The 144,179-nt window shown below is 39.5% G+C and overlaps 2 protein-coding genes across 6 annotated transcripts; both read left to right on the top strand.

Annotated features, from left to right (window-relative positions):
* The first annotated feature begins 48,223 nt into the window (after positions 1–48,223).
* Positions 48,224–57,427, top strand: ASF1B (anti-silencing function 1B histone chaperone). Of its 2 annotated transcripts, none has more exons than XM_063292519.1 (4): positions 48,224–48,397; positions 54,170–54,285; positions 54,964–55,053; positions 56,222–57,427. In XM_063292519.1, exons 1-4 carry the CDS (start codon positions 48,289–48,291, stop codon positions 56,417–56,419), a joined length of 513 nt encoding a protein of 170 aa, XP_063148589.1. In that variant the 5' UTR covers positions 48,224–48,288; the 3' UTR covers positions 56,420–57,427. The 2 variants fall into 2 exon arrangements, with proteins under 2 accessions (XP_063148589.1, XP_063148588.1); XM_063292518.1 differs by having other exon boundaries at positions 48,227–48,397; positions 54,877–55,053.
* Positions 57,428–73,826: 16,399 nt separating this feature from the next.
* On the top strand, positions 73,827–139,854 carry PRKACA (protein kinase cAMP-activated catalytic subunit alpha). Of its 4 annotated transcripts, none has more exons than XM_063292515.1 (10): positions 73,827–74,009; positions 121,964–122,025; positions 124,993–125,121; positions 125,216–125,314; positions 130,423–130,505; positions 131,076–131,202; positions 132,339–132,434; positions 132,587–132,709; positions 135,608–135,772; positions 138,102–139,854. In XM_063292515.1, the coding sequence occupies exons 1-10, from the start codon at positions 73,964–73,966 to the stop codon at positions 138,225–138,227; spliced, it is 1,056 nt and encodes a 351-aa protein (XP_063148585.1). In that variant the 5' UTR covers positions 73,827–73,963; the 3' UTR covers positions 138,228–139,854. The 4 variants fall into 4 exon arrangements, with proteins under 4 accessions (XP_063148585.1, XP_063148586.1, XP_063148584.1 ...); XM_063292516.1 differs by lacking the exon at positions 73,827–74,009 and adding an exon at positions 80,417–80,436; XM_063292514.1 differs by lacking the exon at positions 73,827–74,009 and adding an exon at positions 89,342–89,546.
* Positions 139,855–144,179: the final 4,325 nt, after the last annotated feature.

Below are 144,179 nucleotides of genomic sequence, written 5' to 3'. Positions count from 1 at the left end.
ATTGGCTTCCATTTACTTTGTCTTGCTTACAATTTTGAGAGGAGAAAAGGAAGGAAGCAATGAAAGGAGGAAGATTAAGAATAAAAAACAAGCCCTACTTATTTCTTGAGATTACATCTCAATCAGGTTAGAATGGAAAAGATGAAGGTCACTGAAGCATGTTATTTGCTGTCTCTTCAGGAACATATTTCTTCCTCTTCCTCCCTGTAGAGTTTTCTGTTTTACATACTGATCATTAGGGATATTTTTATATGTTCTTCCAAGATGGATATCCCTGTCTATTACACTTTGCTATCCATTTCAAAAGCCTTAAACCAGCCCTTTGCAAGCTGGTACTCTTCACCAATTTCCATCATCCAAACTCCATGCTCCAGATGGAAACAAGAAGGGGATGGCTGTCATAACCTGCTTGCATTTAATTAAATTCCTAGCTTAGGAATCATTTAAACCTACGTGTGTAACAACTGTTCTTTTTTTCTAATATTATTGCCATGATAGGAAACAATGAGAAAGAGAACACACATTGACCAGGTGGGTTTTTTCCTAGTAACTCAATTCTTTTGTTGTACTGTTGTTGTTCTGGAATGGAATGTGCCTTTTTCTAAGGATGGATGAGTTCCCCACATCAAATGCTTGGCCTGTTTATCTCAGAAACAGAACAGTGAGCTCATTTGATGATACAGTAATATAGGCCTTTTACTAATTTATAGAATATTATGGCTGTTACCCCATGAATCAGAGTACTGTACTGGGGATTTGTTCTATCTACAACTAATGCTGCTTTTTTAAGTTAAATATAATTCAGGTTGCCATTTTCACTTTAAAATGTCCCCTCTACCAATAAAACACATAAAATAAAAGATTTAAGTACAGTTGTTTCTGAGATAACTGTAATAATGGAGGAAGATAAAATTATCATTTAATACATACCCAGGATGTGCTTTTACAGATAAGGAAGTTTTTTTTTTAAGAAATGAATTTCTTCTTGTGTACACAGGCTATGTATGTGCAGTTGAATACTGTAAACATTACTGAATGTATTCTTCTTGTTGTTATGGGTTCACATGGGTTCATACATCATGATAAGCCATTAATAAAGTTTGTTGGTTTTAATTTAGCATGTTATATGAACTAGTCATTGTGGTTTGATAGCCTACTGTAAAACCAGCCAGTATGATAGAGTTAACAAATGTTAACAACAACAAACCAAGATTTAGTGCATTATGTGTGCCCATTCAGTTTATATGTAGGTTGGATTATGTCTATATAGTAAGAGTAATTGTATCAAAATGTTTATGTTTGTATGTTAGTTTTCCAGTATGTAATTTTTCACACATGGCTTACCATTTCTTTGTTTACTGTATCTGGCAGTCTTTCTACACAACACCATTTTTACTGTAGGTATAATAGGCATACCACTGTGTACCACTACAACCCAAGACAGTATGCTCTTGAGCAACAAAATGAACACACACATCCCAAGACCAAGTGTAAACCAGCTTTTAATATTATTTGCATAATAATGGAAAGGTTTTCAGCTTCTACTGCTGCACTGAGGTTAGACTATTTCTGCGTGGGAAAACCCATTCCATCTGTGGGTTTTCCCACACAGGCTGTGTCAAGATAGCCTATTACACTAGGCTATCAAACCACAATGACTAGTTCATATAACATGCTAAATCCTCATCATCATTAGTGGAGGTGAGAGGGTAAATCCTTTTCTAGCAATGCTTGCCTGGATGACTAAGAGAACATCTAAACCACTTATTTTTAAGAGATAATTGTGTCCACATAGTTATCCAATATCCCTATGATGTCTACCAAAACTCCAGGCTGAAGTGAACACCAACCTCCAAACAATTTCTTTCAAATGACTGTTAAGGCTATAGCAGATCATGCAGTCAGCATATGAATGTTCTTGGGAGAATGCTTTATGTCTTCTAATCTAGACAGTTACTTCCTGTGTTTTTACAGGGTGCTGCAGAACAATAGGCAATTGCTGTGCTCCAGACAACTTGTTGAATGTGAAAGAAGGAAGCCTTCACATTAGAATGGAATTACTGTAGGTACTTATACAGGTGTGTATAATTTCTGAGATTTTAAGATGCATTCTTGAAATTGCCAGCATTTGTTTTCTTTTCTGTCTGGCTTTTTGCTGTTCCCTAAGAATGGTTGCTGTGGAAAGCTAGAAAGAACAAGTACAAGAACTGTCCTAAAATATCAGATAACAATAAATAATTTGTTTCTGCTTTTTCAGAATTTCAAGGCTTTTGAACATATTTTTGCAAACCCTAGTGGCTTCAAAAGAAAGAAACAGAAGTAAACACAAATAAGAGAATTGGGAAGGCAGGATCTTGAGTGTGCTTCATTACACATGATACAGGCTGTCATTAAGTATTTCTGCTGAGGTTAGGCTGTTTCATTTTGCTCTTTTTTTTTCTGCCAGTTATGGTTTCTCCTAGAAAGGAAATATAAATATGGAAGAAATGAGATGCAGTAGAAATAGAACAGGAACGTCAAATAATCAGACCCATCAACTATAAAACTGCCTGAAACACAAAAACCGACCCTGCTGCAGGAGGAGGAACTAAACTAGCAGAGGTTCTAACTTGCTGAAAAAGAGGAGCAGACTGCTGTAGACCACTGTGTGAAATATCTTCTGTAATGTGAGTGATGGGATCCGTCAAACTTCTCTTCTTGGAAACATCTTGCTGTTATGCACTTTCAGTGGCGTCTGTTTAAACCACATATTGGTTTTCTCCTTACCAACATGCAATCTCAGTTTGTTTTCCAAATTCCTTCTGCCATGATCCTAATATTGTCTTATCTTTGATAGATGACAAAAATAACAGCAAGTAGCAACTGGACCCAAGCAAATCACATGGCATAATCTGGCACCTCTATGAAATATCTTATCAATCCAATCTAATAGCCTATCCACTTGTTTATGTGCTTCCCACAATAGCTCTGTTATGCTGAAATTGCTAATGGTGATCGCACCATCTCCTTCTGTTTATACAGTTAGTCCTTGCTTAACGACTGCCCTGTTTAGCAACCATTAGAAGTTATGACGGTGCTTTACTACCAGTCCTCACACCTACAACCATTGCAGCTTCCCCACAGTCACACAATCAAGATTCAGGCACTTCACAATCAGTGGGAGTTTATGACCATCACAGTGTCCTGTGGTCATGTGATTGCTATTTGCATGCTTCAGAGCTGGATTATAACAAGCAGAATCAATGGAGAAGCCAGCAGTAAAATCGCAAGTCGCGATCACATGATGTCTTACTTAACAACCATGTTCCTTAGCGATGGAGTTGCTGGTCCCATTTAAGGACTACCTGTAATGTCAATACAAATATTATGTTCACCTGTCCTAGTCACACAGCATACCTCCTATAATGCACCAAAATGGATTTCTGTAAGTTATATATTCAGATTTCTTCTAAAAGCATTAGGCCAAAGGAGAAGATTCCTTTTGTCTATCATAGATCTCAGAACTAATTAGATTTTCATTTCAATCATCCATGTTTCTAGACATGTTTTGTAGGTATGAAATAATAATACTCTACTACTAGTAGAGCCATTTCTCTACTAATGCTTCACATCTCCCAACAGTATCAAGCAAGAATTCACCACTATCAGCACCCAACCACACTTCACATCCCAAGAGGCCTTAGACATCCAAGATGAACATAGATTTAATATAAAGGTGGCTTAGCTCACAGTCATGAGGACCCTGTCCACTTCCTCAGGTCCAACAGGATCAAACAGGATAATTATGATGCTACCATGATGTTACACTATGCATAGGATCTAATCCAATCTATGGCATTTGGATTTTTTAAAAAAGCTTGGTAGCTACATAGGATCAGGCTTGATTGGTACTTGGATGGAAGACCTCCAGAGAATGCTGGGCTGTTGGCTACATTGGAAAATTGAAAAACATCCTGATAGAAGGCACTGACATACCATTCAACCACATGGATGTGTCCACAAAGTCACCAAGAGTCAAGTTCCACTTGAAGGAGACCTTACCTTTATTGTAGGCTGGCCTGAATATTTTTCTGCCTGAGATAGAAAAGCAGAAATGCTCCCCTAGCCACAAATAACACATAAGTTAAGTACAAGGAAATCAAGACTTGAACCATGATTAATACATTAATTTTTAACCATTTGCTGCCATTTTCTAAAGTCCTGATTATCACATTTACATTATTCCCTTAATGATAGAGTTGGTCTGTTGGGCAGCTACATTGGCTATTGGCACAGTAGAGCATTTCACCTTTATTTAATTAGATTGTTGATTTTACCCATTCAACAAAAAGTCTGGGCAGTCATCAAGGATTAAAACCAATTTTAAAAAAATCCCGCACTAATAGTTTTATATAACAGGGTGGGAGATTTATGCAAATGGAGCCATGAACACAGATGATATCCATCCATATTATATTGCTTTCAGTAGCTTGCAGATTCAGAGATATACCTGTTCACAATTGACTCAGCGAGGGAACAATGACTGACTGATTTTAAAAGATATATAGGCCATCCTTCCTTATGCTAGATTTCATGGCAATTCACATCAGCATAAAATCAGGACAATCATATCTGCTTAGAAATGGACTCCAATTGGACAAGTATAGTTGAGGTACCTGGGACACAGTCTTGTTGGTTTATATGGAATGAGTTTGAACCTATGACTCCTGATGAAGTATACAGGATCCTTCAAGTCTCACCTGGGTTGTTAAGATTGCCTAGCAGGTGACCTGAAGTTGGATTCATGAAGTGATGTTGTCTTCTTTGACAGATGGGGGGGGGGGTTCCTCTGGCCTTGCAGGAGATTGTGGCATGCCCCCTCCTCAAGAAGCTGGTCTTGGAAACCAATGATTCTGGATAATTATTGTCCAGTCTTCGATTTTCCCTTTTTAGGGAAGATTACTAAGAACCAGTTTGGTCTAGTGTTAAGGCAATGGGCTAGAAACCAGGAGACTGTGAGTTCTAATCCTGCCTTAGGCATGAAATCTGGCTGGGTGACCTTGGGCCAGTCATTCTCTCTCAGCCCAACTCACCTCACAGGGTTGCTGTTGTGGGGAAAAGAGGAGGACGAAGGAGTATTAGGTATGTTCGCTGCCTTGAGTTATTTATAAAAATAATAAAGGTGGGATAAAAATTAAATAAATTAAGTTAGATACAGCTGCAGAAGATCCTGGAGGAAGGGATCATCTGGACACATTTCAGTCAGGTTTCAGGCTGGGGTACAGTACAGAAACATTCTGGATGAGGGCTGGGAGAGGGGGCCATATTATGGTGGTTCTCCTCCTCCGTGATCAGTTCCAGTTGGTATTGACAATGGAAAGGGGTTGTGCCCATGGCTCTTCATTTGTGCAGTGCCTTGGGGCTTTCCAGTCTCAAGCCTTCTGTTTAACAACTACAAAAACTGTTGATTCAGGGTCTGGTATCATCAGTATGCTAATGATTTTAAACTGATGATTTGCCATCAAGTTGGTGTCGACTCTTGGTGATGACATAGAGATTTTCTCCATAAGAATCTGTTCCCAATTTAGTCCTTCAAGTTTTCCAACCATGCACCCATCACTGCTGTAATTGAGTCCATCTGCCGTGCTCTTTGTTGCTTTCCTCTCTTTCCTTCCACCACTCCCAGCATTATAGACTTCTCAAGAAAGCTGGGACATTCACATAATGTGTCCAAAGTATGATAATTTGAGCCTGGTTATTTGTGCCTTAAGTAAGAACTCCGGATTGATTGGTTCAGTTATACATTTGCTTATTTTCTTGGCTATCCATGGTATTCTCAGGAGTCTCCTTCAACACCAAAGTTCAAAAGCATCAGTACTCCCTCTATCCTGCTTCTTCAAAGTCTAATGCTAGGTAGGCAGCCCTGGGGCAGTTGGGGGTTTGAAGATGCTCTCTCTGCCTTTTTAGTTTTTCTAAACTAAACTTTTTAACTTTGTATTGTTTGTACTTTTTATAATAGTTTTTATGATCACTTATTTGTAAACTGCCCAGTCACTTCTATAGTGACTTCATGGGCGGTGTCTAAATTTGATGAATAAAATAAAATAAAATAAAAATATCTCAGTCCTGGACTGTCCAAGTGATGCTGTTTATGTTCTGTCCCTAGATGCTGTGTGTGTCAGGATGGGGGAAATAAGCCACACAGAACCATCTGGAGTCAGGCAGCCTCTAAATGTATATACTGTGCATACACATCTATGTGTATATAAATAAATATCAATATTTTGTTTATCTCCTTCGGCAATGGGAACATATTCTCTTTTTCTCCTTATATTTATTCCCATGTGGATTGTACTCTTTTGCAAAAAGAGTAGGAAAATTGCTTGAAAGGAAAGGCATGTTTCTCAGTAGGTGAAAATGTCCCTGAATTATAACCCTTGCATTGGCTCAGCATTAGTTTATAACGGTTTGTGTGTACATTCTGTTGTGTGCAATACTAATTTTTTGTACTATCTCCCAATATAAGATTTGACATGGATGTGGCTTTAGAACATACTTTCTCGTGAAGATAATGCAGCAGTATTAGTAAATTTTCAACACAATTCGTACTATAAATACAACATGGGTTTTTTTTTAATAGTGCCACTCCAAAGGCATAGATGATATAGTTTAGTAACGAATGGCAATGAATACCCTTCTAGCATTACTGTGGCCTACTTTTGTTAGATATTCCTTCCAGCAAAGTTACTGTTTAATTGATGCGCACCAAGGAGCAAATCCAGAGGTCCTAGTGAATGGAAGATCCTTTTGGGCTTCCATTTCAATTATTCTGATTTTCAACTGTAATTTAACTGACAGAAGCCTAGAAGAGCCTGAATGCTGAAGAAACCACAAGACTAAATAAGCTGGGTTACTTAGGCATTGATGCATCCTAAATATGTATGCTTCTCAAGGATTTTGAGGAAATCAAAAGCTTTTGGAACCTAATATAGTTAATTTAACTCTGTCCCGTATAGTTAAGATGGGCATTGGAAAGAGGAATCCTGCAAGTAAGGCAAAGCCACAATCCCAAATATACTTCATAGGAAATGACTACTGAATTGCACTATATCAAAAAGTTCAATTCTATTGTTGTGGCCTCAATTAAAAGAATAGGTCTTTATCTCATCATATTAATTTAGCAATGTTTTGCATTATCAGTCATCAGCATTGCTTTATGCATCAGCACCCTGCTTATTTTACATTTACTTAATATAATTGCCAGATTGTATTTTCTTCCCTTTAGATTTTTCTCTTTGCATTCTTTTCTGCCTCTACAGCCATGACCGTGTATGCACACATTTAAGTATATGTGTGTGTGTGTGTGTGTGTATACGGCTATGTGTGTGTGTGTGTATGGCTATATGTGTGTGTGCACATCTGTGTGTGTGCATACACACACACGCATACATGTTTGATACACCTGATAAACTGGACTTTGCATGAAGTCCATTAGCCTTCAAATTATCATGAATCATGGCTTTGGTTACAATGACTGTCAAGATACCAAACTGGAAGATGTTTCTAAGTGAACATGCATAGGATTGTGCTGTACCTGTGAAGAACTCTGTGCAAACCTCCATTAAAGAGAGGGGGGGGGGAGAGAGAGAGAGAGAGAGAGAGAGATTCCTGTCATCCTAGACTTGGGAACAAAGCCTCCTCTCAGAAATATTTCCAAAAGAAGTAGACAATTTCAATTCAGCAGTAATGCATACAGAATCTTAATAAGTGAGTTGGTTTGACATTCACCAAGAAAATTCCCGTTCAATGGAAATGTGCAGCAATGCAGCCACCCTTCATGGGTGCTGCATCCTCCAACAGATCTTTGCTGAGTTGGGCAAAGATGTACTAACTTACCAGTGTCTTCAAGGAGAAACCACGATTCAAACTGCTGTAATTAAATGATATGACAGGCCAATGAAATGCCAGGCAGCTACAACGTCTTTCCCTAGCAAGAAATACGGGAAATATTAAAATAATGCAAATCAAGTATAATTAACATGAACTTGAAAACATGGATGAATCAAATGGTTACCCCTGAAATCGGTTTGGGAGATATAATTGTACTGGGGTGGAGGGCAAGAAAAAATGCAAGCAGTTCCAAGACTCTTTGGAACATCTTTTTCCTGATGCTTCCTTTGGTTACATTTTGAACATCCAAAACAGTGTTTCCCAACCTCAACTTTAAGATGTGTGGGCTTCAGCTCCCAGAACTCCCCATCCAGCATGTTGGCTGGAGAGTTCTGGGAACTGAAGTCCACACATCTTAAAGGAGATGAGCTTGAGCAATACTGCTCCCAAACACTGAAATATACATGGATGTCTTGAACTGTGTTGCAGTGTGTTGGATATAAGGTGATGAATTGAGGTGATCTGCTAAACTGTTTTGGCAATTCTATTGTGGGTGACAAATATTATGGAGGGTAACATATTAACAGTTCAAACCTGTAAGTGTCCACTAGAAGTAATTCTCACTGATGGGACACACAGTCTAAGTAATTAGAGAACAGGTAACACTGAGAAGATCAATATCTAAGATTACTGTATTCAGTAGCAGATTATATTCAGGCAATTGCTACCATGACAGGAAATATGTAATTCTGGATCCACAGTATCCTAGCAAAAGTGCACTCCCAAAAATTAAAGAATGTGATGGGGCAGTCCTTTTCAATGCATACTGTTCACATACAGAGTGGACTGTGTGTGTGTGTGTGTGTGTGTTTTAACAGAAGGGGATGAACTCTGCCCTGTCACTTTAGGTACATTTTTCTTCAGCTTGCTCACTGCAGGTTGATTATAGCAATAAAAACGGAATGAGAGAGTTAAGATCCTCATTATGTTCCATTTATTGCATGAGTTAGTTCCACAACTTATATCACTTGCTTGTTTGATATATATACTAGACAACCCATGACCCGTTGGGTCACCATTTCAGAAATATTTCCTTACCTAAAAAGAGAAACAGAATGACCACGGATAGATTGTTATTGGTTTGTTTTGAAAATTAAAGAAGAAAACATCAGTTTATTAACGAAGAAAAGTGCATAGCAAGAGAACCAAAGGATGTCGTTTGGAAGAGGCAGTTTTATTGACTGATGTTCTTCCTGAACTTGTTTGCCATAGGTTCATCACTGCTGTATAAATTGAGGAGTTCATTAGGTAGAGGTTGCAAATTGCCCATCCTGACCTTTCCTTTCATACAGCAGAAATTGGCGGTTTCACCAGGGAATTGGAAGGCTCTACCGTGAGGGCAGACTTTGGCCATCGCACCAACATCAGCAGAAATATTACGCCGTGCGAGTCGTGCACTTTCCCTTGCTCTTTCTCTGTTGAGGTCTTGTCGTCAAAGGCGGTGATTGTCGTGTTGAGGAACTCTCGCAGTAACTACTGTTTGCCACATATTCTCGAGTTGAGCTTCCCTTTCCTCCTCCATTTTTCTTGTGTCCTCAGTCTGTGGCTTTCATTGTCATTCTGGAGATGTGGAGCCCTTTCATCCTCCGTTTGTTTGTATCTTTTGCTATTTGTTCTTTGTCTCTGATCCTGGAGACGTGCATTTCTCTGCTCCTTTGTCTCTTCCTCCTCTATCTCTCCTTCTCTCATGTTATTTGTCCTGACTGTTTGATCCTGGAGTTGTGCAGCCCTGAACTCATCTGATTCTTTTCTCCTCCTCCTTGCCGCTTCCCAACAATGTTTGATGTCATCTGTTAACCATTATGTCCCCCATCTCTTTCTACGTGGCATAATTAGGCTGATGATATTTTTTTATGTTTATTTTATTTTTTACCATAATGCTGCATGGTGCTATCACCACCTCAGAAGAGTTCAGACTTCCTGATGGCTTATTTTGCCAATTTTCAGTCCCTGAGGTATACGATGTCATCGTCACCTCAAAAAAGTTCACACTTCCTGCCAACCTCCCCACTGACTTGTGGGAAGCTGGCAGGGAGCATTGGAAATGACGGTCACGTGACCATGGCTGACTATGGCAGCGCTGAAGTGGCCACTTTTCCAATTTCAATCCCACAGTAGTAATGCATCCTGGATTTGGGGCTCATTCTTTAAGTTAGCCCATGTGAGGTATGCCTGATTCAAAAATTGTTGCCCTATGATGCACCATTTCTCCCAATTGAAGGTTACAAACAGACAAACAGAAGAGTTTTAGCAGTATATAGATATATGGTATAGTGCTCTGGGCTCCACTTGGAAGAAGTAATATTGACATGCAAATAATAATAAAATGATCAGCAGAATTAAACAGTTAATGAAAATCAGCAGAATTAGTTAATGAAAATCTTTAAAAATAAAGTATTTGTCTAGTGTTAGACATATTTATCTACTGTAGTGCCAGATCAAAAAGCAGGGACCTAAAGGATAGGTACATATGGGGAAAGGAGGTATTTAAAATAACTAGCTCCCACACCATTATGATTTAAGGAGACACCCCTGCCAATATGTCAGGAACAGAAACAGAAACATGATTTGTTTGTTGCCCTACACACAGCATGACATACAAAGTTGTATTTATTTTTGCTCATTGCTTCACCATCAGCAAATATTCTAGCTCTTCAGCCTTAAAGAAATAAAGCCAAGACCAGCCTTCCACAAGTCCAAACCAAGGACACTATCTAAATAATGAAGCATGCCATATTTTGGCAATTGTCATCCCTGAATTAATATTATCCTGACCGGAAGGCCACTGACTTTGCTGACACATTCTTCCCACATCACTTGTACTCTGATCATCTTCCAAACTGCATCCAGCATGTTACCTTACAGCTTAAGATTTGGGGGGAAAAAACGAGTAGGCAGCCATTGCAACAGTATAGAATTGCAGAGTTCAATCCAATCTCCTCCGCCTCCTTTATCACTTCCCCTTGTTTCCTGCCTACAAAACGGATGCAGCTGCAAAAATGTGGCTGTCTTCCCCCAAATGTCTTTTTTTCAGAATAAAAAGAACCACCACCCCAAACTGGAACTAAAAGACATAAGCTCTGAGGCTGCAATCACTCTGGCATGGAATCGCATGACCAGTGAAGGTATATCCCACCAGAGGTAGGACTCTATGAATGAGGGTTGGGGCTGAAGCACTGTGGGAGCAGTCTATCCCTCAACTTAAGCAAGAAATACATCTATATAATGAGAGGATCAAAGAAAAGAGCACTTGCCCATATTTTGCTGCTAGGTGTGCTAAGTGGCATGCACAACCAACACCATACATTTTCACACCATTTCATTTCTTTTTTAGAAGCTTCAGAACTCAACTCTGCCTGCCAATCATTGCAAAGGCATTGTCTGAGGGTAAAGCCACATAATTTTCTAGGTTTAGTCCAGAAACAGGTACGTTTTTTTCAATGGCCTTTTCAGTACTTTCAGCATCTGCATAGTTTACTGTGGTCACATCCATAAGCTGATTCCTAACTGAATCTTAGAATCTTCAAAAGTGTCCAGAAATATAAGTGAAAAGTGTGCATGTGAGTTTTTAATCATCAGAACTCTGTGACTGTTGCTTTCTTCTGAATGAATGGATAAGGGTGACTGCCTTTTGCATATCTGGATACATATTTCTTAGATACTTCATTTCTGGAAATATTCCACCTGTTTTAGTTTACATTTGCTAATTGTGTTTCAGGTTTTTTTAAAATTGGAAAAACTAGTTCTGTGGAGTCCTTGGTGCTCTCTGAGCTTGGTTGTTTGCTTGCAGATATTTCATTACCTGACTAGGTAACATCATCAGTGATGTTGAGTGTGGGTTTTGCTCCCTGTTTATATACAATAGCTTGCCCTGCCAGTGTGGGTGGGGGTGTGGTTTTCTCCTGCTATTTTGTGTAACCAAGGATGAGATAACAGCAGATTTTGAAACAAAATATTGCTCTGCATAAAAAAACAAATTGACTGGATCACTAAAGTCATTTCTAAAAATAAAATACCATTCTGAATGAAATGCCTTTAAGCCCAGCACTTAAGCAGAGCTAGGATCTACCGCCTTAAAACAAAAACAAAAAAACCCACTAGTTTAAAGATCGTGCCCAAAAATAATTCCAGCTTACCAAGTAGCAAGCTCTCTAGCAAGAATATGTGATTTGGAGATAGAAAACCCTGGATTCAAATCCCAAGCTCTTCCACTACAAGGCAGAAGAGCTGGCAAAGAGAGGGGTGCACTGAGATCATTCAGGGTAGTCCACAATGGACACTGATGGAACAAAACAGATCTAATTCCAGGTAAGAACTTACTGTATTCATTTTTTGAAAAGATTACATTTCTTCAACCTGTAACGTGTCCTTCTAGTAACTTATTTAATCTGAAATGTATGAATCATCCTAACAATAAATCTGTGTGTGTGTGTGTGTGTATACTGTGTTAAATGGACTTCATAAAGCTTGCATAAAACTCAGCCAACCATTAATCCAGTGAAATCTCTTTACTGATGATTGTGGCAGTACACAGTCACATTTAGGGCCTTTCCCCCGTGTCCCTAATCATGGTGCAAATATGACTTGGCAACATCTTTTTTTCCTGCTGTGTTCCAAGGACATTGCCTTCATCTCATTCCCAGCTGGAGAGTGCAACACCACCATTAGTCTTTTCCTCCAAATGAATAACCAGTACCATCCAACAGCAGCCCCAAGATGTAAAATCAGTTATGTTTTGCTGCCCATTACGTTGGGGGCATCAAGTGAATAGCAGTGAGTAGGACCAAAGCAGACTGCTCAGCCAGCAATGCTCTAAGTGTCACAACTCTATGGCTCTTATCAGTTTAGTGCAAGGCTAAGGGTCATCCACAAAGCAACCAAGGTCCCATTCTTAATATGGGATGAAAGTACATTATAAAAAGTTGCTGTCCCCACAGCCACTCCTTGCCAGTGAGGTCAGTCAGTGCTGCTGCTCATACATCAAAGGAAGTATCAACCACAGGGAAGACTTGGCCTTCCACCAAATCACACACTTACACAGAGAACATAGTTGCTGGATGAGGTTCTGCTCTCTCTGGCAGCCAAAGCATATGGCAATGGAGACTCGGAGCCCAACAGCCAGTGGAGAAGGTGGTCCTGCAGTGGATCAACAGGAGTGGAGCAAATTGCTGTCCTCCAAAGGCTCTTCTTCCATGTAGCTTAAAATGTCCATATGGGAGATTTCCTTCCACTTTCCCAGGGAAACTGCTACTTTCAAGTCAGACCACCTAGCTTCAGCCTACTAGATGGAGGTTCCATTATGAGAACATGTCCACAACTAAGGGTAAGAGAGGTGTCCTCAAGCCAGGGCAAGGAGGCTGTGTGGGTGAGCCCACAAACAGACACTCTTTTGCCTCTGGGACAGAGTACAGAAGAACCCACAAGTCAGCATTTCTTGCCTATATAAAGAAAGGGGGCAAGTAAAAGAGCTGAGTATGACTCAAGCTTTCTTCCTGACTTTTAAAAACCTCATTCAGGTTTTGCTTATGGCAGAATGTGGTATAGGAAAGAGTACAGGAAACAGCTTAGAGATGGAACACACAATTCTGAATCCAAATCTTCTTTTCCTACTGAGGCCCTATGATTGGCAGACGTTTTTCTCACTGGCTGTGACATGCAGAAGGAAAACAGCAAAGCCAGAGGAATCAACCAGTTGTTTTGCTTATCACAAGCTTTATGTGCAAAATCAGGAGAGCATCATTTGGCTACAGGTTTGAACAGAGGTAATAGAGGCAAGACAGGGATTGGAAATGGGGACAGCAAATTTGAGGCGGGCATAGTTTTCTGCCAACTCAAGGGCATATGGGTAGCACTTTAACTGAGCGGTGGAGAAAAGCTCTGACTCAGGAGGAGGGGGGGAGGCGGCTATTGTAGGAATACAAATACAAAGTCTGTCCGCTTTCTCTAGAAAATGCCTAGTATCTCTTTGAGCCCTTGTACCAGCAAAGCACTGGCAAGGGGTCTTGAATTCATTAGCCCATTCCCCTTGGTCAAGCAAACTGCAGCAGCAGGATGGGCTTAGCTGCTGCAACAGACTAATATTTGGGAGGTTTGACTTTGCTGCCAGGTGTTGGCACTGAGTTCTGCAATAGAGAGGCTTGCTGTTTAGCTGCACTTTCTCTCCAGTTCTTTTTCTTGGAGGACCATATAAACAAATTGATTTCCTAGGTTTCCATGTTCCCACAATATGATTGAGTAGACAGAGTTAGTTTAACTATGTACATGACTGGGTCTGTTTTGGGCTAAATATAACCCCCTTGTGGTTAGATTAACAGGTCAATTGATCCCTCACTCTACCAAGTTAAGCATGTTATGGGACTAAGGCCATTGGGTGATGGATACTTTCTTAGGCTGAACACCCTCTTCAGAGGGCAAACAATTACACTGGATGCCAACTCACACAAGTCCCACCCATCAAGTTACCCATCCAGTTAAGCAGTTTTAAGCTCTATCTGCCTCTAGCGTGTAGTCACATGCTTGACATCAGTAGGTATCACAAAAAGTTTATTTTTCACAGGATTGTGTTGGAACATAGATTTTGGTGGGCTAAAGCCTACCAACTTTTCGTTGAAGCAACACACCCAGGTAAAAGTGAGAGGGAAAAAAGAGAAGAAGCAAAGTGGTGCCAGGATTTGGAAAATTATTTTAGGGATGCAGGATTGCTCCTAAATTAAGAATTTTTAAAATGCTGACCCCATAAGGATGGGGCTTCCTTATTCCTTGATTTTGGCCATTGCCAAAGAAAGCAGAACCAAATAGGCAAAGAAAGCATCACCAGCCACAATGGTACAGAATGCTTGCTCACATGGAAGCTTGGCAAGAGTGAATAACACATACTGTAGACCTTAGTTAGCTGAGGGGAGAAACCTTGACTTTCCCAAAGGGGAATTTGGAAGAAGGTGGAGGTTAAAAAGCTCCTATTTGTTGCCCTCATCCTGACTGAAGCATATTCCACCTGCTAAAATAACAGTAGAGAGCCAGTTTGGGGTAGTGGGTAAGGCACCAGGCTAGAAACCAGGAGACCATGAGTTCTAGTCCCACCAGAGGCACAAAGCCAGCTGTGGGACCTTGGGCCTGTTATTCTCTCTCAGCCCTAGGAAGAAGGCAATGGCAAACCATTTCTGAAATCTTGCCAAGAAAAATGCAGGGACTAGTCCAGGCAGTTGCCAGGAGTCAGCACTGACTTGAAGGCACCAAAATACATACATACATACAATCACAGGATTTTCTAGGCCAGGTTTTTAGGTGGAATGATTCTGCCTAAACTGTGCCTGTTCTGACCAAATGGGTACTGTGGGGATGAAAATAATCAAAAACTTCTGCTTGTATTATCAGTAAATTATCAGTTATAAAGTGGCCAACTTTCAACATCAGAGCTGGCTTTCTTTAGATAACTAGAGACAACTGAAAATGCCACCAATTTCACAATAACAAACCATGTGAGGGAAGCTCAAGAGATGAATTGCTAATGACTACCAAATCATGAAGCTGCTTATGCACATGTGGATCCAGGTTTCCATTACATTATTGCTTATAAAAACATCTGCAAAGATGCCAAGAAGCTGTAAGTTGAAGGGGGATCATGAGGAGGTGACTGAAGCATCTGTCCTGTCTCCCTTGGCTATTCCTTCCAGCTGGCAGTTGGCATGGGCCCAGACTCCTATATTTCAAAGGATTCTATCAGAAAGGACATTGTCAGCCACACAGAAGAGACTTTTTCTGAAGCCAGTTTTCCTCTTAAGAGTTGGGATTGCCATCTTGCTTGCAAAATTGATGCCAACAACTCTTCTAATGTGGATAATGCACTGGAATTAAGAAGCTGAGGTAAAACGTTTGGATGAGAAGCCCTGAGGTAAATGGAAAGGAAGAGAAATGGTTCTGGGGAGTTGAATGCACAAGCTGCCCAGTTTTATTAGTGAGATTGGCAGTCAGGACTTCCACGGGGGACCTTGTGCCTAATTTCAAGTGCCTTTGTTGTCCTTTCTGATTTCAGATCAGAATTTCATCATGTAGAAATTGGCCTTCCATCCTCTGAAACCCATGTTTTGCCTCAGTTAACCAGTCCATATACTAAGTGGGAGAAACGATCAAAACCAAGTTCTAGTCCAATTTCTATAAACCTGGCATGAGTCTGTCATCAGAAGCCTTTCCAGCTAATCTTTACTTCATGGAATAAATAGAGTTGTTATGCATTCCTTGCCTGGTATCTAAACATCTTTCTAAAAGAATGTGTCTGCAGCAGGGAAAAGACATATTCACAGCATGTGAAAACCAACAACTGGTCACTCTGAAAATATAATTTACATGTTTAGTTACCAACTCCAACTTGCACAGCTACTATTATTGTGACTGTGTGGAAGGCAGTGGTTTGAGAGTCTCCGTTGGAAATGTCTGTTGTAGGGTGTACCCACACAGCTCCTTCTGCCATCCTTTTCTCCTGCTATCCCTGACACAGACTGCTGTTACCCTAAATTTTGCTGTCCTCACAGTGTGTCCTTACCATGCCTCTGGAACAAACTCATGCTGCACTGCTATCCCTATAGTTGTTCCACGCAGCAGTGTAAATGGAGTGGTTGATGGTTTCCCTGGCTGAAATTCAAATAACACCAAGTACTGTTAACATGAGAGCCAGTTTGGTCTAGTGGTTAAGGCAACAGGCTAGAAACCAGGAGACTATGAGTTCTAGTCCTGCCTTAGGCATGAAAGCCAGCTGGGTGATTTTGGGCCAGTCACTCTCTCACCCCTAGGAGGAAGGCAATGGCAAACCACTTCTGAAAAACCTTGCCAAGGAAACTGCAGGGACTTGTCCAGGCAGTTGTGAAGAATCAGACACGATTGAATGAATTTTTAAAAAATTGTCAACATGTTGATGTACTGGCCACTAGATGGCAGTAAAGAGTTTATCTTTCTTAACTACAACATATTGGTCACTTAGATCTGTGTTGTCCAGAATATGCAACCATTAAATAAGTGTTCTTGGGGACTGAATGTTGTGAGAGACTTGTTAAGCTGCAAGGGGCTCTTAGGTACATCTACATAATTTTTCCCAAATCATTATCAAATGGTCATTGGTTTCACATATTAACCACTAGGTGGCAGTGAGCTGTTTGCATCTCTTGGCTTCCAACTCTTGGTTGTCCAGATTTAGGCAACTTAGATACAGCTGCTGAATAAAGGTTGAGGAGTCAAGGTCTGAAAAAAAAAGGTGTTGCTATGGACATGTACAGTAGATGGACAGATCTATCCTTCAAATGATTTAGTATGCAATCACTAATTAATTGTTTAGATCTGTTTTTAATTGTTTAGATGTTTTATTTAGTGTTGTGAATTTTGCAAGAACAATGGTAAATGCAGAGGAAGGCCCCTGTCCATTCCCAATGCAGACAAAAAGCCTTCTGGACCATACACTCCAGAGCACTGCACAAAGCAAAAGAGTGAGCTAGAGTGGTGAGTGGATGAGGTGTCTGTCTGTTCGGAACTTTGAGTTGAAACCACTTTTCACAATTATGGCATTTTTTAATGATGTTAATACCGTCTTCCAGTTTTTACTGTAAGCTGCTTCATCTGAACAGATGCATAAGATAGAAGCATTATTACTATTACTACAATTAGTGTTCAATTGCCACCCCCCTCGCCCCACTTTGGAATATCATTACCCTGAGATCTGGATAGCTCCTACCCAGCTTGGTTTTGGAAAGGCCATTAAAACCTGATTTTTTCAACAGGCCTTGGGGGTGGGAATGTTGTGGGCTGTTCCCTCCTATAATTTGGAGACTAATGAATACAGAGTTTTATTCTTTTTTCCTGACATTTGTTTCAGACTTTGTATCTTTGAACCTTACTTATGCAAATAGGATATATAAGCCTCTCATAATTGGTTACAGCATTTAAGGACTTCCAGAATAGCCTCATTTGAAACGAAGCTTTCCCTACCATTTCAGATCATTTTAGAGAGCAGGAACACTATGAGAATGCAGGCATACCTCAGAGATATTGCAGGTTCAGTTCCAGACCACTGCGATAAAGCTAATATCACAATGAAGTGAGTCACACAGTTTTTCTGGTTTCCCAGTGCATGTAAAAGTTATATTTACATTATACTGCAGTCTATTAAGCGTGCAATAGTGTTATGACTTAAAAAATGTACATACCTGTACATTTTTGTACAAAAAATGTACAATTAGAAAATACTTTATTGCTAAAAATGCTAATCATCCTCTGAGCCTTTTGCTGTTAGAAAAATGGCACCGATAGACTTGTTCCATGAAGGGTTGCCAAAAACCTTCAATTTGTTTAAAAAAATGCAGTATCTGCAAAGCTCAATAAAGCAAAGCACAATAAAATGAGGTATGGCCTGTAGTCATGCTTATATCTAGCAATCACCAGTCAATCAACTCTAACCCTTTTCACCCTTTTCAGCCAAGACTATTATTTATTTACAAGACCTTACCACTTCACAGTTGACACAAAGGGGGGCTCAGCTGGCAAATAACTCCCTGCATTGTCCTACCACCAACCTCACACCAAAACATCCTTTGTTCCTCTTCAAAGAAATAGAAGGAAAATAAACTGGTATTGTTCTCCTGTCTTTGTCCCCTATTCAAGGCTCCTGATAGTGGCATGCAAAGGCTGCTTGCCACCTTTGGATTCTTTGCCCAGGAAAGCCAACATGCCCCTTCAGAGGGAAAACAGAAGCTGGGAGACTAAGGAGTTGGGACCCTTTTTCCATGGAAGCAGATCTCTCCCAGCACAAAGAAACAAAACCAATTCCTTTGGGCAGTGGCATGTACGTGTTTGCTCTGACTGTTCCAAGTGACAGAAAACATGGGAAAGGATCCCTTTTGTAAGCCACTATCACTGAGCCAGTCTTGATGATGGATTGAGTGGGTCAGCTTGACCCCTTCTCGGAGCCTTTCCCTGTTTGGAAGACACACGGCTGTATAGGCTAACTGACCTAAGGAGTATTAGGACCAGGTTACCTTAGATGTAGAGAGAGTCTAAATTGCCTTTAAAAGAAACTAACAAATTGCCTATGTGGAAACAATAGAAAGTGGCTCTAATTCCATACAGCTGCCCCCTCCAGAACAGTGTATGTTAAACCAGAGGCAGGTTCAGAATCCCTTTTAAATTGTTTAAAAATAACTCAAGGCAAACTCTACCCATTTATTACTGAAAAGCTGTGAACATACGGGAAGGGGGAAAGCGGGCTTTCCCTGCATGAATGAGGGAGGGGAGATAGGAATGGAATCCTCACTCTACTGGAATTCAACCCAAATTGCTCTGCATATAAGTTGCCCTACTCCTAGGACAGCCTGAAGGGGTTCAGCCTTGTGTGGTCTGGCATGTGAATTAGCCTCTTCCCTTCTTTTAAGTTCCATCTGACATCTTGATTTCACCCAGTGTCCCATGTTACAGAACTGTGGTGCTCTTGAATCCTAAGCCTAACCTCAGTTGACCTCCCATTACCATGGCCTTTCCTTCTTCACTCCTCCTTCCTCCAGACACTACCCAGGTCTAAAAGCCCCACATGAAACTGAGTAAAAATTAATCAATACCAGACAAGCCGGCTCCTTCCCTGCCAGGCAGCCATGCAACCAATTCCCGCACACACATCTGCAGAACTGAGGGGAGGGGCCCCATTTCTGCTGCCTAGAGAGAGGCTGGCCATCGGTTATTCTGGATAAATTAAACCTGGGGAGGCTGAGCTGAAAGAGGTTAAAGTTCTGCTAACTGGAAATAAGTTGTTTATATTATCATCTGATGCAAAAGCTGGGATTGCCAGAACAGCCTTTCACAACTCCTGCCCTCCAGTTACGTTGAACTGCAAATCCCATCAACCCCAGCTAATGTGCACAAGATATTATGGGAGTGATAGCCCAGATCAATATAATTCATGTGTATAGGTCTAAGACTTTTCATGTCTTGGCACTTCTCTCTCTCCTGCCCAACTTCTTTGGAGCAACATCTCTCTCCAGATACCATCTGTTCAAAATGGATGTCACTCAGTCTCAAATTTCCCATGGGGTCATATGTGCAGCCACAGCATCCAAGAACACGGGCTACAATTCTTAACATAATCCTCAGTAAGAATGAACAAGTTGCAGGATGGATTGCTCCTAAATGTTAATAAACACATCTACATAAGTGATAAAACGGCATTAAAAAAAAATCTATTACTCCACCTTTTGCTGGTCTGTTGCCCCAAGCAGATTTAAATATTGTGAGAGGAGGAATATTGCTAGGCATCAGTTTGCTAAATGACTCTCTGAAAGAAACCCTAGGGAAAAGCAGGATATACAGAGTAACTGGTAAACCGTGCTTGGAAAAAATCCACCAAGCTTGTATTCTAGAATAAAAATATTGGTCCTAGCCCAGACTGGAGAGCAGCAGCATCGCCACATGGTGCTTGGCCCATTTTCAAACATTCAGCCTGTTTCTTCCACCAACAAAGTATGGAGTAATGACCATGAGCCAAGCAGGCACATGATTGAAGGGTCAATCTAGGCTTCAGTAAGTCAAGGCAGGTGTGGTCAGAAGGTAAATCTGGACCTATTAATAAATCTCTTGCTATTTGCAGTAGTTCATTGGGATTTCTGTCCCCCAGTTCTTGAACCATAACAAAACAGATGACCCTAGCCCAGAAAAAAATATATAGATTGCTGAAACAGAGTAAGCTTTAAAAAACATGTCTGAATTTTTGTAATGACACGATTATAAAGATCTGAAAACTATCCTTGGGCTCAGCATGGATATGCTCAGAGGCACTGTTCCTTAATCCTATGTCTATATACCTGTACAACTATTTTGCAATGACTCCAACTGATATATCTTGAGACTCCGGTTAAAAACAAAGCAATTCCCACAAACCTGAAATCTGCACATCGTACTTGTAGATTGTAGAAGATTTTCTACATCAGCTCCCAAAAACACAACTGCTACTCATAAACAGCATTTATCAGTGGTTTAGAAAGCTTATACAGTCATTCAGTAGTGATTATGGTAACTCTGTGAAGTAGGAACTTTATATTATTTGAAATTGAGAAGTGATAGCTTCCTTAAATCTGCCTACTGAGCTTATGACACAGATGACGTTTGTATTGGAGGCTGCTTATTATTTAAAAAAAATAGGTTCTGGAGAATTGTCTGAGTGCATATCACATGTAATTTCACTCTCAGTCCCCCATTAAACAGCTATGAATTTTCCTATAATGCTCCCCCTTGACAATTCCTCTTTCATAAAACAGACCAGGGACTTCACTGTTAATAGGCGAGTACAGCAGCCAACTACAGATATGGATAGAAAGCTGGGGTTTTCTAGTACCTGCAGAGACACTGAAAAAAGTATCTCAGACAGCCATTTCCCCCTCACTATGGGCTCATCCTGACATTCTCCTAACTGCAACGTGAGCATGCCTTGGTAACCATTTTTATATGACATGTCCTAATGACATGCCTTTATCACATCCCAGCCCACAGTGGAGAGAGTTTAATCCTAAAATCTTTAGCTGTTCCACTTTTACAATAATGTATTCTTTTTCTGACATCATTTCTACCATGACCACAGTCTAGCACGCTTCATTGACAACACAGTTGCTAATGTGATCAGGAGCGGGATCTGGCCAGTTCCTATTGGCCATGTTAGGCCGCCATGCACACTCTCTCTGTAGCCACTTTGGCTGAGTTGCAGGGAAGAATGGACAACTGACTTCCGCAGAGGCATCTGCCCACATCATGCCTGAGCAGTGCTTTCCAAAGCACTTGCCAGATCTCAAGCAACCTCCTAAGACACAAATTTAGTGCTTATCAAGTGTGCTAGATCTGTAGTTAAAAATACATCTTTGTGCTGTGCAGCGTAGCAAGGGTAGCATTCTTTGTGCTGCATAGAAGGTTGATTTGAACCAAGAGAGAGAGAGCTGAGTTCTGCCAACTGTATATTTCTGACTCAGTCACCAGTGAGTACATGATGGGCTTTCTACCTCTTCCACTGACAAGGGGTTTCACATGCCTATTATTTTTATTGCTTGTATGTTGGGTTTAGAGGAACACTCTTCCTATTCCTGTGCCATTTTATGTGCTGCATGGGTGAGGTACTTCCAGGTTCTGCCTGCCATGGCTATTCATTGCCTGCGCTGCTGTTCCCTTGCAGCAATGCTTAATGCAAAAAGAGCAGCAGCAGCAGAAGAAAGTACAAATCAAAATAAAATGATACAACGCATAAATTGTCAATCTCCTTGACCCTCCTCCCTGTCCCTCAGCAAGCCGGACAGGAACAATTACCAGGTACACAAGAACCCAGGGACTTCTGATAAGGAACTTTACTGTAGAGAAACTAAATAGCCATTATGGAATAATTCCAGCAAATGCTCTGAATAAAGCAAGTTCTATATATAGAATTAAAATTTAAATATTGTTGGCTCCCCTTTCCCTTGCCTGCCCTATGCAATGAGATGAATACCCCCTCCCCCGCCTTCCCCCCCCCCTTTTGGGAAGGAAGCCCAGCTTCCATCTGTCCCTTGTTTTGGCAATTGTCAGACCTATTATCGTGTTGCTTTTCTCTGTGTGAGAACTAACTCTCATAGCACCACCCCCTTCCAAGACCATTTCCCATTTCCTTGTAAACGAATGAACGAACGTGGAGTTTCTCAGTTCCCTCCTCCTTCCCCCATAGCCTCTCAGGAGGAAGCTGTGATTCTCCCATAGATGACCTCCATGCAGGTACAGAGATGGCAAAACTTCTCTACATTCTCTCCTGGGGAAATGACAAATAGCGTCCACTCCTTTTTCTCCTCCCAAAGTCAGTATCTCCTCCACAGCGAACTGCAAGCAGGGTGGAGGAGAAAGATGGAAGAGTGTTTGTATCAACAAATCAGAATGAGAGGCAGGCAAGCAGGCAGGGAAGGAAGGAAAGCAGTGCCAGTCTCCATCTGCAGGCCAAGCTGAGATGGGACAGGATTCTTGTAGGTAGTCAATCTACACTTCTCCCTTGTGGTCCCAAGGAGGGGCCCCCTGCCAGAGTCTGGAACCAGCAGGTGCTTAGGCAAATTGGAAGACCATTTAGGAGGCTTGGACTTTTGCAGGTTTTGCAAAAAGAACATGCCAAGTGGGGAGGGGGGGATGAATATTTGTTTGTTTGTTTTTCAAATTTATATAGCCACCCCTCTCACAAACAAACAACTCTGGGCAATGTACAAAGAGCTAAAAACAATCAATACATACATTAAAAATAGTTTAAAAACAACTAAAACAAAGAACAAAAGATGAAGGGATCTTAAAAATAAGGAGCCACCTCACTGGTTCACCCATCCCCTGGGATCCCCAGGTCAGATTATTTTCTCCTGCTTCCTGGGATCTGTCTGTCTGGGTATTCCTTCCAGTGGATCAAGTGTTCCAATTTGTCCTTTCTGCGTCAGGAATCCAAAATATATTCCACCTTGTATTTTTCCTCCCCCAACTAAAACTAGAGACGAAGATGGGACAGAGGAATACAAGTGGCATGGAGGGGATTCAAGGACCAGAAATAAAAGGGAGGAAACTGGGTTTATTTTCATGCTAGATGAAGTTGCAGGCAGAAGACAAGATCCAGCTGTTTCTGGAGGAATTGATGCACTGCCTGAAGTTCCTGTGGAAAATGTATAGCCTCAGGGATGGGAGAGGCTGGGGAAGAGTCCAGCAATAGGTAACAGCCATAACATGTTTGAAAATGTAATCTGTAAACAGAAGGATAGAATTGTTACATGCTAACTCATCCATAAACAGTTGTCTTACTGATAGCTTAGATAGCTAACAACAACAACAAAAACAACAATTTATTAAATTTACTTTCCACCCGATTCCCAGGAACTCTGGGTGGTTTACAAATTGTTAAAAACATTTAAAAACAAACAACAACATAAAAAAGACAAAAGACAAAACAAAGAAACAAGATGGCAAAGAAAACAAACCCAGATGGGGACAAGGGAAAGGAAGAAAACAGGTGTCAATCATCCTCAACAAAGGCCTTTTCAGGGCCCTTCGAAATACTGTACCAGTAGGGTGGGGGCTCTTTGAATCGCAGGGGGAACCTCATATATACTGCTCCAGAATATATCTGTCCTTTTTGCTTCACCACTGGATTATGGGTAATGTGCTGATGAGAAATAAAGCATAATAACAACCCTCCAAAAATAGGCTACGAATTAAGTACCTCTATCTAAGATAAGATGACTGGGCATGCCTTGGTGCCAGATACCACGACTGATGAGTAATCAAGTGGTATTTGGTATAGACAGGAGGCTCAGCATGGGATGAAACAAACCATCTCAGATACAGTGTCAAGTTCTGACAGATAGGAGGCCAGTAAAATCCAATAAAACTACCTTCCAAGTTCCGTGAGAAATGGCAAGGGTGCAATAGATTGACAGGTTTCTACATTAAGGGCTTGGCATGATGGCAGGTATAACAAGCAGGCTTCGACATCTGCTCAGACAAAATCCACCAAAAATTCAGAAGCGGAATTGATTAGTCTTAAATATTTATTTATTTATTTTATTAATTAATTAAATTTATCCCCGCCCATCTCCTCCCATCAGGGAACTTTGGGCAGTTAATATGCCAAAATGGCCCACCAGCATGTGATTATGGCAAAGTTTCAATTATCTCCTCCTTCAGTGAAAGAGGAATGGAAGTCTCCCCATTTCCAGGAAAAGAAGATGAATCAAACACATAACAGTCTTGATACTGTGAACAAATTCACTTGGTGAAGTTAGGAGTGTGTTGTCTCATCAGCAAGAGTCGCATCAATCAAGGCCAGTAATAGATGTGACAGAAACAAAGCTTTCAGATTACAAAACAGAGGCAGGAGTTGGGCCGTAGGAAGGGTGCAAGACAGAATAAAGTCAACTTTGGCAGGATACATCTTGATGTCCTCAGAAGAGGTATGGTGTTCTAAATAATCTGAAGCAGTTATACCAAAAGCACATTTCTTAAGTTTAGCATACAAGCTGTGCTGGCAAAGCCGTTCAAGTACTTTCTGGATCTATTCCATATGAGTAGCTGGATTTTCTGAATAAATCAATAAATCATCTAAATAAAGAACCAAATAACAGTCCAAACTTTCATGAAAAGTATTTATAAATTTTATAAAGATTAAAAGGACATTCATACACTATTGGATATTACTATGTACTTTAAATAATTTGTATCAAAAGCAAGTAAGAATTTGTGCCTCTCCTTCATGCAAATCAGATTGTAAGCTCCCCTGAGATCCAACTTGGTAAAAATGTATGCCTTGTGTAGCCATTCCCAAAATTCAAAACTTGGAGGGGGGGTCTCTTACACATACAGCGTTCAGAAGTTTGGAATCATAAACGACTCTTTTTTTATTAATTTTTATTAAAGGTGTTTACATAGCTAAAAGAGAAATACAGAAGTATATAAAGAAAAGAAAGAAAACAAGAAAAAATAAAGAAAAAGATAATTAAAGAACCAACTTCCGCCCTTCTTTACGGCAATTACAAACTCATTATCCCTCCTCCCTCCTTAAAATTACAATAATCCCTTCAGCCCCTTATTCAACCTTCTTTCAATTGTCAAATTCAGAAATCACCATTTCACTTTTTTCCATTTTCAGCAAAAAGTCCATAAAAGGTTTCCAGTCTTTTATAAAAGTTGTTTTCTCCCTGAACAAACAGGTCGGTTTTGCCATCTCTACTAGTTCTGCCATCTTCACAATCCATTCCTCTATTTTGGGTTTTTCAATATTTCTCCATCTTTGTGCATCTAATAATCTTGCTGTGGTTACCATATATAAAAACAGTCTTCCATAAGTCTTTTCCAATTGATTATCCATAAGTCCCAATAAAAAGAATTCTGGTTTCATCTCAGTATTAATCTTCAAAATTCTTTGTATCACCACATGTATTTGTTTCCTTTTTTTTTTTTTTGCTTGCTGTTTCACAAGTCCATTATGCATGGTAAAATGTCCCTTCATGTTTTTCACATTTCCAACATTGACCAGAAGTACCTTTATACATCTTAATTTCTCTAGTGTCATATACCAATGGTACATCATTTTCTAAAAGTTCTCTCTTAAATTATAACAGTGTGATTTCAGTCCCTTTATCCACACTCTCTCCAACTGATCCATCTATAAATCGTAAACAAAATTCTTAGCCCATGTTATCATGCAGTCTTTAACTTGTTCCTCTTCTGTTTAAATTTCAACAAAAGTTTATACATTTTTGCAATCACATGTTCATTATCTGTACACAATTCACTTTCAAATTCCATCTTATGTTGTTCAATCCTCATTACCTTTTTATCTATATTAAGTCTTTCTCTTAATTGTGCATATGAAAACCATTGAAAACTAAACCCCTCTGCAGTTAATTGTTCCCCTGACTTCATCTCAAGCTGTCCATCTTCCTGTATTAATAAGTCTTGATATGTTAACCATTTCTCTTTGCCTTCTGTTTCTTTTCTATAAAATGTTTCCAGTGCTGAGAGCAATAAAGGTATTTTCAGGCACAACCTGAGTTTATATTTATTCCATATCCTTAATATGGCACTTCTCACATAATGCTTTTTGAAATCTACATTAAATTTAACTTTAACATACCATTAAAAACCCATGCCAACCAAACCTCAGCTTATGTTCTTCTAATTCTAACATTCTTTAGAAACACACTCTTTCATCCCAACCAAACAGCAGGCTGCAACATACAATTTAAAATCAGGCAATCCTAATCCTCCTCTTTCCTCTTTCTTTTGCATCTTGAAATATGTCATATTTAACCCTTGGTTTCTTACCATGCCATATTTTTGCCATTGCTTGAAAGGTGCATCATTTTTCAAATCAGGTATTGCTTGAAATAAAAAAATTCTAGGTAATACATTCCCTTTTACCACAGAAATTCTTCCAAACAATAATTGTAACTTTTCCCATCTTAATAGATCTTCCTTAATTTCACTCCATACCTTAACATAATTATTTTGAAATAACATACAATCCATGTTAGTCATAATAAAAGCCAAATATTTTACTTTTTTCTCAATCTGAAAACTAGTTTTTGCAATCAATTCTTTTTGATCTTCCATCCTCGTGTTTTTTGTTAACATCCTTGTTTTCTCCTTATTAATTTTAAGCCCAGCAAATACACGAAATTCCTTTCATTTTTCCATTAAATCTATTCCTTCCATAGGATTTTCCAAAATTAAAATCAAATCATCCACAAATGCCCTTAATTTATATACTTCTTTTTTAACCTTCAACCCGGCTAGTCTCTCATATGTCTATTCAAAACTTCAAGTGCCAGAATGAATAACAGCAGTGGCGAAAACAGGCATCCTTGTCTTGTCCTTTTCTGTATTTCACAGGGTTTTGTCAGTTCACCATTAACTATAATTAATGCCTTTTGTAAAGTATATATTGATTTCACCCATTTAATAAAATTTTCTCCAAATTCCATATTTTCCAAAATTTTAAACAGGAAAGTCCAATTCAAGTTGTCAAATGCTTTTCCATATCAAGAAATATCAATGCAGCTTGTTTTTCATAATGATGTTCCAAATATTCTAATATATTTTGAATATTTCTAATATTAACTGTCCTTTAGGCAAAGAGCTACATTGATCTTCATGTATAAAATCTTGCAAGGAACTTTTCATCCTTTCAGCTAAAATCATAGTAAATCATTTATTTATAATCATTGTTCAATAAAGATATTGGTTGGTAATTTTTGATAAAATCAGGTCTTGGCCTTCTTTAGGAATTAATGCTATATTTGCACCTGTCCAACTTTCTGGTATCCTTCCACTATCCAGAATGGAATTCACCATTTTTTGAAGAGGTTGTAACAGTTCATCTTCAAAATATGTATAACAGGAGACTGGCAATCTATCTGGGCCAGGAGCTTTCTCTGTTTTAGTCTTTTTTTATAGCCTCACAGACTTGCCTTATTGTTGCAGGTCCATTCATAATCTGCTTTTGTTTATCTGTTATCTTTGGTAAATTTTGTTTCTTTAAATATTCATCCACTTTTGCCAGGAAAATTTCTTCTCCTTTATAGAGTTTTGTACAATACTGATGGAGAATTCTTTGCATATTTGCATTACCTGTTACCATAGCATTCCCATTTTGTAATTTTAATATTTTCTTCTCACTTTCTTTTCTCAGTTTATATGCTAACCATTTCCCCAGCTTATTTGCTAACTCAAAATTCTTCAGGTTTGCAAAATTCATTTTTATTTCCATTTCTTTAATTGTTAAAGAGAGCTGGCATTATAGTTTAATTTGATGTGAGATATTTTTCCTTCCTGGAGACCTCTATCTTTTGCATCTTCTCTCTTTGTCTTTTCAATTTACCATTTTGCTGTATAAACTGTCCTCTCATAAAGGCTTTACTTGCATCCCAAACTGTTATGTCTGTGCCTTTATTTAAATGAATCTCAAAAAATTCTTTCAACTTCTTTTTGCAGTCCTCAATTATTGATTCTTTTTGTAGCAAAGTTTCATTTAGCCTCCATCTGTAAGTTCTGCCTTTCCTCTTATATATTAAAGTAAGTAGAGAGACAGTTTGGTCTAGTGGTTAAGGTTCTGGGCTAGAAACCAGGAGTCTGTGAATTCTAGTCCTGCTTTCGGCATGAAAGCCAGCTGGGTGACCTTGGCCAGTCACTTTCTCTCAGCCCAACTTGGTGCAATGTAGACTAGCCTCCTTGTGGTGCACCCGGGGCAAGGAGACTTGTCACTGCTAAATAGTCTACACATCTGGCTGCTGGACCTCACAAGGATTTCCCAGCAAGAAAAAGCAGCATGAACATCGAACTGCTATGCCATACAATAAAAAAAAAAATTAAAGTAATTGGGTTATGATCTGAAAAAGTTTTGGTAACATCTCCACTTTATTAGTACATGTAGCAAGTTTCTTAGAAATCCAAAACATATCTATTCTTGAGAAAGATCCGTGTCTTTCAGAAATATATATATATATTATTTGGAATCACCTTTTTTTTTTGTCTCCATATATCTATAAGCTCAAAGTTGTCCATCATTTCAAAAAAATATTTTCAGCAGTTTAACTTGTGTTGATTTAATTCTTTTCACAGAGATTCTGTCTTTTTGTTGGCAAACCACTCCATTCCAGTCTCCCAAAAAACACCAATTTTCATAGGACAATTCTATCAATTTTTCCATAAGACCCTTAAAAATATGGCTTTATTGTCATTTGGAGCATATATTCCTAATACCATTATTTTAGTTTCATTCCAATTGATTTCAACCCCTACATATTGTATCTGCCATGGTCATCATTCATAATCAATTTTGGTTATAAGTGTAGGTTTATATACAAAACAATTCCATTTTTCTTGGTTGTCCCTCCCAATATAAATTCTTGTCCAAAATTTTTATTAATCAAATATTTTTATCTTTTTTTCTTATATGTGTTTCTTGTAGGCAAATTGCATTTTGTTTTAATTTTTTCAAATAATGGAATACCTTCTTTCTTTTTTGAGGGGCATTTGCCCCATTTATATTCCACATTAGGCATTTAAAAACCTATGTTTATTTTATAAACTTAGAAAAGGCTATGTCAGTAATGCCCAATTTTGTAGACTTTTCCTTGTCTTCTTCCTGTATTTGTTGTATGGTTTCCTCTTTTTGATCCAATTGCCCTTTCTCCATTTCCTCTTTGAACCTTTCATAAAATCTCTCACCTTTTGCACTGAGTTGGGTTGATATCTCTGTGGATTGAAAGTTAGGATTATTCCTTCCAGTTTATCCCAATGAAATGGTATCCTCTTCTGTTTAAGTTTATCGGTCAAAAAGGTATATTCTTTTCTCTGGTGCAGTATTCTAATAGGTACTTCTTTGAGCACAATTGCGTCAATTTAATACTCAGTTTATCCTTAATTTAGTATTAAAGTGTTGTTGCGGAACCTGGTCTCTTTTCTTCTTCTGACAAAATGCACAACTATATCTCCTGGTACTTCTCTTAATTTTGCATATCTTGTATTAATTCTGTACATCTGTCTACTTCTGCATCCATATCTTCTTCATCCCATTCCAAAAATGTTGTTAGGGATTCTACAACTCTCTAACATCTTCACCAGGTTCCTCTGGAACTGCTCTGTCTTAAACCAAATTCTTTCTTACTTAATTCCAATAATGCCACATTGTCTAAATCCTTTTCCATCTCTCAATTTATTATTTGTCTTATTTTCCAAAATTTTTATTTTTTCTTTGATTTGTTTAAGCACTCCGCTCATCTGTATTACAGATTCTTCCAGTTTTTTATTCATCTTTTCTTCCATATTTGTAAATTGTTCCTCTGTTCTCTCCATTCTCTCTTTGAGGGTAACCAGATCTCTTTTAACTGATGCAGAGATTGATGCAGTCAACCTCTGACATACTATAATCCATATTTTCAAAATCACCTTTAGCTTTCTTAGAAAATAAAAATAATGGTCATTATTTCCCACTGTTTTGTTCAGAAGAATGCCTCCTTGCCCAGAAATAGGGTAAAAGTAATCAGAGGTAGTTAAATGTATCCTGCAGTGGGGAGAAGGGATAGATAGGGTGGTAAGCAGCATTCTGATTAATTAGTGCTTTGTAACTGGTTATTTACCACATGACAATCATTTTGTGAATAAACAAATCCTCCCCAGGATTCACACTGCAAGAACATCCATGAGATATTCTCAGTATTGAAAAGGTACCTCAACCTACTCACCCAGGTTCCCATCCCAACCCATGGTTAAATGCCTATTTTTATGCATTTACCTAACTGTTCAGCTTTGTACAATATACTGAACCAAACATTAGCCAAAAGCATTTTAATCCAGCATATTGTGTGAAACCAGCACTTAAGTGGCTATGATTATATGCCATAAAGTTGATGTCAACTCTCAGCAACCATATAGAGTCAAAACTGTATCATGCAACTAACTATCAAATATTGTGGTAGATATTTCACCAAGGAAAGGCAAACAGGGTCCACTGATCATTTATTGCTAACAATAGTGATCCAGATCCACCCAAATGTTAAGTCAAAAGTTACAAAACTCTTCAAAGCTGTTGGCAGAGTGCTAGAAAGCATTTGGCCCAGGAGAGATCAGAAAAGTCACACACCAGGCATTTCTATAAAATAAATTTATTTACAGAAAGCACAAAAACATATTTAAAGGCTTTTTGCTGAGACGAGAGATCTCTCTCAGCTGCATACTCTCAGGCTCTCAGAGAGCTGCTTACTCTCTACATGCCTAAAGAGAAGGAAACTGAGTAACAATCAAAACTGCCCTCACTTCAGGCAATTGCAACTATTAACACCTGAAAAGTGGACAATTAAATTCAACCTCTTCACCCGCCAAAATCATTTGTCACCACAGTAACCTTAATCTGTAGCAGAAAACAATATACCAAACAAAAGCAAATACATACATTGTTAAAATAAGCATAGGTAAGAATGATTTGACTCAAAGGAATACTTGCAACAGAACTAGAGAGTCTGAACACTCAGGTCTCTCTTCTTTAAAACTAGTTTGTACCAATTCTGTGTTGTCCTTGTTCTCCAGCCTACATGACTAGCTCACTTAGAGGTAATGGAATCTGGCCTAAAGACTTTTTCCATGGTATATCCCCTCTGTAAGTTGCTTTGCTGAGTTATTCTGAAGATCTAGGTTCTTGATATAAAAGTCTTAGTGAAATCTATGTATTATTTGAAAAACAATTTCTGAACTTATCTTAGAATAAATATATTCATGAGAAAATGAATTGGTTTATATTTATTTATTTTACTGATTACATTTATATTGTGTCACAGTCAAATTACTCTTGGATAACATGGTTAGATAGATGGCTATAAATTTAATAAATAAATGATGTAGAAAAACATAATTTAAAACATCCATGGTAACTGTAAAATCAGCAAAATCAAAATAATGCCACAATAAAATATAAAACAACAACTGAAGACTAAAACTCCTTAAAAATAAAAACTGAGATGGCAGAATGCATTTAGAAAATAGTTTTGTTTTCAGCATTTTTCTGAATGCAGTCAGGGAAGAGTCCAGCCTGATTTCCAGGGGGAGGCTGTTCCATAGACAGTACTGATATCAAGAAGCAGGGCCGCCTGGCATTAGCAACCTTTACCTCTCAAAAGCTGAGGGGACCAGGAGCAGTTTCTCCCTACATGTCCTAATAGGTTGGGCTGTCTCTGGTCCAGTAGGTACTCAGGTACCAAGTCATAAACAGCTTTATAGGTTAGATATTTCTCTTTTTTTGCCATTCAATCATGTTTAATCCTCAGAGACTGCCTGGAGAAGTCCCTGCAGTTTTCCTGGCAAGATTTCAGAAGTGGTTTGCCCTTGCCTTCTTCCTAGGGCTGAGATAAAGTGACTTGCCCAAAGTCACCCAGCCGGCTTTCATGCCTAAGGGGAGATTAGAACTCACAGTCTCCTGGTTTCTAGCCCGTTGCCTTAACGACTAGACCGAAATGGCTCTTGGTCAGAACTAACACTTTAAGTTGTACTTTAAATTTAAAAACTTTCTGATGTTGATCTTAACTCTGGACACCTTGTTGGACATGCTAATGGGCCAAGAGACTCTCCCTTCATGCCCATTCCTCCAACCTTTTGTTTTGTGACTGGCCATTCCCATCAGACAGCCATTTTGTGACAGGACAAGCCTTCCCTTCCACAACTCAGGTCACCCACATGTTCTCCATGTATCCACCATATTGTAGACAGGGAGAACTGAAAGAACCTTGATCAGCATGCTAGATTTCAAGAGAGTAACTTCAATAAGCTAATGGAAAAAGTAGGAAGGATTCCATAGGTGGAAATCCTGAAGGGAAAAACAGTTCAGGAGAGTTGGTAAATTCTGAAAAATGAGATAATTAAGACCAAACACAAACAATATCAAAGAGAAAAAAAATTGGAGACACTAGATGACACAGGTGTAGTTGCATCAAGACCTCTCTGATAAACAGAGTAACGAAAAGGACAATTTTAAAAATTGGGAAAAGTGCACATAACAAAAACAGAATATCAGGAAATAGCCTGAATCAGCAAGGATGGGTTAGGAAGACTAAGGCTTAACATGAGCTAAGGCCTACTTTGAATACCAAAAATAAGAAAAAAGGGTTATTTGGGTATGTCCAGAACAAGAGGAAAGTCAAGGAAAGGGTTGGCCCACTGGTTGGAGAGGATGGCGAGATGGTGACAGGCAACTGGAAGAAAAATGAACCGCTTAATTCTTACCATGCATCTGTCTTTTCACAAAAGGAACAAGCAGTCCAACTTGTCAAAAGTGACACTGGAACAGTGTGGGATGGATGGTCTCACTACCAGATGGATTTGCAGTTGGCTGAACAATCGTAGCCAGCATGTAGACTTAATGGGTCTATGTCTACCTAGAGGGAGATACGCAGTGGGGTACCTTAGTGTTCTGTCCTGGCCCACTACTCTTCAACATCTTCATAAATGACTTAGATGAGGAAATAGAAGGGTTGCTCATAACATCTGCAGATAACACAAAGCTGTTGGGGTATTGCTAACACCCCAGAAGACTCAACATTCACAAGGATCTTGATAGACTTGAACATTGAGCCCTATCCAATGAAATGTTGTTCAATTTTGAGAAATGTAAGTTTCTGTACTTAGGCAAGAAAAAGCAGATGTACAGGTACAAGATAGGCAGTGCCTGGGTTAGTGATACTTGTGAGAAAGATCTGGGTGTAGATCACAGGTTTAAGTATGAGCCAGCAAAACAACCAATGCAGTTTTCAGCTGCATTAATAGACAGACAGACAGACACTTTATTTTGGTCACTGATCTATAAAATAATAGAGGTATAGTGTCAAGACCACAGGAAGTGATAGTGTCACTCGATGTTGTGCTAGTCAGACCACACCTGGAGTGCTGTGTTTAGTTCTGGTCACAATACAAAATGGACAGTCAGGAACTGGAAAGAGTACAGAGAAGAGCAACAAGGATGCTAAGGGCCTTGGAAGCTAAATCCTACAAAGAGCAATAAAAGGAACTTGGTATGTTAAGTCTGAAGAAAAGAATGCTAAGAGGACACATGATAGCAATTTTCCAAGATATGAAGGGATGTCACAGGGAAGAGGGTGTGGATTTATTCTCCAGAGCACCAAAGGGTAAGATAAGATAGAAACTCTACAGTGAGAGATCAAAAAGTGAAATGAGGAATTTCCTATCTGTGAGAGCTATTAAGCAATGGAACAGTTTACCACTTCAAGTCATGGGTGCTCCATCAGTGGAAGTTTTCAACAAAAGATTGGACAGTCTTTTGTCTGGGAAAGTATGAGGATTCTTGCACTGGACAAGGGGTTGGACTACAAGACCTCCAAGGTCTCTTCCAACCCTATGATTCTATGATTCTCAAAATGTACCCACTCGCCAAAAGTTTGGGGATTTCTGATCTTACTTACGACTAATCCTCAACATTTACTACCATGGTTCTAAGAAGAATTTAGAAAACCAGAAAAGGGCCCTATGTTTCTCCTATAGAGTATCATATGCTTAGATTCCCATGTGTTAACTAACAGATTATTTATTACAGCATTTGTGTAAAATTACCTCTGAAATGTTCAACCAAAAGTATCTTAAAATATCTTCTAACTCTCAAGAGTGGAAATGTGGACTCCTCTTTTATATAGTATCACAAGCAAGTTACCATTCTGTGTGCTACAAACTAGGAAGATACTACTGTGCTTATGTCATGGCTTATGAACTTCTTAGAGGCACCTAGTTGGCCACTGTGGTAACAGAATGTTCCCCTGGGTAGGCTATTAATCCAGCCCAGCATGGTCCTTCTATTCTCCCCATAGTGCCCTGTATTAGCAACATCAATTAGCAACATTGCAGGCTCTTCATTAACCATTTTTCTTTCTACTATGAATGTCTGAAAAATGGTTCAAAACTGACACTATTCCAAGCTGTTATTGACATTAACAACATTCTGATTATGTCAGAGTTAATTATACTACTGTTCAGAGCAGCCCTCAAGGTATGGAAGAAGATGTTTGTATGTGTAAGAGTGCATTTTTGCAGCAATACAAGAATGGGCTGCAGAAGAACTGGGCTGTGGATTTCAATTTTTCATTTTACAGGCCCTATATTTTAAATCAATTCAAGCATGATAATGAAACTAATTGTTTCCAAACTTAACAGATACATTTTTCCAGAGCACTTGGATCCCTGAAGTAATACTACAATAGCTATTTCCTTATCATGCATATTCTACTACTTCTAATTTTTCAGAATATTGGTGCTGAAAGTTTGGGGGTCAGATTTTTGGCAAGAATATATCTTAAATTTGCATATTAAAGTAAACAGTTATGGCAGAGACCTCTCTCTCCAAAATATATAATAACCCACCAAACTGCAATCATAATTCTTCCCGAAGTCTAAGACAGCTGTGAATAAGAAACAGGCATGGCTTGTGTGTCACACTGGCAGTATAGGTCCTTTACCTCTTTCACATCCTTTATGCTACCTCATTCTCATTCTTGCTATTAGTTCCCTTCTTTACCCACTCCTTCCTTCCTTCCCTCCCACCCACCCACCCGCCCGCCCGCCCGCCCGCCCGCCCGCCTGCCTGCCTGCCTGCCTGCCTATTTTGCTCCATATAAAAGCTGGATGAGCACATTTCAGTAAGTTACAACTGGTTGGATCTATATCAAAGCTAAATAAACCACACTATGGCTTAACTTTGGGGAGGGGGAGTTGCTTACTGAGGGCATACAAAAGCAAAAGGAACCAATTTTGCCTCTTAAAATCTCAATCAATCCTTTTTTGAGGTTTGGGGTTGTTTTAATGGGTGCCTTAAATCCTGGGACTTGAGATGCTAATTTTGCCCCCTTAAACTCTCAACCTGGGGATACCCTAGGTACCACAAAATGATGCTGTGGCAACCTGTGGCCCATTGGCTATGAAATGTCCACACATTGGCTTTATACAATAAGCAGATCCACAATTTAGCATCCATTTCAGTGGGCTTCCAAGAATTAAGTTCTATGCCTTACTGCAGTTTTAGCCCTTAGGAACTATGTTTGAAGATACTGCTAGCGTGTGTTGCAATGGGAATGTGTTATATTGCTGTATGATATTGGGCATGTGAGAAAATGTATGAATGCCTGAGGAGCTTCTTCACATGTTATTCTCTTATTTGTGGTGAGATATTAATTGGTCTGTACATCTGCTATCTAATCACTTACTGACAGATACTATAGGCCTGCAGTGTGTCTCTTTTGGAGGGCTTTTAGCCGCAAGCAGCTTCGCAAGGCTGTAAGGTTTTGAACCATATGCCTTGTCCCATACCATTTCTTTTATCTAAATTACCTTAAAAATAGATTTCTAATGTGGCCTTAGTCTGTCTTATTATTGATTTTTTATGTTAAGCTCTCCACACAACAATTGGTACAGGTGGGGGCTGTATAAATAATTATCTGCTACCACAAACACTACAGAGGATTCTCAAGGATTCTCTGAAGATAAGCAAGATTATTTTGACTATTAACATAATAGGAACACACCACAGGAGGATGCAAATGTGCATATGGGAAACATATTTGCATGCTACTGCCTGTGGACACAAATACATAGAATGGGCAGCTGAAAACATTAGAAGAGGTATGCAGAAGCAAGGTTACTTTGTGTATTGCCTATATTACATATGTCTGTCTAAATATCCTATCTGGCATATGTTACAAATGTATGAAAACCAGATGGAACCCTCTGTAAACCTTTCCAATATCCTGCCCTAACTGAGCCCCAGCCCATATTCTGTCTCCACAAGTACTTTACTAAGGCAAGGACTCCTTCTGCTCTCTGCTGGTGAGACCATGATATTGACTTGAATGCCACTGCAGTCAGGCAGAGAACAGGAGCCAGAACCATAAGAAATATTGCCTCTGACAAGTTTGACAGCTGAGATAGTACATGTATTAACCCACTGTGGAGCTAGGGAATGGCTGGTAGCAAATAGAATTTCAAATTACCCACAAACAAACCTAACTGAAATCAATTAGATGTATTTGTGAGTAAGCAAAATTAGGATTGGGTTGAAACGTGCAAGAATCCATCAATACAGCACTTTTATGCCGTCACACTAAGAACTGAGAGAATAGGATGAAATTCAGCAAATGTCAATGAAGCAAACTTGGTACTGGACAACTCAGCCTGTAGACAAGTATGCACACACACTGTATATACACACCACATAAACATATATATTATATAGTATATACTATAACATATATACTAGACTTGAACAAGATCAACCTTGAACTTCTGTCATTTAGTTTACAACAGTGACTGGATTTGTATATCATGTTAATCCATGGCTTGTTTATTTCTGTCAACTGGTAGTTCACAAACAGCATTAAATCATAAACTATGTTTTCCAAATTACAGTGGCTGGATTTACAGATCACACTTAACCAAAGCCAAACAGAACAGACTATAACTTAGTGCAAGGCACAGGCCCAATTAATGGCTGTTTTCACACATAAAACTACAAATATTTTTTTAATCCATAGTTTCTTAAACAAGCCACAATAGAAGAGCTATGGCTGATGGATTAACTTTTATACTAAGACAAAACATACTACATAAAGTAAGATATAAGCACAAAGGTTGGATTCACCCAGATGCTTAACCAAATTACTGAACTGATCCATTTTGGTCTAGACATGTACTCAACATAAACTAATCAAATGGTCAGATTCAGTAAGCCATGAAACATCAACCAAGGTTAAAACTAACTATACTTAGTATGTTGTGTGGTTGTAGTCCCTACAACTTTAACTGTATTTGTTGCATATTCTGTGAACTCAACCTATGAATGTCATCAGAGTGAGTACCAAGGGAAGTTACAACCTGGCAACACACCAGAATAACACAAAGCCATGTACAATTGCTGAACTAATTAAATCTGAGTTTTTGATTCTCATGGACTGAATCCTATGTAAACAGTCATGTCTATGTCAACTGAATCAATTATTTAAATGCACTCAAATCTACATATGATCAGGTAGCATGAAGGCCTCAACCTCATTTATATATACATATATTTATCCCCACGTGCCCCTCAGCCTGTCATTTACAAATTCTCCTGCTCCTAGATGGCCTAGCAAAACACGGCTTACTTGATCATACTGCATGTTCATAGGCAAAAACACAACAAAGAAGGGATGAGGGTTTCATAATGGATTACCCAAACACTGATCAGGTACATAAGTTGCCACGACAGAAATAAACCTCAGATCATACTGTGGTACAGCTGACTTCTGAGATGAAACTGTTCTTTTTCTTAGGACATTTTAAAATTTGAAGTCAGACATATTAAAATCCATGTAGAATTTTGGCAGCTGCTGCATTGTTACTTTATAATAAGATAGCTGTTCCTATATTTGCAATTTTAGCACACCCAGTTCTTTCTTTCTTTCTTTCTTTCTTTCTTTCTTTCTTTCTTTCTTTCTTTCTTTCTTTCTTTCTTTCTTTTTCTTCCTTTCACTGCCTAATCTCATTCAGTGACGACTCTGGGAGGCTTACAATAAATAAAAGAACAAAAATTCATTATACAATACAATATAATATCATAAATACAAAATATAAAATGTAAAATATAACATATAACATATAACATATAACATATAAAATCCAAGATGGTCACAATGGAATTTACGGGGGCCACATCACAGCACCAGCCACCTCCACAATCTACTGTCCCCCCTCTCGCCCCAAGCAAGATGGCAAAGCCAGGTCTTAACTACCTTTCTAAAGGCCAGGAGAGTGGGGGCCAGCCTCACCTCCGGGGGTAAGTTATTCCAACGGGCGGGGGCCATGGCAGAGAAGGCCCTCCTCCAGGACCCTGCCAATCAGCAATCCCTCATGGACAGGGTCTGTAACATGCCCTCTCTGCCTGACCAGGTGGGACGGGTCAATGTAATGGGGGTGATATAGTCTCAATGTCCTAATACTGAATATGCCAAAGACAATATATTTAATATGCTAAGGCCCATGTATTTAGTATGCTTTGTTTACACACTTGTCATCTCTTTTAAATCAGTCCTAATAATATTCCAAATTAGAGTTTATCTAAAGCAATAGACTGGATACATTTCTGTAGGAGATAATTGATAAGCAGAGTAAATAAAAATATACACTTTTTTTTAACACAAAGGCCAACTATACTTAAATCTAGCATGCTGTGCAAAATCTGTGTGGTTAATTTAGGATTTGATATGTTGTACAATCATGGGAAAACTGATTGGGTTAAGCCATGCTGCTGTTAGTAAAGCTATTCACTAGACATCTCTCGAGTGGAGACGTTTCTCTCCACTCAGAATTTGAAATACAGAAGTTTGAACAACCTGCATACCAACCTCTTTTTGAAAATACAAATCCCACAACTAACAGTCAACATGATTTTTAGCTATCCAGATCCTCTGACTTCGTAGGTGGAAGTAAGGAATATCTCCACCTGAAGCAGGAGATATGGCATTCTTCAAACCCAAGGTTTATGCATGCAGGGGAAAGTATAATCTACAGGAAATGTTTTTCAGGAAAATGAACCTGGGGTCCTGTGTATGCCAGCACATACACAGAATAAGTGATCTTTCCTAGAGGCAAAATGGAAAGTTGAGGAGAGTAACAACATCACCAAATTTTTAAAAAGCAGATCACATCATAGCCTTAAGATTGTAACTACATGTTTTGTTTGTTTGTTTGTTTATTTGGCTGCTTCCCTAACCTCAGGGGTCACAGGATTGCTCCTAGCCCTGGGCAGGAGTGGCGGGGGGGGGGGAGCTAGCCTGCACCTGTCTGACCTGAAGAGTCAATGAACTGGACCAAATGAGATACAGTAACTGCTATTTTCTTACCACAAGGAAAAGGTGTTCCCTTTAGTGAAAGGAAGATCCTGAATAAAGAAAGGGACCCCGTATTTATTTGACACAATAACCAATCAAAATTTAACACATAACACATGCTGACTTTACACGTGTTTGACCATATAACCCTCATTTCACCAAACCTTATCACTTCCTGAGCTGCTGCCTTCTCACATCCAGCCCAGAACATCCTTTTCTCTTAGAATGAGTGACTACTTTCACTGACCTTCACAACTTCCTTTCTCACAGACCACACACACAGAGTTATCAGTAATAGCTGCCAGGTGTATGATTCCTCTCATCCCGTGCAGTCCCCCTTTTGGTTCTAGGGAAACCTTTCTCAAGAGCCATCCTTCTGGTTTTGGTTCAGACAGATACAGACCAATCTAAATTCTAAAAGTGAACTCAGGAATGGTGGAAGAAATTGGGTACACAATGAGCAGCAACACAGTAGACAACAGAAGAGCAAAATAATCCACAAATGAAAAGTTTCTGAAGCAACTGTCAGTTGTTAAACCAATTAATGGATAGCAGAGCTGACACCAGGGACAGTAATGGAAGGTTAGCGAGGACATGCATGCACTGAGAAATATTAGCTAGAATAAATAAATGTTTCAATGATGCCCGAATGATTGTGGTAGGCACAGCATGTTCGATTTAAGTAAACAAAAACTCTACTTTGAGCTGCTTTGGTCCAAGGTTAATCTATTCTGAAGAACCTCTTGAGCTACTGAATTAATTTCATCTTGTAAGGCCAAAGTAATATTCATGGTGGTATTGGCAAACAGCTCCAATTTCTTAAACATGTTCTGAATAGCATATTCTAATTATTCTACTCCCATCCAAGGGAATAACTCTCTGAAGGCAAACCAATCTGGGCTGGCCTCCTCTAGCAATGGATTTGAAATTATCTGAAATGGAAAGTAGAGCAATATGAGGTAGTCATCTGCTCTAAAGGCTAATAGTGCATACCCCCAGTCCACCCAAAGTTCAAGTACCAATCCAATTGAGGGTAAAAATGATTCTGCCCAAAATCTACAAATCCAAAAGGTTTCCAGAGGTGCAAGAGACACTGCCTGCAAACCCCAGCAGAACAAGGATTCCTTCTGTTTAGTGGCATTGCAAACATCCCAAAGTTGAGTGAATAATGAGAAAGGTTTACTTTTGCCATAACTTTGATCATATTTATGAAGGATGAATTGAACCAAGTACCAGGAAATGGTACTTACATTTCTAGTTATAGGACTTTCATACACTTTATCTAAAGAAAAAATATATTTACAAAAGGGATCACAACCCACAGGATTTTGTTGTAAACCACCCAGAGTCCCTCCAGTGGGAGGAGATGGGCAGTGACAAATTTTATTAAAAATAAATAAATAAATAAATAAATAACTTGGGCAGCTGGTGGTGCTGGGAGGTTGATTTTGTTTAATACAAAGGTAAGCTAGGGGAGAAAACCCAGTACAGATGTGAGGTGAAAAAGGAACAATAGGGATTGGGAGTATTAGCCAGAGGATGGGAATACTGAGACGGATTAGTAGCATTTAAGGGAAACAATCAAGGAGGGGCCTTTAAAAGATCAAATAGGACTTACTGTGGGGAAGATACAGGAATTAAAGGCAACCCTTGGTTGTGGGGCTGGAGAAGGGGCGCATGAGGGCAAGGTAGAGGCACAAGGGAGTACATGCATAGGAGGCAGGAGCAGACAAAAAGAGAAGCGGAGTCAGGAAAAGAGAATGAACAGCATGCATGTGCATGACAGCTTACTGGTGGCTAAGGAGGAGACATAAAGCCAGATCAGACAGTTTGTAATCCAAAAACATGTACTGCCTTGAAAGTGTTGAGGGAAAAGCCAGAGATTTGGTCAGGTCATGGTCAAGAACAAAACAGGAGTCAGGAGTGAGAAAACAGGAAGCACAAAGCCAGATGCCAAAGCTGTTTCAAGCAATGGAAGGCAGCCACTGCATGGTTTAAATCCTCAGCCACTGAGCACACACAGCTGAAACTCTTCTTGTTCAGCAGGTGCCAGTCTTGCTTGAAGTATCAGCATCTTGTCACTTACTCACAAGGCATTGACTTCGATGGGGCATAGGATTCATAGGCTGGGGTGCTTTCCCCTACTTCTTGGCACCCATGTTGGCCAAAGGGGCATCAGTGCTGGCTAAGTAAGGACCTGAAGAGGTATAGTGTTGGTGGAGGAAGGGGCTGCCATTGACGAATCTGAAGGCATAACACCCACTTGGCCTGACTGGCCCGTGTCTTCAGGCCAGGCCCTGGCGCCATGACATATATAATGATTGGGAGTATATTATATCAGTATAATGAACAATATACTTAAAATAGCAAAAAATAGTAGTCTGTGACATATAAAAGGTGGCCCTGGGATTCTATGACACCCTCCTCTGCAGGGAGGCAGGACCCATTTGAATGGTCTGCCCCTGACAACTGATGGACCTGGCAGGGTTTCAGAGGGAGCTGGGGGTTACCCGAGGACCTGATGCAGGTCCTGCTGCCTGGAATAGGGAGGTGGCCGGGCCTTGGACAGGATAGCGCCTGTGCGATCTCTCTTGTCCCATCGAACCCGGCACTCCCCGTGGTCCATGGAGGAGTTGAGGATTCTAAAGAGGATTATGAGACTTCTAAAGGGCCACTGGAGGAAGACAAAGACAGAGTCCAACCGAACACAAGCTAGAGCCGCTACTAAGGCCTACCTTGTGGCGGTAAGAACAGCAAAACATCAATATTTCTCCGCTGTTATTGCATCTGCAGAATGCCACCCAGTGACCCTGTTTAAGGTCACTCGATACCTTCTGGGGAAGGGGGGCCCGGTAACCTATCTTCAGGGCTGTGCTTAGGAGTTTTTTGAGCATCTGCAGGATAAAATCACTTGGATCCATTCTAAGTTGGACTCCAAACGTGAGGCAGGGTCTGTGGAGATGCCGAGGGAACGGACTTACCTTGTTATCTGGGAGAAGTTTGACCCTGTTGGGCCCGAGGAAGTGGACAGGATCCTCCAGACTGTAAACACCACCACCTGCCAACTAGACCCATGCCCCTCCTGGCTAGTGAAAGCAGTGTGGGAAGTGACATGCGGTTGGGTCCAAGTGATGGTAAATGCATCTTTGAGAGAGGGGGTGTTTCTGGCAGCCTTTAAAAAGGCACTGGTGCACCCCCTCCTCAAAAAACCATTGCTGGACCCTATTGTTTTGGACAACTTTCGTCCAATCTCCCACCTCCCCTTTTCAGGGAAGGTGGTTGAGAAAGTGGTGGCGTTGCAGCTCCAGAGGCTTCTGGATGAAATGGATTATCTAGACCCCTTTCAGTCAGGTTTCAGGCCCAGATATGGAACAGAAATGGCATTGGTTGCTCTTATGGATGATCTCAGGCGGGAGCGAGATGGAGGCAGTGCATCCATCCTTGCTCTTCTTGACCTCTCAATGGCTTTCAATACCATCGACCATGGTATCCTTTTGGGTCGGCTCAGGGAGTTGGGGGTGGGCAGCGTAGTTTTACGCTGATTCATTTCCTTCCTCCAGGGCCAGTCCCAATCGGTGGTGATATGGAGAGAGAGATCTGGCCCATGGTCCCTTCTTTGTGGGGTGCCACAGGGCTCAGTACTCTCTCCGCTCCTTTTCAACATCTACATGAAACCGCTGGGTGAGATCATCCGTCATCACAGGGTGAGGTATCATCAATATGCTGATGATACTCAATTATACATCTCCGTCCCGGGTGAAGTAAGTGATGCTGTGACCATCCTATGCCAGTGCCTGGGGGCTGTAGGGGTCTGGATGGGGAACAACAGGCTTCAGCTGAACCCTGGTAAGACAGAGTGGCTGTGGGTGGGAGGGTCCTCAGTATCCAGGAATTTAACATCTTTGGTTCTGGATGGGGTCACACTGCCTCAGACAGACCCGGTGCGTAATCTGGGGGTCCTCCTGGACTCTCAACTCCTGCTCAAAGAGCAGGTGGCAGTCGTGGCCAGGAGGGCCTTTGCGCAGCTTCATGTTGCGTGCCCTTCACGCGGTCACTCATGCCCTGGTCATCTCCCATATAGACTATTGCAACACGCTCTACATGGGGCTACCCTTGAAGAGTATCCAGAAGTTACAGCTGGTCCAAAATGTAGCTGCGCAGGCAATTCTTGGTGCCCCTAGATCAGCATGTGTTACACCGTTGCTTCGCAAGTTGCATTGGGTACCAGTCTCCTTCCGGGTCCAATTCAAGCTGTTGGTTATCACCTTTAAAGCCCTTCATGGCATGGGTCCAGGCTACCTGAGGGACCGTCTCATCCCCATTGCATCAACCCGTCCCACCCGATCATGCAGAGAGGGCATGTTACAGACCCCGTCTATAAGAGAATTCAATCTGGTGGGGTCCAGGAAGCAGGCCTTCTCTGCAGTGGCACCCACCCTCTGGAACACTCTTCCTCGACAGATAAGACAGATTCCATCTCTTGCGCCCTTCCGAAAACAATTGGGGCGGGAAGGGAAGTAATAACACCTGGAGATGGTTAGCACCTTAAATGGCCCCTTTAGATACACGTGAATGATATTCCAACTGCTACCATCATCTGGATTTTATATTGTATTTATGTTTATCTCATATTTGTATTTATATTTATTAGAGTATTTTAATGTTTTTATCTTTGTTGTAAACCGCCCACAGTCTCCCCTTTGGGGGAGATGGACAGTGGCTGAATTTAAGAAAGAAAGAAAGAAAGAAAGAAAGAAAGAAAGAAAGAAAGGAAGGAAGGAAGGAAGGAAGGAAGGAAGGGAAACAGATTAGTAGAGAGAATAATTTGTGCATCACTTTGAGACTCTATGGATAAGCTTGTATGGGCAAAAAAATCTATATACAATGCCACTTCTTTCACTAATACATGGTAGAACCCCTACAAATATGATTATATACTCCCTAACACTGCTCCTACTATTGATCAGGAATAAAAGGTTCATTCTTCAGATGAGGAATCATTGCTCCTAGTGGTTGTCTGGTCCATGCTTGGTTTTCTGTTCCCCCAATCCCTTAGTCACTGCATGTGTTGGTTACCTTGCTGTCAGCTTCTTCTGAACTGCTGGTATAAAAACTGTGATGCTCCCCCTCTAGTGGCGCTGTCATCTTTGTCACCTGGGTGCAATGATACCAGGCTCCTTTCCCTTGTACCTTTACTGTAGTCTCAGTGGTAAGTAGGACAAGACATGGGCCTCCCCACCTTGGTTCCAGAATTAACTTTTTGTTGCTTTTTAAAGTTTGAGAACCTCCACAACAGCAAGTTTCATGGTATTCACTGGGTGAGTTTCCTTCAACCCTTTATAAAGGAAATTTAAAGTACAAGTTAAAGGATAAAAAAAAGTCTTTTTTGGGATTAACAGCAAAAGGGTGCTTAGAGTGTTGATTTTAGAAAGTGATAAATGGACTAAGGGTCCAGATGGATTTAATAACATTCTGAATGAAATATAAGAATCCTTCCTGCAGGAAACTTTCCATGTTTTTGCATTCGGAAGAAAAACAACATGATAAGATGGGACTTTGAAGGTTGGACACTAGGGGGCACCAGAAGGAAATAAATAATTTTTTAAACAATGGATGCATTGAGAGATATTTGTGAATAACAGACTCAGAAATTAGTTTTAAAAATCTCTGTTATTATTGATAGATTAAACGATGCTATGGAAGAGGAACAAGTACTACTAGACAAGTCTGAAATTGATTCAAATGTGGACTTAAAAATGACAGGCTACAAGAAGGATATGGAAAAAGATGAAATATTGAATATACAATGAAACCAGCTGATGTTTTGATAACTAAAAAGGACATACAAATAATAGTCCAGAAGAGTGTTTTGGACAACCCATTTATATTGGATTTCCAAAAGGGATTTGTTAATGCTGTCAGCGATTTTGTGAGAAGCCAGAAGAGTGTCTTGGATAACCTCCCTATAATGGACTTACAGAAGGGATCTGCTAATGCTGTTAGTGACTTTGTGAGAATAGATAAAGAGAAAATGAAAAGAAAGCAAGTGTTTGGACACTATTTGAAGGGATTAAAGATCAAGATTGTTGGGAGCAAGGGGAAGGAGTATGAAGTTGGTTTATTTGACCAAGGTTAAAACAGATAGGTTGTTGTTTCTGGAAATTTTTAATGGATTTTTTTTCTGACCAGTACTGGATGATGATGCTTTAGGTTTTGTTTATTGATAAGAGGTATATGGGAAAGAGTATATTTGTTGTATTTTAAATTGTACCTCATTAAAGTTAAAACCTTTATGTTGTTATCTCTGGTAAGTTTAATTGGATTTTTATTGACTAGATTTAGAAGAGATTTGGGGATGTGTTTAAAACAAAATGAGATATAAGTTTAAAAGGAAGGAATTCAAGTAGGTTTATTAGATTAAGTTAATAATAGATAAAGAGAACCAGTTTTGTGTAGTGGTTAAGGCATCAGGCTAGAAACAGAAGACTCTGAGTTCTAGTCCTGCCTTAGGCACAAAGCCAGCTGGGTGACCTTGGGCCAGTCACTTTCTCTCAGCCCTAGGAAGGAGGCAATGTCAAACCACTTCTGAAAACCTTGCCAAGAAAACTGAAGGGACGTGTCCAGGCAGACTCCCAGAATTGGACACGATTGAACGTAATAATAATAATAATAATAATAATAATAATAATAATGTGGTTATTTATAACCCTTAATGGACATTTGTGGGGAAGGAAGCTCCATTTGCCCAAGAAAATAGCCTGAAGGATATCATAGTTCCAATCCATGCCTTTGTGAGAAGGGCAACAGATCCTGCTGGAACATCAGAAAAAGGCCTTCTGACTAAGTGGAAGCCCACTCATTTATTTTCAAATGTATATACTGCTGTAGCCCAGTGAAGCTTAAAGCAACATACCGCAGCCTGGCTGGAATTTGGTGGCACTGAAGATGTCCCCATTACTTTCATTCTTTCTTAATTGTTTTTCTCCCCAGGGATAATGGCATAGCAAGGCCAATATAGGCCTTATTATTGCCACCTGCTGAAAAAACTCTGTACAATAGTTAGAGTCCTGCAAAAGCATCCAAGAGGTGCTGAACAGTCTTCTCAATTGTTCTGTCACTAAGTATCCTGGACACCCAATTGCTCTGTCACTAAGAACTTGGATACCAGTCAGTCTCTGCAACAAATTATTAGTATAACAGAAATAATCCAAGGGTCACGATCAATTGCTTCTTCTAGTTTATGAATTTCATACAGTCCCATTACATCCTTCACAATTCTGAAGAAATGCCTCCTTAAGGCACAGTCCCCAACAGGACTAGAGTCTGACTGGCTTGGTTCAAGACAGTTTAGATCCTGAAAATCAGGACAAAAGGAATAAATGTTCCTCCCAACACCTTCTCTATCATTCATGCGTAATCTCCCTTTTAAACATGCATTTCATCTCCAAATAAGATAATGGCAAAGGAGTATCCACATTAGCATTACCCTTCAGCTGCATGATCTACTTTTTATTCCTCAAAATACCCACATGCACTTTTGATCCAACAGAAGTGAATAAAGAAAATTCAGTTATCTGCAATGTTCTGTTTAGAAACCAAATGTGATTCACCTGATCCTTGCATCCCACTTCTATTTCACAATATTCAAGCCTCACCTTAAATAGCCCATCTCTCTAGTTTTGAGCCAGTTGATCCATCATCTGCACTACATTTCCCGCTGCTGTTTATTTTCAGTGAAGTAAACTAAAATTTAGCTTAGTGGCTTTAGACTGGATATTGAGGGAGAGAATAAATACTGAGACATCCTTTAATGGAGGGGAAAAAAATCTAATGGAGTGTAAGGAAACTGCATGGATTTCTTTTGTACTTGCCTGTTGTCTGCTTTCACTGATTCCCCTGGGTTTTGGCCCACATGCTAGTGCCCACTCTCCATATTCCACAAAGCCCGTATGCGCTGTTGGCCCCAAAAGTTGCGCACGAATGCTTTTGTCCCTTCACCTAGGACTGCACGGTGTCTTCATCCTAGAACAGTGTACGGCCGAGGAAGGCAGTGTGCAAGGCGAAGTTTCGAGTCAGCTGGCTCACTTCCTCTTTGGTTTGGCCACGTACCGCTCAACTGAAAGCGCCAATTAGCTACTAGGGCTTTGGCGCTCAGGATAGACAAAGAGCGCAACAGCGATGCCCGGGTCCAGGGCCTGAGAGCGGGAAGCGCGAGTAGAACACGGATTGTTTAGACTGAGGTCCCGCCGGGGACAGAAGGAAAAAGGCGATTGGTGGAGGGGACGATGGGCCGGGCTCCACTGGAGGAGGTAGGAGGATTAGCTCAGGCGCGAAGTGCGAGGATTGGCGGTGGCGCAACTGGGACGTTAAGCCGGTGGCGCGCGGAGCGAGCTTGGGAGAGGAAATCGAAGGGGGCGGGACAGAGCACTGAGAAGCGAGCGAGCCTGTCATGGCGCGAGTGTCGGTTTTGGGAGTTTCGCTGCTGGAGAACCCAAGCCCTTTTGACCACCCGCTCCGCTTCCAGGTGCAGTTCGAGTGCGGAGAGGCGTTGCCCCACGGTGAGTGCCAGGCGTTGGGCTTGACCGGCGCGCGAAGTCTCCCGCCCACGGGCAGCGCTCCCGGGAGCAGAGCTGCGGAGAGATGCGTTACGGCGGGAAGATTTGGTCCTATGATTGAGACGTTCGGCCAAAAGAATTACTAAATGACCTTGGCTACTCGCACTCCGTAGCTGTCCGGCCTCCTTCACAAGGTGGCTTTGAGGAGCAAAAAGCGGAGCGTACTACCTTGAGCTATTGGGGAAGAAGGGGTTTGAATGAAACTGAATACCTCCTGTTTGGGGGAGAGGTTAATTGTTGGAATCGCGGTTGCAGTCTGTCTGTTGACTTTACCACAATCTCGTCACCTAAATAATTTTAAATGCTCCTGCCTCAAATAGCCCGGTCTTCATACCTGTAGCAAAAAAAGTACCTTCTCTGATTTGGTGGAGGGAGAGTGTTGGCCTGGTGGGACTCCTAATAGACATGCGTGGCTGGGATGTTCACAAAAAGATTTCAGTACTGACATGGCAAACAAGGAGGGTATTTTTGGCTTTAGAATAGGTATAATAACCCGTGTGTGTTGAAGGTGGGGGGACTTTCAGAGTACTGTAGTAATCATGAATTCCTTCAGATTTCAGTTAAATTTTGTTTGCGGCTTATTATCAGTGCAGAAAGCTTGCGGATCATTTTAGCAGATGGAAATAGTATTCTGTTTCCTATTGGACTAATTTACAGAGCTTATGAAAGCTTTTGCTCATTAAAAGCTTTATGTTCTATTCTATGGTTTTCAGCAGTAGCATTGGTCTTCGTCCTTTCATGCAAGGCAAAAAACCATACTTGATAATTTAAATCAGGGTTTCTCAACCAGGCTTCCATGGATCCCTAGGGTTCCCTGAGAGGTCACTAGGGGTTCCCTGGGAGATCACCATTTATTTAAAAAAACTATTTCAAATTCAGGCAACTTCACATTAAAGAGGTAAGTTTCATTCTTTATTTTTAGTTTAAGAACGCTGTTAATGTATATATGCAGGCCTACACATGAAACTAATATAATAATTTTGTAACTTGTGGTCTATATTTGAGCCTGAATGTGCAGGGGTTCCCCAAGACCTGAAGAATATTTCAAGGGTTCGTCTGGAGTCAAACAGTTGAGAAAGGCTGCTTTAAATCTTCAAATAAAAGCCTCTGCACATTACACTCTGGGATAAGTTGATTTTACTCCTGATTACCATTTATTACTTTTTCTTTTTCTCCTTCTGTCTTAGATGAATATATACTTCTTACAGGAGCCAGACTTGATTTACTTAGCTTCAAGAGGAAAATGAACTAACAAATCCATTGCTGTACACAGAACAAACTGTTAGTGTTTTTCTTAGTAACATCAGGATGATTCTCTGCCCCACAATCTTAAAATCTAAACTTACAATCTGTTACAGGAAACACAATCAGAAAAGAGACTTATATGTACAGTTTCTCATATGGAGCATAACTGTCTCTTCCTCTACCAATCTGTTTCTAATTCTGTATCTTGGACTGAGAAATTTAAATCTGATCCTCTGATTTCTACTTCCTACTGATTATTTCATAGGATTTTCATTTTATGCTATGATTCAGAGTGATCTGAGGGAAAGCTACTTTCTCAACCTCATCAAGAAATACAAGACACTTTCTAACTTTGTGCTACTGTACTGATTTTCTTACAAACAAAAAGCAAGCATTTATTCAATTATAGTCCTCTTCAGAAGAAGCAATTGGGAGTCAGCCTTTTGCTACAGAGTGACTTATCAAGCGTATGGCTTTCCCTCATGAATAAGCCTAGGAAGTAGCATAGAAGAAGGGTCTATGAAGAAGATGATCATATTCCCTGTTTTGCATTGCTCATACTGTTTTAGTATGATTCTATTACATATGATAACCATATAATACTGTGTAGTTCAGCATTTTGGGAATTATACCTGTTAATAAGTGTTTTCCTAGACCCAAACTACAGCTGTAAAACTTATGTTTGAAAGCATGTGGGCAATATCTAGAAAAATCTTAGAATCTGGGACAATAAGTACAGCTGAACACAACAGAGGCCAGCAGTATTTCTTTATTTCCCACATTTTGCTCTGGCCAATACTCAAAATGTCTGGTATAAATTAAACATAATTTAAAATTAAAATATAGGTAGACCTCACTCCCTGCATAAACTGATCTGTCCTACCAGTTCCTTCATTTGTACTCCAGCCAATATCCCATCAGCTTCATTATTCACAGCTGCCTAGTAAACCAAGGGGATTTGTCTTTGTCCCCATGAGAGGGTGCTGAGGAGCTGTATTGTTAAACATCCAGGGTATCTCTTTATTCCACATATTGGTAATCTCCAACAGATAAGGTGAAGAGTTCTAGGTGCATTCAGAAACCCGTCTAAATCAGAGGTAGAATGAGTCTTCTGTAGTTGAGAATTGATTATGGTGAAAACTGGAGTAACAGACTAGAGCAGGGAGTGAACAATTTACAATCCAGGACTGCATAGAGCCTTCAAAAACATTTTTGTAGTTTCTGAAGCCACTCCAATCATTCCACCAGATTTTGGTGATGCAGTTGGTAAAAACTGATGGTGTGTTTTTCCACCACTTTCAGTTTAAAAGACATGGAAAAATTCTGGATATAGATTCTTGTAATTAGAGTTCCTGTACTATATGAATCAAATGTCATAGTTGCATCAACAGTCTGTCATAGAAGATTATGCATTGTAGTTCCTGATTTTCACTGTTGAGCCACCTTGTCAGACTCCCTGATCAAAGGTTCACGGAACTCTCCTATCGGAATCGCTTCCATCTTTCCAGCACCGGTGTGAACAGACTTCCAGTCGCCAGAAGGGAGGGGGGTGCCAGATCGGAGTGGGAATGGGGTTGTTATGGCTAAAGAATTATTACCAAGGCCATTCGGCCGGGCGAATGCCAGGAGGGCCATCTGGCATGGGAAGGGGGGTTGCATGCTTTAGTATGTAAGGGGTAATTTAGAGGCTTGTAGTTTTAAATGACAGTTTGCATGGGAATTTCTCCATTTGCAACTTTTTGTACTAGTCACTTCGCATCATTAAACAGTAGAAAGAGCCTGGTCTCTAGACTCATTGAATGAGTGCTTGAGTGTGCTGTTAAGTACACACCTAGATTCACTTATGTAAGATGGGCAGCCATACAAATTGAATAAATAAATATTTTATCTAATAAGATTATCATAAAGACAGAAAACAATGAAATAAATTTCAGTGGACCTTTTTTAGAATATTCTTTAAACTTAGTGAGAACCTGGTTTCTCTGCATTTACAACTTGTGTAATATTTCTTTATTCAATTTATATGGCTGCCCACTGATCAGCTACATATACAGTTGTAATCGAAATTATTCAACCCCCATTGCAAATCAGGTTGATTGTCAAAACGTACAGATTTTCAGCTGTTTGCAATGAACAAATCAAACAAAAGCAATTGAAATAGCTCAACACAACAAATGCTTCAAGTGGTGTCCCCAAATTCAACTGAAAATGCAACTTATCATGACTTCTCTAGTCTCAAAATTATTCAACCCCCTGAATAGAATCCATCACAACAGCACACATACAGTATGCAAAACAGGCGTTGTCTCAAGCACACCTGATGCAACTAATCAAGGGCTTCATTAGTTGCACCAGGTGTGCTTGAGCTCTAACACATGAAATACCTGAAGTGGCTAGGGGTCTGTTGAGTGTCACGTTTGACTGCATGTTAGAAATACAGTATGGCTAAGTCAAAAGAACGGTCCAAAAGGGTAAGAGAAGAGATAATCACCCTTCACAAACAAGGAACAGGATACAAAAAGAACACTGAATGTTCCTAGAGACACCGCTGGAAGCGTAGTTTGCAAGTTCAAAGTTAAAGGAACAGTGGTTACGCTACCTGGACGGGGCAGAAAAAGGAAGCTGTCAATGGCTGCAACCAGATTTCTGAGAAGGCAGATTGAGAGAAACCCTCGAGTGACTGCAAAAGACCTGCAGCAAGACTTGGTGGCAACAGGCACTGTGGTTTCAGTGAGCACAGTAAGGCTCATGCTAAACACAGAAGGTTTCCATGTCAGAACTCCCAAGACGTACACCACTACTGACCCAAAAGCACAAGAAAAGTTGGTTCCAATATGCTCAAAATCATATACATAATTCACAGAAGTTTTGGGATTCTGTTCTGTGGAGCAATGAAACAAAACTGGAACTTTTTGGCCTGATGGATCAGCGGTATGTCTGGAGGAAGAAGAATGAAGCATACGCTGAAGAGAACACTCTGCCTACAGTTAAGCATGGTGGTGGCTTGGTGATGCTCTGGGGCTGCTTTGCATCCTCTGGCATCGGAAACCTGCAGCGTGTGGGCAGCAAGATGGATTCATTGAAGTATCAGGAAATCCGAGGAGAAAACATCATGCCGTCTGTAAGGAAGCTGAAGCTTGGGCGTCATTGGACCTTCCAACAGGTCAATGATCCCAAGCACACCTCAAATTCCACTAAGGCTTGGATGCAGAAGTAGTCCTGGAAGATTCTACAGTGGCCATCACAGTCACCTGACTTGAACCCCATAGAATCTCTGGTGGGATTTGAAGAAGGCAGTTGCAGCACGCAAACCCAAGAATATTACTGAACTGGAGACCATTGCTCATGTGGAATGGGCTAAGATTCCTCAGGAACGCTGCCAGAAGCTGGTGTCTGGCAATGCATCTCATTTGCAGCAGGTCATAACAGCAAAAGGGTACTCTACTAAGTATTGAAGATGCTTGCCATGAAGGGGTTGAATAATTTTGAGATTGGAGAAGTCATGATAAGTTGCATTTTCAGTTGAATTTGGGGACACCACTTGAAGCATTTGTTGTGTTGAGCTATTTCAATTGCTTTTGTTTGATTTGTTCATTGCAAACAGCTGAACGTCTGTACATTTTGACAATCAACCTGATTTGCAATGGGGGTTGAATAATTTTGATTACAACTGTAGCTGGCTCTAAGTCAGAGGTGGTCTGATTACAACTGCTTGTATTCCCTGGACATCCTCGAACTGCCAAAAATCTAAATCTTTTGCAGCCTTCAGCCTCTTAAAAATGTTAAGCGCAGTCCTCAGTCATCAAAAAGTTGGCCACTTTTGATATAAGTTCATCCATATACTTTATCTTTAAAAGAAAATGTATGAAACAGCTCTAAGAATTAGAGGAATGAGTCTTGGTTATATGAAGCATGTTAAATACTTATGGTCGTATAAATCTGCTTGCCAACAATTTTCTCTAAGTCAGACTCCAAAGAAAACAGCTGTACTGTGCTCAGCATATGTTACATCTCATCCACAGTTCTTGCATTTGTTAAGGCATTTTATACTTAAATTGAGGAGAAGCTATTCTAAAATATTTTGGAGATACAGCTAAAAATGATAGAAGCTGAATTATAGTTGTTTTGGCTTCCTTAGTTGATAAAAGCTGCTTCAGTCGTGCACTTGCAGATATTTTTTTATCTTTTTATTTTCTATCCTACCTTTATTATTTTTTTATAAACAACTCAAGGCAGCGAACATACCTAATACTCCCTCCTCCTCCTATTTTCCCCACAACCACCACCCTGTGAGGTGAGTTGGGCTGAGAGAGAGTGACTGGCCCAAGATCACCCAGCCAGCTTTCATGTCAGTGACTTGTCTCAATATTTTCGCTTTGCAAGGGTGGAGAAGAGCATATTTCCCTCAGCGATTTAAGATTGTAGTGCTTATACTCTTGTAATTGTATCCCTGTTGTTTTTATCTTTCAGATTTGGAATGGAAGATCATCTATGTAGGATCTGCAGAGAGTGAGGAATATGATCAAATTCTTGATTCTGTACTGGTAGGACCTGTTCCAGCTGGGAGACATATGTTTGTGTTTGAAGTAAGCTCTAATTTTTTATTTGGAAAAAGAAAGAAGGCAGGGACACAGCATGAGAGGAGAAGTCTAACCACTTGCAATGCTTTTTAAGTAGAATGGTGGGATTAAAATATTCTACAAATCTACAGATACTTGGACATAATTACTTCTTTAATATTTCTATCATTAGTCTTCTAGATGAGTATGTCCTAAATTCCATATTTATTCTATCATGGCTAAGTGATTCAGTGCATGCTCTCTATGCAAAAATTCTGAGGTCAATTCTTGATACCTCAAAGTAGGGGTAGGGAAAGATTCCTATCTAAAACCGTAGAGAACTGCTGTAATGTTATGCTGACAATGCTAAGTTAGACAAACCAGTGGTCTGTTTTGCTTCCTTTGTGCTAAAATCCAGTGAGATGTGTTGGATTCTATCTTTGATTTGGGCTATTTAGGACTGGATTTAAATCTCCTTTCAACCTAGGAGCTGTTGTTTCTTTGTGAAGTATGGCTTGCTGTTAATAAAATGGAGAAAAGAATCCATTTATGCTTTATATTCTTTGGAAGAACAGCAAGATACAAATGTCACTGATCTGTTCTCCATTTCTTCTATAGGCAAATAGTCCCAACCCTGATCTAATCCCTGAAAGTGATGCTGTGGGAGTTACAGTGATACTCATTACTTGTACCTACCTTTGTCAGGAGTTCATCCGCATTGGGTATTATGTGAATAATGAATATATAAATCCTGAATTAAGAGAGAACCCACCTCTCAAGCCAGACTTTTCCCAGGTGAGACACTAATAAGAACACACTGATTGTATTTTTTCAGCTTAGTACAACAACCCCTCACCAAACTTGCAGTACCCACTCCCTAGAAATTAGGTGAAGGAAAATTGGCTGCTATAATTTTCTGAAATACGACGAGGATTCAGGTAGGATTTGTAAGTTGTTTTGCTTATCAGGAATAGTAATGATATAAAAGGGCCATTGTACAAATATATAATGCATATTGACATAGACAGATTGTGTATGTCTGTGTATGCAAATATAGTTAATTAAAATAGAGCATCTTTTAAAGAAAATAAAATTATTGCAGTCTCCAAATAGCAGATATAGCTGGTTAGTAGTTCTTGAGATCAGCAATTGTATAATACTGGTAAATATTATACAGTTATAGAGAAGCTGTTATACAAATTAGGATCCCAGAACTGAGTCAGAAACTATTACAATGATTTCAGCTCAGTATCAGTTTACTGTATGCTTCCTGGACAAGGCACTATGCCTTGAATAGGATGCAGAAAAATATATAGTCCTTATGATACAGAATGGAGCTTGATTTTGTTGCTAAAGCAAATAAAATTTTGTAAGATGAATAATAGCTAGTTACAGTTCCTTTTTGGATATGCAGTGTGATTAAATGATGTTGCTTGTTGCAGAATACTATGAGAAAAAGCTTTAAATCTCAAAGTTAATGTCAAGTGTTTAGTGATCATCTTAAGTTAGAGGAACTTGATAATTTCATTGAGGAAAGAACATACTCTGACAAATATATTTAAAGCAAACTGGCTCGATGGGATGGAGTTCAGCATTCAGAACAGAGTATGCAGGTCTACTGCACAAGGATTACTTTGATGGAATACTGTACAGTAGTAAGTATTATTCACAAAATTAGTTTCTACACCAGTTTAGTCTAGTGGTTAAGGTTCTGGCTAGAAACCAGGAGTCTGTGAGTTCTAGTCCCACCGTAGGCATGAAAGCCAAGTGGGTGACCTTGGGCCAGTCACTCTGCCCAACTCACTTCACAGGGTTGTTGTTGTGGGGAAAATAGGAGGAGGAAGGAGTATTAGGTATGTTCGCTGCCTTGAGTTATTTATAAAAATAATAAAGGCAGGGTAGAAAATAAATAAATAAATACATTATAAAAATAATGCTGATTATTTTTCTGCTGTTTTTCTAGTTGCAGAGGAATATCTTGGCCTCCAATCCCCGAGTCACCCGTTTCCACATCAATTGGGATGGACCTAAAGACCAGATGGACAATATTGAAAACGTAGACCCAGAACCTGATGGTTTCCTATCTTCTAGCTGTGCCCACATCAAAGGATTGATTCCTTCTGTGGGCCTGCAACCTGAAAATTCGATGGACTGCATGTAAATCAGGCAGAGGAATTTAAGGATGCAGATGATTGCAGCTAAATGGGTTATTTGAAAAAACTGTGAAGAGATTTGGATTCTTAGGGCCAGTAAAGCAATGGGAGTCCTAAATGTTACATCTGTGTAGACAAACATATCAGAGCTCTTTTCATATCTGGGTTTGTGACAAATGTGTCTTCCTGATTATAGATCTGTAATTCTGCCATGTTATTTCTTGAGTGAAACTTGGGCCCTCTTGCACTGACTGTTTATGAACACTTAGTTGACACAAAAAAAATCTTGTGCCATATTTCCTGAAGACTGAGAACAGTAGGAGCTAACTTATTCTGATCATCCATTTCCTGAAAGTTGGCACAGCAAGCAGTCTCATTTCTGGACAATTTGATTTTTTTTCTGTTAGTACAGACAGCTGACTCTTGAGGAGGTGCTCTTAGTAAGTGACCAGATACATCATAGCTATTACGTGGTTATTCCAGTTTTATAACCATTTTCTTCTGAGTTTCAAAGATACTTGCCTCACATCAAATATTAGGAAAATTGAGTTTTAGAGTAAAGGTCTACTGATTATATAGGTGTCTTAAAACTGGTTTTGAGAGTGTTCTCTTCTAGCATGCCACAACTGTCTACCTACTAGTATCCCCCAAATGGCTCTTTCGAACAACTGAGTAAGCAAGAATAGGCCAGAGCTGAGCTTAGGCATCTCTCTGCATGCATCTTTACCTGTGGTCTTATAACTGCAGTGTATAATCCAAACTGCAGTTTATACAGGAACCTACTTAATAAATAGTATCCTCCAATGGCAAGTGCCTGTATAAACTGTTTGCACCTCTTAGGGTGGGGTTTCCTTTTTGATAGGACAGGCTTGTGTTTGTTTTTTATTTTTTTCCTGGCTTGCTTGCTTTCAGGGATTACATTCTTTAGTGTTTGACTATTTACCTGGTATACTATAAATGTATCCTGCATAGGGGTCTTCTATGGAAAGGATTTTCAATAAAAATTGTGCAAGAAACTCATGGAATTTACAGAATAATATCTGTGGCATAAAACATGGAGCGTCTCTTCTTTGACAAGTTAATATTTAATTGATGGTGGTAGGTTTTGTTTCTTTAAAGTAAGAATGGTGAAATATATTTCAATTATTCTGTGCAAAGCTAACCTAGTATATACAGTATGTGGGACTTAGCCAGTTGTCAAGTGGTATTGATTTAGTCAGCTAAATGAGGACAGGTTTTCCCTTTGAGGCATTTAACATTCTGTGGCAAAGATTCCTAGATCCCCAGAAGTTGTTAAAGACAGAATATCATGTTCAAACTGCAGTCAGTGTCGTTTGCCAAGTTAATGCCTTTTTTTATATGTATTATTTTTTAAAAAAACTTCCTTTGGCTTAGAGCAGATATAATCCAAAGTTACATTTTCGTATTATGTAAACCAGTCTGTTTTATGCAAGGACACTGCATGCATTTTATAATGCAACTATAAAATATAATTATTATTAAAAGCAAATATAAATAGTAATATAAAATCAAATCTAAGTAAGATAAACAAAGCAAGGTAAAGTTTAAAAAGAAACAGACCTGAGGTGAAGCTGTAGAATAAAATGGCTGATTTGACAAATATATTAAGTGCATGCTTAAAAATACTGAAGAGATGTCATTATGAAGAATTCTGTTCTAGGTACTAGAAAGAAATTGTGAAACCCCGTATCCCTCTTAAGATCACCTGAAACATGAATGTCAATTAAACTCAAGAGATACTTCTGTATGACATATAACACATGCCTTTATTTTCTCTGACTCATAGTGTGGGAATATCTGTAATTAAATATATAAATACTGAATGAGTTTCAGTCAAGATGAAAAGATTGTAAAGAATCAAGTTAAGAATCTTGGAATTGGCCCACATGTTTCTTTTATGCTGTTGTAAATTATTCTTGTGACAAAAATATGGTAGAAAATATGAACTAGTGTGCTTCAGTGTGGAACAAGTCTCGGCTTTGAAGGGCCTTTGTCTATAGCATCTTATTTTGAACTCCAGAGATTCTAGGATTTTATCTGCCGTAAGCTATTACTATGGAACGAATTAGTATAAGAATGCTTTAAATGTGTTACTTTTCTGTTGTGCTTCATTTTTGCCATTTTTCCCAAACATTGTCCCATTTCTTATTTATGGCAATTTTGTCATTCCTTAACTGTCCACCAGAAATTTCTTCTGTATTTGTGAAGTCTTGCCTCATATTCTTGTACCAAACATGGTGGGAATGGGCCCTACTGTACTGATTTAAGTATTCTCATATTTGCTAAGTTCCATTACATACCCTTGGAAGTGAAGCAACTCTTAGCTCACTTATATTAAGTGAAACTAAACTGCTCAATTACTGAAAGACATTGCATTATTACATTTGTATAATACTTGTGCAGTGCACTGTTAGGTCTTAAGTTTACTTTCAGTGTATCTCAAGGTGTTGAATACAAGATACAAAGCTCTGTTAATCTGGAATATAACTACTTTAGAGGTTGTTCCACATCTCAACAGCACAGACTCCTCGGTGAAGGACAAAACTGCTTCAGCCTCCTCAACTATAACTGAAGACCCTCATAAAATCCAAGAAGCTAGATATTCATCTGAAATTATTACAACTTTTTTACTGATAGAGTTCTTATATAAAAATGAGAGAATGCAGTCCAAGAAGTACCTTTTCCTCACTAAAACATATGAACAAGGACAAACATCTTCAGGACCTTCTTAAACTTATTTTCTTTAAGCAATACTATAATTTATTTAGCCTGCCTTCTATTAGACAATGGGGTAAACATATATGATTTATGCCATCTGCAGCTGTTATAGTTGATGTTAATGCAAGTCAAAGTGTTCATTACTGAACTATAGGCAGATGAACAAGCTTATAGACTTGACAACATAAACTCTGGGCTTTCCCTGAATTTGTGTTCTGAGAGATAATATTTCTTGATAGGATTCTTATGAAACCTTTGCTTGTCAAAAAGAAGACATTCAATCTTCAAGGTCATTTTCTTTTTAAACTGTGTCCAAGTGTAACTTTTGGTGCAAGCCAAAAGTATAACAAAGTGGAGAGGATTGAGGTGTTTCTGGAAAAGACTCTTACTGTTATATATGTATTTTCCATTCTGCTAATCATAGGATTGCCCAGTGCTAAGAACAAGCCAAATGTTTTTCATCCATGTTGTATACAATGGCTGGGATATAATCATTCTGGAGGTTCTTTTCCCCAAGGGATAAGATACCATAGGAACTGCAGAAAGCAGGATCTTTTCTACCTTCTTAGACACTATGTGGCATCATTACAATCTGTTGTATGAATCTCTCTGAACCTGAGCAAGAGCAGCTGGCAGATGCTTCCCCTTTTGCACTACAAATAATTTATTTCTCCCCCAACCTTTTCATCCTATAATAAAGACACCAAGATGGCATAGTAACCTCTGAAATATTCATTAAAAAATTGAATTTCTAAAATGCTAATATCCAATATACCGTTATAATACTGAAAACAAAACTTCCAAATTAGTAAAGTAGATTATATCACTTCTTACATGGTACAGAATTCAGAATATTTCTGGTACATCAGAGAACTGTGAGAAATCTGCAAGATAAATTAATTTGCTTTCTGTAGTTCAAAAGAAAGTCAAATTCCAAAAAGTATTGCCTGTTATGTCTTAAAATACCTTTTTAGATTTGCTATTTGCAGTGCCCATTCACTAGTGCATCAGAATCTTGCTTCTCTTACCATTCTCAATCCAAATTTGTTTCCACAAAATAAAATACTTTCTGTAACCCAACATACCAAGATTGGTGGAAATAAATGAACAGACTTCTAAACTGATGTAAAGCATAATTTGGAGAGTTAATCTTTGACTGCCAGGGTTGGTTTTGTGACCTTTGATCATTCGTATAGATCCTAAATACCTGATTTTTTTTCTCATCAAAGTCTGTTGGAAAAATTCAAATTCAAAAATTTTTGTCAAATATTTTGTCAGTAACTTGTCATGAAGAAAAGCAATGTCTTGACTTCTGGTGGTGACATGGCGGACTGAACAGCTGTGCCTGCGGGCTCAGCAGGCAGAACTGACAATGCAACAGGTTTTTCAGGCTCATGCAGGTTTTTCCTGAAGCCCAGGAGTGTTTTTCCGGAAAAAGGAAAACACCTGGAATCACCCCATCTGTCCTCTGGACAGCTGCTTGCAGTCAGAAGATTGCAAAAAGCGTTTGACTGGTAAGAGCCAGGAGGCTGGGATGTCACCATTTCCAAGCCACGCTGTAGCCTTAAAGGGATACTAAGACCAGCCACCCATTTCTATGTCTGTCTGTCTGTCTACCTACCTACACGCGTACCCTAAGAGAGGCTTTCTACAGCAAGGAGAAGCGGGTTCTCTTGGCGCTTATTATTTTTGGGATCAATTTTTTTTAAAAAATTCTTTTTAAGTTTTAGACTTTGTTTTTCATGCAAATATTAAGAAGGATTGAGAGTAAATAATTGGCTCCGTTACTATTTTTGTACTAAATTTGAAGATATTAGCATTTTCCTACACGGTGAATCAGCTGTTTTGAACTTTCAGTTTTCTGCTTTTACTTTCCCTGAGGAACTGTCTGCATATCTCACTTTCGCTTGTGTAAACACATTTCGGAATATCTTTGACTTTCATTGGTTAAATTCCTAGGGGGCGCCATTATCTACTGCTTGAGACATGGAGGATCTTAAACTTTCTCACTTTCACCAAGATTTTAAACAGATTCTCTCTGATTCCTGTCAAGTTTTTATGCAAGGCATTCAGGACATCGTGGAAAATATGAGGTCTAAAATGTGTCATCTGGTTGGGGATGTTGGGGATGAAACTAAGGAATTTAACAGCCACATAAATGTCTGTTCTAAAAGTGAGATTGGGATTTTTATCCTGAAGATCAGATAGTCAAGTTGGAGAAATTTAAGGGAGAGATCGAGTTGCAAGCCATAAGTGAAATTGATCTTCTGATGGAATGGCATGGAAAAGAAGAGGTCATTATGTATGGGAGGTCTCCTGAAGAGAAGTTGGGGGGGGCGGAGAAGTTTGAGGGGGGCAGTTGGGCTGTTCGATTTTTTTTTAAGAAAAAAGCTCTGTGCGCATTATGAGTATGTAAACACTCTGGTTTATTTTGAAGTGGGATAAGGGTTTATCTGGATTGCTTTTAGAGTTTGGCTGATATTTATCTTTAACCGTTTGGATTAAGATTTTTAAGGTATAAGAAAATGTCTGGTTTTTGGTTTAATATGATGAAGATTATTAACACTTGTATTATCAAGTACAATGGCAGACAATTTATGTTTTTTAGTCTGATCTTTATTATAGTAGACAGGAATGTATAGAATAGTAGTAGGAAGGAAATAAATGTTATCTTGGGGGGAGTTGATTAGGAGGGGTCTGTGTGTGTGTATATATATATTAATGTAAGGGGAGGGAGCAACTGTATTTAGTGATTTTTTTATAAAGTGCCAATGAAATGACTTATAGAAATAATGTGATTTTGGTTTAATATAGAGTAAGGGATTTTTCAAATTAATTTTTAATTTGGGGATCAGATCTTGTGGATGCTATCTGAGACAGTTAGTTGTACTATGGTGTCTGCAAACACTGCATTGCTGATTCCTATTTTATGTGACAGATGATTCCTAAGTGATTTCGGCAGTCTGCATAAAGGAAACAGTTCAAAATCTTTACTCTATCCAGCACCTGAGAGTGTGTTATTCTGCCCTTTAGCCGTTGGGGATTAGGCAAAAGTGGTTCCTTTTCAATACAGATTTGTAATCTCTTGGCATCTGAATGTTTGCCTTCGGTGCTCTGCTAGTCTTCTGCTGCAACTGTCTTCTTTTTATCCGTTTTCTCAAAAAAATTACTTTCCATACCAACTTTTATTAGCCCATCTACTTTATTTTTAACCTAGTAGTAGTAGCAGTGCATACACTTTTACAAGCATTTGGGCACCCAGAAATAAGTCTTACAGGTAGTCCTTGAGTTACAACCATTTGTTCAGTGACCGTTTAAAGTTACAAAGCTGCTGAACAAACAATTGGTCCCCAAAATTCCAGCCACTGCAGAGCTTCTGTGGTCATGTGAACAAAATTCAAGTGCTTGGCAACCAACTCACACTTACAACTGGTTGCAGCGTCCTGCAGTCACGTGATTGCCATTTGCAACTTCCCTTGCTGGCTTCCCACAAGCAAAGTCAATGGGGAAGCCAGCAGGGAAGGTCGCAAGTCACTCAGGTAAGTCTTCCCCACCTCCAGCCTTACTTCACTCGCACGCACCATGCCCTCCTTCCCCCCTTCCCTTGCACACATCCCATGCCCTCTTTCCCCAGCCTCCCTGTACTCACAACCCCCATGCCCTCTTTCCCCAGTCTCCCTGAGCTCACACACACCCTACATGATGTTTTCATGGCCTTTTGTTATTATAAGTCTTCACCCACAAAAACAGTGGGTTCAAATATCCTTCATAATGTGTGTGTTTTAACAAGAAGTGGAAGTCTGCACTATCTCAGTCTGAAGCTGGAAATTTCCCTAGTCACCAAAATTATTCTGATTCAAAAATTTCTCATGTGAGTAATAATTACTAGAACTTTGTGCTCCTCTAAGATTCAGGTATTTTACAACAGCTTTCATCATAATGTCCTCCATACAAGTTGTATTCCAAGCTGTATTTCAAGGATAATCAGACTGCTATGCTGAATTAGTGTCACCACAGGCATCTACTTCCACAACCATATAGGAGTTACTGGAGACAGTGGAGACAGTCTTCTTTGGTTGGGGGTAGGGAGTTGGCCCCCAGAACAAGTCAGGGAAGCAGGCAGGTAGGACATGCACATCGCCCATAGGTGAAATACCAAGCCAACTGTATTACTGTTAGACTTGCCCTATTATCAAGGCAAATGGAGGAAAGATAAGTAATACCAGGCAGAGAGGATGACTTTGTTACTGCCCGTCTGATGCAAGTATCTCTCATTGTGCCAACATATCCAGTGCCCCACATCTTAGTTTCCAGCCCCAGGAGGCAGCCCTGGCCAGGAAATTCCTCTTTCCATTTTCTGGCAGGGAAGATTCACCAGGGCCAAGATTCCTGATGGCTCACATTACACATTCAGTCAGCCTGGCTGGTACATTCAGTGGTCAAACCATAGTTGAAATTATCTGTAAGAATATGAGGTGAGGGAGGCAAACACAAAAGTTGCATTCCTGGTTAGGTTGTGACTACAAATACTTTATTGCATTTATCTTGCAATAAATGCGGGTTATCTCTACTTGTATCCGCACAAAAACAATTCTGTGAGATGGAATGAAAACAACTGGCCCAAAGGCAGCTAATGAGTTCCATGGTGAAATGAGTCTTCCCAGTCCAAGTCCAACACTTTAGCCTTTATGTATGCATAGAATCTCACCAAGGACAGAAAAACATGGATTGAGTTCAAGCCTTTTCTATAGCACACATCCCATGATTTGGATAATGATCAAACTGTATAGAATGGCAGGTGCACTAAAGAGTGCTTTTGTGGGGCTACAGTGTGATATCAAAGATTGCCTCTATGGTGTGTCTATCTTGGAGTGTATGAATATAGAAGCCGGTTTGAAGGGAGGGGATTAATAGATTCATCTGGAGATGTTAAGACAGCCAACCTGGTTTCAGTACAACAGTAAAGTGGCTAATATCTATATCTATTGGGCAGCAGTGTGCAAGGGAAAGTGGGAGAAAAGACAACAACTGCAGTCATCTGTGATGCCTTATAAAGGGGCTGACATACCTTATGTAGTGTGTGTTTGAATCTATGGTATATGAATAAGACTACAGGGGTGCTCTAACCATGGCTTATGCATCCTATTCCTGGAGAAATGAAATGGTGAAATTGTGGCTCCTGTTCTTTTAAGAGTTATGATGGCTGAGATGTCAGACATCTATGTAAATGTGTTGTACTTAATTAAAGGTTCTGGAGAGAGGCACAGAATCTTGGGAACAGTCATCAAGTTAAGAACTAATTGTGTTATCCATCTGCATTTCAACAGCATCAGTGGTGATCTATGAGAAAGTGAAGAGTTAGTGGTGGCAGTTTGGGAAGCCATGATAGCCCAGGTTTCCCCTCCTGATCAAACTGTACTGTACCTTCCATCCTCCTGACGTTGCAGGAATGGGAGAGCACTGTGCTGAGCCTTCTCTTGGAAGCTAACAATAAGAATCTGTTGCTATATTTTGGCCTGTACCACACAGGCAGTTTTGTTTATTCATTTGGTCGCTTCCGACTCTTCATGACTTCATGGACCAGCCCACGCCAGAGCTTCCTGTCGGTCGTCAACACCCCCAGCTCCCCCCAGGGACGAGTCCGTCACCTCTAGAATATCATCCATCCACCTTGCCCTTCGTCGGCCCCTCTTCCTTTTGCCTTCCACTCTCCCTAGCATCAGCATCTTCTCCAGGGTGTCCTGTCTTCTCATTATGTGGCCAAAGTATTTCAGTTTTGCCTTTAATATCATTCCCTCAAGTGAGCAGTCTGGCTTTATTTCCTGGAGGATGGACTGGTTTGATCTTCTTGCAGTCCAAGGCACTCTCAGAATTTTCCTCCAACACCACAGTTCCAAAGCATCTATCTTCCTTCTCTCAGCCTTCCTTATGGTCCAGCTCTCGCAGCCATATGTTACTACGGGGAACACCACTGCTTTAACTATGTGGACCTTTGTTGTCAGCGTGATGTCTCTGCTCTTAACTATTTTATCGAGATTTGTCATTGCTCTTCTCCCAAGGATTAAGCGTCTTCTGATTTCCTGACTGCAGTCAGCATCCGCAGTAATCTTCGCACCTAGAAATACAAAGTCTTTCACTGCTTCTACGTGTTCTCCCTCTATTTGCCAGTTATCAATCAAGCTGGTTGCCATAATCTTGTTTTTTTTTGAGGTTTAGCTGCAAGCCAGCTTTTGCACTTTCTTCTTTCACCTTCATCATAAGGCTCCTCAGTTCCTCTTCGCTTTCAGCCATCAAAGTGGTATCATCTGCATATCTGAGATTGTTAATGTTTCTTCCAGCGATTTTAACTCCAGCCTTGGATTCCTCAAGCCCAGCATGTCGCATGATGTGTTCTGCGTACAAGTTGAACAGGTAGGGTGAGAGGATACAGCCCTGCCATACTCCTTTCCCAATCTTAAACCAGTCTGTTGTTCCGTGGTCTGTTCTTACTGTTGCTACTTGGTCGTTATACAGATTCCTCAGGAGGAAGACAAGATGACTTGGTATCCCCGTACCACTAAGAACTTGCCACAATTTGTTATGGTCCACACAGTCAAAGGCTTTAGAATAGTCAATAAAACAGAAATAGATGTTTTTCTGAAACTCCCTGGCTTTTTCCATTATCCAGTGGATATTGGCAATTTGGTCCCTAGTTCCTCTGCCTTTTCTAAACCCAGCTTGTACATCTGGCAATTCTCACTCCATGAATTGCTGAAGTCTACCTTGCAGGATCTTGAGCATTACCTTACTGGCATGTGAAATGAGTGCCACTGTTCGATAGTTTGAACATTCTTTAGTGTTTCCCTTTTTTGGTATGGGGATATAAGTTGATTTTTTTCCCAATCTGATGGGCATTCTTGTGTTTTCCAAATTTGCTGGCATATAGCATGCATTACCTTGACAGCATCATCTTGCAAGATTTTGAACAGTTCAGCTGGGATGCCATTGTCTCGTACTGCCTTGTTATTAGCAATGCTTCTTAAGGCCCATTCAACCTCACTCTTCAGGATGTCTGGCTCTAGCTCACTGACCACACCATCAAAGCTATCCCCGATATTGTTATCCTTCCTATACAGGTCTTCTGTATATTCTTGCCACCTTTTCTTGATCTCTCTTCTGTAAGGTCCTTGCCATCTTTGTTTTTGATCATACCGATTTTTGCCTGGAATTTACCTCCAATGTTTCTAATTTTCTGGAAGAGGTCTCTTGTCCTTCCTATTCTATTGTCTTCTTCCACTTCCGCGCATTGCTTGTTGAAAAATAATTCCTTCTCTCTTCTGGCTAACCTCTGGAATTTTGCATTTAATTGGGCATATCTCCCCCTATCACTGTTGCCTTTTGCTTTCCTTCTTTCTTGGGCTACTTCTAGTGTCTCAGCAGACAGCCATTTTGCCTTCTTGGTTTTCTCTTTCTTTGGGATGTATTTTGTTGCCGCCTCCTGAACAATGTTGCGAACTTCTGTCCAGAGTTCTTCCGGGACCCTATCTACTAAGTCCAGTCCCTTAAATCTATTCTTCACCTCCACTGCATATTCCTGAGGAATATTAGTGAGCTCATATCTAGCTGATCTGTGGGTCTTCCCTAATCTCTTTAGTCTGATCCTAAATTGTGCAAGAAGTTCGTGATCTGAACTACAGTCAGCTCCAGGTCTTGTTTTTACCGACTGTATAGATGTCTGCCACCTTTGGCTGCAAAGGATGTAGTCAATCTGATTTCGGTGTTGTTCATCTGGTGAAGTCCATGTATAAAGCCGTCTCTTAGGTTGTTGGAAGAGAGTGCTTGTTATGCAGAGTGAGTTGTCTTGGCAAAATTCTATCAGCCTATGTCCTGCTTCGTTTTGTTCTCCCAGGCCATGCTTACCTGTAATTCCAGGTGTCATTTGACTGCCCACCTTAGCATTCCAGTCTCCCGTGATGAAAATAACATCTCTTTTAGGCGTGTTGTCCAGTAGGTGCTGCAGATCCTCATAGAACTGCTCTACTTCAGCTTCTTCAGCATCTGTGGTTGGGGCGTAAATTTGGATCACTGTGATGTTAGATGGCTTGCCCTGAATTCGAATTGAGATCATTCTATCGTTTTTTGGATTGTATCCAAGCACTGCTTTAGCCACTTTGCTATTAATTATGAAGGCTACTCCATTTCTTCTGTGGTCCTCTTGTCCACAGTAGTAGATCTGGTGGTCATTTGATGTGAAGTGGCCCATTCCAGTCCATTTCAGTTCACTGACGCCCAAAATGTCTATCTTTAATCTTGACATCTCACCAATAACCACATCCAATTTGCCCTGGCTCATAGATCTTACATTCCAGGTTCCAATGGTGTGTTGATCCTTAGAACATCGGATTTGCCGTTCACCACCAGCACCGTCAGCCGCTAGCTGTCCTTTGGGCTTTGAGCTAGCTGCGTCATCGCGTCTGGGGCTAGTTGAACTCATCCTCTGTTCCTCCCCAGTAGCATTTTGACCATCTTCCGACCTGGGGGTCTCATCTTCCGATGGTATACCGACATATCTCTGGTTGTACTGATCCATTTAGTTTTCACGGCAAGAATACTGGGGTGGGTTGCCATCACCTTCCCCAGGGATCGCATTTAGTCTGACCTCTCTGTCATGACCTTCCCGTCTTGGGTGGCCCTTCACGGTTTAGCTCATGGCATCATTGAGGTGCTCAAACTCCAGCACCACGACAAGGTAACGATCCTTTGCTGAAGTACACAGTATTAAAATGAAGCATATTTAAGGGAAGCTAAGGAAGATTGCTTCGGACATTCATGCCGACAGCATTTTCTTTCCCCCTTCCCTGGTTTACTTGTGTGGGATACTGTGGTCAAGATACCCTTGTTCCTAGAATGGTATTTAGGCCTCCTAGCTACAGTCCTGGTGAGGCTAACCTGTAGGGGTTTTAGTAGAGCAGGTGAACACACACTTTTTCAAGTGAAGAGGATTAATATTCTCCCACCCCTTTACCCAAAGAGGCTGGTTTTTAAGTGTGGAGTGCTCTCCTGTGGTGTGCAAAGTGGCCTTTCTCCACAGGCTCCCATCACCAAGGCTCCCCCCATGTGAGCTCTTAAAAGTACATGACATGATTGAGACCGCCTGCAGCGTGATTCGTCATCTAAGTTATACCCTGCCTGCATGATACTTATATGTGGATAGTGCTCTGCCATGGTGAAGGGCTGATTTACATCACATCCTAAGCTTGGTCATTTCAGGGTGGGTAGAATGGGAATTGCAAGGGCAGTTTTATCTGATTTTTCCCCCCCCTGAACATCATGGAAGAGTATTCAGCTCTACCAGCTCTTGATATCACCTCACTTTAAATCTCTGAAGAGTTGTTTTCTTGAAATGGAGTTTGGATGGGTTTGTATTTTGTATGTCACTGGGGGGGGGGTTATTTCATTTTTCTAATAATTCATTTTTATTGTATTTTACAAAAGAATCAGTCCACGACAGGTTGGAAATTTAAAAAAAAAATCTGGTTCTTCTTCACAGATAGTTTGAAAAGCACTGGAGTATACTATCTATTCAGCGGCAGTTAAGTATCAGGCAGTGAGTGATGGCCAAGAGCTAGCATGAGTGATTTTTAAGAAACATCGAAAATGGCCCAAAAACTACTATTCACAGCACATTAATTAGGTGGTAAGCTCACTGAAGATGATGAGATCTACTTCTGAGTCAATATGTGTAGTTTGTACTATATTTTTTTCTTCCCCAATTGGTATAAATAAGGGGTTTCTGATAAGTGTCTAAAAATCAGGGAACATGCAGAATTTCTTTACTCCACAGAAATTCCTATTCTCTCTTATCTTTAAAACCTACAGTTTCTGTCTGTCCATCCACTTAGCATGTTGGGTAAATTCAACCATTTTACATATAATACAGCCCTTTATCTGAACAAAACAGTACAATTAAGAATTGCCCATGTGGACCTAATTGGGGTGAATTGTAGGGGTGACACTGAAATATGATTTGCATTTTCTTTTAATTATGCCTTTTCCTCTATTTTGCAACATGTGGTCTTTTATTGTTCCATACTTTATATTTTGTATTTTGATATGGCTTAATGGCTAATCAGGGACACGGTGGCGCTGCGGGTTAAACCGCTGAGCTGTCGATCAGAAGGTCGGCGGTTCGAAACCGCGCGGCGGGGTGAGCTCCCGTTGTTAATCCCAGCTCCTGCACACCAAGCAGTTCGAAAACATGCAAATGTGAGTAGATTAATTGGTACCGCTTCGGCGGGAAGGTAACGGCGTTCCGTGAGTCATGCTGGCCACATGACCCGGAAGTGTCCTATGGACAACGCCGGCTCCAAGGCTTAGAAACGGAGATGAGCACCGCCCCCTAGAGTCGGACTCGACTGGACTTTACGTCAAGGGAAACCTTTACCTTTACCTTAATGGCTAATCAATAAAGTATTACCGTATTATTATTATTAATCATTTAATACAATGTATCAACTCAACCACTGTGGCTTTTTGACAAATCACAGTTAAAATAAACCAGTATTTACTGCAGTATATGAATCAAGCTGCCCAATTCTTTCAGTAGCCACTATTTACTGGAAAAAAGACAACAACCATGTAATTTTTTTTTCCTGTTGGTATCCATTACTTATATTCCATTTAAATTTCAGATCTAGCAGACAGACAAAAATAGATAAAGCAAATCTCTGCACTTAGAACTGCTAAGTAAGACATCTGCTACAGCTAACACAATATAATTTCCAGTGTACCTTATCCTTGTTCCTCTGCCCAGCCCCAGCCCCAGCCCCAAAATTAATAGTGAAAAGTAGCTGCAAGGAAAAAGCAAACAAAAACATTGATTGGTGAGGGGAACTAGAGGAACTACACTGTTCTTTTACCTATGCTTGGCTGCTGGTAGATAGGGAAAATATAGTAAACTCACGCAGTGGGTCAATACATTTCCAGTAATGCTCTCTATTAAAGTCACTTGCAGCAGGAAAGACAATAGAACTGGTCCAAGCAATTCACCATGAAGATGCTGGTTTCCCACTTCCCATGCCTGACTTTGCTGAACAGCTATATAGGCAGACAGCCCCAGATTCTAGAGTGAGCTTTTAATCAATGCAGCTATAATCCTGGTAATTGAAACCGGTAAAATTCTAAACACAGGTATGACAGAAGAGCAGACAGAAAACATTGTGTAGATTTTTTTTTTGGCAAAGTCTCCCTTTTGTGATGCAGTGAATTCCCAGGCTATACAAAGGGCAAAATGCCTTTTCTCCATAGTTACCCCAGATCAGTGTTCACCTTATTAAATACCACCATGAAGTCCAAGAGGTACAGCCTATATACCCTACAACTTGCATGGAATTCATGTATTGATGGTGGCATTCTATGACTGGATGTGGCAGGCACCCAGAATTTTGTTATTGCACTGTAAGTGTGGCAATAAAGGAGAGGGAAGTGTTTCCTGAATTTATTTTTCCCACTGAAATCAGCAGGAGGGAATTGAGTTACACCAACCATTCACTCAGTACATTTTTTGCTTTTAAAGTTGACCTTGCTGTGCAGTGCAGGTACATTTCATGCCATGCTTCCTTGGCAACCCTGAACTGCCTTCTTAGTCCTGTTGCAATACACTTAATGATTGAATTTTGGAGCAACCAGCAGAAATGTGGCTTGTTGCACTGAAACTGAGAAAATCTGCATGAAAGGGCCAACAACAAAAAACCCTAAGTGTTTTGGATACACAAGGCCTAATTCCAGCAAGCATAGATCTAAATAAAAGTTAACATCCTTAAAAAAACAAAGAGAAAAATAAATGTACCTAATCCATTGCAGTAAAATTCTCTTTCCTGTAACACACAGCAGTGTAATAACGGTTATTAAACAGATGGGAGGAAGCATGACCTAGGTCAGGGAGTTCCATTTAATACTGAAATAGCATCATGAGCTGTTATGTGTAGCTAGCCTAATCAGTGGGGATGGCATAGCATTAAGTGCAATATTCAGAGTAATAACCAGTTCCCAGATCAAACCTATAAGGGGATTGTCCCTATTCACACAATACCCCAATCTACAGTTTACTGAATAAACTACCACTGGTTTTATCTGCTTTTTCTTATCTCTTTAGAAATTATTTTATTGAATTGCTATTACTGTTAGTAGTCTTGAGAGATTAACACATAAAGGTAGGATATTCTTTGAATTAATGATCAAATAGCACATACTTGAATAGTAGTACCTTTAGAGTTGAGTTGTGAACCATCAAAACAAAGACTGAATCCCACCGAATAATATGGCATTATCAGTGGTACTGTACATCCCCTATACATTCCATTCTCTGTCAGAAAACTGTATAAAAACAAAAGCAAATGAATATACTCACCAAATAAGGTTTTATAAGATCAGCAGTGAAATTCCTTATTTATATGACAGTAGAAGTATGCCTGGCAAAATATGAAAAGTCAGGTCCATGCCCCAAAGGGATCACAACCTAGAATTCAAGGTAAGGGAAATAATAAAAGGGGAGGTAACTGCAGAATAGTTATACACTGAGATATAATATAGAAAGGAAACAAAGTTGTTCAAAAAGCTTCACAGCAAAGTTAGATTTTTGAAGGAAATAAGATATGACACTACACAGCTATTCTAAGAACATAATGTAATAAACTTCAAGCTGCTGTTTTACCACATTTAGTATACTATATGTTTTACTGAACTAACCTCCCTGGCCCTCCTGAGTAATTATGTTCAGTTTTGCAATGCAAGTTCCTCATGTGAATGTAAATTTGCCATGCTGTTTTCTGACATTCTCTTGGAGAAGCAGGCATCAAATAGAGACAAAACCTTCTTCTGCAGAACATTCCAGAAATAAACATAAAACCTGAGGAGAAATCAGTCAGGAAATAACACAAACAAGCTAAATACAACCAAAGTCTCTGGATTTGGATGCATTTTCCACAAAATGTATATATTAATCTTGCTCTATAATCACTTATCTTTAGCTTTAACCATCTTTCAGGAATGTATATAGCTGGCCCTGGCACCTATCTGCCTCTCTTTGGACTGAGTACAAACCATTGGAGAACAGAAATTACCCTGTCTGATTATATATTCTGCACGATGCTTCATAAATTTATAATCTTGGTTGCAACATTAGTTTATGTGCCCCCTTAGGACCATATGGAGATCTTGTGCTCATTTCCACCACAGCTAATGAGTCCAGAAGAAGAAGTAACAGTCCTATTCCACTGGCAAATGGAACTTAAAAGTACACTCTGTGTGATTTAGGTAGCTATGAAGACCAACAGCCTTTCAACAGTTTTCTCCTCCATGAAACTGTCTAGTTCCCTTTTAAAGCCATCTAAATTACACCTGGAAGAAAGTTTTATACTTTATGCATTGTTTAAATAAATACTTCCTTTTATTACTCCAGAATCTTTCTGCATTTAGCTTCACTGGATGAGTTTGAATCTTAATATGAGAATAATCCAATTATAATAATACTACATATACTAGTGTTTAAGGTGTCACAAGACAGATTTTTGACTGTTTCATTTATTTTTTATAGGTGGTAATGATAGACAATGACATACAGTTGCCTCTTAAAGAATTAACAATAATCAAACATAAATCAGTGAAAATGTGAAGGCCAGAACTCTCCGTAATCTTTACATCTGTAAATAAGATGCTAACAAAAATTAGTGGTATGCCAAAAAATGCAACAATCCAGTACTGTATTACATATATAAGAAAGCCTCCTTATATAAACACTGAATTCTGTTGTCCCATCCCCCACTTTACCAAGACTTTAAAAAATGCTGTCATCCTGCAGAAATGTCTGAATTCACTTTAACTCCTTGGTTCACACGATCTACATAGCTCTTCAGCTATGGTGAAGGAGACCGACTACATAGTTTTCAAGGGTTTTAGGAGAAATGTAAGCACAAGGTAGGATGAATAAACAAGCACAGATGAACATTTGATATGCTTTCAAAGGTTGTACCGAAAATCCCTTCTTTGTCCTCTAATTGCACGGACAAAGCATGCTACATGTTAATAGGTGCAACGCGAGTTTAAAGCACATGCTCAACTGAACAGCAATTCTACTCCGAACGCCGACTGCTTTGACCACCATTTAGAAAATGACCATACTGGTCAACTGAGGACACGACAATGGCGTAAGGCAAGAACGAATCCTTTTCTCTACAGTAGAATGGAACGCATGTATGTTTGGGATAGGCAACCATTACACTGCTCAACATTCCTTCCCGAACGCGTCGCGAATCCAGAATGCAGAGGCTCCGCCCCTGCTCGCCCTTCCTAAAACTCATTCCTCCCCACCCTTACACTTCGGAACACAGACGATCTCCACAGTCTGAGGACTCAGCTGAGAGCCTCATCCCCTGGCCCAGCCAACAAGCGGACCTCCAGAGAATGGGCGGGTCTCTACCTCGTCATTTAACCAATCGTAAAAACGTAGGGCTTCGCCCGGCACGTTTGCGCAGGAAGGAGGAGGGCGTATATGAGGAACTCGTCACGATCTGACGGCCAATGACGGCTCGGGCCATGCTGATGAGACCAGTCAGCGAGCGCGAGCGACCTGGGCAGCCAATAGTATGCGAGGTCGGGGCGGTGCCTGCGCAGCTACTGCTGCCAAGGGAGAGGGGGTGGAGGCAACACCGGGTCTGCCGGGGAGGGGGGGATTGGGCCTGGCTGGGCCCAGCCGGAGCCTCCTGCAGCCTGGACCGACTGTGCGGGGAGAACGCCCCCTCCCCGTGGGCCCAGCCCAAGCCCGGCCCCGCCTGGCCATGGGCAACGCGGCCACGGCCAAGAAAGGCGGCGAGATTGAGAGTGGTGAGTGTGGGGTAGCGATTGCTGGGAGCCGGGTTTGGACGAGGTGAGAGCCACCAGGGAAGCCGGGCCGAGCAATTCTGCTGTCGGGGAGAGCCGGGCTCCGGCGTGACTGGCAAGCAGGACGCGGGGTCGGGGTGCCTCAGATCTCTATCTCGGGAAATCAGGCTCAGAGAGCGGAGAAGAATATGGGGTGCGGAGAAGCAGGGAGGGTCTGCCTGGCAGCTGTGGGGAGGGCAGAGGAGGAGGGAGCAGCCTAAGTTACCACCGAATCCCTGCAGGGCCTTTGCGGGGGTATTGGCCGCTGCCTTCGCGTCTAGTTTGTGGGCTCCGGGAATTACCTGCCTGGCTGACGTAGTAGTACTGGGAGACCGGCCCAGCTCCAGTGTTTTTAGGCTTCCCGGTCCTTCCAGTTGCTTTGGGAGTCGGCTGTAACAGCTTTTCCACATGGAGCCGCTCTTAAGCTTCTCAGTGCAAACCGTTCTCTCCGGGATGCTTTGTCTGGCTCTGTCTGCGCCTGGATTGGTTCACGGGAAGGGCAACCTATATGCGATTTATTTTTCATGTGCTCCCGAAATACGATGCTCGCTTCCTTTGGTCATATTTCTGCACTTAAAATTGTTAACGGCCTTTTGGCTATACTTTGTGTTAATTATCTTGCCCTAAGATAACAAGTATATATAAACATTAGCGTTTTCTCTTTTATTTCATGTTGTTTAGATGAGCTTTTCTGATAAGAATATATATTGAATACTCTTGCTAACACTTTTTGCTGTTGCTTCTAGGCAGGCATGAGAGGTTCCTGTTTATAGACAGCTGGCTCTGTTAAAACACAAATGAAGGCTACTTAATTCAGGAAAGACAGCCGGAAGTATTCCTCCCACCCCTAAAGGAAGATGCAGAACTGGACTGCAAATTGGGCAGGCAGGCAGGAAGGAAGGAAGGAAGGAAAGTAGCACTCAGATGGAAATATTAACAACGACAAACAGAATGTATGTAGCATATCTAGATGGAAGGCAGAGAGTTCTGCGTAAGTTTTGTGCTGGAAGCAGAAGACAGGATCTTGTAGCCAAGAGCATATTCACAGGATGATGACCAGCTCTCAAAGACTATTTTAAACTTTCTTCTGCCCCCCCCCCTTTTCTTTTTGATTGATTCTTTTTATCTGTATCTTAAGAAACTTGTGACATGCATGCTGTTGTTTATGCATGCAAATTTGCCTTTTTGTTTTTATCAGGATGCTTCCAGATGTTATTGTATAATTGTTCTCTTCAATAATGGAATTTTGAAGGGGTTCAGAAATCATTTTTTACTTCTTACTTTGTTTTTCCATCAGTACTCCTGTCTCTCTTCTGACTAGAAAAAGTCATTTAAGGAGAATGAAGCAGAATAGCTAGGCTATGACAGAATTCACTCATGCCAAACCATAGTTTTGTTGTATTGAATAAACCACAGCTGTCAGCATTCTCACTGCTAATGTTCTCACAATATTTTAAATCCTAACCTATAGTTTACAAATTACCATGGCTGGCTTCACACAACACATTGAGCCCAAACCAAACAAATCATACTGTGGCTTACCATGCTGCATGAAACAGATCAGTGTCTTTTGACTGTTAGTACCAAGAGCTGTCCATCTGGAAGCATTCTCGATTAATAGGTAATGTGTCTTTAAAACTGATGCAGCTGATACTTTTCTGTACAATTACTGAACTGATATCCTTAAAATTAGGTTTGATTTAAAGTATCTGGGGGAAAAAGAGAAAGATATAGAATAACAATAGGAAGCAATTTGCATGAAATGGAGGTCTGTATAGTCTAGAAAGATCAATCAGATCTTCTATGTGCTAGTGTATGATAGAAGAGCCCATCACTCCTCAAGTGAGAAGATGATCACAACTGTAAGTGAATAAGTTTGAAAACTGTAGCACCAAACCACATCTCCTCCTAAAGCAGAGGAGGTAACAACCCTGCCTATGCTTGTTGCTCCTAGCATGTGTTGACTCAGTGTTTGTTTCAGTGTGTCATCTCAGAATTCTTCCCAGAACTGTGGGTGGAGTCCAGATATCTGGCTGCTTGTCCAGGAATAACCTTTCTAACTTACTTATTTTACCTATTGGTGCCGAGACTGAAGCAAACACTTGTTCAAAGAGCAGCTATATAGTAGGTCACCAACCCAGTGTATCACTTGCTATCCTTAGTCATTGCTTTTTAGAAAATTGTACTGTTTATTGCTATGGAATTGGAGTAGAAGACAGGCTCCTTTATTGATTCTCAGTATTATCCAATTCTGCTCACAGTGAATTTGAGTAGAGAAAGAAAGATTAGACCCTTCCCTCTTATTATTGTTGCATAGAACTTCCTTACAGATATGCTATCTGATCCAGAAAGGGTCAGTACTAATAATCTTTTGCCTCTTAAACAACTAAATATAGACTATGTGCCTGAAGCTTTTTAGGGCTTAAATTGTTTCAGTACTATTATAATTAAATGGAACATCCAGATGTCTGCAGTTTTTCCTGCTAATGTAAAACAGCAACCACAGAAAGCCTCTTCAACAAAATAGATTGCTTAGAAAAATGTTGTGCATTTTATGATTGAATTGACAGTAGCTTTCTTTTTTTTAATGAAATTGCTAGCATGCCCAATTACTGTAAATAGTTAGTGTATTTTGATTCTGGATGAGCCCTGTTATCCTCCAGATTCATTGGAGTTCAACTCATTGTTCCCAGTTGGCATAAACTTTGGTTATGCTTTCAAGGACTCATGGGAGTTGCAGTCCAATGAGTGCAATTGATTTAGGAAGTTAAATCCTGCTATATTGTATCAAAAACAAAAATCTTATTGACTTAAATGAACAGATAAATATAAAACTATAGTTCACATTCAAGGACAGTAGCAGTTAAATCAGCTAACCGCAAGTGATGTACCCAAGAGAGGTTTTAATTTGCCATCTGAAGACCAAGAGTGTTGCTATCAGATCTTCCTTAGGGAAGCATTCCTTAAACTTAAGGGCATATTTGGTTATCTTAATACAGGTAATATTAAATGCAGCTGGAAAGAATTGTTTGTGATTGATTTATGTATAATGTAAATTCTCCCATACCCAGTATTCCTGAAAAATAATCTATGTTTGATGTTGCACATAATCGTACTCTGCAGCTTTTACAAATTATGCTAATTTAATTGCCATTCATTTTATATACTGTTTTCACAGGCCTGTTGGAAGTGCAGTAAAATTTACAGGCTGCTGAATCTTCACAGCTTCAACATGCCTTATTCTCCAGGCTCCTGAGATCTTTTCTAGGCATTGCCTGACACCTTTAAAGTTGACTTTACAACCTTCAGTCTGAAAATTTGATTTTAAAATTAAAGAATATATTTCTCAGGTTACTGGACTTTATACTTGACCTATTCTGTGGATCTTAGTGCTCTCGTAATATAGTGAGCATGGGCAATACAGGCACCAGTACCTTACAGAGAGTGAGTGCATCCCTTCTTGCACACAAAAATGACTTCCTACTTCTGTCTTTCCTCACAGTGTTGTTCTTTACTGTACTGCAAATATGAAGCCAGGCTACATTTTTTTAACTGTTTCCTGAATAGGTTCATATGAACCAGAAAGAAGATTGTAGGACAGAGCAAACACTGCCTTCTATTTTTGGTCAACCCAGCCTTTTATTTGATTCTTTCTAGCTATGATACTACAGTGGAGATCTAGGTTCAAATTCTTGGTACGGAAAGTATTTTAATGTCTTGGGAAAGTCCACTGTTCCACTCTGTATCACCCCCAGGATGATTCTGTGAAGAAAAAAAATGCTCATAGTGCTCATTACTCCTCCCCTTTGATGGGCTTCCTTCCAGCCTATTAATGGTTACCCCTGGTGTCAAGATGGGAAGAGATTGAAAGCATATTCATATTTTATTCCTTGCTGCCAGACTTTTTGTAGTACAGCTGAGAAAATCCTCTTTTTGATTTTCCCTCCTGTCTCACTGGTAGCTGTCTAAGCTGGGTGCCATTGCTAGAAGCTCTATGTTCCTCTTCCAAAATAATACTTAGATTTTACCGGAACTTTTCCAAAGATATATAGATATTGCCAAAGAAGCTCCTATCACCATTCTCACATTCCAGTCAAAGTGCTGGAATCATTAACAAAATACATCAATTTCTTCTTTTGTGGGGCAGGAATGGAGAAGTTGTTGCTTTGCAGATATTGCTAAAATATAAAGGTTTAAGATATTGTATATATTACAGAATACAGATATTACTCCTGTATTTACCCAAAAAGAAGTTAAACCTGAATAAGGATAATCCTCATTCAATATTGAATCATTACAGTATTCTCAGCAATTTGAATACACTACTAAAGGTAAATTTGAAAGGACTAAACTTTCTTTCAGATAAATGTAGCACTAAGATATAACTATGCATGTTTTAGTACAGAGACAGGATATTAGATAATTTCATTAACTGTAGTATAGAATTAAGATGACAATGAGATTGATTTTATATAATTCCTGGTAAATAACATTTTGGAACCAAACATCTCTGAATACTAGTTTAGTCTTTTCACCAATAAGTTTAGCATCACTTATTCCCTACTTATTTTTCAAATAGGTGGATCAAGAGCGGGCTTGGACTTGCAGAAGTCTGTCTCTGTGTGACATGTTTTGCATAGAATCAAACATGGTGTATCACCTTTCCCCATAATTATTAAATTATGATAGAAGGTATCTAAATGAGCTGTTCTGAGCACCCACTTTTTTCAAACTTCCAGACATACTGTACAGTAATAAAAATGGGCTTGTATTGAAAGGAGAGGGAAGTGTTCTAGGCATATACAGCTTAGATCAAGTGCTTCCTTCATTTATAATAGGATCAAATAATTGTATGTGGAAAGTTGTTTGGAAATTCTTAACAGAACAAACACAGATCTTAGCCTTATATTAGCCAATTTTCATGTGTGGAATAAGGAATATTTCCTTAAAATATAAGGAAACCAGAGCCAGTGTTACTACAGTGTTAAGATTAGGATTTCGGTGCTATGGAGTTCACCACCACCTTAGGACAGTTTCCAATCTCCCAACACCTCACATGATGATTGTGCAAATAAAATGGAGGGTAGGACAATATATGCCGCCTTGGGCATTGTGGAGAAAACATCAAATATGAAAAGAGCAGTCACAACAATTGGTGAATTTGTTTTATTCATCTAATTCAGGTAACCTATTACCTTGTTATGACAGGTGCTGATAAAAGCATGAAACATAAACTTTATTTTATTTTATATGGGGTCATTTTGGGTATTTAGGGAAGAAGATTGATGCTGCCTTTAGTTGCTATTGAAGCAACATGCAGTAGTCTTGTTATTATGACATGTTTGGCTTTAAAAGGGATGTATATATTCTCAAAATGCAAAAACATTAAAAAGAATGCAACATTTGGGTATTCCAATGGTAATTCAAATATGTAAAAATGAAGATTCTAAACAAATAGCTCTTGAAAGTTCATTAAAGAACTTCCAAACATTTTGTCCAAAAGATCACAACTCCACAACAAATAAATGAGACCTTAAACATGACTCCTTTAGATGAACTCAAGTGAGGTCACATACTGAAGATAATATGTCTTCAAATAATTCAGGCAAACTTAGGCTTTTGAAATTAAAGATGAAGAGCAAATTTTTTAGTTGGGCTGAGATAAAAAGAGGTAATGAATCCAAATATTCTGAGAGTAGATTTTGCAACCAGTGCTCGCCAAAGCTGCTAATGCTCTCTCCTTTCCTTCAAGCACTGAACACCTAACACATGGTGGTTCTACCATTGCTGCCATTTATTTTTACAATAATTATGTGAGTTATATCAAGCTACTATGTCTGAATGGAAATTTGAACCTGGTTTCCCTAAATCCCTATATTTGTTCTCTGTCCAGTTGAAATTCTTGACACTACTGAAAAACATACTGCTGTAATCAGTGCTTTAGATGGCCAAATCAAATAAACACCTAGTTAACATGATAGGCAACCACAGGTGCCACTGACTATGAAGAAACCCATCCCCTTTTCTCATCCAAATGAAAAAGTCCTAAGTGCATGAATATGAGCCTCTGTGATGAGTTTCCAGTTTTGGGGACACCCTTCTTCCTAGTCTGTAGAGATGAGAGCGAGCCTAGAAGTCAATGTATTTTGATATAGATTTCTTAGAAATATGTGGTAAAGGCAAACAAACCAATGTGGTCTTAGTGGGATTCAGTCGGTCTCATTTTATGGTGTGTCTATAGCTCTGTACGCGTGCTTGTGTGTTTCCCTACTTGCTCCTGGATTTGGTTTCTTAGAGCACTGACAAGCGGTTAGCATGGATTGACCCTTCTGGGGAGCCGTAGGCAAGTGCAGAGAGGCCACATTCCAGGCTGGCAAGATGGAGGCTGGAGGTGAGGGGGAGTAACAGGTTGCCTGGTCATGCAAGGGTAGGCCTGATGTTTGTGAGGAGGCCAAAGGAGGTATATTGTAGCATTACCTAGTAATGGGTAATTCTGATCATAATATCCTGGAAGGGAGGGAGATTTTATTGGAAATTTCCACATTAGCTTGAGGTGGGTCTAGTCTGGGCCCAAGCAAGGAATTTAGGAAGGTGAAGAATGGTTTTCAGGTACTGGCTGCCATCTGGCTCCTACAGACTCATTTTTTTAAAAGGTAGGCCTTTTGATTTATACAATGCCACTCAGTTTAGTTTACTATATCTCATCAGCTTATTCTTCCTTACCTAGTTGGCCTCTGTGCACTTGTTCTTGTGCTAGGTTGGAAATGGTACTAATTCAGTTTTAATAGAGATGGGACATTACTGTTTTGGAACAACATGTTTAAGGTGCTAAAAGTTTACAGTAGTGAAACTGGTTCTATAAGTATTCTGTCTGAAAGTGGAACATAGGAAACATAGGAATTCAAATGTTAATCCAACTTTTTTTTTTAGAGTACCAAGGATAATTGGGAGACAGAATGCTAAGGGTTCTGGAGACTTGATTAAGTCAAGGGTGATTTTGTGGATCTCCTTTGTTTTTAGTAGCATTGTAAGATTAACTAGCTAAAGTTAGGGTAAAAGGCTTAACATTAAAGAATGTTGGATCTAGATGTTGACCTGGATTGCTGAACAGTCCTCCCACATGAAAAACCAATTTTGATGACCACTGTCATCCATATTGCTTCATTTCAGAAATTTGGAAGAGAGGTATTTTATTATTGAAGTAGTTAAACAGCTGAGAGTTATAAACTGTTTCAGAGCTGCTGCAAACTACCCAGATATCTACTAATAGAAGTGATCTACTTTCTCTGCCATTACCATTCCCTGGATTAAGTAATTTTAATAGTGATCTTTCAGAAGGACATTGTTAAAATCTAAATATTCTTACTTGAGGTGTCCCAGAGTTGGATATTTGAATTTTAATGCTATTGATAGGGGTCTCCTTTTTAGCAACCAGGAATTAGCAGTGTTCAGATTTGAACATGGAATGCAAGGGCAGTTGTGTTGTGATTGCAAAAATATTGCAGTAAATGAACAGGCTGTGAAATTTTAGTTTTGTTCAGAAGTGTGTAATATTAAATCAGGATTTCCCTGGAAAAAAGGAATAGTTTGGAGTTACAGTATTAGCAAACTGAACAGGAATTACATAAATAGAGAAGGAGCAGTGGCATCAAGATAATAACAGTTCAAAGAGGAAAAAAGGTGCTACTTAGTCCTAAAACAAATCTAAAACAAAACTCACTTCAGTGAGTTTTTGGAAAGTGGTCCCTTTATTTGTTGTGGATCATCTCTGTTCTATGTATTTTCATGGGAGTCCAAACGGCTTCCCCCCTTCACTACCCAGCACCTCAAAAGCAGATAAAATAAATGAAAATACATATGGCTTCCAGAAGAGCTGAAGCTGCCTTATACATCTCTTGACTTTTTTTCTCTATACTAATGCAATATACTGTAGATTATTTCTTAGTGTATATATGACTATGAGCCCCCCCCCCAAAAAAAAAGATTACAAGGGCAAGTTTTCCAGAATCAGGGTCCACCGAAAAATACCTTGTTAAACTGCAGGTCATAAACTAATTTAGGAACCTTTTTTATTTTTATTTTTTATTTTATTTATTTTCTATCCTGCCTTTATTATTTTTATAAATAACTCAAGGTGGCTAACATACCTAATACTCCTTCCTCCTATTTTCCCACAACCACCACCCTTTGAGGTGAGTTGGGCTGAGAGAGAGTGACTGGCCCAAGATCACCCAGCTGGCTTTCGTATTTGTTATATAAGCATAACTGATTTTGATTTTTTCCCTAGAAATCTTTCAATATTTGAACTGTTACGTTATTATAATTTATCTTCTAACTATCAATGTAATACTAGAATAAATGCAAAGATAAGAGGAAATACTGCAGAATGTTTAATGCTTGAGGTATTTGTGCACTTCAGTATTCTTATGGAAAATTGGACAGCCAATGTGATGTAATAGTTAATGTATTAGACTATGACTAGGGAGACCTAGATTCAAATCCATCCTTAGTCAGGGAAATTCACTGGGTGATTTTGGGTCAGTTATTCTCTCTCAACCCAACTTACCTCGTTAGATTACTGTGGGTAAATATTAGAGAAAGGAGTGCTATATATGGTACCTTGAGCAAGGAAAGCAGGCTATAAATCCAACAAGGAAATAATTATAAATGTAGCCTTCATATTGACTTTCACATAGTTTGCAGAAGCAGAGTCTCTGCGTCCATTTCAGATCTATGGGAAGATTGAAACATGGTTCTGTCATGTAATGTAGCGATAGAACTCAATATATTACATACTATAACCTTTAATATAAGTTTGTATTTACTCGGTACATATAATTAAAGTGACCAGCTCAAAGCACTATTAAATACAAACTGTACTTCTCCCAGGTCTTGATCCAGCATCTGTGATGAAGAGAAAAGATTAGAACATTTGGTGCAGTGAAAAGTTTGTAGGAGAATATGTTGCTCTCACTGTAATCTCAAACTGTACTATTGTTCTGTGTGGTCCAGCCACCAGAGGGGGATATTATACATTGTTTGCCAAGGTACCGTGCTATCGAAGATTGCTTTACCAGTCTTCACTCAACCCTCTTTTCTTCCCCCTTTTAATGAGAAAAGCTATGGGGCATGTATTTCTTTTCTGCTGTAGCACTTTGCTTAATCTTAACATAGTTATTGGAGAGGGAGAGAAAATTAGTGATGATTTCTCTTGTGTGTGTATATGTATATATATATATATATATATATGATGTATATTTTTCAGCATCAGTCATTAGCATGGTAGAAGCAATGAAAGCATAAAATCATTTGTACTAAGTAAGCATGAGTGACCTTAGACAATTACACTACTTACTGGAAATGTTCATACTGAAGGTGTCAAATATGCTGATAAATAAGAAAATATTCATGCCAAGAAAAGTAAATAGATTGATGTGTCTCCAAGGGCAAAAATATAGCCTTACAAGTATATTCTTAGAAAAAAGGTTGGCACTTCTTAGAACTTTCCAACAAGGAGCAGAAAGTTCAGGAAGTAAGCACATTTGTTAGCACTGCAGTCTGGTGCACTGAAAGTTACTTTTAAGAACAAATAATGGTTTTGTTTAATATGTAAACATGACAAGGCCATGTAGGCATTGAATGTGGGGTGGAGGCTACAAATTGGATCAGTCTGTGTAGATACTCTTGCTGCTGTGGTAGTGATGTCTGTATCTGCTCCTTTGCAGTTTTGGTTACTTGGCAGTAGATAATTTTTTTGCTACTTTGACCAGCTTGGAATTGAATCTTCCCTCATCAATCAGTAAAAATAGTAGCTTTCTGCTCTTTTCCATGCTTGAGAATCATAAGAAAAGGAGGGGAAAAAAGACACAATATATAGAAACATACCACAAAAGCAAAACATATATTTTCAGAATTCTTACGTTGCAAATTAGTATAATTCATTAAGTGTAAATGAACTATAGGATGCTACTTAAAGGAATGCATATCAGTAAACCAAATGCCATATATTTGGTTTGTGGTGTTCTGACTAGGATTGAATATACTCCTCCTTACCAGACCTTTGAAGCTAGTTAAAAATTACACTAAGCTAGTCAGATTTAAAGAATTGAATAGAAGGCACAGCGCCCCCACTTCCAAATTTTCATGTCAGGTTCCTTCCATGTTGTTGGATCACTGCAGAACTTGACATAGCAAAGTTGCTTTGGATAAGTATTTCTAAAAAGTCTCAGGGTAAGTGTTAATTCTTAACTTTGTTATCCCTTTTAGGTATCTTTAAAAAAACAAATTCCAGAAGCCTTACTTTAGATTTGGAGCACCATGTATGAATTTTAAAGCAGTGTTATATTAATTGCTAATTTAGTTGCTAAAGTCTCATTCTAAGCACATATGTGCTAATGCAACAAGTAAAGTTTGCCCAAAACTTAGAACAATCCTCTGGAGAATGTTGATGACTCTTCTCTTGTGATGCTGGTGATGGTATGGAATATTGATAAGGAAGACCATTTCTACACTCGACTGTGGTGCATATATGTTTGCATTTTTAAAATTAAATTGAGAAAATTAACATACCTCCTACTGTTAAAGCTTCCAGCTTCGCATGTTTCTGAAAATATGTTCAATATGCTGCACAGAAAGCCTTACATTGGAATATCATAGCATATTAAGATGAATTTTATAGCTCTGTATTCCAGTCTTGTTCACTCAGTGGATGTCAGTGGGTAACAAATTCAAAAGATATAGGTAACTTTCTTAGTTTTGTCATGCATGAAATATAAAAACAAGTAGCTGATTTTGTCAGTTCTGCAGTTAATTATATACGTGCATACTCATGACTATTGATTTATGGAGGATTTTGCTGGTTTTCCAAATGTATCATATTTGCATATTTCATTGCATTCCACTAATGAAGCCAACAGCAAAGTTTCAGTGGGGTAGCTCTTGGTAGTTGTCCGTATCAATTTATGTAATATTAATTACTATTATCCTTAAGTAAATTAAAGGAAAAGATTGGCTAGGTCTTCTCTCAGCAAGGCTTTGTTAATGCTTTTCTTTCCCTGCTGTTTTTAATGCAATCTGATGCTAGTGTTTATCTGACTTTTATTTAATGTTTATCATTCATTGTTCTGTTTGTTGTTTCAATGATTGATGGTGATTTATAATTTGTGGGCCACTTTATTAACTTATAATCTGGTATGTTAAAAAAAGAAACAAACCAAATTTTGGGGGAATAACCAAAATTCCCAGGGATACAGTTTATCAAATAATATAGTCCCAAAATCTGAAAGATTAAATTGAATTCATAGTAAAGAAACAAATTTCTTATTTAAAAAAATGGAAATATATTTCCCAAACATTCTGAAATGGGAGACAGCAGAATAATCTGGCTCTCACATTCTGAGGCAGTATTGTGACAGTCTAATGAAAGCTATTGGCTAAAGATAAAACTAAGTATATTCCAGGTATAAGTATAATGTATAATGAAAAAATGTTTTATTGCTTATTAGTTCAGTTAGAAAATGTACCCCAGTGAGAAAAATCATAAGCTTTAAAACTTTTAAGGTGTTTTTATTTTAAAATACAGTAATTGTACATTGGGATGCCATGCTCCTAGAACAGTTAATCCCATCTTCATGGTATATGAAGTGCTTTTACAGCACTCTTTTCCACCCTTAAGTCCTCCAGATATGTTAGTTATCAGTTTCCACAACTTCCTAGCCTGCATGACTATGTGGGTTGAGAAATTATGGAAATTTAAACTTGCACATCTAGCAAGCAACAGATAAGGTAAGATGGTTCTGTAGGCTTAATACCCTGCAATTTAGTTGATGTGGAACAGACTCTTTCTGGTCACCTCTTATCAACTGAACTCATTCATATGAAATCTGGAAGTTTCTGCTTACTAGCAGTAGCAAGTATATTCTTCCTTGCTTTCAAAATCTGCATTGGAATTCAGGAAGGTAAGTTTAATGCACATTTTTACTCTCCTGCCAAGATTCCAACTGGGATTTCTGCACCACCTGTAGAAAAAGGCCTTTCATGCAACGTGTGAATGAATTTCATATAGTTTGGGCATAATTTTAATTAGTTTGCCCATTTGATTCTTTTAACAATTTTGTATTTTTAGATTTCATAATCTTCATATTTATCTCATCAGAATATATGAAAGTAACACATACTATGTTGTATAGTGCATACTAGTAATTTGTGATGTTCAACAGTTTTGCCAAATTTAGGAAGTACTTGGCCTAATTCTCTTCTTCATAGGATTTTTGTGGGAGAGTCTAAGATCAAAGTTTGCATGTAGCAATACTGGGTAATGGTGTGTGAGAGGGATATTTTTTATTTCCAAACTGATTATATGTCTAGTTGTTCCAGCTTAAGTCGTCTTTCCCTAGCTGGATTCTTGCTCATCTTCTTGTACATCCACAGCTGGAGTGATGAAATAACCCTCTAGAAGCATGGGAAATCAGAAATTTGCTGAGAAAGCAAAGCTTTTCAAGGATTACTCTGTTTTCCCTACTTGTGTCCCACTTCTTGACTTATACAACCTTTGCTTTCTGCTGTTCTAGCTGAATACATTCATTCCAGCATGTTCATTAGAAAATATTTTAAGCTTTTGTGCTGAATCCACCAAAGATTTACCTTCCAAGATAACAAAAAAAATTTAAAAAATCTAATGAAACTTCATCTGTAAAATTTTAACCCTTTACTTTGGAAGTGAGAATCCATTTGTTTTAATGCAACAAATTAAGGTCTATTCTTTCAGCTAAGAAACAATCTTCTGTTGTTTATCCCCACTTGATTTCTCTTCCTCTGTGTAAGTCAAACTCTAGGAAGGGAATTGGTTCCTTTATTTTACATACTTGACTAACAAATCTGTATGTATCGTAAGTTTGCTTTGCAGAATATCTGTGATGATTTTATTAGGAACATATTTAATTAACATGTAACCTAACTGATTTTTTTTAGTAATATTTTGAAGTGTATATTTCTGTTAATGTTGAAACAAACTACAAAGGTGTCCAGAAACTGCTTGCTAGCACATAGGACTTTAAAGTATTTTCTAGCCATGTTCTCTGTTCATCTTATTTGGTTACTAGTCCATAAACAGAATTTTGCAGCAGTCTTTCTGTCTCCTGTCAGAATTGTTAATATGTTCTTGTCTTATGATCTGTAGCTTGGCCTATGGTTGTGTAGATAATGCTGGGGAGACTTGGGTACTGCTATTAATTAAAATCCAAAGATTAAATGCTAAAGACATTATGTCCCCACTGACAGCCAGTTTGGTCTAGTGGTTAAGGCAACAAGTTAGAAACCAGGAGACTCTCAGTTCTAGTCCTGCCTTAGGCCTGAAAGACGGCTGGGTGACCTTGGACCACTCGCGCGCTCTCAGCCCAAACCACCTCACAGGGTTGTTGTTGTGGGGAAAAGAGAAGGAGGAAGGCGTATTAACTATGTTGGCCGCCTTGAGTTGTTTATAAAAAAAAATAATAAAGGCGGGATAGAAAAGAAATAAATAAAAGAAATAAAAAATAAATAACCCAGTTTGCCCATTCCCTGTGCTGAAATGATTGGGGTATTTAAAATTTCCTTGGGCAGTGCAAAGTCTGTTTGTAAAGTTCTGAAATTGAAAGTCTGTTCCTTTAAACTCTTTGTACAAACTTGGCATCATGCCCAGCCACTTCTTGCTTCAAGGCTGTTCCTTTGGGTTTTCTTCTGAAATAGTACTGCAAAACTACTCTGCCACTGTTCATGCTTTTCTTGTCAAGAAGTGCAACCTTGCCATGCAGTTTTTGAATTACATACCAATTCTGTACTGGAGATGACGAGGAGATCCAATATTGGAAGAACAGATCTTGCAGCCTGAATCTGGATCATCTCTTAAGTGTAGAGAACATAGCTGTTATCTGGAAGTGGTACTATGGATTCTAAACCCAGCAGTCCTCAAAGTACATGGGAAGGTGACTCTGAATTCAGTTTCCAGTTTTGGACCCAACTTTTTCTGTGGATGCATTTGTTTGGTCGGCTGGTCAGTTTTATCTTACGTAACTTCAGAGGGCTAAAGTAATGACTTTTTCCTGGCCCTTTAATCAGTTTGGGCTTCAGATTGCTACTGTCACATTTAATTATCTTCTTTAATCTGAATCTTACTGGTAAGCAGTTTTTTTAGAAAGGGACACTTGCCTTGTGCTTTTCTTTTCTCTCCCTGCCTTTCCTACCCATTCTTCTCCTTTATGGATGACTTTATTTGAGTATGGTTTTTCAAGCTTGGGGATATGGTCAAAGCAGCAGATGATTTCAAAAGCCGGATAGTGATTTTTATTTGTTTTGTTGGCACATTCTGAACTAGGGTATATACTTCTGTTTACTTTCTTATAAGTTCTTTGGAACTGCTTAGATATGCCACAATTTGTGGTTAGAACAACTGCTGTTAAGCTAATAAATGTTTACATTTAAATATAGCATTTAGAAAAGGAGATTTCCATCTCTAGAATGCAGAGCACCCAAAGAAGTATGACCTTGAACAGTCTCTTTGTTTGTACTTATATCTTATGGACTGCACCAGGTTCGTCCCATCTACCACACCAGTTCTTTGTTTGGGGATGCTATTATTAGCTAAATACCTCTGTCTCTGAAACTGTTTCCTGTTAAAGAATTAACTTTTTTTTTTTAAAATAGGACTTCCCTACCTGATGAGATCCTTATTTGCCCTGCCTTCAACTCTGAGAGCAAATGAGATACAAAGAATCTCTGAGCTATTTTAAGCCTTATTGCATGGCCTTTGCTACCCTTGATCTGGCAGACCTCCCTTTTTCTGTATTAATCAAATCTGTCTGCTCCTCACCCTCTAACCAGCTGATCAAGCTTCCAATATGGAATGGACTATCCTGAAGCCTTTCTGGGCATAGTGGGGGTTGGGAAAATCTGGCATGTTTATGGATGATTGCCCTGGAGAGCTACGTAGCTGTTGCTGAACTGACATGAGTGCTTTTGTCCAGGGAGGTGGATTTGATGGAAATTCTGTCCTGGTTAAAAGTTGAGAGCAATCAGCTCAAGCCAAATGTCTGCCTCAGTCAGCAGAAGGGGAATGTAAAGAGCTTTGCTGGAAGTGTGTCTGCTCTCTGGTTGCTTCCTTTAGTCTCCACTTCACATTTTGGGACAGGAAAAACACTGTGCTTGCCTCTACCAGTGGGTAAATAGCAATGATCAAGGAGAGCGCTCTCCTAAATCCTGACTGAGCTGCCTGATTGTATTTGCTGTGAGAGCAGACCTGGAATGACAAAAGAATTACTGATAAAATTAAGGGAAACATGAGCTATGGAGCTGAAATAAATGGTCAGGACTCCAACAAGAACAACGGGTGTAAGATGACAGCGCTACAGAAACTGGAGAATCTTGCAGGGCGGATCTTTTACTGGGGGCCATGGAGTGATACAGGAGCACCAAGCTGTGGAGAGGCTGTCTTTGAATCAAAGCATACTGCTGCCTGGAATAAGCAAAGTGAGTTGACAAACTGAGCATGATTTCCAAGGGAGTGGGAATGGATGCAGAGTTTCCAACAGCTCTGTTCCTCAAATGAACCTTTAGAGGTGCTGCTGCTGCTCTTTAATAATGATACATGTAGGTATTAGTGCCTGAGTGTGGAGCAGAACGTTAAAATAGGCCTCATATGTCTTCCAGAGTAGCCCATAAACATGGATACCACAACTCTGGTGGTCATGCTGACCACCTCATTCTCTATATTAAACTACCCTGTTTTTAAGGGTCGGCTGCTTTCCTTAATGACACTAGAGCTTACTGTTATATAGCATTTGATTCTCAAATCCACAGTACTTTTTTTTCCTCAAAATTGGCTGTCCTGTTACTAGAACCTAGCTGTTAATGATTCAATACTCTAAGCTTAAACTGCATGGAATATGAAAATGTTGTTCAGGTAAATGTAAATAACTTGCCAAGCAGCAAATGGGAGACAGGCCCTAATTATGTGTTTTCATGCAGTGGCGATCGCCAACCAATCTGAGTTGCTATGAGAAGAAAAGCAAAGATGGAACACCTTTTTCACAGACCAGTTTTCTAAACTAAATTCTATCCTAGTAAGAATGCTTTGGAGAATGGGCAGATGGGTGAAGAGGAAGTATATCTGCTGTTCATATTTCTACTTCCATTTGCCCCCACTCAATGGTTTAGCAATTCTATAATGGCCTCTGGCTTGTGGTTGTATGTATCTGAGAATAATGCATGTTTCTGGTGATTTTTCATTCATTGGCAGACAAACCATTTTTAAGTAGCAAATTCTCTTTGCACTTCAATATTTCAAGCATTGGTTCCCACCTTGATAACTAGTCCTCTGGCCTCTTCTCACCTGCCTTGTAAGCACTTTATTGTGTTTCAGTCTGAGTGCGTACTCTGACTTTTTGATATAGCAATTTCAGTTCAAGGCAGACAGAACACCATAGAGACACGGTCTTGATAGTGTTGTTTTTACTCTTTCCTGCCACCACGTACCAAATTTACAATTTTTATTCTTATTTTTGTCTGAAGTTGTACTCTTTTTCTCTCATTGGCTCAGTCTTGATCCCTAGAGTAGCCTACCTCAGATGATGGGACAGAAGCAGGTAGTAGGCCTTGCATTGCCTGTCCTTTACATTTCTGGCTCCTTTAAGTAGGAGGGAGTGAGTGCAATCTATTCTTTGATGCTCAAACATGTTTAAACAAAATTGTCACAATAATATTTTGGTATTGCCACCTGGTCTAAAATAGAAGCTTGTAGAACATCTGATGCCAGATTCCTTGGGCCCTTAATCTTTTGGCATTGGTACTCATTCATTCCTGCATCTGAGCCTGTTGTACATGAAAAGCAGGCTCAGAACAGGAGGAGGGTTTGTTAGGCAAAAGATCCAGGAGTAAGATCTTAATGAATCTAGGGGATATGAATAAAAAGAGTGATTTCTAAGTGTGCCTTCAGAGATAATTTTTCCTTCCATTGCTCATTTATACGAGGTTAAGATTTGACAAATTGCTGTGTAGTTTCACTGATGTTTAACAATTAGGCAGTTTAGGAGTACAGTAGTGTTTTTTCCCCCTTGGTTCTGTAAATTCACTGTAAGTTCCCTTAACTGAATCTGTTAAACTCTCATGAGAAAAACTTGCTACTACATCTAAATGGTTCTGAAAAGCTTTGTGGAAATATGTTGGTTTTTAAGATGTCCATTCAATCAGTGAGCTTGAAATATTTTTTCTTTCCATATTTGTTGGCATATCTTGCATTCTACAAATCTAAGCTTCAATTTAACTTTTTAAATTTGTTTTATTTATTTATTTGATTAATTTGTATGGCTGTCCATCTCAAATTCATTCCTGGATGGCTAACAACAGTTAAAAACACCATAAAGCATATAACAATAACAACAATGTACACATAATTGACAACCTAGGTAAAAAACAAAATGACCAACAATAAGTCAGTGTATCCATTACACAGGCTGTGCCATACATCTGGATCCCCAAGCTCAGTGACAAAACCATAACTTTAAGGCCTTATGAAAAGCCAGCAGAGTTGGGGCCAATCTAATCTCCAGGTGGGTTGATATTCCAAAGGCAGGTATCGTGACAGAAAAGGCTTTCTTCCTGGGCCCCACCAGATATCATTGTCTAATAGATGGGACCCAGAACATGCCTTTCCTGTCAGCCCTAGTGGGATGGGTAGACATAAGTGGGGAGAGACAGTCCCTCAAATAACAGTATCTTGGGAGCCTTAGAGGCCTAAACAATAAACAGCATATCATCCACCTAGTGGTCAGTTACTATGGAAAAGAGAGTAATACTATACAGGTAGTCCTCACTTACCAACAGTAATTGGGACCAGGAACTACATTACTTAGTGATGCGGTCATAAGGTATAATGTCACATGACCGCACTGACTTAACGATGGCAGTTCCAGAAGTCCCAGCTGCCATTGTTAGGCGAATCCCATGCAGTCGCAGTGTCCTGCAGTCATGGGATCACCATTTGTGACCTCCTGCCAGCTTTCCTATTGACTTTGCCTATTGGAAGCCAGCAGTGAAGGTCGTAAATGGCAATCGCATGACTGCAGGACACTGCGACATAATTGCAAGCCAGTTGCCAAGCACCCAAATCATAATTGCATGACTGCAGGGATGTTGCAATGGCCACAACTATGAGGACCCGTCATAAGTACCCCTTGTTCAGTGCTGTCATAACTTTGTTGTAATGAGTGTATGTTAAATGAGGACTACATGTATATTCCACAGCCTTTTAAGCATTAAGCATCTGCCCCCAAACAGCCACTGTGTGGGACAGGACATTTATTTAAAGAGTAGTTGCATTCCTGGGCCAAGTACAGATGACTTCCTTGGTTTTTGCAAGCTAGCATTAGCTGGACCATTTGTTTCTCCACTTCTAAATCTGACCAGAGCCTCTTTATGTTAGTTATATAGTGTACATGTCAAAGTTATGACAGTCCAAGCTGATATTGTCTTGATTATTTTTAGGTAAAGTCTTTATCTCTTCCCTCAAAACAGAAGTTGTGTGTGTATATTTAAAATTATGCAAAAGTTGTATGAAGCAACTAATACAACTGTTTATGGAAAATTACTTCAGTAATTACCTGTTTCCTCTCTAAATTGTAATATAATTTATGTTCCGACGTAAAAGCTAATATTTCCCGACCTTGGCAATTTCTAGATATGTGGAGAATAGCTGGCTGGGAATTCTGTGTCCCTCTTTGCCTGGGTTAGGAGACACAAGTATAAGCAGTTCAAATACTATTTTCTAAGTCTTCTTTTTCCTAGAACCTTACGCCACTGAGCATAAGAATTATTCCCTCTGCGTCCCGTTGGATGACCAGCCTATCTTTGCCTTTGCAAAGGCTTATTGTATATCAGTGTTTTGGTGCAGTATGGATTTTTAACCCTCTCAAAATTGTTACACTTTTTATTTCCATTTTAGATTCTACTGTTCTGCATATGACACTTAAGCTAGGTAGCAATGAAATGAAAACGATAAGTACAAAAAATTACAAGTATAAAAAGATATGAAAATAAATCAAAAAGTCAGAGGATAAAACAGCAGACTGATAAAATAGGTTGAGCAATAAAACATGACAAATTTAGACAAAGTCTTGTCTAAACAAAAATGTATTTGCCTAGAAGCAGGAGGGCAAAGGGGGGCCTAGACAAACGCCTGACTGGGAAGAAATGTAGCCATTGTGAAGGCTCCCTCCTTCTCTTCAGCCATTTTATAATTTAGCAGGTCTCTCCAGATGATAAGGGGGAAAAAATCCCCTGGAATTTACTGGGTAATATCAGAGATTTTTAAATTGAGGAAAAATGTCGGCAGGTACTTTCTACATAATTCAAACACATATGCATGACAATTAAATGTATAATTCCTTGTTCTAAGGGATCAAGAGGTAGCTTTCCAGGAAGCAAAACAAAGATACTGTTCAGTTTTTTTTATCATTTGACAATTACAGAATTAAATCATCTAATGTTTATTTTAAAAGGCTTTAAATTGATTTAACTTCTATAATACCATCTGTTGCATTCTGCTTAATAAAATCTATGTGACCGCTTTAGTACATGCTCATGAAACATTTTGTGCATGCACAGACAAACCCCACATCGTTTTATGGATTTACACTTTCTTGGCATCCTTCCCCAGCCTTGGGTGATCATCAGGTATGTCATATACAGTCTCCTGTAATCCATCATTCAGAACAGCTGTGCTGACTAGAAAGTATGGGAATTGTAGTCAGCATACTAAAGGGCATCTGGATGGAGAACTGATTCTACTAGATAGCTTCTGCCCTATTTAGAAGAAAGAATCCCCCTGGCTTCCTCACTTTATTTCAGGCTGCTGCCTTGTTGGAGATCAATAATGTAGTTCCCCTCAGTCATCCAGCAAATGCATTCTCCTTGTCCTGCATACCTACAGGCATACTTTTTCTTTCCTTTGAAAGCAAAGAAGTCCACCATCTCTTTCCTCAGTGCGCTTTGGTTGTCATAAGCACATTATGTCAGTGATGATAGGCATGAGTCTTCTGTTGCAAGGAAATGTGGTTAGTATATACAGAAATATAAAATTACATTTTCCTGATTTTTTTTTCAGAAAAATGCAGGCCTTTTTTATATCTCTCTTTCATGATGTAAATTCACTTTGCTGTTCAAGAACATAAAATACAACATGGATAACTTATTGTAGACATGCACTTATCATGCAAATTAAATGTAAAAGTATAATTTAGTCAGACAGTAGTTAGATTTACTAATTGAATTTACTTTAAACCATTTAAAAAACTTCCTTTGGGGACTCCTTATTTCACCTGATCACTGAGCACATCTACCAACCTCTAGCAAAAAGACAGCATTAGACAAGCCCATAAGCAAAATCGGGCCCTGAAACCTTCTTCCTTCCTTTGGTGATAATGGTAGTATGATTCACAATTCGGGGAGCAGAAATGCATCTTGCTTTTGCATTTGAAAGTTGTATCACACTGCTTGTCTTTTCTGTGCAGGAATTGTAGTGCTCTGATAATCTAGATAATTCCTGTTACAATTGAATAAAAAATATTTTGCTTGAATAAAGGATAATAGCATATGGGCACCTTGTCTAATTCTGAAAGTAAATATTCCATTGGAGATTTTTTACTTTTTCCATTTTTTTAGAAATAAGACCAAAAAAAAGCCTTGGAGGAAAAATGGAAAAATCTAGGGTTTCTTTATTCTTCGGTATATTGTTGTTTAACCAAGCCATCTCTAGGTATGAATACTGAAATTTTTGGACAGAGAAAACTTTGGATAATCATTCTTAACTTTTTTACGGTTCATAAAAAAACAGTTAACTGGTTCATTCTCCTTCCCTCTGACTTCTGTCACATCTTTTCCAATCATCTCATGCTATGCTGTGTTCATAGTGCTGAATAATGAAGACACCCTAGGTTCTAACCAAGTGGCTCTGGTAGTCAAGGCTCTCTACTAACTAGAGGTAAGCTAAACAGAGGTCACAGTATTTGGCAGTGCCTAATCAACCTGGGCTGATATTTGAAAGGCTAAGCAGTGTTGGATCTGGTTAATACTTTGATGGGACATCTGAGATGTCATTAAAAACTTGTGATGAACCTCTTCCATACTGGTACCAAGAAACAACACTGGTAAGTTCATTTAATCACCAGGAGTTGAGCTCAGCTTAGGAGGTTTTATCATTAAAGCCACATAAAAGTGCTTTTTGACTCTGCTTGTTAGCTAATTCTGGGCTGAATCAGTTTCTGATCCCTGTTGAGACAGTGGTGTTAGGGACATGAATGTTAATTCTATTCCTAAAGAGATTGATTAGGGTTACTGTCTTCTATGCCTCTGAGAAAACTGCCCTGCCTTTCATCTTCTATAAAGCTGCTATATCATGGCTGAGAGTTTCAAAGATAGCAGTTAGCTGTTAGAGATTGAGGGTAGGCTTCATAGCATGAATACCTGAAATAAAAGTAACCTTGTCACTACAACAAAGATTTCTAAAATCCTAGGGAGACAATTCTGGTTTGAAGAATTCCATGTTTCCCTGGCTTCTCTGGCTGTAATATCTTGTTTGTTTGTTTGTTTATGCTCAGTAACATATTAGTGGTTGAGGACCACAAGACATTGCAATCATAATATCAGTGAGGCTGGGTGGAATTTTCTGCCTTTTCCAATTTTTCTGATGTTTTTAAAAAGTAAAATATATATGTTAAGCTTATTGGAGGCTTAGTCATTTACTACTTCACTGGATCCAAAAGAAAATTGTGCCACAATTATTCAACTGCAAAAAGACAGGATTGTATGAAGGTCAGATGTTACCCACCTTATTCTATTGACTTGAAGCTATAATGGAAATACTCATTTTAATTGCATTTCTGAATAGCATATTGCTTCAAGTTTTATTCTACTCAGGTTTTACTTTCTGTGTTCTATTGGATTCTCAGTGTAGTAAAATTAAGCTTTAGAGTGGCTGTTGGGTTTCTGTGAATTACTTTATTGTGATAAACTGGCACACTTAAGTGATCCTTTATGACACAGTTTGTTGTTCAAATGTAAACTATTATTATATAAATCAAGAAGTGACCTTTAAAACAAGGTAGATGAGGAAATGATATGGGATATAGCTAGCTCTAAAAAACTATGAAAAATAGACTTTGAAAAAAAATTAACAGATACGCAATTTCCTTCTGTGGAAAAAGTAGGTACACCCTTTGCTATAATACCTTTGCTACCCCTTTGGCAGAAACAACCTCAAGTAGGTGTTCGTTATCACTGTCTCCCAGTCTCTGACATCAACTGGGAGGAGTTTTTTCCACTCTTCCATGCAGAATTTTTTCAGATGTGCAATGTTTGAGGAGTTTCTTGCCTGCACAGCCTGTTTGAAATCACCCCACAGCATCTCGGTGGGATTTAGATCTGGGCTTTGACTTGGCTGTTGCAGAACCCTCCATTTCTTTTTTCAGCCATTCCTTGGTGGATTTATTGGAATGTTTAGGGCCATTGTCATGTTTGAAGGTCCCCTTTCAGTTGAGCTTCAATCTTCTGACAGATGTTCTCAGGTTATCCTCAGGCACCCTCTGGTACAATGAAGAATTCATAGTGGATTCTATGATGGTGAGCTGCCCAGGCCCTGAATGCAGCAAAGCAGCCCTAAACCATAACTCTCCCAGCACCATACTTTACAGCGGTATCAGGTTCTTCTAGTGAAATGCTGTCTTTGCTTTTTGCCAAACATGTCTTCTGATACTGTGGCCAAATAACTCTTATCTTTGCCTCATTTGACCAGAGCTCATTTTTTCAGAAGTCCTGGTCTTTTTCCACATGTTCATGAGGAATCTTTAGTCTTGCCCTGATGTTTTTTCTGGACAACAAAGGTTTTGTCCTGGCACATCTCCCATGTAGATCTAATTTGTGCAACTTCTTTCCAAAGGTAGACTCAATGTTCTTTCACACCAGTAGTGGCGAGAGCTATCTGTTGGTCACGTGATGAAATTCTGGGGTTCTTAGAGACTTATTTCAGCCTCTTGTGTTCTGCTCTTGGGCTGAACCTGCTGGGGCAGCCTGGCCTGGGCAAGTCGGCAGTTGTATGTGATCTCCACCTGTAGATGATCTTCTGGACAGTGGAATGATTGATGTCCAATTGTTTGTGATCTTAAATCCGTTCCCAAACTCACAGGCATCTCTAACCTTTCTGAAGGCCTCAGAGAGTTCTTTCAATCTAGGCATGGTGAGACCACACACTTCAGCAACAAAGGGCAAATCAAACTAAATGTCTGAGGTTTAAATTAGACAGGTTCTAATCATTTGCACCTTATCTGATGCACCTGATTCTAATTTTAGGTATTTGAGGTAGTGATAAATGCAGGGGTGTATTTACTTTTTCTGCATGTGAAAGTTGCATTTATGTTTATTTAAATTACACGATGGGCTACAAAATGTAAGTGGTGCATGATATTTATTACATGATATCCCCTTTATCATTTTTTTAAAATGAAGATCAAGTATCTATGTTGAAATATGTTGAAAAAAACCCCTCCAAAACAATGGGGTGTACTTACTTTTTCACATGACTGTAAATTCTCTCCAAAAACCTGATACATGTTGCCATTTCCTCTGGTATAAATAAACATTCTCCTCTTGTGGCTTCTTTATGAATCTCTAATGACTTTTCTGGCAATTTGATAGTTTACTAGACAGCCCGTGACCCTTTGGGTCATCATTTCAGAGATATTTCTTTACCAGATTCTTCAGTGCCTTCAACAATGGTAGAGCTTCCAATGTACTGGAAAAGTTCTTTAAAATTCAGGAAGAAACATATCTGTCTGAAACCCATGTTGAACTGTATAGCCCAGTCAAATATCAGGACTTAACCACAGGAAATGTTTTATGACATTTTGCATTATGTCATAAAATGTTTTATGACCATTTTTATGTCATAAAATGTTTTATGACCATTTTTATGTCATAAAATGTTTTATAAAATTTGCCAAATTCCTATTCCCTGAGAGTCATGGGTCCCAGATTTTGGATGCATTCCATAAGTTAGCCCATTTGAGATACCTTGGTTGAAAAAGTTTTGCTCTATGACGCACCGTTTCACCCAGTTAAAGGTTACAGGCACAAGAGTTTTCATAGAATATAGCTGTAGCATGCTTATTAAGATATACAGTTCAGTCTAAAATTATGTCACTATGGCATATATTCAAGTATTAGTTATTCCTGGCAAATTTTCTTGTTTTTTTTTAACACAACAAATCTGCAGTTGTTACTGTTTGCATCTATCTTGCATACAGTACAGCAATGGTATGTATTTTCCTCTCTTTATATGGCCTTTGAATTGCACTTGGAAGCAAACTGGAAGTCAGTTTTGACAGACTTTTATCATTGACAAAAAAGCTTTAGATAACTTGTCACTGTGTATGGAACCAGCTGAAGTTTCTAAATACTGAATTTAAGCACTCCCTTATGTAATGTGTTAGATTTACATACCAAGAATGGAAAATTGTAGCAAGAAGGGCTGTTGCTGGTTCATGAGCTGAATTCTTTAAATGGAATGTTAAACCTTTATTTATTTGTTTATTTATTTGAGATATTTCCTGCTTTCTGCTGAGCTCTTGGTCATCAAATAAAATTAAGGAACAGTACAAACATTTAAAAAATGCTAATATAAATTAATATTTAAAAGCTTAGCAAAAAAAGATATTACTGATTTAATAAATGCTTGGAGTTCAGATGCAACTTCTGAGGAAGTATGTTCCATAGCTTCCAGTTGGCCAGAGATTGTGTCTTGTGACTCTGGTAATGAGAGTTTCTTCAAAAGAGACTGTTTCAAGGTTAGCTCTATGTAGAGCACACTGCAATAGTCAATATATGATGTAAAAAAGGCATGGATCACTGTCACCAAATATGATGGGTAAACAAGGGTTGCAGCTAACATATTAGCTATAACTGAAAATGTTTTTTGCCGTGGTCATTACCTTCAAATTCAGTGACAGCTGAAAATCAAGGAACACTCTCAGGCCACTGAATTGCTTTTTCAGGGGCATGCTTCCCCATCCAAACTAGGTGTGAACATCTATCCCTAAGTCTAATTTACTACCTCTCTGATGTGTCTGATTTTAATTTCATCTTATTCGGCTTTTTATATAAGTATCTAGCCTGTTACTGAATTTCAGCAGATTACTTCTTTGAAGTTGGATGGTAAAGAGCAGTAGAGATGAGTATCATTATTATACTTAGAGTACCCACTGCTGAATAGCTTCCCCAATAGTTTCATGTAAATATGGGACACTGTAGATCAGTGGCCTTGTGTTGAACAGTAGCCTCCCAGTATTATCCTCTGGACACAGCTCAGCAGAAAAGATAGGAACCACAGTAAAACAGTATCCAGTAATTCAGAAGGATACTATGATTGATGGTATTGAAAACCACTGAGCAGGGCCACCTCTGGTGACTAGTTTCCAATGCAGGTCATCTATCAAAGTGACCAAAGCAATCTCAATACCATATCAAAACCAAAGGCCCAACTGAAATGTCTACAGATAATCAGTGGTTAGAGCTTATATTCACTCTTGGTAAGTATTGTTTATCAATATTTGAATTAAGTTGTTTTTTTTTCCAACAAGGGATAAAGAAGATTTTCAAGCACTATGGTCAAAGCTTTTGGAGTTGTAGACTTTTTTCTCTTTCTCTTTTTTTATTGCTGTGTTGAAATAGTACTGGTCCTTTAATTCTGCTGCATGTATTTTTCTTTAGTTAATTTGTTTAGCACAGCCTTTTTCAACCTTTTTACCCCTGAGGAATCCTTGAAATAATTTTCAGGTCTCAGGGAACCCCTGCATAAAAATTATTATATTAACAACTCACAATACATTAAACATAAAAAACAAGGTTTGTTTGTTTTTTCAATCATGATCTCTTGTGGAACCCTTAGCAACCTCTTGCAGAACCCTAGGATTCCATGGAAACCCAACTGAGAAAGATTGGTTCAGCAAAATAATACTTTGAAAATTAGAGTTTTGAGAGAGAAGAAAGTTCTTAAGAACTTTTAATCTTTTGGGTTAACTTTGCATTCCATTGTTTAGCTAGAGTTTCTGTAGTATCCCTGACAAAGTGGGAAGCCATTTGAATCCATCTGTGTTTGAGGTGCAGCATTTTAGCCATTATCTGTTCTTGCAGGGTTTTATACTCACCACTAGTCTAAAACTGACCAGAGAGTGATCTGTCCATGATAATGGAGACATTAAAGATTCTCCATCTTCCAATCACTAATTCCATGTGAACAAAATAACAAATCCAGAATGTGCTTTTCTGCATTTGTAGAGCCACATGCTAGCTGGGATAGGCCCATGGTTGTTGTAGTGAGCAGCCTCAGTGTGTACACTGAAAATCCCCAAGACAAGAAACCTAGGATAAACAAGTGGCCGGGTGTGAGACCCTGTTCTTCAAGCTGGATTCTCGAGAACAGTTGGGAGTTCTGCTACTGTACCAGCCTCCCTGCTGGAGGCCGTCTCAGGTTTGGCAGTGGAGTTCCCCAGGCTTATGGTGTTGGGGGACTTCAATCTGCCTTCCTTGGGGCGGGCCTTGGAAGCAGCCCAGGAGTTCATGGCAGCCATGGGCCTGTTCCAGATTATTCAGGACCCGACTAGAGACAGTGGCCTCACCCCGGACCTAGTTTTCTTGTCGGAGCAGTGGCAAGATGATCTGAGGGGACAATTACAGCTTTCCCCTTTGTCATGGTCGGATCATGCCCTGGTGGCCTTGAGATTCTCTCGTGCCACCCCCCTCCGCAGGGAGGCAGGACCCATTCGATTGGTCCTCCCCTGGCGACTGATGGACCCGGCTGGGTTTCAGAGGGAGGGGGGTTATACCTGAGTCTCTCCTGCACGGTCCAGTGGAGGCCCTGGCTGCTGCCTGGAACAGGGAGGCAGCCGGAGCCTTGGACAGGATCGCCCCTCTGCGGCTTCTCTTGCCCACTCAAACCCGGCACTCCCCGTGGTTTGCAGAGGAGCTCAGGGTTTTGAAGAGGGTTAAGAGACGCCAGAGCGCCACTGGAGGAAGACAAAAGCCGAACCCGACCGAACACAAACTAGAGCTGTGATTAAGGCCTACCTTGTGGCGGTAAGAGCGGCGAAGCGCCAGTACTTCTCTGCTCTTATTGCATCCGCAGATTGCCACCTTTTTGGGGAAGGTGGTTGAGAAAGTGGTGGCTTTGCAGCTCCAGAGGATTCTGAATGAAATGGATTATCTAGGCCCCTTTCAGTCAGGTTTCAGGCCCGGTTATGGGATGGAAACGGCATTGGTTGTGCTTATGGATGACCTCTGGCGGGAGCGAGATGGAGGCAGTGCATCCATCCTTGCTCTTCTTGACCTCTCAGCGGCTTTCGATACCATCGACCATGGTATCCTTCTGGACCGACTTAGGGAGCTGGGGGTGGGCGGTGTAGTTCTGCGCTGGTTCACCTCCTTCCTCCAGGGTCGGTCCCAGTCGGTGTTGATAGGGAGCGAGAGATCCAGCCCACGGCCCCTCCTTTGTGGGGTGCCGCAGGGTTCGGTACTCTCTCCGCTCCTTTTTAACATCTACATGAAACCACTGGGCGAAATCATCCGTCACTACGGGGTGAGGTATCATCAATATGCAGATGATACCCAATTATACATCTCCATCCCAGGTGAAGTAAGTGATGCTGTGGCCACCCTTTCTGAGTGCCTGGGGGCTGTGGGGGCCTGGATGGGGGACAACAGGTTGCGGCTGAACCCAGGGAAGACGGAGTGGCTGTGGATTAGTGGCTCCTCAATTTCTGGGAAATTGTCATCTTTAGTTCTGGATGGGGTTGCACTGCCCCAGACAGACCCGGTGCATAACGTGGGGGTCCTCCTGGACTCACGGCTCCTGCTCGAAGAGCAGGTGGCAGCTGTAGCTAGGAGGGCCTTTGTGCAACTTCATGTTGTGCGCCAGTTACGCCCCTTCCTGGAGCGATAGTCCCTTCGAACGGTCACTCATGCCTTGGTTATCTCCCGTATAGACTTCTGCAATGCGCTCTACATAGGGCTACCCTTGAAGAGTATCCGGAAGCTACAGCTGGTGCAAAATGCAGCTGCGCGGGCGATCTTGGGTTTCCCAAGATCAGCACACGTCACTCCTTTGCTCCGCGAGCTGCATTGGTTGCCAGTATGCTTCCGGGTCCAATTCAAGGTGTTGGTTATTACCTTTAAAGCCCTACATGGCATGGGTCCAGGTTACCTAAGGGACTGTCTCCTCCCCATCACATCAGCCTGTCCCACCCGGTCACGTAGAGAGGGCATGCTATGGACCCCGTCTGCAAGAGAATTCCATCTGGCGGGGTCCAGAGGCGGGCCTTCTCTGCAATAGCACCCGCCCTTTGGAATATCCTTCCCCCGGAAGTGAGATTAGCTCCCTCCCTCCTGGACTTTAGGAAACAGCTAAAGACCTGGTTCTGTAATTATGCCTGGGGCGGGAGGGAGAGTAGCCATTTCTGGGGATGGTTAGTTTCTTAGAAGGACCCAGTTCTGCCTGCAAATCATAAAGAACTTTTAACCATCGAGGTTTTTATTGTATTTATTGTATCTGTATTATAGGGTTTTATAGTTTTATAGTTTTATCTATCTTTTATTGTAAACCGCCCAGAGTCCCTTTTGGGAAATGGGCGGCGATAAATTTGATTAATAAATAAATAAACCAATGCACCCGAGGTCATCTCAGCTAACTCAGTGAATCTAAGCATCTAAGCTGCTAAGTCAAGGAAGGAGATAGCAGCTACCCAAATGTAGCAGCATGTACTCAGAATGACTTACTGTTGGATGGAGCATTTGATTTGCAAGATGAAATTTCTACAGACATGGCCACTCTGTCTCCTCCCTTCTATCCTAGCCTACAGTGTCATGGATTAACCCAGTGGTCAGAGCCAAGTCTCCATGACATATACTAGGTAAGCCCTTTCACTCAGGATTTAATCCTGAATAATAGTTTTACCAGCAGCTAACATAACACTGAAGAGCAGGATATTTTGGTTGAAGGGGTTACCATTGCTGTCATCCTGACTTCCTGAAACCTACAAGGGAGTGCCAGTGACCTGTTTTCCTTTACCTGCCTTAACCAGGGTGCAGCATTCCATATGTCACCACTTGACAGTTATTACTTTACTGTTCCCTTCCAGGCTATTTCCCATTCTCCCTGATGCATCCTAGTGTAACCAGCAATCCAGTTTTCTCTCCCATTAAAAACTCTACCCCATCCCAATATTCCACATGTATGCAAAAGAAAGTACAATGGGGTCTTTTCACTCCAAGGCCTCTGTAAGGGGCAATCTCATTTGTAGTTTGCTGGCTACTACCTCACTTGCCCACAGTAACTCCCTTTTGTAAGCAGTCAGCATCAGCAGGGAATATAGGGTCAGAGTCCGGGTCTGTGCAGAAGCTTGCACTCTGGGTTGGTATGATTCTTTTGGCAGCTATAATCCATAGGCAGATTAGCAAGCATGTAGCAAGTTGCTAAATTGCCTGAGTTTCAGTCTAAATGAATGGGTGCTGTTCTCTGCTTCAATTCATTCTGTCATATGGTCGTCATCGAAATGGCTGGATCCACTAGCATCTTTAACATGCAAATCTAATTTTTAGTCAGCATGGGAAACAACTGAATGCCACTTCCATGATCAACTAGATTACCAACTAATAGAATCTCTGTGTTTACCGAACTGGGGTTCAGTTTCTTGGCTTTATCAAGCCCATCACTATGCCTGTGCTCTTATTCAGAACAAGTGCAGAGGCTTACCAATATGCTGTTGAATCACTCATGTACAGAAACACTCTGGGCATATGTGCATAGAACAGGCAATTCAACCCACAAATTACAATCAAAAGTTCTGTCCTAAATTTTAGGTGGTGTATCAGTGGTCCATGAGGGAGGTAGATGCTGTTTCCTTTGTCAGATTTCCCATCCAATGGAGTACCAGATGCAAATACCTGAACTGTGGTGTGGTGATTAAACTGGCAAACTAATGGAAACAGAATGTCAATACTTCAAAGCGCACCTCTCCAAGGTGTCCCCAGTTATATTTGAAATATTGTGATATATCCAGAAATTGTTACTATTATATTGGGGGGTGTGATGGCTCTTGGAGGATAGTATAAGTTAAATAAATGAATCAAATGCTGAGTTTATGCTATTCTCTTTAATTAAAGAATGTTTTATGAGGATTATATGATGCCTCCCTGAAGAAAGTCATACTGCTTTTACTCACAGTTGATTCTGATTTTTCCCATAGGAGGAGAGACAAGAGGGGCCTAGCCTAGCTAATAAAACAGAAACAGGGGAGGGGGTAGAATGGCAGTTTTTGCTTGCTGCTGCTTATGTTTACATTGAAAACAGTATTTAGTAGGAGATGCGTGAAAGAAACATTTTGTTCTGAACTTGGAACAAAACAGCCCCATTCAGGATGTTCCACCAGAATAATTTTGAGCAGGTTATGTTCAAACAAGGATATTCCACATAAAGAATAAGGGACACTTGAAATGTGTCCCTGATTTTTCATACTGGAATTGATAAGGAATTGATTTTTCATACAAGAATTGATAAGGTGGCAATCCCTGAATACTGTATACGGAAAATTGGTCAAGGGGTGACACTTTTAAAAAAAATAAAATTTCATATTGCAAATAATGGAAGATATAGTTAAACATATTGTTTGCACCCTACCTGCACAAACAACCACAGAACTTTGATAAGAAACAACAGCAATGTTTTCACTGCAGCTCAGCCCATACATGACGGTAAAGTGAAAAAAAAAATCTTGTTTTGATCTTTGACTTGAAGGTCCTTGCAGTTGATTATCTGTTTGCAAAACTCAACAAAGCAACATAGTTTTTGCATTTGGCCACTTAAAAGCCCAACAGCATAACAGCACTATCTGTAATGTGTATGTACAATACATCTGAAAGAATTGAAGGTTGGGAAAAGGTAAGAGATGACATTGGCAAGGACAGGAAATTGTGCAATTCTTAAGAGGGAAAAAAGAAGTACTATAATAAGACAAGGAAATCTGTTGCTGCTGTGGAAGCAGTAATAAAATAGTGTCAGCTAATCTGGGTAGAGTAAAACAATTTAACATTTGGAGATGTGTATCTTGAGCTCAAATATAAAGTCCTGGAGAAACTACAGAAGCTCACCGCTGTTGGATTACTTTCAGCACTGCTGTCTCCACTATCAGCTGCATCACTAGAGCTGTTAAAGAAACACAAACCATCTGAGAAGTCACATGATAATAATGGCTCCAACTCAGAACTGAAGCTTAGATACTGTGCAGTAGGTTACCACATAGAGTGATTTCTTCCCCTTCACTGGAGGTTTTCAAACAGAGTCTGGATAGTCATCTACTGGGGATGGTGTAGTAAATCCTGTAGTGTGCAGGGGGTTGGACTTGATGACCTCTTAGGTCCTTTCCAACTCTATGACTATTCTAAGATATTCTACAGAAATGCTAGTTTGCTTGACTGAGATGAACTTTGATATGGAGACTAGATAACACAGTTCCTTCCTACCTATGATTGTTCTTTGGCAAGTAGAACAAATGGAATTTACTGAAGCAAAGATAAATTACAGGATCTGAATGAAATATTTAGATAACTTGAGATTTCTATCAAAGACTATCTAAAGGCAGCTGTGGATAACTGTACAAGCACTGAAGTAAAATTAAGGGGATTTCTGCAATGCCCAGTAGGAATTAGGAATTTAACTTGTAATATAAGAGAAATAAGTAGCATTATAGGAATCAGATGATAATGTTCTTGAATAACATTGGAAATCAGTCAATATAGATGGGACAGAATGAATTGTGGGAATTGTACTGTTTTAGGGTAATCTATCTGGCCTTCACTCTGTTCAGGAAACTAGGAATAGTCACTAAGAAATAAATTCTTCCTACTGTCACTGTAAAATGTATAGCGTCCAGCCATTTAACAACTCTCCCACTTGGGGATAAAATATTCTTGCTATATATGAACATTAGGAACACACAACATTAGTGCAGAAATGAACTTTCTGTTGGAGGTTCTCTTTAATGGAGCATAAACGCAGCTCTTATTCTGAACAAATGTTTTCTTCAAAAAGTTAAGGAAACAACTGGGGGTGTGCTATTTTTAAATCAGAATCTGACTAATAGGAAGGAAATGTTTGAGACTGTAAAAACTGTACCATGTTAAGAGAAAGTAATTATGAACTGTTAGCATCATGAACCATGATGCTAAAGTAGGAAGAAGGGCAGCCAAATAATAGTGAATGTTATTTGTTAAAAATTTGTGAGAGCTAGAGAATCAAATTTCAGTGGCTGGAAAAAAATGTTGAGAGAAGAAAACATGACAAAGATCAAACCTGACATTTTCTCTCAAAACAATCAGGACAGAAAATAGGATCTTTAAAGCAAAGTTGAAAGAAAATCAAACTAATTTGATTTTGGTTACCAAGGAGGAATGCAAACAGGGGCATTCTGTGTTGTTTCTAAAAAATAAGCTTAATGACTGTCAGACCCTTAGAAAAAAGAATTTCCATCATGAAAACTCACAGCTTCCCAGAATATCTGTATTCTGTTGGCACAAGGAAATGCTACTTGGCCAGCAGGAAACCTATGTAATGCCAATCCAAGACATTTTGCTGCCTGAAGTAGAGTCCCAATGGGTCTCCCTCCCTCCAGTAATTATGAGCCAATTTTTAAAAGGTTGTGACAATATTCAAGTAACAATTTTTGCCTTAATCTTTCACTTCAGCATTACCTCTCAAATGGTGGCCAACAGATGGCTTCACCCTGATGTGTCATAGGGCTGGCCCTAACTATCTTACAAGTAATTCTCGGTTAACTATGGCAATTGGGACCTGAATTGCCGTCACTAAGCGACACAGTCATAAAGCACAACAGCAATTCTGGCACTCCCGGTTGCCATCGTTAAGTGAATCACCACAGGTCATTAAGTGAGTGTGACACATGGTTGCCATTTGCGGCCTCCTGCCAGCTTCCCCATTGACTTTGTTTGTCAGAAGCTGGCAAAGAAGATTGCAAATGGCGACCGTGGGACGCTGCGATGTCGTAATTGCAAGCCGAGCACTGAGCACCCGGATCACAATCGCATGACCTTGGGGTCACTAATCAACATTTCATCAATTTTATCTTGCTTCACATAAACTTGGCTTATTTGCTAATTGCTACTTAAATACTTTTATACCATGCTTTGGACATTTGCAATTATTGCTCATTTCTATTTGGATCGTTTTAATTATTTTTAACAGTTTTTCTTTTCAAAAACTATTTTATATTCTAAATAATAAAGATATTCTAAATATTTTATAAATAAGATATTCTAAATGTCTTAATTTGCCTAGCTGTGTAATTTGTTTTATATATGGGAACCATTCTTGCTTGAATTTGGAAAGACTTCTGTTCTTTCCAAATTCAGGGAGTATATACAGTCAATTTTTCCATTTCTGCATATTCTCCAACTTTAGCTTCCCAATCCTGTATTGTCAGCAAGGTTTCTTTTCCAATATTGTGCCAGATTGATTCTTGCCTCTGTCAGCATATATCTGAACAAATGGTGATACTTTTCACTTATATTCTCTGGGATCATACTTAATAAAAATATTTGTGGTTTTAATTCTAATTTTATTTTCAGAATTTTCTGGATGCTTTGGTGATTACTTTCTAGTACTTTTGAGTCTTTTTGCATAACCATCACATATGGTAAGATGTTCCTTCTTTGTTGTGGTACTGCAAACATTTATTGTTATATGATTTGTCCGTCTTAACAACAATTGATGGAGTTATATATGAGCCTCACTTACTTGCTCATGTGCCTTCTGAGCTTAGTCTCTGATAGTGCCATCCCTTCCTCCTGTGTGCTACTGATACACAAATATTGGTTGCCATTCTAGCAGAGACTTGTCAGCTAATATTCTAAGAGTAAACACTTTTTATCTGTTTCCAAGAAGAAGAGGTTGATTGCTGTTCGAGCGTCCTCTGGTTATCTGAGCTACCAGGTCAACCAGTTAGGCCCACTAAGGTAGTCCTTGCTTAACGACTGCAATTGGGACTGGAATTTTGGTCACTAAGTGATACAATCATTAAGTAAGGCATCATGTGACAGGACCCAATTTTATGATCATTTTTACAAAGGTCGTTAAATGAATCATTGGTTCCCTATTGATTTGGCTTGTTGGAAGCCAGCTAGGGAGGTCGCAAATCACAATCATGTGACCGCAGGTGCTGCAACCAGTCGTAAATGCAAGCTGGTTGCCAAGTGCCCAAATTGCGATCATGTGATTGCAGGGGTGGTGCAGCAGTCATAACTTTGAGAACAGGTTGTAAGTAACTTTTAGCCCCATCATATCTTTGGACCATTGTTAAATGAATAGTCCTTAGGTAGGCCTCGTTTAGCAACCGTTCACAGTTCAACAGTTATGAAAAAGTAATTTTACAACCAATCCTCACATTTATGACCTTCGTAGGTCTGGAAAGGAAAGGAAAGCTGAAGTAAGATCATAAGCACAGTCACGGTTTCACTTAGCGACTATTTCACTTAACTAAGTTGCCAGTCCCAATTGTAGCTGCTAAATGAGGACTACCTGTAGGATGTACTGAAGCTAGTTAAGGCTTTTCTAATTTCCATAATATATATATATAGATATATATAGATATATAGATATAGATACAGATATATAGATATATATATTTATATATTTATATATTTATTTATTTATTTTATTATTCAAATTTAATTACCGCCCATCTCCCCCAAAAGAGGGACTCTGGATATCTGCATTTTCACTGTATTTCCACCACATGAGTCTTGATATGGTCTGAGTATTGTTTTACCAACTTGGACTGTGAGTGCTGTGATGTTGCAAGGACTGAAGCTTGTAATAAATTGGCAATTGCTTCTGTCTGTCAAGGTATATCTGTCATGCCTTGTTATTTTGTTGGCCTTTACTGCAGGAGGTTTAAACAAGTTGCTCTGCCTATTCCTTGGCATTTTCTTATGGATTAGGAATTGATCCTATAGACATTATCTTAAGTCTAAGCTAGCCTTTTTCTTTTCCTAGAATGAGGTATAGAGTTAGCTGTCTTTGGTAGCATTGATTCTGTTGAGGATCCTTCTGTTTTCATTTTTAATTTTCAGGGGCTGCTTCTTATCTGAGCAATTGCCAGTTATAATTTACTTGATATATTAAAACAAAAACCTCAGTGACAGTTTTTAAAAAACAACGGGAGAAGATGGTGCCAGAACAATTTCCTATAGGGAAAAAAAAAAGCTAAAAGGAGTTTTTACAGGCAGGTTTCTTGCCATTTTCATTTATAGGAAAAAAAACAGGATCAGCACCAGCGTGAGGCTTGCCTTTCACTTTGTGCTTTTGTTATTGTTATTCTGTTTCTGGGGAATACAAAGGGAGATGTATTATATTACTTGAAAACAAGCAAATGCAGATTGCCTGACAATGCCAGCTACTCTTGGCTTGGTAAATTTGGAGGGAGTGTGGGAGGATCTATGACAACCTTTGTGTTGGGCCTGTGAATGAACTGCCTGTGATTGGCAAGAATACTCTCCCCCTTTGAATTGTCATCATGTGATTCTCTGTTTCACCACCCATGCAGAGGCAGTCATCCTTCTTTTATAACTAACTGCCCCACTTGCAGAAGAGTTGTTTTCTGGACTTGTGTGGAAGTGTGACATTGGGAAGAGATGGTAGCACAGCATCCATAGTGGATCTGTCTAAAGTTTAATTGAGACCATGTTGCCTTGTTATAGCTCAGCTTTCCAAGCTGAAGTCATAGAAATATGGAACATGGTACATCTTCAAGGAAGAACCTAACATGTTTAAGGGGCCAGCTGGCCTTTGCAAAGCGGTTTTACAACCATGATTGTGGATTCCTCCCTTTTCTTATACGGCGGCCCATACTGATGCAGTCAAAGGAAAAAGAGGGAAGGCAAAATAGGTCTGCTTTGGATGCTGTGCTTAGCTCTGCGCTGACAAGTTGCTCTATCTGGCTTCCAGAACAACTGTGCTGCAGGCAAGGGCCCTATCTGTTTTTGCCACCAAAAGCAAAGTCCTTCATGAGCCATCAGGTCAGCCCTTCCCCAATACCCACTGTGACCTGTTAACTGTATGCTGGTGGCTTCGGAAACAACAAGGTCAGCTGGTGGAATCCTGGGACTGAGGCCTATCGCATGGATGGTAAGGAATAACGGGTTCCCAGATGGGATGAAAGTGCATGGGCTTCTGTTTGTCCTCCCCACCCTTCCACCTCAGCCAGTTCTGCTTCTTGCAAAATGTGCTGAAAAGAAAGGATCAGTAAACAGGTCGTTTAGTTATCCTATTTATAATGCTGAATCTAGAACAGGAAATTTCTTGGAATAAAGAGATCTATACTCCCTGCCTGCAGCAAGTGTGTTGTCATACATAAGTGAGTTATTTAATTCTTCAGCTTCATAGGACTTATCCTTGAATTTATCCCCTTTATTTCCTGAAGAAGACAGTGTAAATAATAATAACAATAATAATGCAATAATAATAATGCAATAATACCTTTAACATCATCAAATGACAACATCTGCCTATCCCATGTCCTTGGCAAGGACTTGATAGGTGGATAAAAATGCCAAATCCAGTCTAAACATCTGGCTGACTGTGCAATCAACCGTAATAATAATACGGTTTGAGTTTTTGCATTTGCTTTCCATTAAGGAGTAGTGTGGTTGTTCATGTTTTACTAGTATACTGCTGTTTGCTGTTTAAATTGTGGTATAATGGAGATTCTGCCAGGTTGTGCAAACAGATTTCAGTACTCAAACTGAGCCTATAAATTATCCCTTTATAACAGGGCACTTCTAAGAATCTAGATGCCACAATTGTATATTTCACTGACAAGGTATGAAAAATGACATTTTTTTTGTAAATTTCATACAATTCATTGAACTTGATTGCAAATTGTTTTTTGAAAAGAATTTGAATATATATTTCATTGTGATGAAGCAGATTGTTTTTTTAAGTTCCTAATATTTGTCAGTTTTTTCATGTGCATAGGAGTACATTCCTTCTGCTCCCCATAGCTAATACAGTAGTAGTAGGCAAAGACCTTACTTGGGACAGGAGTGGGATGAGAAGGGTTAAAAACTTCCCCTGTCTCTGCCTACTACCGCCCAGAGTCCCTCTGATGGGAAGTGATGAGCAGTGACAAATTTGATAAATAAATAAATACTATTAATATTGACTAGCTTCTTAATTTGCATTTAGCATTGCATCTATTTTGGCCTTCAGTGGTGAATATCTATGTCCTGGTTTTTAGGAAAGCTTTTTCATGTTGCTAATAATATCTGCTTATGTCTCTCTGGAAGTTGCATCTTCTGGCTTAGGAACATAATAACAGTTCTGTGAAGTAATGTATGTATGTATATCCAGCAGTGAGGAAACTGCTAGGTACTATCACCTAGCCTCTTGGGCCTGAGTTCAAAGATCTAAGGGCTGAGGTCAGATTCATGTTAAACAATGCAGTGCATGCCATTTTCCTTAATGTAGACTTCCTGTACCAGTCTCTCATAAAAAAAAATAAAGCCAGTATGTGGTAGTGGTTAGAGCACTGGATGAGGATTGGGATAACCATATTCAAATACTCCCTTACCCATGAAATTAGTTGCAAATTTACAGTTTTTCTGTATAGGGGAACTGAAGGTATGGTACCTTCAGCTCCTTGACAGGAATGGTGAGGTACCAGTGACATTGAAAAATTTAACTACTGTACTTTTAAACTACTTTTTAAAACATCCACAACTTCCAAAATGAAGTCTGCAAATAGAAATGTTTTTAAACATGATTTGATTGGAACTGCAAACACTGGTTTTCAAATCAGGGAATATTGTTTTTGTGGTGGTGATTCTGTTACAGAATTCTAGATTTCTTGCAATTTGGTTAGCAATTAAATTGCTCAGTCTATTTTCTGGTGTATTGTCAGATTATCTATGCTAGAGATGTAATACTGTTAATGCTATTGTAGCATAGTCACTATCAAAGATAGGAAAATGCAGAGAAGTATTCTGAAAATATATGCAAATGCTAAGGCTAACTTTTGCTTGCTTTGAGCTAAAGCTCTTTAGCTGTTTAAACACCCCTCTGAGATCAAACAATAGTTATGCACCAAAGCCATTATTTGCTCCTCAAGAGACTTGTTAGCCAAAATGATGACTTTCTATAGGTGTTGTTTTGGAAACCTTCTTGGAGGGAGTGATCCCCAGTGCTGAAGAATATCTTGATTTAACCCTCCAGGTGCCAATGGTAGAGAAGTGATGTAAAATTCTTATTTCTGTTAGAGAGTAACGATAAATCAAGAGTAATGCCACTTAATGCTGAATTACTAGAACTGACTTCAATATTTTTGCAAAGTAGTTTTTTTCTTGGGGTTTGTACACTTGCATCTTTACCGGGTCATGAACATAGACTATTTCAATGACAGAAAATCCAACTGTTTGCAAGTACTGTAGCAACCGATATATATGGGGTAGGATTCAGGAGGTATTTATTACCATCTTTCCTCTTGGATCTTTATACAAACAGTTTCTAGACTAGACTGAAAGGATATGGATGGTCACAGGAAAAACCTGAAGAAGGAAGATGGCCAGAAAGTTGGAAGTAGTCACACAATAGAGCTTCCTTGGGAGTGAGCCCTACTTTTGTAATGGAATAAGCAAAATGTTTAATAAATGCAGTTGAATTTATAAATCAGCACTAAACAAAGAACATTCCCATCTCAAAAATAGGCAACAGACCAGTATAAATAAAAATTAAATAGTTCTTTTTTCAAATTCATTGCATTGTACTATTGTACCTGTTCTGGGGATTCATTCCAAATAATTGGTGCTCTAGTTTAATTTCGTGATGACTAGGAGTTTGAACTAGATCATGAACTTAAATATCATAATAGGTCGGAGATGCGTTTGTGAGGAATAAGAACTGCCTTTCTTTGATACATACTCTATGTCAACTGCTTCTCTATTACAAAATTATTTTTCTAAAGAACACCGACTTTTATTAATAGTGCAGGGTTCATTTTGTTTGCTTGTTTTTTTTTAACCAAGTACAGTATGCTATCTAGAACAATACGGCTTTTAAGTGCAAGAAGAACATAAATGAAAACTAGGGGTTAGATCGCTCTTCCCTCCTCAAGGAAGATCTTCCAAACCAAGGTGCAGAAAATGTAACATGTCTGCAAATTATGCTTTTGATTGAACAGGTTCATGAAAATTATAATCAGATTACATGTGATTTATTGGTGATTTATCAGTTTCAACAGTTTTCTTGGAATGCCCCTGAATGCTGAACAAGATACTTTCTCATGATGAAAAGCTACTGCTTTGTTTTTTGCTGAAGGAAAGGAAAAAAGGGAAAAAGTGATATATCTAATGAGCACAGTTTCTGTGCAGTGAGAGATTACATATACCCATGGGGAATAACCTGAACTCAGAAGATTGCATGGTCATCAGTGCAGTAAAGGTGATTATCTGCTTTGTTGCTTGATATTTTTTATTTAGATTACATTGTCTATCAGAATATGGACTGGTCATTGTGTTTAGATACAGGAAGTAGATACCAGTGGCTTTGAAGGATTATTATTACTATACTTGGGGGCTTATTTGGGGTACGTCACTGTCTTAGCGTCTTGTGAGATTGAACAGGGTCAGTTTGTTCCTTTTTGACTCTGTTCGGCAAACATCTGTTGTACTGGTGTTCCTTTGTAATGCCTGAAATTTTGGCAGTGGTTGAAAATGTGTGTGTAGCAGAAAGGGGAGTAGGTATAGGAACTGAAATGGCTGGCAGATCCTATTCAGGGCCCTCCCATCATTGGACAGTGATAGCAACAGTTAGCTGAAAAAACATAAGAGCCCTCTGGTGGTCAAATAAATTCTATGTCCATGTGCATATTATCTCAATCTGAAAGCAATACTCTGCCTCTAAGAGCACCAGTGTATTTGCAACTCATTTGCATACTAGGATCTATAGTTAAAATGTATTGGTATTATTCTGAAATATACCTAGTTTTAATTGTATTTATTTATTGAGCATATAAAAACTATCCAGTTACTCTAAGGTTGGAGACTTATCTGACCAACAACTGGATTTTGCATGTTCAAAAATATGGGATAAGCTATTATTAACCTCATTCCAAAATTCTTATCGCTGTTGTTTTCTATAGGCTGTTCTTAGTTCTCCCTTGGGGAAGAAAGAAAAGAGAGTAAGATACCTAGAACTGGTAGACTATGTGAGACTAACACACACTCATAGGCATATAAAGTAATATGCTGTTAGGTTAAACTATCCCTGTAGGAATCTAACACCTTGCATTCCAAACCGGAAACAACCCCAATGACCCTGTCTTTAGCAGAGTGGGGGTTGATTTTAGGTAGATTAGAAAGCAAGATATGTAAGTCCCAATCCTCCTGATGAAGGCTGGCCACAGCAGTGTTATCTGCCACAGCTAGAAATACACTGCAAAATTTGTTTTACAAGGATTTATGTGACTCTTATATGATGTAATCACTGGCCTTTTGGATGGAGGCCTCTAGATTTATGGGGACTATGACATGATAACTAAGAACTTTAGAAGTTGTAGTTATGTGACAACTTGGAAGGTATGATGGCCTCTCTACTGAAACAGTCTCTTTGAGCAGATAAGTTACATATGTTTTAGAGAAAAGAAGAGAAAAAACTCTTCAAAACATCTTAAGTAACCCAAAAGACCCAGTAGCCCAAGAAGAAAAAACAGCAGTTATTTACAACATACAGTGCAAAGACTGTAACAGCCACTATGTAGGACAGACAAGCAGAAGACTAGCAGAGCGCATCCATGAACACCAGCTAGCAGTCAGAAGACATGATGAGAACTCCTTAATCTCACAACGCAGGGACAGACTCAACCATAGTTTCAACTGGGAAACTGTGAGCATCCTAAACCAAGCCAAATCCAAAAACACCAGAGAATTCCTGGAAGCCTGGCATGCAGACAAAGCAGCTATCAACAGACACATAGAGGTAAAGAACATTTACATACCATTCAAAAGAGACAATAGAAAAGCCAAAAGACCAGTACACCTCCTCGCCAGCAATCAACACCCAGATATGCAAAAATCAACACTAGGATTAACACCAGATGAACAATCAAACAGGACAATACACCCCAAGGAACTATTAACTCAGTCAATCTACCAAGCAGCAAACAACAGCCCAATCAAGGAACTCCTAAGGAGAGAATAACATCTCCACCGACGCAAGCAGGACAAACCAAGGTATATAAACAGAGAGCAAGGACCACTCCCTGTTCGCACTGAAGATGTTGCCTAGCCTGGCAATGAAACGTCTGCAAGATAACAACAAGGCTCAGAGAGCACCAAGGACTCTAGAGAGAGAATAAGTATTCCTCTTTCAGAACACTGTCACTTGAGGCTGAACAGTAATATGACAGCCAATAAATTCAGGGCAAATTGTAGTTAATTACGATTTTCTGCAATGGATAGTGAACTCAGGAGATTCAGTGCTGCAGGAAATTTGGATGGCCATTTCCCAAAGTCTTTAGAATAGTATCAAAGCCATTTGGTTGATCTGGAAAAGTGGACCCTGCAACTGTGGGAAAAACGCTAGGAAGAAAAAAAAAAGCCGTCTATTGCAGGTAAACCTATCAATAGCTGTAAGACATAATGTGCAAACGGATTATATCTCTGCTTACCAGAGGCCATGGACAAACAGTATGTGGAGTCCTTGGTGCTCTCTGAGCCTTGTTCTTTTCTTGCAGACATTTCATTGCCAGTCTAGGCAACATCTTCAGTGCGAAAAAGGAGTGGGACTTGCTCTCTGTTTATATACCGTGGTTTGTCCTGCTTGTATTGGTGGAAGTGTCATTCTCTCCCTGGGAGTTACTTGATTGGGCTGTTGTTTGCTGCTTGGTTGATTCCCACTCCCTTTTTGCACTGAAGATGTTGCCTAGCCTGGCAATGAAACGTCTGCAAGAAAACAACAAGATTCAGAGAGCATCAAGGACTCCACAGTTCAACCCTGAGCTACAAATATTCTCTTCGATTGGTACAAACAGTATGGAATAGCTATTGAATCCATGTTCTTTAGTTAGCCATTGTTGGAGATAGAGCACTGGACTAGATCAGAGTGTGCAGCTTGAGGTACTATGTCTACATGCAGCCTGCAGAGACCTCCAAAAGGTGTTATTAGATTATCACCTGTATTATGTATGAAGCCTAAATTATTAAATATATTATTAGAGAAAAATAATACGACTTAAGTTTAAAATTAAATGTGAGCCAAAATAAAATACAGTTTTTGTTCTGGCCTTGTCCATTATTTTCTGGAGTGCAGCTCCCAGCACTTTTCTCAAAGATCATTGTAGATCTTATTATGAGCAAGTATATACAGCCTTGTATTTGATGCTGCAGAGGCAATCCTTACATATTTATGTCTGAATAAGGATGAATAGTAGTCATGTAGAATGATACTATATACTACATTTTTAATTGCAATGCATATTTCATCTGGGAGAAGAATATCATTTTCCCAGGTACTGTATGATAGAGTATAAATATGTGTTTGCTTATGAATTTGTTTATCCTTCCAAGAGACAAGGCATCATATATGAGATAAGGAGATTTTGTCATCCTAAACTCAGAAGTTAGGATCAGACTGTAGCTTTAACAAATCCCCTCTCCTTTAGCCTAAATTTACAATTGAGCATGGGTGTAAATATTCTTGGTCCAAGTTCAGCTGTGTCTGCTACACCACACTGACTGTCATAACATGGATGAAAGCTAGGGAAACATGCTATCTCCACAAAAGTTCAAAAATATAATATAGTATACTTTTATTGCATAAAATATGGATTGGGCAGAAAGCCCTCTTCATGTTCTTAAATAGAATCTTGGCCTGTAGGAAATAAATCTTGACATGGTTTATACAACATGCTTATCCAGGTTAGTTAAACACTCAGTAGCTGCATTCACAATGTGTGAAGCTTGCTTACTATTAACTTGGGGAGGGGGTGTTTTGTTTTTCTTTGTGTTGGGGGGATAGGGAGTAGACTTGGCAAGTTCTGCAAACCCAGACTCTTCAGGTGGTGTGTGATTCAATGTAATGGGCAAACCCAGGAAATGGATTTTTCAGTAACCAGTTTAAGAGTGTTATGTGATCACAGTCAGTGTCTTAAGGTAAGATTGTGTTCCAAAATACAGGGGAAAAAATCAATTACAAATAAACAGCAGGTTGCCAGTCACTCACATCAAGTTCTTGGGATAACTTTATCCTGTTCTGGTTGCCCATCTGAATTTTAAGGAAAGTTTTGCCTACAGACTCATTTATAAGGGAGAAAAAGGGAATATCTGACTCTTAAGCATTACATTTTTTATTATTATGAGGGCACATATTTGAATACAATGATGTTTAAGAACTTTTAATTTTCCCTAACCTGGAAGCTCTTACCACCAAGTAGCATCAACTTTATCATGGACTGAGGTCAAATGTGGGGAGCTTGTCTTACATTCAAACTTTACCATTCAGTCCAGCTGCTCAGCTTAAAGAATACAGTAGCTGCTAAGGATACCCATTTATAATGTATATACTGCTGAATCTTATGACTCCCAATGGTTTAATCCTTCCCCTGCCAAGATCACAAGAGAATGTATGTGGAAGTTCAGTTGGAGGTTGTTTTATGTTGTGCCAGCATGATTGCAAGCCTGAGATGGGTGTCAAATTAGATCCAGTGTTGAGTGTGGCCTTAAGCCCTGTGATATTCTGTCATAAACTGAAGTCCCTCTGGCTTATAAAAGAAGTGAATGATCCGAGGGGGAGGGGGGAACTGCTAATCTAGATGGGTCATACAGAGCCCAAGTGTAATGCTGAGATAGCACACAGAAAACAATTGCCTGATTTTTCTCTGTGGCACAAGAAATCACTGAGAGGAGTGGGAAAGAGGCTGGGATCTGTGCAAGAAAGTGTAGGTTAGTGTATCTCTATAAGTGAAAAGGATAAAGAAAGTAGGTCAGACAGGCTGAATTGCAGCTCCATGTCTGCTTGTGTGCATGTCTCAGGAAAATCTAATTTCTCTGCTGCATTGTGAAGGAATTGGGAGGATTGGTGTGGAAACATCACTGATCCTGTTTGTCAGCTTTCTCTTTAAGGCAGCTGGTGGCTTAGTGCAATTCTTGCAAAACCATGTATTTTAGAAGATCCTCCATTTTTTGCCCTCTGAGTTTCATGCTGGAAGAAAGTGCAGCCTTGTGATATAGGAAGGAATGAAAAAGCCTTTTTCTAGCAATAACAATGGCAGCACAAGCCTCTCTCGGCTAACTGAAGAGAAAATATGTCTGTGAAAAAGAACTGAGAGTCAGGGTTCTGGGAATCTACTTCCAGGCCATGTTTCTGTATCCAGTAGAGGACTGAGAAGTGATTTTTTGGAGCAATACTGCACCTGTCCATTTTAAGTAAATGTGCAATATATTTGGCCCTAATATAGGGCCCCTGAGGATATTACTTCTAAGTTAACATATAATAGCCCTTTAGAAAGGATATAGTTAGGGTTTGGAGACCTTCCTAACACAGCAATGTGAGTATAAATAGATGCACACCCTTCACTATTCAAGCAGTACTACTTAGTTTTGTTTTGTAAAATTTGTCTTCCATTTCCTAATTGTAGCATTGGCAAGATGCCACTGCTCAGATGGAGACTTTGGCATGACGAGTTAGTTGCCTGATTGCTTAAGCTGTACAGAATCAGCCTAGAGCTGCACCCTTTGCTTTCTAAAGCCTATTCTTCTTATGTTGGCAGATCTCCATAAACTCTGAGCTTTTCATGGCAAAACCCAAAATTTTATAACCAAGAACAGTGTAAAGCTTATATAATAGACAGAATGAAGATATGAATATTTGTCTTATAATCAGCCCAAATTGTTTAACTAGTAGTTTTAAGTAATTTAAGTAATTAAGTTATGGACTTAATTCTGTTTCAGATCTGCACATGAAGGTAACAGCATTAATTATCCTCATTTTACTGTTGTGTAATTATAGCAGAGAAAAGGGGCTGGGATTTTTGGATTCCTGGTATTAAGAAGGAAGAAAGATCTCTCCACCATCCCCTCAAATGCTATTTGGAAGACCTGTCTAGCTCTGGAATTTCTTCTAACACTGCCTTAAGAGCATAAGCACATACTATAAGCAGTGTCCTGCTGGATCGGACCCCTGGCCCATCTAGTCCAGCAGTCTCTTCTCACAGTGGGCAACCAACTGCACAAGGAAGCCCACTAGTCTCCCAGCAGATGGTCTTCAGAAGCAGTCACACCGCCATCAAGGCTAATAGCCATCGATCCCCATGACCTCCATGTATTGGTCCAAACCATTTTTGCAGCCAGTCAAGCTGGTAGCCAGCACCACATCTTGTGGTAGCAATTTCCTAAGTTTAATTATGTAAAAAATCCTTGCTTTTGTCTGTCCTGATTCTTCCAGGATTCAGTTTCATTGGGTCTTCATCTTTCTTTACAAGTATGCTTTCTCAAAATTAATCTAAGGCAGTCAGTCCTAACTGGGTGGTCTTATAATTTGATAGAAAGGCTTTTCCATCTGAAGCAGTGCTGGGATATTAAACACATAAGGATCTCAGGAGGGATCTCATTCCAGAGGTCAGGCAATGCAACACAGAAGGCATGCATCCTGGGTCCTGATACATGGCACTGTTTAAATGAAGCAACCCAGAGCGTTCCAGCTGGGCAGAAACCACAGGAGATAGGCAGTCCCTCAAATAATTGGCCCTATATTATGTAGGGCTTTGTAGATAATAACCAGCACCTTGAATCACACCCAGAAGTATAGTGGCAACCAGTACAGCTCACAAAGCAGAGCTGTTAATGTGATCATACCAAGACATCCCCATCACTGCCCGTTCCTTCGCATTCCGGATTAGTTGAAGCTTCCGAATAGTCTTCAAGGAGAACCCCATGAAAAACGTGTTGTGATATTCAAGTCATGAGGTTACTAGGGCATCCTTCTGTCTGAAGGACCTCTTGATCTAGGAAAGGGCACATCTGGTACACCAGATGGAGCTGTGCAAAGGCTTTCTTGGTTGCAACTGCCGCCTGCTCTTTGAATAGGAACTGTGAGTCCAAGATGACCCCCAAACTGTGCACCACTCTTGAATGGGGAAGTGCTACTACTTGGGGGAAGTATACACTACTTGATACCAGAGAACATATGCAAGACATATTCCCTTGTCCTTACGTGCTGTGCTTAGCCCTGAGATCTTGCATAAAATCTAGTGAGTTGGATGCGGTATGCAGTTACCACTGAGAGAGACAGAGTGTATGTATATTTCCCCCGCACAATATGATATGTCATTTGATCGTTGATTTCAACATATAAACATTGCTGCAGTTCTATGGAACTGTTTTCCATGAATTTGTGGTGACTGCAAAATGCTTAAAAGGAGCCTCTTAATTGCAGATGCTTCCACTTTTCTCAACAGTTGGGGATTATAATATTGAATGAGTTCCAGAAGAATCTGTGTGTGCCCAGATTTTTCTGAGAATTTCATTCAACTGCAAGTTCCAACACTAAGTTTTAGGATCTGTCATGAAAAATCTCCTTAAAGTATGAACTCATTCATGCAACTTCCAGTCATAAAAGCAGTTGTACCCAATCCCATATTTTGAACTAGGGAATTGCCATCTGAGAAGAAAAGTTTGAAGAAAGCCTTTTTAGTCTTAATACATAATATGTTCACCTTTGCATCTTGGTCCTAATTAGTGCTTTAATTCTGTTTATCCACCTGTTTTCCGAAATCTGGATGAGTACTCAAAGTGTCTGTGCCTCACTTGGCCAGATAGTAGCAATTGCCTGCTCTCAATTAAATGGCTAAGATCCCTAAAGCTGTATATTGCATGTGGGGAACATGGGCATGTAAGAAGAGATAAGATTGGTCTTTGTTTTCTCAGCATTTTGAAAACCAAGTAAGACACTCCTAATTTGTCTTTTAAATTTGTAGTTTTTAAATGGTGTTTTAATGTGCTTTTGTTTATTTGTCACCTTGGTGGCATTTCTGGGGAAGTTACAAATAGATAAATGATGATACCTCCCCAATATTAGGACATTAGATTGGGGCTGCAAAAATCAGTGCTAAAGAGTTAATTTTTAATTTATTTTTATTTATTTATAAATTTATTCACCGCCCATCTCCACCTCATGGGGGACTCTGGGCGGTTTACAATAAAATGCAGTCAAAATTTAAAACCATTTCAGGACCTCAATACATATTTTCTGTAGCTCTTTCCTGCCATCTAGTGGCCATCCAAACTTTTGCAACATAGATAGTTCAACCCAGTATTACTGTACTGTATGCTGATAGGCCTAAAGATGAGCAGCTGTAATATAGAACAGAGCTGACTAAGCCTTTTTTATGCTTTGGATTGGATTTGGGGCAGTTATAGTAGTATGGATTTAATAGTAAGGATTTAGTAGGTAAGTCTTTATTGTGTGTTGAGCCATTGGCCAGTAGTTAATCATTTCTGACCAAAGTATAATGGCTGAATCCTAGAGAGGTGTGTGCTATTTTCTACAGTCCAGGAAACAATGACTCCTTAGAAGCCAGACTTGTTAAAAGAGGCTCCTTCTGGTCTCTATTGGGTGAATCCAGTATTCATCAATATGCCACTCAAAGGGGTGAAAGACAGCAGTGTTAAAAAGGGACTCTTGCTTCCCATTGAAGCCTCCTCGGCTCCAAAGACATAGTGAACAGTTGAGGTCTTCAAGCATCTTTCTTCCTTTTCAACATTGTTTCTTCCCCTCTGCTTGCTTACAGTGAAGGAGTTTCTTGCCAAAGCCAAAGAAGAATTCCTTAAGAAATGGGAGAACCCATCACAGGTATGGTGGTACCCTTGCCTTCTTAATAGTCGACTCTTCTTTTTTTCTGTAGGAATAATGAAATGAAAATTGTTCTTCGGCCCATTTTTAAAATAACAATGGGTGTGTAAAAGCAAGCACAAATTGTGTAAATGTCAGTTTTGGCTGAAACTGCATTTAAATGAGTTTGTCAAGAATTCTAATGCTATCTTATAAAATTCTGCACACCTAGAAACCAGTGCCATGATTTAGATGTACAGTTTGATGAAAAAGTATTCATCTCCTTTCAGATTTTCTGAATCTTTGCTGCTAAACATTATGAGAACTTCATATGGGTCCAACTGATATACAAAGGGAACAAAACCCACCAAAGTTTGGTAATTGTTTCATTTATTTCATAACAGAATCATCCAACATGTAATAAGCCAGTATGAAAAAGTAATCATTCCCACCCCCATCCCCAGTTCAGTTGAAAGGATACCAGTGTGCTTCTGGGTTCAATTCAAGATGCTGGTAGTTACCTGTAAAGCCCTTCATGGCTTGGGGCCAGGCTACTTACCGGACTCTCCGCAATGGTGTCTACTATCCTGTTAGCTCCAACAGGAGAGGCATGCTCTGGGTCCCATCCACGAGAGAATGTTATCTGTCGGGACTCAGGAGGAGAGCTTTTTCTGCTGTGGCACTCACCCTCTGGAACATCATCCACCCAGAAATCAGACTTGCCAGACCCTGCTAGTCTTTCACAAGACACTAAAAACTTGGCTTTGCCGTCAAGCTTGGGGCCCTGATAATATGGGTGAGCCTGTTTTCTGGTTAGGTTGAGTGTTCATGAGTGTTCTCGGCTGCTGTTTTATGCTATTTCTGTTGTTTTTAATTCTGGTTGCTTTTACTGTTTTTATTCTGTTTTAATTGTTAGATGCCCAGAGTCATATATATGAGATGGGTGGGCATATAAATTTATTAAATAATCAATCAATAAGGGCCTATGGGGGAGTGAGTACTTCATTAAATAATTAGGGCTATTTTGGGGCAGCCCTGTCCAATATGAATCCGACAAACTTTGGCTCCCATTACCCTATGAAGTTCTCACTACGCAGATTCTAAAGGTACATCATACTCTGCTCACATTTCCAAAGGTTGTCGTAAACTTTATTCATTTATTTACCAGCCAATCAATTTGGTAAAAGTTACAAAACCATTTTCAAACTCTCAAGTTCCACCAATTCACAGGGAGAGACATAGCCTTGAAATGGAGATTTGGGATAATAGTGAATATTACTAAGAGTGCCTATCCTGTTAAAAATCATTCCATGAGTGCAACGTAAAGTCAATGAGGAAGTCACAAAGAACCCTAGAAGAACATCAAGGGATCTAGAGGCTAAAATTAGTGTACATGGTTCCACCATCAGAAAAGCACTAAGTAAAAATGGGAATGTAACAAGACAGAAGCCATTGGTCACTAAGAAGAACATCAGTGCTTGCCTTAGTTTGCCAAAAAAGCATCTGGATAACTGTCTGTACTTACGGAGGAATATTCTATGGACAAATGAGTTAAAAAATGGGACTTTTCAAGCTATTTGAGTGTCATTAAATATGGGGGATACCAATCACTGCATTCATGATTAGAATTTCATACCAACTATCAGACCTGGGGTGGTAGTATCTTGGTTTGCAATATTTTGTTGTCCCAGGACTAGGACAACTTGCCACCATTGAAGAAAGCAGGAAATAAATTCTGCTTGTGGTAGAAAATTCTGCAGGAGAATATCAGGCCGTCTGAAAACTGAAATGCAAGTGGATCATGAAGCAAGACAGTGATCCTAAACGTGCAAGCATGTAACTCACTTTTTGTTTTGACTTTTTAACTGTGATCAGTGTTGCTTTTAATGAGGCCTTTGAAAGAGCTTGTCAGAAACCTCTCCTCAGTTACTAGTACTTATACCAGATGCAAAGGTCTTGATGTCAATGTGAATGCTAAATTGCTCTGCCCAGGGAAATAGAGACTCTGGAGAAAAAAGTTTCAGTCTTCAGTTTGTTACAGATTTGCTATTTTTATGGAAATGATTTGAAAAACTTTATTGTGGTAATTAACCAGCACAGGAAATGATCTGAATATTGATTGTAGCTGAAGTAGGAGAGAGAAGCAGACTATGGTATATAAGCTGAAAACAAAAGAAAGTTCAAATGCAGAAAAACTAGCTTTGGATCAGTGTTAAATGTTCAACCTCACTTCTGAATAATTAGAAATTTACATCTTCAATTTCAGTTCAGTTTCCTTGGGGGGAAAAAAATCTTGTGGTTTAAAGTTTGTTTACAGAGTATACGTAAATAATCTTCAAATCTATAATACCTTTCTTCTCTTGGGAGGACATTATTTTCCATAAATTTAATTTGTGGCATCTATCTGACACTAAGAACAAGCAGTGTTTACCAGGTTGGTTGTTTGACAGGGAACAAATGATACAAAACTGATCAAAAATATTCACATTCTAAGTAGTGAAATGTAGAACCTCTGAGTCTAAGGCAGTATTTTCTCTGTTCCACCATCTGCTTCATGCTTGGCTGCCCAGTGCATTGGGGATTTATTACCATTACGCTACAAACTCCAAGTTTTGGTGGTGTTATTTTACTATTTGATAGGTGTTGGTGGCTATAGATAAAATATATATTAATATACTCCTTGTGGATTAAGTCTGCTTCTGCTGTATGAGCTACCAGCCTAGAGGAAAGTTTTTGTCTCCCTGAAAGCACATGTATCTTCTGCCCTCTAGTGGTGAAATCCTAACTCTTCCAAATCCCACATAAAATATTGGTAATAGATGAAAGTTATAGATGAAAACTTGGCACTACACAGAGGTGGAGGCCTTTGAAATCCCCTGTAATATAGCAAAGGAGGAGGGCTATCATTCAGACAAAACCTAATCATCCCCAAATGTGATGGCTTGTATGCAGCCATTTTTCATTCTCTTTTTCTTTCTTCTTTTGCAGAACACATCCAGTCTGGATCATTTCGATCGGCTCAAGACCCTGGGTACAGGCTCTTTCGGGCGGGTGATGCTTGTGAAGCACAAGGACTCTGGAAATTATTTTGCCATGAAAATCCTTGATAAGCAGAAAGTGAGTTTGGACTTGCTGATGATCTTTGCATTGCAAGCCAGGGTTGAAGAGGAAGTCGTACCTGACTTGGTCTCATTTCTTTTCTGTATTGCAGGTTGTTAAGCTGAAGCAGATTGAGCACACCCTCAATGAAAAACGCATACTCCAGGCTGTGAACTTCCCATTCCTTGTCAGGCTAGAGTATTCTTTCAAGGTAAGTGAACTTGCTGGATTCCTGGTTCTCTGAGCATCTGTTGCTCTGAAGTGATAAGAAATTTGGCTCCAAGGAAGCATTTTCCTTTTGAGAGGCAGTGAGCAGATGAACAGAGCGAGTGCCTTCACATAGTGTCCTCTGCAGTTAGAACACATACACAGGTTTACCAAAGCATTTAGCCATCGTAAGTGTCCTGCAGTGCAGTACTGTAGAAGGCAAAGAACAGGTCTCAGTGTTGAAGTGCTAGTCTTGGAAATAATTCTGCCTTCCATGAAAAGAATGTGCAACACTCGGAAAAGTGCATAAAAATGACTTTGTGGCAACTTCACAGTGGCAGCCTAGAAAAGGAAAACTTTGGAAGGACCGATAGGAAACTGCCATAGTGAGCATGTAAGTTTGGGATATGCAGTGTAACAAGACCTCCTACTGCTTTAAAGGTTTGACCATGCAAAATGCTCTAAGGGTTTCTGTTAGCTAACCCGCCTGTCAGACCAGATTATAAAAAGCCATTAGGCTCCACCTATCTTTGGTGCAAAATGAGTTTTAAAATCCTTCTGGTATTTTCCATGTTTATAACGTAAGATGGACTGAGCTGTGTTGATACTGTGTCTGGGTTTTACTAAAACCTTGAGGTCCACCAGCATGCAGAAGAATAGATTTAACATGAAAAAATTCTGAGTCAAAGAATGTATCCTGAGCACTAGAACAACAAGCTCATGGCCTTTCCACACAAAAATCCTCTGTTGGTTAATCACCTTCTGGGTCCAAACCTCCTTTCATTCCAATATTTTTATTTATGACTGAAGGGAAGCCTTTTCTGTTGTTAGTGTTGTTAAACACTTAGGAGCAACAAGTCATCTTTATCTACTGGAAATCACCAAAAGGCTTGCCAGTACATCCTGATCTACCTTCTGCACCACCTTGAGCTAAGATTATGAGCATAATACTTGTTTGACAACTTGCCCAGTTGAGACGTTTGCTAGTTATTTCCCCCAGCATTGCAGTCCTTGACAATAACATATCAAAGTTTATTACTCAATATGTTTGAGATGTTATCTGTAGTTTATACAGTATCAGGCCTGCACAACTTGTAGAGGGGAAAGGGCCACATTGATAAATTAAAAATCCTCCTGGACCACAAAGGAATACCTGCGTGCCAATCCGCTGTTCCACAGCTAGCAAAGTGCCGGCAGTGCTGGAGGTGATGGTACGGCTTAGAGGTGGTTGGCAACGCATCTTTTGGGGTGGCCGTGGTGGTGAGTTCATTATGTTTTTAAAAACATGGGCAGGCTGCACAAGGCTTTTTGGTGGGCCACATATTGAACAAGCCTGGTTTATGACATCTATTGACACTAGAGATGAGGATTGGACCTTGATTCTAAACACTTGTTTATTCAGCAATTAATCACATTTATATTAATGGGAGCGACTTTCTAGCATCAGTGTTTAGGATTGAAATCTTACTGTTAAAACATATCTAACTCATATGTTAAAACATATCTAATTCATCCCACTGCTGGTGAGAGTAATGTGTGAAACTGCAGTAGAGATAGTAGTCCATTTTAGTAATGTATGAAATGGGTTTCTGACAGTATGTTCCTTCTTAAGGCTGCAATAGTGTTAGGGACAGAAGAATAGCTGTGCAGGATCAGGCCAAGGCCCATTCTAGTCCAACATTTTGTTTTTCATAGTGACCATCAAATATCTCTGGGGTGTCATGGACAATTGAGGGGAACATATCTGTCTTCCTCCATTGTTCCCCTGCAACTGGTATTTAATTGCCCATATTAGGTTTGTTGTCTATGAATTTATCTATTATTGTTCCTTGTGGCCATGACCATGTCTTATAATAATAAATTCCACAGATTGATTAATCAGAAAAAAATGTTTATTTTTTCTGTTCTAACCACTTTCTAAGTCAGCTTTGTGGGATGACCTCTGGTTCTAGTGTTTTGAGAGTATGAGGGAAAAAAAATCTGTCTAATTTGTTCATGCCATGCATGATTTTATAGCGTTTGATCATGTCCGCCCCCCCCCCCGTTTGCTTTTCTTTTAAGCTCATTCTAGTCTTTTAAGGGAAGGTATTTGAATTCTCTGATTATTTTAGTTATCCTCATTTGTACCTATTCCACCTCTATTATATCACTTTTTTAAATGTGGCAACTGTAACTATATAATATAATATTACTATTTTTTATTAAATTTATATGCTGCTTGGCTCCCAGCAACTCTGGGCAGTTACAATATCCCAACTGCTGGCAGTTTTATTTTCAGTCTCATTCCTAGTGATTCCTAGTAGAAAATTTGCATTTTTCACAGCTACCGCATACTTAGTTGACAGCTTCATTGATCTGCGACCTCTAGAGCCTTTTCTTGGTTAGTTGTAGACAGCTCAGACTCAATTTCTGTTTTCGTAATGTTTGTTGGGTTTTTGCCTAATGCGCACTACTTTACACTATTTAAATTGAGCCAAGTTTGCCATTTGGTTGATTATTTGTCAACCAAATGGCATTCATTTTAAAGAGATTCTTCTAGAACTCTTGTAACAGTATGAAGAGACCTTTTATAGAAAATGAAGGTAAAAGCAAGACAATGTCAGCTATTTAAAACAATCTGATGTCAAGCCAGAGTTAAGTTTGTGCACATATATGGTATGAATAGGGAGAAGAACAGTTTGCAGGGCTGCTGTGAGCATCTGGTGGGCAAAGTTGCTTCTATCTGCTCTGAGCTGGACTCTGGCTTTGCAGATCTTATGGAGTTGACTGAGGCATGGTCTGGCTATGTGATCTGGGAAGAGTTTGAGCCTATTGGTCCTGAGGAAATGGACAGAGTCCTCAGGGCTGTGAGTTTGGCCACCTGTGTATTACATCTGTGTCCTTCCTAGATGGTCAAGGTTGCTTGGGATGTGATATATTGCTGAGTCCAGGTGGTGTTTTTCATCCATGGGGTGAATTAGGTGGTGGTTGCATCTTCCATTAAAGAGGCAGTGGTCTGTTCCCTCCTCAAGAAACCATCATTGGACCCAATGATACTGAATAATGTTCATGTGGTTTCCAATCTCCCCTTTTTAGGGAAGGTTATGGAAAAGATGGTTAGGCTGCAGCTTCAGGGGACTCTAGATGATATGGATTGTTTTCAGTCATGTTTCAGGCCTGAGGAAGGTGGTAGGAAGATGGCATTGATCATATTTGTGGGTAACTTCTGGAGGGATGAGGATGGGGATGGTGCATTCATCTTGACCTTCCTTGATGTCTTAGCAGCTTTGGGTACCTTTCATCATGGTATCCTTCTGGACAGGTGTAGAGAATAGGAATTGGGTGGGGGTGTTACTGTAGTTCTCCTTTTCCTCCCAAAGTTGATTTCAGTCATTGTTGATGGGGGGAAGAGATCAAGCCATAGGCCCCAGCTTTGTGGAGTCCCTCAGGGCTCTGCCCTCTTCCTGCTCCTATTTAACATCTACATGAAACTGCTGATGAAGTCGTCTGTCAGCATGGAGTGAGACAGCATATCTGTATGCTGATAATACTCAATTATACATCTCTACCTCTGGTCAACAAGTGTTGCAATAAAGGTTCAGTATTGGAAGCTGTGGTGGTCTGGATGGGAAGAAACAGGTTTTGGCTCAACAATAAGACTGAGTTGCTATGGGTTTTATGCAGAGTTTCCATCTTTAGTTATGGGTAGGGTGGCGTTCCCCCAGGCAGAAGTGATGTGCAGTTTGCGGGTCCTCCAGGACTCTCAGCACCTCCTGGAAGAGCAAATGGCAGCTGCGGCCAGGAGAACCTTTGCAAACTTCATCTTGTGCACCAGTTGTGCTGATTCCTGGATTGGGAGGCACTGCTCACAGCCATTCATGGCTTAGTCACCTCCTGCTTGGATTACTGCAATGCATTCTACATAGGACTGTCCTTGAAGACTACTTGGAAGCTGCAACTGGTTCACAATTTGGGCAGTAGGTAGTTATTGGACATGTCTCAATATGCCCATGTTATACCACTACTTGCAAGCTGCATTGGCTTCCAGTAGGCTTCTGGGAGGAATTCATGATGCTGGTTATTACCTATAAAGCACTTCATGGCACAGGGCCAGGGTATTTGTGGACTGCCTATTTGTTGTTAGTTCTACTCAGTCCAACAGATCCAACAGAGTTGGCATGCTCTGGGTCCCTTCCATCAAGAAATGTCATCTGATGGAACCCAGGAAGGATGTTTTCTCTGTCATGGCACCTGCTCAGTGGAACAGCATGTCTCCTTCCACCTCCCAAATTTGGATGCCTTATTGGCTTTTCTTAAGGCTGTGAAAAACTGTGGGTGGTGGGCCAGAGTGTTGAGTGAATCCATCTCTAAAGGGCATTGTAGTATATTGATTGGTGTCCTCTGCCATTTTTTTCTGTTTGTCTTTGATATGCACTGTTGTTATTATTAAGTCGTTTGTAAGTTGCCCAGAGTTGCTTTTGAGTTGGGTGGCCATATAAGTTGAATAAACAAACAAATAAATAAGTTATTTATGCATATACACGTTCAGGTTTTCAAGTATGGATTTATTGCTGGTGGGGAAGGAACAAGGCACTGATAAAAAAGGAAATGGATAGAAATAAGTATAAAGTAAAAGTAAATCAGTATAAAGAAATAAGTATAAAGATTGGAGAAAAGTAGGCAGTGCAAAATGTTCCAACTTTGGAACAATTTGCTAATCCAAGCAGCAAAATGAAGGTTGGAGTGGTCTGTAAGCTAGCTTGGAATGTTTCTGGTAAAATCAGTCTATTTCATAATTTGGAACATTTTTAAAATTGAATTGTTTGTCACACACAGTAATTAGTCATGGCAGAAGAAGTGAAAAACATTGATATTGAAATCTAAGCAGTAGAATTATTAAAGAAAGATACTTGCTTTAATTTCTTTTAAAGGGCACCAGTTTGCAAGATAACTAATTCTGTGTAGAGGAAACTCCTCTTACGTCTTCCTTCTGCTTATTACTGCATTACTGTAGAAAGGCAGTTGTCTTTTTGTCAGAATTGATGAGTTGTGTACTTGGAATCAGCAGAGGTGAAGAGGGAGACAAAGCACTACTTGCTATCACTCGTAGTTTACTTCTGCGCTCAATTACAGGATAATACAAATCTGTACATGGTGATGGAATACATCCCAGGTGGCGAGATGTTCTCCCACCTACGACGGATTGGCAGGTTCAGGTAAGTGTATTCCCTCATCACTGTAAGGGTGGGATTATGCTAGTGAGGAGCTGAGTATTGTAGGTCTTATATTTGATTCCCAGTTGTGTTAAAGCAGTGAGCAGACCTAATAAATAATGGCTTCCAGTTACTTTCGCCTTGCACAAGTATATCTGGGAAAAATCTATGAATTTCTTTGCATGCCCTGCTAATCTCTGATACAGAGGTTATGCATTTTGAGATAAAGTCAAAAGATAGGACGGAAACTATTTTGTGGCTAGATAGCCAGCCCTTATAGGGTCACAGGAGCTTAATACTTTCCATCAAATGATATTTGGCTGATTTGGGCATAAAATTAGCAAGGTCAGAGTAAGAAAAAAGCTTCAGCATGGACTTAGTCTAGAGTTACTCTTGTAAGACATTTGATGGAAAAGTTGAGTTTGTATTGAGAAAGGGAAAAGGAACATCTGGCTCCTTGTGGTGCCTGGGGAACAGTGTAGAGTGAAAGCCTAACTGACATTGACTGGAAATCAGTTATGAAAGTGTTTCCCATTTTCCTTTTCTCTTTTTTCTCTTTTTCCTTTTTTACAGTGAACCTCATGCCCGGTTCTATGCCGCTCAGATTGTGTTGACTTTTGAGTACCTGCACTCACTAGATCTTATCTACCGAGACTTGAAGCCCGAAAATCTCCTAATCGACCAGCAGGGCTATATTGAGGTAGTGCTATTTCTATCAATTTCACACCCATATTCAGTCCTCTAAGAATTGCTATCCTTGTCAATAGTCTGGCTCACACATAATGTTAGCAAAATGTAGTTTCTTTGCTTTCATTTTAGCTCAGTATTTGAACCCAATCATAAACCATGAATTAGGTGAACATTATGTGCAAATCTAACTACTAGAGTGTGTTAACAAGCCATGACTGAACAAACTGGCTCAGCATGACATGTGAACTAAGCTCCTGTATCTGACTATTAGGGTTTGGAGAGAAAGAGATTTCAAGAGAGTACTGTAAGCTGTTTGCATAGTGCACCCATGGCTACCAGCCCTGGGCTACCAGCGCGATCACATTGCTTTTGATGTGTAGAAGAGCAAACAGCTTACTTTCATGCAATCCCTTTCTCTCCAATCAATCTGCTCTGCAAGGGGGGGAAAAAGGAAAAACCACAGGTCAGGCACAGGACAACACGTACTGACTGTAATGACGATCATGTGACTGAGGGATGCTCGGTCGTAAATGAGACCATTCTCAGATTAAGACCATTCGTAAATGTAAAGACCATTTACTATTTACATTTATTAATTTACATTTATAAATTTACATTTTACTTTTATTTTTACATTTTACATTTACATTTATTTATTTACATGTATTTGTGATCGTAAAACCATTTGTAAATGGTCGTAAATGGGCCGTAAAGTTATTTTTTCACCACCATCGTAACTTCGAACCGTCACTGAATGAATGGTCAGTAAGCAAGGACTACCGTATAAGTAAATGAACATTGCTATGCATAAGAAATCTTCTGTTGTGATAGAATTGCTGAAAAAAAGACAGAAAGATACATATCCACCAGTTATTTGTATTTAATAATAGAAATGTAGCATTCCAACAACAGCCTATATAATTGAATGTACTCTGAACAACCAGATACTGTACTGCACTTTTCTTATCTTGGAAAATATTACACATCTTGATACTGACTCTTAGGAGATCTATGTCTCTGCAAAACAAATCTCCTTAATCTACCTGTTCTACCCTAAATATCCCCTTTACCAGGTTGGGTTTGTGGTTAACATACAATCCCTTCATCTGTATTGCTGACAAATCTCATTTTTAAACTGACCTTCAGGTCACAGATTTTGGCTTTGCCAAACGAGTGAAAGGCCGAACATGGACCCTTTGCGGGACCCCAGAATATTTGGCTCCTGAAATCATTTTGAGTAAGGTGAGTGATCCATATTCCCCATGGACAGTACCCCACAGACAGTACTTCTGTGCCTGGTAAACCTGGGGGGTGACTGGGTGAGCCCCCCAGCCCTTTGGATATCCTAAGTCCACTTGTTCTGGTTGTGATCTGAGTTTTCATTCCTGTTGCAGGGTTATAACAAAGCAGTGGACTGGTGGGCCCTCGGTGTCCTCATCTATGAGATGGCAGCTGGCTATCCTCCATTCTTTGCAGACCAGCCCATTCAGATCTATGAGAAAATTGTCTCTGGGAAGGTAATGTTTCAGCAGAGTGATTCACTTGCTGGATGCAAGATGTTACACCGTCCTGTTGTACATTATTGGCCATTTTCTACATGGAATCGAATCCAGACCTTACCTTGAGGGCACATTAGAGACTTTTCTTTTTTTACACATGCATTTCTAATGCTCACTAAAGCACGGATATAACTTTTCCCTGACAGGTGAATGCTAGAGTAACAATAGTTCTGTAGGCTGTGAGTGGACACCTTTAAACCATTCCCTTGACAACATTTTGAATTTAACTTTTTGGCATTACTAACAGCTTTTGTCATAGTAACAAAATGTATGGAAATTTGCATGGCTATTTTTTTTTTCTGTGTAATGGTTGAAGAGAGTAAAACCAGACAAAGGAGTAGTCTTACTGTGACCATGAAGGTGTAAGTTTTCAGGGTTTCATTTGGGAAGGACTAAATAGAAAAGGAACTCCTATCCTGGGAGAAAGTCTCTACTCCCAACCCTTACTAAAACAAGGTTCATATGCTAACTTCTTGATCATCTGTATTTAACCTTCTTTTTCTCCTTCTCCCTCCTTTACCACTCTCCTGAAAAGGTTTCAAGAGCCCTGCTTACACACATTGTTCTTAAAAAAAATTACCTCTGAAACAGCTGATACCAGCTACTGTTGGAGGCAGACTATTAAGCCAAAAGCTGCACTGATTCAGCCTTCCTCCACAGCTCTTACTGTAAGAAAACTTATCCTTATTGATAAACAGGCAAGGATAATCTTCCGTTAGGTCTCCTGCTTCATTTAGTGGGGACAGCTGCCTTGATTTGCTTTAGATTTGAAAATCATGCAGGTATTACAGGTTCCTACAATGGTCATTCAGCAAAGCAATTGTCCTAAAGTTTTCAAAATAGTTTAGCTCTTTTTCCCATTAACAACATTAGCATTGTGGCTGGACATGTGATATTATTTTTAACTTGTTGGGTTAATATAAAATATATCAGAACCTTGTTTGTGCTGCCCTTTTGAACTGTAACAGTTCAACTTAATCAGTGAAAGGTTTCTTTTTAATGTTAGAATCTCCTGTCAACTCCCCTTGAGTAATTGCTTTTTATATTCTCATTTTTAAAAAAGTATTTTTGGAGAAAGTGCAGATGTGCTGTGGGTGCATATGAGAGTAAAATATTCTAAAAAATTATTCTCTTTCAACAGCTTGTTTGCCAACATTCTCCTCTCACCACCCCCCCATCTGTTTGGGGTTTTGGTGAAGTTGTTCTCTCAATTAAAAAAAACAACTTTATTCTGCTCAGATATTTATGTTTGGCACCTTAGTTCATTGCAGGGGCAAATCTAAGTTAAATGAACCAAGAAACCAACTTCTGAAAGTACATCAGATATTTTTAAAAAAATATTCCAGGTATATGCAGTAGGTAAATACTTAATTTATTGACTTGCATAAATTACATTTGGCTTAAGACAGCTTACTAGCCTTGGTGCCATTGGAGCCTGCCTACTTGAAATAGAGGAAAGGTGGGTCAAACTCACATATAAAAGATCTACGTTTGCTTTGTCTTGCTTTATTTTTCTAAAACCCAAGGTCCAAATACTAGAAACACACACTTAGATTTTAAAACCCTGAACCCAAAATGTTTACTTTCTTTTTTTTAAATAAGAACTTTATTAGAATTTCAAGATAAAGGTAAAATACAAAATACAGAATATAGAAAAGCTTGAATAAAGAATTAAATAAAAAATAAAAAATAAGAAAGTGCAGAAATAACAAGAAAATAGAAGGTGACTTTCAACCTTCTCCAACACAGATATAAATGCTTATTATACTAACTTGATCTCTTACCCTTAGTTAAACATTGGCTAACGTTATTCCTATAAAAACAAACAATCATCAAAACCCAAAATCAGAACTTCATTTTTTCCTGTTACCAGCAAAATAGTCCAAAAGCAGTTTCCAAGTAGAAACAAATCCAGTCACATTATTTTCTCTTATCAGTGCTGTCAGTTTTGCTATTTGTGCCAACCCCATTAATTTCACCAGCCATTCTTCCCTTGTGGGAATTCGTGCATCTTTCCATCTTTGTGCATATAGAAGTCTTGCTGCTGTTATCATATACAAAAACAAAGTCCCATAACGTTGTTCAAGTTGTTGGTCCATCAAGCCCAAAATAAACAGTTCTGGTTTCATCTGTATGTCCACTTGGAAAATCTTTTGAATTGTAATATTTTCTTTTATTTTTGAATATTAGTACTGAGCAGAGCTTGTATATTTTTAGGCAAATAAACTAAATAAATTATTCTTTTTTCATAGTATAATGTTAGGCTACTATTATCAATCAATTGGGAGTCAGGAATGTTGCAAGCCACACAATCTGCCGTCTGCTTGCCCTGAAGTGAAGCTAAATACTAAATTCTGCTCTGTAGAATAGCTTGGCAATCTTTAAGACTTTCATGCAGGAATATTTTGGGGAAGCAGGGCACTTTGAAAAAAACACAAGAGATGTAAACAGTTCGTTAGTTTAAAAAAAACACAACTTCTTCTGCTCCTCCTGTGTCAATGGTGTTTATTATACCATCAGTACTTTTCTCTCTTCAAGTTCCTGAGAGGCAGAAGATCTTGTAAAATTAAGGTCTCTAATTCTTGGGAATTCAAATACAAGATGTACTTGAAAACCAGCCTGGAACTGTAGTCCTCTGGTAAACGCTCTAATTGCAAGAGTGTCAAAAGTGTGCTAAATTAATGTCTTGAGCTGTAGAGTGCTCTCCACTAGCCTAGCCATTCCAGACGTTTCTGGAGGGCACCAGGTTGGGGATAAGCTGCCATCACATATGCGAGATCTTGCTACCTGCCCTGTTCCCGTAGGTTTTGGGTTTCTTTATGGGGACAGAAAAAATCTTGGGTTTTTTGCATCCAGGTCCGCTTCCCATCTCACTTCAGCTCAGACCTGAAGGACCTGCTGCGTAACTTGCTACAGGTAGACCTCACCAAACGTTTTGGCAACCTCAAAAATGGAGTCAACGACATCAAGAACCACAAGTGGTTTGCAACCACGGATTGGATTGCCATCTACCAACGGAAGGTAAACAACTGCAGCCAGCAGACTTTTTAAAGAATATACAGTACATATTATTATCAGACATGAATGTCAATTGCCTACTGGACTTAAGGCTGCCATTTGCACATATACAAAAGGGGATGCATTGAGCAGTTTCTCAGAGTACCAAATTAGCAGCAGCCTAAGTGCTTCCATAGCACTTCACAAAAAGTGGTTTGTTCTACATCAGCAAACCTTAATTGGAAACCATGGTTTATTTTTGACTTACAGTTTACAGTTATGGCTTTCTGAGTTGTCTAAATGGTGGCGTCTAAATGGGTTGTTCGTGGTTTCTTGGCTTGCTTGTATGCTTTGACAAAGCCTCTGGTCAGTCCTCAGAAGCACAAGGCAAGAGCAGCTAAAATACAGGAGGGAAAACAAACTAGGAGTGGGCTAAACAATTAACGGCTGCCCATCTGCATGTCTGAGTTTAGTTTCCTCCACAAATTGCCACTTAGGACACGGAAGGCAGTCTTTCTGCAGCAGGGCCTGTACAATTTTTGACTACTTTGTCAGTCACTGAGGGGCCACAGGAGGGCAGTCAGTAGCATGGTACCGCTGCCGAGAAAGTGGACCAAACTTCTGATTCTTTTAGCTTCAGGGTTTAGGAGTTTGGAAACTTAATGCAAATACGTTGCTGCTCTTTTAAAGTGAAAAATTAGCAGCACAATTATGGGATTTGAGGTAGAGCATACAGTATAGCTTGCTCATCTTAGCACGATGGATGCTTGCAGAAATTATTATCACTGTGTTTAGGATGTGAATCCCCCTTTCCTGGATTTGCAGTTGCAGTAAATTATATTAATTGTGCATGATTTGGTCAGTTAATTGTGCAAAGTTGATAGTGCTGTATCAGCTAGCTACTACAAGACTTGCTCTTCATCAATTTGACAGAAAATGTTAATCATATAGCTACATTAGTTATTAGTATCAAGTTACCAACACCTCCTCTGGATCTCTTGGTCTAAGTCAGTGTTTCTCAACCTCAGGAACTTTAAGATGTGTGGACTTCAACTCCCAGAATTCCCCAGCCAGCCATGGTTGAGTTTGAGAAACACTGGTCTAAGTCCTAGAGTTATCTGTGTGAAGTGAGTTATTAGACAGCAGAAGAGAACAATGGAAGCAGGGACAAAATCTTCCTACCTATTTTGTTTTTGTTTATTTTCATTTTTGGGCAGCAGTTAAATATGAAGAAGGTACAAAAAGACTCCACTGTTGAGAATTGTTTGCTAACAAATATCAGTAGTCATTCCAGGGATGTAAAATGGGGCTGGAGGTTCTGTATGGGGTATAAGACATAACAAGATCATGAAAGAGGATGAGCTGAAACATTTCAGATAGAAATAAATGAGTTGTATTTGCCACTCCACTTCTGACCCTCCTCAGATTTGCTGGGCTGATTTACAAACATTGGCTTGGTTTATACATTGTATTAAGCCATGGTTTGTATTAACCAGGACTTCCTAACCAAGATACAGTAGCCTATTTTTTTGCAGTAAATTAACCCAAATCCATAGTTTACAAAGCATGGTATCTTGGTTAGCATGTTGTGGTTAGTTAAAATGAAGCACATAGGCTGTCTGAACCCAAGTGATTCTGGAGAAGTTTTAACTTAGCGTTTCCTAAACTAGAAACAAGAAATCGGAGATCCAACTGATAAACCTTTACTTTGGGAAGAGGTGAATGAGGAGCAGACATGGAAGAAGTTAGGGAGTGCTCCACTGAGCTGAAGCAAAGTAGTGATGCATTTGTTTGTGGAGAATATTCTTACCTATTTACCTGGTTTAAAAAAAAACCTCAAAGCCTGTCCTTTACATCAAGATGAGCATGCTGGAGCTACTGGAAGCCTTTTTCCCCAATCCTGTTTTGATACCAGAAGTGAGATAGCTTAAAGGAAAATAGCTTTGAGCAGCTGTATGCTTGGCTCTCTCCTATACAGAAGCAAGGTAGCCTTAACCCCACTTTATAGACAGACAGGTAAGCACTTTTGTTGGATCTGTACATTCATTCTAGTATTCATTGGAATCATCTGAGTGTAAAAAGTAGTTAAGACCTGTTGTTGAGGATCTGACACTCCCCATGTCAACAGAATTGACCTGGTAGCTATATAGTATGTATATTCTTGTCAAGATCACTGTGTCCCTTACCTGCCTGTTCAAAGGGGGAGAAAGCAAGAAAATTACTTAGATTAATAACCAAGCTGGTAGCCCTCTTTCACGCTTCATGTTATAATTGATCTACTGTCTATTATCAACGCAGTATAACATGTCCCCATATTGTAATAACGCTTCCCTTTGTGCCATCCCCTCCGCAGGTGGAAGCTCCCTTTATACCAAAGTGCAAAGGACCCGGCGACACAAGTAACTTTGATGACTATGAGGAAGAGGAGATCCGGGTGTCCATCACTGAAAAATGCGCCAAGGAGTTTGCAGAATTTTAGGGCCAGCCCCCTTTGCTTTGTGTGCCCAGGAAGAGAAAGGGCTGGATTTGATCAGCCCCAAGGGCCAGAGTTCCTTGCCTATTTGTTAATTTTGGGAGGTGGGGGAGTGTTGGGGTTCACCTGGATCTGTTTGGGCAGAAAAGAGAAAAGGGGAATTCGTCTGAAGCTGTGGAAAAGACCGTAGTCTGAATGTCATCCACCCACCATCCACTGCGAGCTCCAAGGTGGCTCCCGGCCACTCTCAGGCAGTTTTTAAAACAAATTCCCTTCCTGCTCACATTGACTCCAATCCATACACAAACCCTAATTGGACAGTCCCTGGTTTTTTGGTGGCTTTTTATTTTTAAGGGAAAGGGAATACTTTGTAATTCATCACCATCTATAATGATTTGGCTCATGGGGCATTGCAAAAAAAAAAGGAAGGGAATTGGGGGGAAGGCAGAAAGCAAACACCTCCACACAGCACTTTGGTGTTTAGACCAGCATTAAATGGGTTACGACCCAACTGTCTCACTTCCCACTGTGAGACAACCCTGTCCTTTTATCAATAGCTCTTTCCTCTCCTCTCCCTTTCCAAGGCTCATTTTATTAACTTTAAAGAAAAAGTTTAAAGAAATAGTTGACTGGCTTAAAAAAAGGTTTTAACAGTCTAGGTGGGGGCAATGCTTTTATATGCTCTGTTTCCAGCACAGTTAAATGAAATTCAGCAGGAATTTTAATTCTGTAAAAACAGCTGGATTTTAGCATGAAGAATATGTGGTTTCTTTTCCTTTCTATTCTTTTCTTCCTTTCTACACTTGATTTCTAATCTTTGTCCCCAGTTTTGGGAAAGAAAGAGGCAATAATATTCACACTTGCAGAAGGGGGACAGTGATTGGCTGCAGCTGGAGCAGGAATACTAAGAAAAGAAACACTGTTTTGTGTATTTCCAAAACCCATTCTTTTTCCTTCTCCTCAGCTACCCTCACCCCCTCCAAAATGTATCTCAAGACCTGTTCTGCTGCATCAGGTAACTGCTGGAGTATTTGTCTGAATGGATGAGAAACAAGCAGGATTTGTGAAAGTTGAGAATCTAGCTACTTGCCACTGTCGGAAGGGGTTTGTCTCCTTTAGTAGCAGTTAAGATGGGGGTAAAATACATGACTAATGGAAGATGCTGGCAAGACACATTGGCTGGATATGATTCTCCCTGTTCCAGCCCAAACCTCAATGTTGGTAATACATGGATCTGCAGGTGGACTCTCCATTGCTGCATTCCTTAAGATCTCTATACACCTGCTCTGGTTTTATGCTAAGATAACAAGAGAAGGATGAAAAACCTACCCTGATAATAAAGATGGTGAGATTTACAAACAAATAGACAAAACCCATTCACTTGTGCCATGCTGACAAGGGAGTGACCAGTTTTGGTCTGTAGTTGTGATTGGAAATGAGAAGCGACATCTGTTTAGAGTCTTTTCTCTGAAAACACAGAAGCAGTGGGAGTTGGACTCAAAGGATGTGGGGGGGAAGGCAGCTTGTTTTTTGTCTGAATTTTTTCTGATTCTCCCCTTCCCCTTTCCAATGCAATGCCTCTTTGTATTCTGTCTTCACCTACCTGACTCCAAATACATTCTTTCTAAACTCACAGTTTAAGTTTTTTCTGTTCTCCTTCCATGGCTGGAGAGCGGAGCAGGCATCTTTAGACTGATAGATGTAATCTGCACAGAAGTGCTATTAGGATCAGACAAGCTTTATTTGCCCCCCTGACTTCTTAGCATCCCTTCCCACCAAGAAGCTCCTCAGTCCCTTCTTTGTCAGGTTGAGGAGGGGAAGATTTAAAGCCATCTGCTCCCAGTCTTGGAAAAAACAAAACCACTTCTCTGTAATCCAACAAAACTTGTTTCACTGAGAAAAAACAAACCCTACTTCCTCTTTAACAGTGTGCTTTGTTGTAAACATATTTGAAACTATTACCAATAAAGTTTTGTTTAAAAAAATAGTTTAATTCCTAAAATTTAGTGTAAGATGGGAAACAGCAGTAAGGAGTTTGAGTAATGATGGCTGGTGCTAAAAGATGACACAAAATAAGTTATGGAATTTTTAGGAATTCACATGATGCAGTTTCATTAACCATTGATACAGCCTACCCTTTGTATAAAGCTTTAACACTGATTGACATAACTGAAGGTATGTGAATTGAATGCTCTCTGTTTTAATTTTAAGTTGTCAGTCAATGAAAAGTATTAGCTTTTTGAAAAACAAATGCATCTGTTTTACAATCAAATATAAATTATATTTTGAAGCTTTTAAATTATATCTGGAGAGTATTAATAATGGAAGGGTAAAATTACCTAAAATTTATGTGAGTACCCCAGAATTGTCAAGTTCTTGAGTTTCTATATTAGTATTTCATGCACACTGTCATGTTAATGTGCATGGAAAGCTCTTCGACTGCTTGTATTTTTAAAAAAACTTAGATCAAATAAAGGCATGTATCTAGTTACATAATAGTCTATGATAGCCTTCCCCAACCCAATACACTCTAAATATGTTGGACTACTACTCCTATAATATCCTGGGAGTTGTGGTCCAACACATCTGGAGGGCACCAGCTTGAGAAACCTTTGCAGGATGGTGTTGTGCAATGTATTCAAATGCTAAATGAGGCCACTCAAACTCTTTGAGAGCTGGGCAGACAAAATGGAAACCACTTTCAAAACAAAAGAAGTGTTTGAGTTCCTGAGGGATTAGTAGTAAAAACTGTTTATGGGAAAACTCACAATCATCACTGGAACAAGGTCTTTGAACATCTACATTTAAAGTTCTAATCATATTTGAAGAGCCTTTCTTTCCATGAAAGCTATAAGGCCACTATCATTGGCTAAGGTATCCCAATAATAAAATTACAAAGAATCGTAACGTATTGAAGGCTAAATTACTTGTATGTGCTGAATAATTGCATTTTGTAATATAGTTATACATTACTTTATTACAACCCGTAAGTCCAATTTTACCACATTGGTTTTGCTCAGTGGGACAGAATGAGGTGTACTGAAAAGCTGGGTGCACTTCTTTCAGTGTGCCTCAAGGACTAACAAGCCAGTAAATGCAACAGGCTGGCTGTTTACATAAAAGTAAAACTTACCAGAGAAAGTAATTGCTACTGGATTCTTCAGGATTCCCTCATTTTTTTCATCTAAAATAGAAAACTGATTTTCCCAAACTGTGGAAAGAGAATTCCACTTGGCTTCTGGAGTTGTGACAAGCTTTTGTATTGTTTCAAAAATATGCAAAAATCTTTCAGCAGAAGTTGACACATCATGCCAACCTTTCTGAGGTTCTGACTTACAGATTTTAGAAACTGACCATGCTAATTTGGAAATTCTGGAAGCTGTAGTCCCAACACCTTTTGTGGGCAACAAGTTCAGGAACACCATCCTATGTCTGGAAATTGAAGCATTTCTTAAACTTAACTCTATATTGCTTGGACCTTATTAGAGCTGGGCCATGGTGTAGGATAGACTTGAGAACGGCATCCTTAGAACAGACAATACTTAAACATGAATGCTCAAGAGAAAAAGATGAAGGATTTCTGTTAACAAGGACCAGAAATTACAAAGGAAGGTAGTGATGCTTGTATTGTAGACCAAGGAGCTGGTCATAGTTCCAGCAGCTTTTCCAAGCTGTTGATTATCTCATAGGTGTGCCTATAAAGTGGCTGCTATGCAAATCAGTTGTACATAATGCACCATATTATAGTAGAATATCTAGACTTCAGAACAATTGAGCACTAACTTGAAAGTTGCTGGGAGTAATTAGCGTGTTTTCTTTCTTTTCCTGTGTTGTAAAATGAGCTCTGTAGGGCTAGTTAAGAAACTAGTATGTCCAAATTGCAATGTCACAACAATTACCAAGATTTTTAAAATAGTGTGTGCGTGTGAACAAGATCTTGAGTTGAAGATTTTTTTTATTTACAGTTAAACATACAGATTTGAACATTCTTTACATTAGAGGAATGTGAAACTGTTCATCTTTATATTTGGAAAGCTTTTACTAATAAATACTTAGATATGAGTCTGGAGTTTAAAGACAAATTTAAAATTAGAAATGGTATTAGAATAACAAAAACTACTACTGTACCCTTTCAAAACAATTGCTGTTAATCTGTTAAATGCACTGACATCGTGATAATTTTAAAGTAAAAACACATTAGTGGGTTTAACATAAAAAATCTAGGGTACTTAATTTATTCCCATCTGAAAATAAGAAAAATGGCTGAAAGGCAGTTTACTCCTGACCACTTCCTGCCACTGACTCAGCTTATGAATATGGCCCTATTATTTCCTTTTCCTGTGTGGAGGTGGAGATATAACCATTGCTGCTCACAGCCCTCATAATTGCTAAATTCTGACTCTGTACTATAATTCAGAATATAGTAGCGCACATTTATGTAAATGCAGTTATATTAAAATTATTGTGGAAACTTCACAGAGCACCACAGAATCCATAATTCAGAAAGCAAACGTTTGATCTGCCTTTTAACTTAACCCAAAATAATCTAGCAGTGAGAAGATCCAGGTTCTGCTCATCTCTTAGGCATGGAAGATGGCAAGATGACATTGGGCTAGTTACTATCTCACAGCCCTAGAATGGGAAATCAAAAAACATCTGGATTAGCATGGTGTGGGTCCATAACCTTCACCAAAGAGGCCTTTCACCCTGCAGTAGATTGATTTGGTGATAATCATCCATCAAAAGGGCGTTCTATAGATTTACCAAGTATCACAGAGTGCCTTCTTACTTCCAGTATGAAATCAAATTGTCTTAATTACCTTGTAATTTTTATTTTCTGCTAATCACAATATGTTGGTAGAAAAGTGAAACAAAATTCAAAAATAAATGTAAAATATTTCATTACAGATAGTCTTCATTTAGCAACCATAATTGGGACCGGCAACTTGGTTGTTAAGCGAAGCAGTTACTAAGTGAAACCATGACTGTGCTTATGATCTTATTTCCTTTGCTTTACAGCGAAGGTTGAAAATACAAGGACTGGTCACAAAGTTACTTTTTCATCACTGCAAGTTGTAACTGCAAATGGTTGCTAAACGAGGAAGCCACTAAACAAGGACTAACTGTAGGTTGGTGGACTTTTGGATCTGCAGTCCTGGCTGAATTCCAAGTCTAATCAGTTTTCAGCTGCATGCTGAATCCTGGTCATGTTTGAAAGCTGCCTGCAAATTCTAGTTCAGTGCTGGAGCTGGTGCCCAACCCATCTGGAGGGTATCTAAGTAATAACCCTGAGTCTTTGTATTGAGTATGAGAGCAATACTTGATACGCTGAACTTAAAATGGAGAAGGGCCAGCTGTACCATGCGAAGTAGCAAACTTTGAGCAACTGAGTTTGAATATCAATTTTTATACAGTCTTTTAATTATATTTCAAATCCCAGGGAGAGATACTTGTGGATTTCTCTTCTCTCCCCCAACTGCTAACATAACTTGATCAGTGTTAGATACTATATAATTTGATGGGAAGGAAACAGCAGTTCTGCCTCTGACAAATGTCTGTGGAACAAAAATTGCTAGCTACAAAGCAATACAGATTGAATACAGAGTTAATACATGAAAGCCTCAATTGCTCCTGTGTATCCAACCTGATATGCCAAATTGTTGGGTACTCAACTTTCTGTGGCCAGTATGATGAAAGTTTGAATTCAGACCTCTCAATCAATAGCTCTTGTTTCTGTCACCAATTATTTATAGGTACCTTATTTGAAGGTATTTTGATGGTCAGTGGAATGGATTTGTATTTGACAGGCGCAGCAGCTGTAATGGCTTTATAAAGTATAGTTTCACTTCCCTGATACACTGAACCCCCACTCTTTGGTTGTGTTCACACAGTACACTGAATCACAAACTAGCCAGCCATATTTTAGATTAATATGTTGTATGATTCCCAGCCAGTATG

Source organism: Candoia aspera, chromosome 2 (genome assembly GCF_035149785.1).
Source record: "Candoia aspera isolate rCanAsp1 chromosome 2, rCanAsp1.hap2, whole genome shotgun sequence".
Lineage (NCBI taxonomy): Eukaryota > Metazoa > Chordata > Lepidosauria > Squamata > Boidae > Candoia > Candoia aspera.
The sequence above is the reverse complement of the archived record's forward strand: the minus strand, read 5'-3'. Positions and strand labels throughout refer to the sequence as shown.

Excerpts from the sequence above, each read along its gene's own strand:
- ASF1B (XM_063292518.1), top strand. The coding sequence starts at position 48,289 with ATGGCGCGAGTGTCGGTTTTGGGAGTTTCGCTGCTGGAGAACCCAAGC. Across the intron at positions 48,398-54,169 it reads CGGAGAGGCGTTGCCCCACG|ATTTGGAATGGAAGATCATC; the intron begins GTGAGTGCCAGG and ends TTTATCTTTCAG. Across the intron at positions 54,286-54,876 it reads GACATATGTTTGTGTTTGAA|GCAAATAGTCCCAACCCTGA; the intron begins GTAAGCTCTAAT and ends TTTCTTCTATAG.
- PRKACA (XM_063292514.1), top strand. The coding sequence starts at position 89,357 with ATGAGCTATGGAGCTGAAATAAATGGTCAGGACTCCAACAAGAACAAC. Across the intron at positions 131,203-132,338 it reads ACCAGCAGGGCTATATTGAG|GTCACAGATTTTGGCTTTGC; the intron begins GTAGTGCTATTT and ends ACTGACCTTCAG. Across the intron at positions 135,773-138,101 it reads TTGCCATCTACCAACGGAAG|GTGGAAGCTCCCTTTATACC; the intron begins GTAAACAACTGC and ends TCCCCTCCGCAG.